Genomic DNA, 110,493 nt, shown 5'->3' on the forward strand with positions numbered 1-110,493 from the left:
TGGAAAACATGGTGTTCCCAGTCAAATGGGCAGAGAAATCCTGAATGTGGGGGATCGGGTATCGATCAGGAGTGGTAGCGTCGTTAAGTCGCTGATACTCGCCACATGGCTGCCATCCGCCGCCAGGTTTCGGTACTATGTGGAGAGGCGAAGACCAGGGACTATTGGACCAGCGAATAATCCCCAGGCGTTCCATCGTAGCGAACTCCGCTTTCGCGACCGCCAGCTTGCCGGGTTCGAGGCGCCGGGCCCGCGCGTGGGCTGGTGGTAGTGATGTGGTGTTCCACACCATGCTTCGTGGCCGTAGAGGAGAACGTAGGTCTGGTCAGGTCCGGAAATTCACCGAGCAGGCGAGGGAACTCGTCCGGAGTTGGGAAAGCGCAGGAGACGGTGCGCGACATGGTGGTACCACGGTGGCAAGGAATGGAGTGAAACGTGGCCACGTTGATCAGCCGCCGGTTCCTCACATCGACCAGGAGGCCGTTGGCGCACAGGAAATCCGCGCTGAGGATGGCTTGTGAAACCCTGGCTGTAACAAATTCCCAAACAAATCGCTGGCCGCCGAAGCACACCTGGACCCGCCGTTTGCCGAAGGTCTGGATAGCTCCGCCATTAGCCACTTCGAGTGAGAGGCCGTGCCTCCCAGCTTGAACATCAATAGCGGACGCGGGTATAATGCTGCACTGTGCGCTGGTGTCGCATAGGAATCGCCGACCAGAGATGGAATCAATGATGAACAACAGCTTGCCATCGCAGCCGCAGGGCACCCGTCAGACCCGTTCTTCTTTTGCCGGGGTTGCAGTTTTTTTTGGGGGGGGAGAAGCTGCAGGGAGGGCGGCTACATCTGGCTTTCGCGCCAAACCGCGCGTGGTAGGAGCACAGCCCCGAAGGTTGAGGAGCTGGGGTGGCGTCTGTGGGGGATGGGTGCCTCGTGGCAGTGCAGTACTGCTGCATCATCGCGAAAATCTTGTCCGCTTCGGCAGCAAGTGCTGCGCAGTCTGAGACTTCGGACCTGGCCAGGGCAGCTTGTACTTGCTCCGGTAACTGACTGAGGAAGAGCTCCCTAAAGAGGAAGCATTCCGGTTCGGAGCCAAGGAGCGTGAGCATTTGGCTCATGAGCTCAGACGGCTTGGAGTCCCCGAGGCCGGGCAAAGCGAGCAGTCGGCGGGCGCGCTCCGACTTCGTGAGCCCGAAGACCTGTAACAACCGCACCTTGATTGTTTCATACTTACGGTCGTCCGGGGGGTTCTCAAGCAGGCTGACAATCCACGACGCGGTGGAGCTGTCGAGTGCGGAGACCACGTAAAAATATCGGGTCTGATCCGCAACGATGTTCCGTAATGCAAAGTGGGCTTCGACCTGGATGAACCAGGCGGTCGCTTGTTGCTCCCAGAATTGCGGTAGCTTCAATGCAACGGCGTTCGTTTCCATGGTTCGTTCCTTCTGCGAAAACCGTTCGCAAAAGTCAGGGTCACCAATGTAGGAATATCTAGTTCCTATCAAGAGACTGAGGTCGACTCAGGCAATTAAACAAACGATGTTTAATGTAAAACTAATTGAGTTTAACAAACAGATGCAAGAAAACTACGAATACAGGTCTAGTCAGTTCGGAGGCTCCACGAGGACTGCTTGGGCGGTCCCGTGGCTGGCGTCATGACGTCATCACGTTTTTCCCACCGGTGGAGGATCACGTGATGAACGGCATGACGTCATCGCGTTTGCCCACGCTCCCAAAGGGACCGCGCTCTGTACATGCAAACAGTATATACAAAGATACAGACTCAGGCTGTAGCTAACATATTGTTAAAGGGAATTATATACATTTGATCGGAGTCCCTTAGTGGCTCCGCCACAACTTAATCTAGAGCCATCCTTTGTTCCTTAACCTATCCCATTACCACCTCCTCTTGCCTTGAATATCTCTTAATGTCTCTTAATCTCTCCTGCTTTCTATCCTATCACTGACCTTCCCTTTTGTTCTTTCATCCCCTCCCCCTTTTCTCAGCCCCTAACTTGCTTTAAAATCCATTCCTTTTCCTGCTTTTTTCTAGTTCTGACGAAAGGTTCTCGACCTGAAACGTTAACTCTGTTTCTCTCTCCACGGATGCTGCCCTGGCCTACTGAGTTTTTCCAGCGTTTTCTGTTGTTATCCCAGAGACCCTTTGATGCCTTGCCCATGTGGCCATTATTCAACTTGAGTGTCAGCAGATACTTGACTGCGGAGGCATCATAGCTGAACCTGATCTTCTCTATACACAGTGTGTGCACATGCAGTTCCAGCAGAGATCACTGGTAGTGCCTTTTTTCTGTCTCACCGGCCCAAGGATTCTGAAACCAATTATAGTGCCGACATTGCCAGCCTGGTTCAGGTTACAAGGCAACACAAACTAGGAAGCAAACCTGGGACCTTGTTTGTTCTGTATGATCAGCTACTTCCTAGATAAACTTTGCAGATGATACAAAGCTAATGAAAGTGGTAGATTCCAAAGCTAAACAGGATAAGCTTCAGGAGCATTTGAATATGCTTGCTTTAAGAGGACTGAGTGACTCAGCAGGTTACAATACAGTTTTTTGTTTGTAGAACCATCGATCAAATCTTGCCCAGACTGATGGGATTACCGTCACTGATCGCCTCCAGTCTAACTGAAATTAGTTTATCCAGCCCAGTTCCTCATCTGTATGAATTATAAACATGGACATCCTCATATTGTTAAAACTTAACCTAAAAGAAAAGGTATTATAAAAGGGAGGAAAAACAATTCTGCCTTAAAATCCTGTTCCTTATAAAGACAAAATCATATTGCATAGAAATGCTACCTGGGGCTGCTTAATAGCTTAGTGGGTAAATGCAGTATAACAACAGAAAATGCTGGAAAAACTCAGTAGGCCAGGCAACATCCATGGAGAGAGAAATAGAGTCAACGTTTCAGGTCGAAACCCCTTGTCAGGACACTGGGTAAATGCAGTGATGGTGTGCTACTAAGCCATTTGGACCAGAAAGAACCCAAGGATGCTCATTGTTGAGTTAACAACAATGACAACCAGAACTCCCCCTTCTGCTTGAGGTGGAAGTGGAAAGAGAACAATTTGCCTAGGGAGGGAAATAAAATTAGCCAAGGCACCTGCTTCCAAACTCTATCCATTAACCCCTGTTAGAAAGGCCATGTGTGGGGACATTGAATAAGTACAGGCTTAGGCTCGGCTTGTTTTACCTTGCATATGAAAAGTGAACACTTGGGTGAGTTAATGGAGCACTGCCCTTGAGCCTTCAGAAGAGCAGAAATTTGGGGGAGGGGGAATGAGTTGATAGTTTTAATGTAAAAAGCCATTCTATTCACAACCCTTTTGCACAGAGCAAAAGCAAAATACTGCAGATCACTCAGCATCTGTGGGAGAGAGAAACCGTTAACATTTCAGGTCGATGACCTTTCATCAGAACTGAAACTTCCTTTTGCATATAGCTTGTGTTATACTTTTAAAACAGTTTTGATTATGTTTTAAACACCCTTCTGATTCGTTAATTGGCACAAGATTGCTTCTGTAGTGTATTTGAAAATTGTGATAATCAGACTTGTTTATGTAAAAACACTGCTCTGAAGAAGTGGCAAATGTCTGTAGATAAAGTGAGACCAAATGCTACCATTGGAGAAAATGAATCTTGAAACACTGCCAAATAAGTAAGGTGTGCAATGAATTCTTGATACTGCTATAAATATATAGAAGTGAAATTGTGAAAAAATTAAATTATGAATGAAAATGTTTTGCAAATGTAATTTCTTAACTTTTTAACACTGCCAGGGAATGATAATGTAATCATGTAACTTTTCACCAAATATGACCAGTACACTAACACCTGAAAATAAAGATTAAAAATGTGCTGACTTTTTTAAAGTGTATATTACAATAAATGGACAACAGGGGAAAAAATGTCAAAACCTCTCAAAAAATACATCTGATAACCCTTCGTTACAATCAGATATTGTCAAGACATGGAAAAGCACATCTGATCACCATTGCATATTCCCTGTTTAAAAAGATGGGATTTTCAATATATTTGCTTTGTTTCCACAAACTTTCAAAAGAATGAAAATAATGAAGGAATGAAACAAAGTAGGGTCTTAACTAAGAACATAAGAAATAGGAGCAGGAATAGGCCACTTGGCCCCTCGAGCCTGCTCCGCCATTCAATAGGATCGTGGCTGATCTTGGGCTCAAAGCCACTTCCCTGCCCGCTCCCCATAACCCTTCACTCCTTTATCTTGCTTCTGTGCTTTAAAAGAAAATGGATTCAAAGCTTTTAACAATGTCTAAAAAAAACCCCATCACTGGCTAATGTGGTAATGCCAGACTGTTGCTTGCTATTGAGTGTCTCCTGCTGCAAGCTGTAGTTGTGTTAGCTGTGGACAAGATTATAATTGCCGGTGATGCCTCCTGCAGTCCAATAGCTTATCAATACTTGAGGCTGGATTTTTCTCTCTTATACTCTCTGAATTTTGGATGGGAAATGATGTTGGAACCCATTATTCTGAATCTCTGCCCATTTTCTATGTCTGCCAGGCTTTCTGGAGTAACATTCCGCTGATGCTGCCCAAAAAGAATATTTAAATGAGGTGGTAATGACGAGATGAGGTCACATATTCCATTTGCCATTATACATGGAAATACATAGAAGTTACAACAGGGAAATGGGTCATTCAGGCCAACTAATCCATGTTAGTGTTTACCTTCCATGTGAGAAAATAGTTCTAATTACATTTACCCACCCTGTTCCCATATCCTTTCATCCCCTTTACTTTTGCCTGTCTACCTCATCTAACCTTGAAGGTCGACATAGCTTCTGCCTCAACAACTAAACCTGGATTCTACAGCCTCAACTCTCGAAAGGAGTTTCTCTTCCTCTGTTCTAAATCTCTTGCATTTAATCTTGTTTCTATGGCCCCTTGTTCAACTATGTTGGGGGTTGGGAACCTGAACGGAGAGACAGAGGAAAGGGAAACAAGGATAAAAGCAAAAGACAGGAAGGAGAAAAACAAAAGTGGCAGGCAGAGAAATCAAGGGTTTAAATCAAACATGGCCACAGTAAATAATAATTCTAAAAGATCTAAGAGCTTTAAAAAAACAACCTAAAGGCTTTGGCCTAGAAATTCAGTTGCTTGCGCCAGCCGGTAGCGCCTTAGGAGGAGGAGATGTTGGGCGCTAGGCGGCTAGCGGCCGGGCGCAGCGCGATCTGCGCCTCTCCCCAACTTCACTCACGATTTAGCGGTGGCGCAAAGTCTTTGCGCGCGCTCAGCTGCGCGCGCAGATCCTGACGTCATTTCCTCGTGCAACGCCCTTTGTGCGCCCCAAACCGGAAATTCAGTCGCAACGCCCTATTGTGCGCCTGGCGCCCCTAGCGACTGGTAGAGGGGAATGGTTCTCAGTCGATGTGGGGGGCGCAAATTAAAGGGCACACCTCCTGCAGTAGAAAAGGCTGCCATTTCGCAGCACTCCTTTTTGAGAGACGGATCTTTGCAGAGAGACAAAGGTAGAGAGCTTTCTGCTTTGGCTCAACACTCGGACAGGTACTTGTGGCTTCAGGCCACAGCTTTCCACTTGTCTTTGCCTTCAGTGTCATATCATTGTTTGCAAACATATAATGGGGGCTGCAATGGGTGCAAACGCTGGCCTTCTTCATTGCATCCAAAGGGCTCACAGACGCCGTGAGAGAGTGGCAGTCCTGGCTAGACGGAGAGGGGGCAACAGGTGTCGGGAAAGGAGGCCTTACCCACCCAGGCTATACCGCCAGCAGTTCTCCTATCTGAACATGTCTGACGAGCAGTGTGTTCGGAGGCTGCGGTTCCGAAGGGCGGTGGTCACTGAGATCTGCAACCTGCTTGGCGGTGATCTGCAGCCACATCTGAGGAGCAGGACGTCTCTGTCGGTGGCAGTGAAGGTGACGGTGGCTCTCAACTTCTATGCCACCGGCTCCTTCCAATCCACTACTGGGGACATTTCCAACATCTCCCAGTTCGCCGTGCATTGCTGCATCCGCCAGGTGACCAATGCCCTTTTCAAAAGGAGACGTCAGTTCATCTCCTTCTCCATGGCCCTTGTCAAGCAGCAACAGCGTGCAATGGGCTTTGCAGCATTCGCGGGCTTCCCCATCGTGCAGGGCGCCATTGACTGCACGCATGTGGCTTTGCGGGCACCTCTGGAGAATGCCGAGGATTACCGCAACCGGAAGGGCTACCATTCCCTCAACGTTCAGCTGGTGTGTGACCACAGGCAGCTCATCCTAGCTGTCAATGCCCGCTTTCCAGGCAGCAGCCACGATGCCTTCATCCTGCGCCAGACTTCTGTGGCAGACATGTTCCAGGCCCAGCCTCGCCCACGAGGATGGCTTCTCGGGGACAAAGGCTATCCTTTGTGTACCTGGCTGATGACCCCGCTCCGTGCGCCCAGCACCCCTGCTGAAGAGGGATACAACGACAGCCATCAAGCGACCAGGAACATCATTGAGCAAACAATCGGCGTCCTGAAGCAATGGTTCCGCTGTCTGGATCGTTCCCGTGGAGCCCTACAATATTCGCCGGAGCGAGTCTCCCATTTCGTGGTCATGTGCTGCATGCTGCACAACCTGGCTATCCGCAGGACTCAGCCACTGCCACCAGAGATTGGAGGACCACCTGAGGAGGAGGAGGACCAGCACAGGAGGGAGGCAGAAAGTGCAAGGGCCGCCCGTCGGCGGCTTATTGAACGTTGGTTCTAGGCCCCCTCTCAGGGAATGGCTTGTGCCAATGTCACCAGATGAATGTAGCCGCTCCACAAGCCCTCAGCCGAGCAGGGCAACCAGGACTTCCAAAAGAAAGCATGCACAGTGCGATTTAAGAACATTTATTTATTGGAAACATCTGCCCTTCCCACATTACAACCTCATGGAGAGAAGCCCCCTCCAAAAACACAAAACGAACAGTCTCGGCCTTACAAAACAAAGAAAGACACCAGTCTCGGCCTTACAAAACAAAGAAAGACACCAGTCTCGGCCTTACAAAACAAAGAAAGACACCAGTCTCGGCCTTACAAAACCACAACTACACCAGTCTCGGCCTTTCAACAAACACAAAGCATTTGGCCAGACCTTCTACTTTTTGCCCTGCGAGGGCGATGCCTTTCGCATCCGTGACTGGCCCCTGCCCGCCCTGCAGCTCCTCCTCAATGGGACCCCAGTGGCTGCAGCAAGGCTGGGGGAAGGCTGCTGAGGGTCAGGTGGCGAGACGCCAGATGCCCTTCGGGGTCGGCCTGCACCAGCTCTGGCCCTGGAGGGTCCGGCTGCTGACTGCTCCAACTCTGCTTGGGCGGCAGCAGTCTGTCCAGCGGCTCGTGGCAGCTGCAATGGCGGAGTGGCAGTGTCGGCTGCAGGAATGGTGCCAACCTGACAGATCGCAGATGCTCCCTGGTCGCCTGAGACATTGGCACTCGCACGGGCCAGCACTGCAGCATGCGCAGCAAACAGCTGAAGAACAGACTGCTGGGCTGCTGCTGCGCGGCGAGTGCCCTGGCGATGCCTGGCCGATCCAGCGAGGGTGGCAGCAGTTAGTGCCCGTGTGGCCCTGGTCTGTGTCCGCATGACACCAGCCAGTGAATGAACGGCATGACTGAGCACTTGGCTCGAAGCCGCCTGTGCTGCCGCGAAGTCCTGCAGACTCCTGGCCTGTGCTGCACTGAATTGTTCCAGACTCCTGGCCTGTGCTGCACTGAATTGTTGCAGACTCCTGGCCTGTGCTGCTCCGAATTCCTGCACACTCCTTGACAGAGACTCAATGGAGTCAGGCATCAGTGTGCCTGCGCTCAGCCTGGACGGCCATTTCCTCCAGGAGCCGCACCTCCTCTGCGCTCACCGTCGCAGGACTGGAGGCCGCACTCACCCTCTGGGGAGAAGTCCGCCGAGCTTCCCCACCCCTCCCGCGTTGCTGCAGGCCGCTGGGCCCCAGAGCTTCACTCTCCTCCGACCCTTCCCCCCGGCTCCCCTCCAGGGAAGACGTGTCCCCTTCATCGCCATGGGCTGGCGCGGCTGAGGGTGGCACTGATGGGCCGGCTTCCTCTTCCTCCTCCTCGAATTCGGAATCGCTGACAGTGGCAGCTTGAGGGCCCGCCTCCTCACCTGGCGATTCACCATCTGAAAGCAGGGAGGCACAAGAGTTGCTTTAGAGTGAGGACAGGGCGGCAGTGAGGGAGGCATGAGTGCTGCCATGCACTGCATTGGTCGGACAGTGGCAAAGGATGCTGATCTGAGGCGCAAGTGGAAAGAGAGAGGTCAAAAAGGTGATGCCCTTACCATTGGTGCCCAGAACAGGGTCGGCATCTCCACTGGCGACGGGGCCAATCAGCCGTCCTGCCATAATGCGCTCCACACGCTGGTCGTGGTCGGAGAGCTCTTTGATGTCAGGACGGCCTCCCCTGGTCTCACGTTGCATCCTCCGGTTGTGCGCCACCTTGGCCTGCAAGAGAAAGGACGGTCTCTAAGTACAGTGTGAAGCCCTGATCTTGTCTGCACTGCCTCCCATGGTGGACTGGCCCTGACAGTGTGAAACCCTGATCTTGTCTGCACTGCCTCCCATGCTGGACTGGCCCTGACAGTGTGAAGCCCTGATCTTGTCTGCACTGCCTCCCATGGTGGACTGGCCCTGACAGTGTGAAGCCCTGATCTTGTCTGCACTGCCTCCCATGGTGGACTGGCCCTGACAGTGTGAAGCCCTGATCTTGTCTGCACTGCCTCCCATGGTGGACTGGCCCTGACAGTGTGAAGCCCTGATCTTGGCTGTACTGCCTCCCATGGTCGAATAGCTTGTACAGTGTGTAAAGTGCTGAATGTGCAAGTGGGTTTCATGACAGTCCCATAGCTGCTGGATGAGGGCTGGCCCTTAGGGCTTTCAGGTCCCTTTGCCCATAAACTGAGGTGCACATGCAGGGATGAGGAGGACACTGGAAAGGGTACTCACCCTGACAACCCGAGTGAGGTCGTTGAACTTTTTCCGGCATTGCACAGGAGTCCTGGCAACCACGCTGTTGGAAGTCACCCTGTTTGAGACCTCCCTCCAGGCTTTCCGGTAGGCGCTGGGCAGCGGCCTTCTGCCACCTTCTGGGAACAGAACATGGCGCCTGCGCTCCACTCCGCCAACCAGCACCCTCAGGTCACCCTCGCTGAAGCGCTGCGCTCTCTACCTGGCCTTCTCCATAGCCCTGGGCGTTGCGCAGATGAAGCAGAAGTGGTCAGGCCTAGCTTGAGGGCTGCAGTGTGCAGGGCGTGGCAGGCAAACAAATCCACCCTCCCCCTTTAAGAGCTGACCGGCGCCAGAGTGTCTGCCGTCAATCAACAACTCTCTGCACCTGCGCTGCGCCCGGCCTCGGGGGTATCGCTCAGGACCGCCGGCTTAGCGCCTAAAGATAGTCGTGCATCGCCTGTTTTAGCGCAGCAGCAACCTCTTGGGGCGATGCGACTGAATATCGGCGAAGGTGGCGCGAACTTGCGCCGGGCGCAAACTTTAGCGGCCGCCCGACTTTAGCGCCCCGAACGTGGCTATACTGAATTTCTAGGCCTTTGTGTCTTAATGCAAGGAGCATTCGTAATAAGGTGGATGAATTAGCTGCGCAAATAGAGGTAAACGAATATGATTGGGATTACGGAAACATGGCTCCAGGGTGGCCAAGGCTGGATACTCAATATCCCGGGATAGTCAATATTCAGGAAAGATAGGCAAAAAGGAAAAGGAGGTGGGGTAGCATTGCTGGTTAAAGAGGGGATTAACACAATTGAAAGGAAGGATATTAGCTCTGATGATGTGGAATCTGTATGGGTAGAACTGAGAAATACCAAGGGGCAGAAAACGTTAGTGGGAGTGGTATATAGACCTCCAAACAGTAATGCGGAGGTCGGGGATGGCATCAAACGGGAAATTAGAGAAGCGTGCAATAAGGGCACAGCAGTTATCATGGGTGACTTTAATCTATATATAGATTGGGCTAACCAAATTAGTAACAATACTGTGGAGGAGGAATTCCTGGAGTGTATACGGGATGGTTTCCTAGACCAATATGTTGAGGAACCAACTAGAGATCAGGCCATCTTAGACTGGGTATTATGTAATGAGAAAGGATTAATTAGCAATCTTGTTGTGCGAGGCCCCTTGGGTCAGAGCGATCATAATATGATAGAATTCTTCATTAAGATGGGGAGTGAAATAGTTGACTCGGAGACTTGGTTCCTGAATTTAAATAAAGGAGACTACGATGGTATGAGGCGCGAGTTAGGTAGGATTGTTTGGGGAATGACACTCAAAGGGTTGATGGTGGATGGGCAATGGCAAACATTCAAAGATCGCATGGATGAACTACAAAATTTGTTCATCCCAATTTAGCATAGAAATAAAACAAAAAAGGTGACTCAACCGTGGCTAACAAGGGAAATTAGGGATAGCATAAGATCCAAGGAGAGGACATATAAATTGGCCAGAAAAAGCAGTAAACCTGAGGATTGGAAGCAGTTTAGGATTCAACAAAGGAGGAAAAAGGAATTAATCAAAAGGGGGAAAATAGAGTGTGAGAGTAAGCTTGCAGGGAACATAAAAACTGACTGTAAAAGCTTTTATAGATATGTGAAGAGAAAAAGATTGGTGAAGTCAAGCGTAGGTCCCTTGCAGTCAGAATCAGGGGAATTTATAATGGGGAACAAAGAAATGGCAGACCAATTAAATACATACTTTGGTTCTGTCTTCACAAAGGAGAACACAAATAACCTCCCAAAGATGTCAGGGAACATAGGGTCTAATGACAGGGAGGAACTGATAGAAATCAGTATTTGTAGGGAAATGGTGTTAGGGAAATTGATGGGATTGAGGGCTGATAAATCTCCAGGGCCTGATAATCTACATCCTAGGGTACTTAAGGAAGTGGCCCTAGAAATAGTAGATGCATTGCGGGTCATCTTCCAAAATTCGATAGACTCTGGAACAGTACCCATAGATTGGCGGGTAGCTAATGTTACCCCACTGTTCAAAAAGGGTGGTAGAGAGAAAACGGGGAATTACAGACCGGTAAGCCTGACATCGGTAGTGGGGAAAATGCTAGAGTCCAGTATAAAGGATGTAATAGCAGAACACTTGGAAAAAAGTGACCGGATCGGACAAAGTCAACATGGATTTACAAAAGGTAAATCGTGCTTGACTAATCTACTGGAATTTTTTGAGGATGTAACTGGTAAAATAGATAAGGGAGAACCAGTGGATGTGGTGTATTTGGATTTTCAAAAGGCTTTCGATAAGGTCCTGCATAAGAGATTAGCGTGTAAAATTAAGGCACATGGGATTGGGGGCAAGGTATTGACTTGGATAGAGAACTGGTTGGCAGACAGAAAGCAAATAAACGGCTCTTTTTCCAAGTGGCAGGCAGTGACTAGTGGGGTACCACAGGGATCGGTCCTTGGACCCCAGCTATTCACAATATATATTAATGATCTGGATGAGTGAACTAGATGTAATATCTCCAAGTTTGCAGATGACTCAAAGCTGGGTGGGCGTGTGTGCTGTGAGGAGGATACCGAGAAACTCCAGTATGATTTGGACAGGTTGGGTGATTGGGCAGAAGCATGGCAGATGCAATATAACGTGGATAAATGCGAGGTTATCCACTTTGGTGTCAAAACAGGAAGGCAGATTATTATCTGAATGGCAATAGATTGGGAGAAGGGAAAGTGCAACGAGACCTGGGCGTCCTTGTGCACCAGTTGCTGAAAGTAAGCATGCAGGTGCAGCAGGCGGTTAAGAAGGCAAATGGTATGTTGGCCTTTGTAGCAAGAGGGTTTGAGTACAGGAACAAGGATGTCTTGCTGCAGTTGTACAGGGCCTTGGTGAGACCACATCTGGAGTATTGTGTGCAGTTTTGGTCGCCTTATCTGAGGAAGGATGTCCTTGCCATGGAAGGAGTGCAGCGAAGATTCACCAGGCTGATACCTGGGATGGCAGGAATGACGTGTGAGGAGAGATTGGGTCGATTGGGCTTGTACTTGCTGGAATTTAGAAGAATGAGAGGGGATCTCATCGAAACTTATAAAACTCTAACAGGACTAGACAGACTAGATGCTGGAAGGATGTTCCCGATGGTCGGGGAGTCCAGAACCAGGGGTCACAGTCTAAGGATAAGGGGTAAGCCATTTAGGACAGAGATGGGGAGGAATTTCTTCACCCAGAGAGTGGTGAACCTGTGGAATTCTCTACCAAAGAAGGCAGTAGTGGCCAATTCATTAAATATATTCAAGAAGGAGTTGGATATATTTCTTAAGGCTAGGGGGATCAAGGGATATGGAGAGAAGACAGGAACAGGGTACTGAATTTGGACGATCAGCTATGATCTCATTGAATGGTGGAGCAGGCTCGAGGGGCCGAATGGCCTACTCCTCCTATCTTCTATGATTCTATGTTTCTATATGTTAATAATCTGCTTCTAGCTACCCTTTCATAAATTTAAACATTTCTATCTTATCACCTGGCAATCTGTAATGTTCTAATAGATAGAAACATAGAATCATAGAATGATATAGCACAGGAGGAGGCCATTCTGCCCATCGTGCCTGTCGAGGCTCCTTGGTAGAGCTATCCAAATAGTCCTACTCACCTGTTCTTTCCCCATAGCTATGTAAATTTTTTCCCTTCAAGTATTTATCCAATTCTCTTTTGAATGTTACTATTGAATCTGCTTCCACCACCCTTTCAGGCCGTGTAGTCCAGATCACAACGCCTCGCTGTGTAAAAAAAAAAGTTTCCTCATGTCGCCTCTGGTTCTTTTGCCAATCACCGTAAATCTGTGTCATTTGGTTACCGACCCTTTTGCCACAGGAAGCTGTTTCTCCTTATTAACCCTATCAAAACTGTTCATGATTTTAAACGCCTCTATCAAATCTCCTCTTAACCTTCACTGTTCTAAGGAGAACAACTCCAGCTTCTTTAGTCTCTCCATATAACTGAAGTCCCTCATTCCTGGTATCATTCTAGTAAATCTCTTCGGCACCCTCTCTAAGGACCTGACATCCTTCCTAATGTGTGGTACCCAGAATTGAACACAATGCTCGAGCTGAGCCAGTCTTTTATAAAGGTTTAGTATAACTTCCTTGCTTTTGTACTTATTCATCTATTAATAAAGCCAAGGATACCATATTTTTAACAGCTTTCCTGTCACCTTCAAAGATTTGTGTACATACACCCCCAGGTCCCTCTGTTCCTGCATGATGTGCCTCAATAAATCCGAGACTTGATGTTAGCGAAACAAAACAAGGCTTTTATTGACTTAGAAGGTAACACACAGGAGAGAGGTATCTTCCATCCAGAGCTCTGCCGTACTGAATGTGCTGCAGGCTGGGCCAGCTTACATAGGGGCCAGGTATGGGCGGAGCCCTACACATAGTACAATACAATGGGCCAGGTATGGGCGGAGCCCTACACATAGTACAATACAATGGTGAGGAAACGGAACAGAGGTAAGGGAAATGAAACTGAAACCAACCACAGTCACAGGCAGTGATGAATGGAATATTTCATCACATTCACCCCTTCTATAGATTTAGTCTGTTCGGGGGTTTGATAATCCTCTGCGACCGACGTGGCTGTTGTGGTGCCGCGGGTGTCGGCTGGGTGTCCCCGGTGGCCTCCTGGGTCTCTGCCGGGGGTGCTGCCAGGGTTGTTGAAGGGGTAGTTGGTGGGGGTGCCGTTGGTCGATGTTCTTCCGGGGGTGATGAAAGAGTAGTGGGTGGGTAAGAGTTGCTGTGATCGTTGTTGCTGCTATTGTCGTGGTTGTTGTCGTTACCGGCTGGGGCGACGTCTTTTATGGACACGGTGTCCTCCCTTCCGTCGGCGTGCCGGACATACGCGTATTGGGGGTTGGCGTGGAGTAGGTGCACTGGCTCCACGAGAGGGTCCGTCTTGCGGCCCCTCACATGCCTTCGCACGAATACTGGACCTGGGGTGGAGAGCCATGACGGCATGGATATGCCTGAGGTGGATTTCCGGGGAAAGACAAACATTCGTTCATGAGGCGTGGCATTAGTGGCAGTACACAATAGCGACCGTATCGAATGGAGCACATCTGGGAGGACTTCCTGCCAGCGGGAGATAGGGAGGCCCTTGGTCCTTAGAGCTAGAGTGACTGCTTTCCATACTGTCCCGTTCTCTCGCTCCACTTGACCGTTACCCCGGGGGTTGTAGCTGGTGGTACGGCTCGTGGCGATCCCCCTGGACAGTATGTACTGGCGTAGCTCTTCACTCATGAAGGACGCCCCCCTATCCGTATGGATGTAGCTCGGCATACCGAACAGGCAGAACAGGCTGTTGAGGCATTTAATGACCGTGGCACTGGTCATGTCTGGGCAGGGGAAGGCGAATGGGAACCGGGAGTATTCGTCCACAATGTTCAGGAAGTAAACATTGCGGTCGACGGACGGGAGGGGGCCCTTGACATCTAAGCTGAGCCGCTCAAAGGGCCGTGTAGCTTTGATTAAGTGGGCTCTATCTGGGCGGTAGAACCGAGGCTTGCACTCAGCGCAAGTGCGGCAGTTCCTGGTCAGAGACCGAACTTCCTCAATCGAGTAGGGTAAGTTGCGGGACTTTATGAAGTGGAACAGCCGCGTGACCCCTGGGTGGCAGAGGTCGTTGTGGAGGGTCTGTAGCCGATCCCCGGTGGCGCTGGCACATATCCCTCGTGAGAGGGCGTCAGGGGATTCGTTAAGGGCCCCTGGCCGGTAAATGATGTCATACTCGAAGGTGGAGAGCTCGATCCGCCACCTAAGAATCTTATCATTTTTGATCTTCCCCCTCTGTTTATTATTGAACATAAACGCTACCGACCGCTGGTCGGTAAGTAGGGTGAAGCATTTGCCGGCTAGGTAGTGGAGCCAGTGGCACACTGCCTCCACGATGGCTTGGGCCTCCTTTTCCACGGAGGAGTGTCTGATCTCGGGCCCTTGGAGGGTCCTCGAGAAGAAAGCTACGGGCCGCCCCGCCTGGTTGAGGGTGGCCGCCAAGGCAAAGTCAGACACATCACTTTCCACTTGAAATGGAGTGTTCTCGTCCACTGCCTGTAGCGTGGCCCGCTCAATATCCTGCTTAATGCTTTTGAAGGCGGCGTGGGCCTCAGCAGAGAGCGGAAAAGAGGATGCTTTCAAGAGGGGGCGGGCTTTGTCGGAGTAGTTGGGGACCCATTGGGAATAATAAGAAAATAACCCCAGGCACCTTTTCAGGGCTTTGGGAGTGTTGGGCAGGGGCAGCTCCCGTAGGGGGCGCAATCGGTCGGGGTCTGGTCCGATTTCCCCATTCTCCACCACGCTGCCTAGTATGCAGAGGCGCGTGGTGTTGAAAACGCACTTGTCCTCGTTGTAGGTGAGGTTGAGTTTTTGTGCGGTTTTCAGGAACCTCTCGAGGTTCGAGTCGTGATCCTGCTGGTTGTGACCGCAGATGGTGACGTTGTCGAGGTAGGGGAAGGTTGCCTGCAAGTGGTGGTCATCGACCATGCGGTCCATCTCCCTCTGGAAGACCAAGACCCCATTCGTCACCCCAAAGGGGACTCTGAGGAATTGGTAGAGGCGTCCGTTCGCCTCGAAGGCGGTGTACGGGCGGTCCTCTGGTCTGATAGGGAGCTGGTGGTACGCTGACTTGAGGTCGATGGTGGAGAACACCCGGTATTGGGCGATTTGGTTCACCATTTCTGATATGCGGGGTAGCGGGTAGGCGTCTAGTTGGGTGTACCTGTTGATCGTTTGGCTATAGTCGATCACCATCCGTTTCTTCTCGCTACCCCTTACCACTGCCACTTGGGCGCGCCATGGGCTGTTGCTGCGTTCAATAATGCGCTCTTTCAGGAGCCTGTCTACCTCGGTCGCGATAAACCGCCTGTCCTCCCAGCTGTACCTCCTGCTTTTGGTCGCTATTGGCCGGCAGTTAGGGGTAAGGTTCGCGAATAGCGAAGGCGACTTTACCTTCAGGGTAGCCAGACCGCACACTGTGAGGGGCGGCTGGGACCCACCGTACTTGAGCGTGATGCTTTGGTGGTTGCACTGGAAATCTAGGCCCAAGATCACGCTCGCACATAGATTCTTCATGATTAATACTTTAAAATTATCGTATACAGTTCCGTTAACGGACAATTGTACCGTGCAGTAACCCATGATGGTCGATGTCTGGGTTTTATCAGCCATAGAGATGGTACCCCGAGTAGGGACCACCTTTAGGGAGAGTTGTTGTGCCAGTTCAGGGTGGATAAAACTCTCCGTGCTTCCACTGTCAATTAAACATTTAACCCTGCACCCGTTTACCTCGATGTCCACCATTGATTTGGATAGCGGGTGCGGCCTGGTCTGGTCCACTGTGACCGATGCCACTGTAAGGCCCTGATCGAGACAAGATGGCGTCCACGCTGTCTGCTCATAAGATGGCGGACCCCACGAGGTCGGGCAAGATGGCGTCCAAGATGGCCGCTCCCACGGCGCACATGCGGCGGTGGCGGGTTTTCCGGCGGGGTTCCCTCTGCACACCTTCCCGAAGTGCCCCTTCTTACCGCACTTAAAGCAGGTGGTGCCTTTCGCCGGGCACAGGTTTCTGGTGTGCTTCGGCTGCCCGCAGAAGTAGCAGTTGGGTCCCCGACGCGTCGCGGCTGTCGTAGGGCTTCTCGGGGGAGAGCGGTGCCCCGACGGTGTCGGGCTGCCGGGCGGGGAAGATGCCTTCCAAGATGGCGGCGCCCTTGGTGCGCACGTGGCGGCGTGGATGGTGCGGGCTGAAGAGTAGGCGTCCGAGTTTCTCTGGGCCACATCCAGGGATCGCGCTGTGTCCGCAGCCTGTTTCAGGTCCAATCCCGTTTTTTCCAGCAATCTCTGCCGGATGTAAGTGGAGCTGAGGCCTGTGATAAAGGCATCGCGAACAAGCTCGTCAGTGTACACTGCGGCTTTTACATCTTGGCACTTGCAGTCTTTGCCAAGCGTTTTCAGGGTGCCTAGGAACTCCTCCACCGATTCCCCAGGTCGCTGTGCGCGAGTAGTGAGCAGATGCCTAGCATACACCTCGTTCGTAGGCTGCTGGTAATGCGCCTTTAAGATGTCGCAGGCGGCCGGGTACGTGTCGGCGTCTTGGATGAGGGGGTAAACCCGGTGGCTTACCCAATTCCGCAGAATTCCGAGTTTCATACTCGCAGCGTCCGTAGCGCCTTTGACGGCTGCGGAATTGTCCAGGAAGAATTCCATACACATAAACCAGTGTCCGAAGCGTGCCGATGCGTCCGAAGCATGCTGGTCCAAATCCAAACGTTCGGGTTTCAAGAGTTGATCCATTGTGTTGAAAATTAAGTCAATAAAATTGATGTGCCTCAATAAATCTGAGACTCGATGTTAGCGAAACAAAACAAGGCTTTTATTGACTTAGAAGGTAACACACAGGAGAGAGGTATCTTCCATCCAGAGCTCTGCCGTACTGGATGTGCTGCAGGCTGGGCCAGCTTACATAGGGGCCAGGTATGGGCGGAGCCCTACACATAGTACAATACAATGGGCCAGGTATGGGCGGAGCCCTACACATAGTACAATACAATGGTGAGGAAACGGAACAGAGGTAAGGGAAATGAAACTGAAACCAACCACAGTCACAGGCAGTGATGAATGGAATATTTCATCACACTGCACCCCCCTTTAAAATTGTACCGTTTAGTTTATGTTGCCTCTCCTCATTCTTCCTACCAAAATGTATCACTTCACACTTCTCTATTGTCTCTAACAGTTTCCCCAACATCGACACTAGGCTGACTGGCATGTCGTTGCCAGGTTTAACCCTCTCCCATTTTTTAAACAGGGGTGTAACATTTGCAATCCTACAGTCCTCTGGCACAACCTCCATATCCAAGGAGGATTGGAAGATTGTGGCTACAGCCTCTGCAATTTCCACCTTTACTTCCTTCAGTAATCTAGGATGTAAGGGTGCGGTAGCATAGTGGTTACGTTACTAGACTAGTAATCCAGACGCCTGGATGAATGATCTGGAGAGATGAGTTCAAATCCTACCACGACAGCTGGGTAATTTAAATCTGGAATAAAAAGCTAGTATCAGTAACGGTGACCATGAAACTACCGGATTGTCGTAAAAACCCATCTGGTTCACTAATGACCCACAGCAATGTTGTTGACTCTTAACTGCCATCTGACATGACCTAGCAAGCCACTCAGTTGACCAAACCGCTACTAAGAATAAAACCGGACGGCCCACCTGGCATCGACCTAGGCACTGGATTCGGACATGGCAAAGGTACACCCAGTCCAGTCAACCCTGCAAAGTCCTCCTCAATAACATCTGGGGACTTGTGCCAAAATTGGGAGAGCTGTCCCACAGACTAGTCAAGCAACAACCTGACATAGTCATACTCACAGAATCATACCTTTCAGCCAATGTCCCAGACCATCACCATCCCTGGGTATGACCTGCACAGTGGGAAGGAGTGGCTCTGGGAGTCCTCAACATTGACTGTGGACCCCATGAAGTCTCATGGCATCAGGTCAAACATGGGCAAGGAATCCTCCTGCTGATTACCACCTACCGCCCTCCCTCAGCTGATGAATCAGTACTCCTCCATGTTGAACACCACTTGGAAGAAGCACCGAGGGTAACAAGGGCACAGAACGTACTCTTGGTGGGGGACTTCAATGTCCATCACCAAGAGTGACTCAGTAGCACAACTATTGACCGAGCTGGCCGAGTCCTGATGGACATAGCTGCCAGACTGGGCCTGCGACAGGTGGTGACAGAACCAACACGAGAAAAAAACCTACTTGACCTTGTCCTCACCAATCTACCTGTCAGAGATGCATCTGTCCACGACAGCATTGGTAGCAGTGACCACTGCACAGTCATTGTGGAGATGAAGTCCTGTCTTCACACTGAGGACACTCTCCATCATGTTGTGTGGCGCTACCACTGTGCTAAATGGGATAAATTGAGAACAGATCTAGCAGCTCAAAACTGGGCACTGTGGGCCATCAGCAGCAGCAGAATTGTATACCACCACAATATGTACCCTCATGGCCCGGCATAACCCTCAGTCTACCATTACCATCAAGCCAGGGGAACAACCCTGGTTCAATGAGGAGTGTAGAAGAGCATGGCAGGAGCAGTACCAGGCATACCTAAAAATGAAATGTCAACCTGGTGAAGCTACAACACAGGACTACATGCATGCTAAACAGCAGAAGCAGCATGCTTTTGACAGAGGTAAGTGATCCTACAACCAACGGATCAGATCAAAGTTCTGCAGTCCTGTCACATCCAGTCGTGAATGGTGGTGGACCATTAAACAACTAACGGGAGGAGGAGGCTCCATGAATATCCCCATCCTCAATGATGGCAGAGCCCTGCACATGAGTGCATAAGACAAGGCTGAAGCGTTTGCAACCATCTTCAGTCAGAAGTGCTGAGTGGATGATCCATCACGGCCTCCTCCTGAGGTCCCCACCATCACAAAAGCCAGTCTTCAGCCAATTTGATTCACTCTACGTGATATCAAGAAACAGCTGAACCCACTGGCAAAGACTTCGATAACATTCCGGCTATCGTGCTGAAGACTTCGGCTCCAGAACTAGCTGCACCTCTAACCAAGCTGTTCCCGTACAGCTACAACACTGGCATCTATCCGACAATGTGTAAATTTGCCCAGTTATGTCCTGTCCACAAAAAGCAGGACAAATCCAATCCGGCTAATTACTGCCCCACACTCTCAATCATCAGCAAAGTGATGGAAGGTGTCATCGACAGTGCAATCAAGCGGCACTTACACACCAATAACATGTTCAGTTTGGGTTTCCCCAGGACCACTCGGCTCCAGACCTCATTATAGCCTTTGTCCAAAGGCTGAATTCCAGAGGTGAGGTGAGATTGACTGCCCTTGACATCAAGACAGCATTTGACCGAGCGTAGCATCAAGGAGTCCTAGTAAAATTGAAGTCAATGGGAATCCACTGGCTGGAGTCATACCTAGCACAAAGGAATATGGTTGTAGTTCTTGGAGGCCAATCATCTCAGCCCCAGGATATCGCTGCAGGAGTTCCTCAAGGCAGTGTCCTAGGTCCAACTATCTTCAGCTGCTTCATCAATGACCCTCCCTCCATCATGAAGTCAGAAATGGGGATGTTCGCTGATGATTGCAGTGTTCAGTTTGTAAGCAGTTTTTGATCCTAGCCCAATTGCTAGATGGACAGTTCGAATCGCCCCCGCCTTACGAAAGTTCTATACCCGGGAATTATTATTCAGAGTGTAAATGAAATAAGTCATGGACAGGAATGCTTCGGTGAAAAATCAAACTTATATTTATTTGGCCTAACATACACTGGTTAAAACATGCACTACTAAACAAAATTACTGTCTCTGTGGAGAATAAAATCCAGGTTACAAACAACATACATACAGTACAAAACTGGGGACTATAACAAGCAGTAATTCCCTTGTTGCTATGGTGGACACTAATTCCACCCCTACCAACGAATTACCCAGTCGCATAAACCCCTTCGCCTAGCTGAACCAAACGAAGCTCCCACCCTCGGAATAGACCAAAACTTCACTTCTGAGAAAACTCTGAGCCTTTACAGCTCACGGGTTACTGGCTTGGGACACTCAAGACTGTGCTTACCCCCACACGTGGTCGGTTTCGATCGCTCCGCTCGTCGGCTTCTCTGGTACTTCTTGTTAGTTCGATCTTGTTGGAGCAGGGAGCGAGAGAGAGAGAAAGAATGGTGAAAAAGAATCTGGGGGAGAAATTCGGTGGAGCCGCAAACGGGGCGCCAAGCTCCCCTGGGCGCCGGAATTAGCACAGCGATCGGAGCAGTTGCGACCGCCGGAAATTCAGCTTGAACGCCCCAAGAGGGACACGGGGCGAGGCTCGAGGCGCTCCGCGTACCTCTTAGGGTGCTGAAACTGAATATCGCAGCGCAACGTGCCGCAGCGCCACACGCTGCGGCACGGCACGCTGCGGTACTGCAGGCCTTCCTCCCATTCTTAAGGGGAGGGGCCTGCACCAGTGCGATCGGAGATCGCGAGTGCCGGCAAAAGAGCCCGGCACCGAGGAGAAGTGCCGGGCTCTCGGAAAACAGCCGGCACTGCCGCGGGGGGAGATCGGGAGGCCGGGGACAGAGGTGCTGGCAGGCGGCCGCCGAAAAAAACGGCCGCCCCGCACCTCCACCTTAATTTGCGCCACTGCCGTCACAGGTAGGCCCCATGAACCGGGCGCGATTTGCGAACGGCGCTACAGAGGCTGGCGCTACCGAATATCGAGATCGGGGCAGTAGCGGGGCGCTGCGCACACCGATGACATCATCGGTGGCGGTGCAGCACAACAGGCTAACGCCGCCATTAGCGCCCCAGCTAAATATCATGGGAGGCGTGGCCAGTGGCGCTAAAGCCACTGAGTGCCCTCTTTAGGTGCTAACTGGTGGTGCAGCCCACCGAATTTCTAGGCCTCTATCTTTTATAGGAGTCTGGCTACCCCTATCTTTCCCGCCAATCTTTAAAATCCTTTTGTTTCTAAGCACTCCGGTACTTAATCAGTGATGGGTCGTCCTTGGACCCATGAGTATTGGATTAATGGCTCTAAGTCTGGGACATATCTTTCGGTCTTTGTGTTGGGAAAAAAACTGTCTCCTTTTCGGCTGGCTGAGGCCAGTGGGTTCATTGTTCTGCTTCTCTTCTGAGATGGAGGTGAGAAGTGCTTTTGCATATTAGAGTGGCCTTTTAATCAAGTTCAAGTTCAATGGCCCCCTTCCTTTTTCCAGGACTGTCGGGCGAACCCCTACATTCTGGATGACTGACAGTTCTTTTGTCACAGCCAACTGCCATGCATTCTCTGGAGTTTTAACAAACCAGTCCCCCATGCATTTGCACAGGGCGATCCCACCACAGAGAAAACACCCTCAGCCCATAAAGTCCACAAAAATATTCTCGACTGAATCCATTCTTCAAACAGAGACTTTCCGATCTCTTCAAGTTCCATTCGCAACTCCTCAGATAATGAAGTAGTCCATGCCCACATGCAGCAAGTCCTGGACGACATTCAGGCTTGGGCTGATAAGTGGCAGGTAACATTCATGCCACACAAGTGCCAGGCAATGACTATCTCTAACAAGAAGAGAGTCTAACCACCGCCCCTTGATATTCAACGGCATTACCATCGCCGAATCCCCCACCATCAACATCCTGGGGTTCACCATTGACCAAAAACTTAACTGGACCAGCCACATAAATATTGTGGCTACAAGAGCAGGTCAGAGGCTGGGTATTCTGAGGCAAGTGGCTCACCACCTGTCTCCCCAAAGCCTTTTGACCATCTACAAAGCACAAGTCAGGAGTTTGATGGAATACTCTCCACTTGCCTGGATGAGTGCAGCTCCAACAACACTCAAGAAGCTAGACACCATCCAGGACAAAGCAGCCTGCTTGATTGGCACCCCATCCACCACCTAAACATTCACTCCACCACCGGAACATCATGGCTGCAGTGTGTACCATCTACAAGATGCACTACAGCAACTCGCCAAGGGTTTGGGAGGTGCTGGCAAAGAAGCCTTGGCGAGATTTGGCAGATGGAATATAATGTTGGAAAGTGTGAGATTATGCACTTTGGCAGAAAAAATCAAAGAGCAAGTTATTATCTAAATGGAGAGAAACTGCAAAGTGCTACAGTACAAAGGGATCTGGGGGTCCTGGTGCATGAAACACAAAAAGTTAGTATGCAGGTGCAGCAGGTGATCAGGAAGGCCAATGGAATCTTGGCTTTTATTGCAAGGGGGATGGAGTATAAAAACAGGGAAGTCTTGCTGCAGTTATACAGGGTATTGGTGAGGCCACACCTGGAATACTGCGTGCAGTTTTGGTTTCCATATTTAAGAAAAGATATACTTGCTCTCAAGGCGGTTCTGAGAAGGTTCACTCGGTTGATTCCGGAGATGAGGGGGTTGACGTATGAGGAAAGGTTGAGTAGGTTGGGCCTCTACTCATTGGAGTTCAGAAGAATGAGAGGCGATCTTATCGAAACATATAAGATTGTGAGGGGGCTTGATCGGGTGGATGCGGTGAGGATGTTTCCACTGATGGGTGAGACTAGAACTAGGGGGCATAATCTTAGAATAAGGGGCTGCCCTTTCAAAACTGAGATGAGGAGAAACTTCTTCACTCAGAGGGTAGTAAATCTATGGAATTTGCTACCCCAGAGAGCTGTGGAAGCTGCAACATTAAATAAATTTAAAACAGAGATAGACAGTTTCCTAGCTGATAAGGGAATTAGGGGTTACGGGGAGAGGGCAGGGAAGTGGACGTGAGTCTAGATTCGGATCAGCCATGATCCTATTGAATGGCGGAGCAGGCCCGAGGGGCCGTATGGCCTACTCCTGCTCCTACTTCTTATGTTCTTATATAACCCGCGACCTCTACCACCTAGAAGAACAAGGACAGCATGTGCTTGGGAACACCATCACCTCCAAGTTCCCCTTCAAGCCACACAGCATCCTGACTTGAAATTGTATCACTGTTTCTGCATCCTCAGTGGGTCAAAATCCTGGAACTCCCACCCTAACAGCACTGTGGGAGTACCTTCACCACATGGACGGCAGCGGTTCAAGAAGGTGGCTCACCACCACCTTCTCAAGGGCAATGAGGGATGGGCAATAAATGCCGCCCACATCCCATGAACGAATAAAAAAAAACCCTCATTTTCAAGTCTTTATTTGTATTTCCTCATACAAGGTAGCATTCCACTGAATCTGCATAGTACCCTCTCTAAAACCGCAATACCCTTTCTAACACGTGGAGCCCAATACTTCACTCAGTATTCCAACTGAAGCCTTGTTAAGATTTTATATAGACTAATCATTACCTCTTAGCTTTTATATTCTATATATACCTTGTGATAAAACCTAGCATGTCATCAGCTTTTTATACGGCCTTAGTAACCTGAAGTGCTGCTTTTAATGTTCTGTGAACCTGTACCCAAATCCCTGTGCCCTTCCACAGCACTGAGCTTAATTCCATTCAGAGTATAATTACTGCTGCTATTTTTTAAACCAAGATGTATCACTTCAGACTTAGTAACATTGAATTCCATCTGCCACTTTTTAACCAGTTCCCTCATATCAATATTCCTTTGCAGCTTCCTTTGCTCTTCTAAGGAATTAACTATATCTCCTATTTTGGTAGCATGTGCAAATGTTGATACAACTCCCTCGAAGCCTATATTCAAATCATGTGTGCTAGACGTTCCCTCCCTTTGTATATTGGCTCGGTGCTAAGTAAAAGGTGGAAATAAATCTCTTGCACAATAGCAGGTACTGTTTAAAATGACATCTGAAATCCTGATTCTTGAATGTTCCCCTTTTTTCCCACTATTGTCTATGGTTTCAACATTTACCTTTGTGCTTTCTGCTATGGATATTTCATTTCTTTGCTCCTCCCCTAACCCTTATTTTTTATTAGAGAGAGTGAGCTCCACAGGTGGAGTATGCCACTTATCTGCTAGTCCCCCACTCCAGATGCTGCAGACCAATGCACTCCCACCTCCAGCTGACCCAGGAGCAATGCTTGTGGACGCTGCACTTCACAAGGGAAGGCATTGATGTGTTATGGCTCATGCTGCAGTCTGACGTGTATGTGGTGTATGTAACCGTTCCACCTTTAAGAGAACTATTTTAAGAGATGCACTACTTTATCTTGGCTGCTGTATACTGTAATACCGGTGGTGACCACACCGGTATATAAGTGCTGTGTAATGATTTATTGGGCAGTTCAGCCTGACCTCCGACTAGTAAAGACCTGTTGAATTTACTCTTGTGGTCTGTGTGCAGTGATTCTTATTAACAATAACTAGAACACACAGACTTAACAGTGGCGACGATGGCGATCTTACCCTGCGGCAGAGATATATCCAAGGCAGTTTAACGGGCGTCGAGAAGAGGCATCCGCCCTCATCATCCTGCTGAGAAAAGACTCGGGTCTGAAGAGCAAGGAAAAATCCTGACACGAAGCCTTCCATCAGCAACAGGCAGTGATCATCCCTTCTATCACGGTGGTGGGTAAGCCGATCAGCGACGAGCAGCAAGTCGGCCACGTTGGCTGTGAAGTAGGGGAGGGAAAAACGCAGGATATAAGGGCGGAGAACTCGACCACGGCCGGGGAAAAGAGCCGGACAGAAGTCGGGGCCAGAGGCGCTGAGACTGGGGCAGCGTAAGGCACGGGAGCCGCGGTGAATGCAAACGCAGCTGGTGTAAAAGACCGGGCTGCAAGCGGGCTGGGAGACGCAACAGCGTCAAGAGAGAGCTCGACCGTGACCGGGGAAAAAGGCCGGGCAGCTACCGAGGCCGCGAGGCGCGGGATAACATTTTAAAAAAAACACGGAGAACTCAGCCGCAGCCGGGGGAAAGGACCGGACTGCAAGAGGGGCTGGGAGGCAGGATTTGAGAACCGCTGGGGAGGGCGAACGCAGCAATACGGCAATCGCCATTACAGCCAGCGGGGGAGAAAGGCAAACGCGGGAAGCCGCTATTTTCGTAGGCGGGGGAAGAAGACAAGCGCGGGAAACCGCCATTTTGAAAAAAAATAAAAGAAAAATTTCTTTTTGTTTCTCAAGAAGATTGCGAGGATGCCTAAGCGTGGTAACATCAACGATTCGATCCCGATGTTGAAGATTGGGCCACGTGTGTAGAACGCATAGAGATTTATTGTAAGGCAAATAAAATATCAGATGAAGATAAAGCACTAACCTTACTAAACTCAATGGGTGCGAAGACATACGGGCTATTGAAGCATCTTCTATCACCAGCTAAACTGGCGGATCAGGCTTTCGCTAATATTGTTGCTGTCCTGAGAAATCATTTGAACCCCACACCGCTGATGTTAGCGGAACGATTTAAATTTTATGCGAGAATGCAACTGAAAGAGGAAAGCAACGCGGAGTATTTAATTGAACTGCGTAAGCTAGCGAAATACTGTCAGTTTGGGGAAAGACTGACAGAGGCACTGAGAGACAAATTCGTGTGTGGATTGTCGAAAGAAGGAACACAAAAGCGGCTGCTTGAAGAGAATGATCTTACACTTGATAAGGCTGTCACTATTGCAGCATCGCACGAAGCCGCAGCGAGAGGCACTGCGGAAATGCAGCTGAAGGCAGCGGTACTCAGCGTAGATCAAATGGCTTTGGGTACAGCGAAATGTTATCGTTGTGGAAAGACAACACACGATCAGAACCAATGCTGGTTTAAAAATCAGGAATGTAGAAAATGTGGCAAGCTTGGTCACATAGCTAAAGTATGCCGGTCAGGAAAGAAGATCAGCAACAAAAAGTCACCGCAGGAAAAGTGCAGAAAAGTACATAAGGTGGCTGAGAAGAGTTCGGATGAACAGAATTCGGATTCAGACTCCAACAGCAAGGAACTGGGTAGTCTGAGAATTCACAATGTGAGTAAGGAAGCTGACCTACAAACTCTCTGGGTCACACTTCAGATAGCAGGAGTCCAAGTGAAGATGGAATTGGACACCGGATCGGCGTTGACGGTCATGAATAAGCAAGATTACAAAAGGTTATTCACACATATTCCCCTACGGGATACGGAGATAGTATTGCAGACATACACGGGGCAAAGAGTATACCCCATCGGAAAGATAAAAGTCAAGGTGGTACACAAGGGCAAAGAACACCAAGGAATGGACTTAAATGTACTACCTGAGGGAGGTCCACCACTTCTGGGACGGGAGTGGATCAGGAAAATAAATATGGACTGGCACTCCCTAAAAGCAATAACGGTAGATTCCGGAAAAAAAGATGTCAAACCTGAACGATTGTCCAGAATATTGGATGAGGCTAAAGAGGTGTTCCAACAGGGACTGGGAACACTGAGAGGAATTACGGCAAAAATCAAGATTGCAGAACATGCAAATCCAAAATTTTTCAAAGCCAGACCGGTACCTTATGCGATACGACCTGCTGTGGAAGCTGAGCTGGAAGGGCTAGAACGTTCAGGAGTACTGTCTAAGGTGGACTGGAGTGAGTGGGCCACGCCCATTGTTCCCGTCATGAAGCGTTCATCGAGTAACAAGCCAGGGGAACCGGGGAAGGTCCGCATCTGTGGAGACTTCAAGATCACGGTTAATCCGGTGCTTCACACGGTGCAATATCCGCTTCCGTGGATTGAGGATATCTTTGCTTCATTGTCTGGCGGGAAACACTTCACCAAGGTAGACCTGGTGCAAGCGTACTTACAGATGGAAGTTGAGGAAGAGTCGCGCCAGTATCTCACAATCAACACGCACAGAGGCTTGTATCGATATAATAGACTGGTTTTTGGAGTGGCTTCGGCTCCAGCAATTTGGCAGAGGGCCATGGAGCAGGTATTACAGGGAATTCCAAGCACTCAATGTTACTTGGACGATATCCTGATTACAGGAGATGACGATGAGGAACACCTTGCAAATTTGAAACTGGTGCTCACCAGATTGAAGGAATATGGACTTCGAGTTAATCGCCAGAAATGTGAGTTCTTTCAGAAACGGATCTCGTACTGTGGTCATGTCATTGACCAGGAGGGGCTGCACAAGTCACCTGACAAGATCGAAGCTGTTGTGAAGGCTCCCGCTCCGGAAAATGTATCCCAGTTGAGGTCGTTCCTTGGGTTGATTAACTATTACCATAAGTTTCTGCCAAATCTATCCACGGTGCTGCACCCGCTGAACGCTCTTTTGCAGAAAGAAGTACCATGGAAGTGGAGCGAGGACTGTAAGAAGGCCTTATGCAAAAGCAAGGCATTGATCACCTCAGAGGAAGTGTTGGCTCACTTCAACCCAACGCTACCTATTCGTTTAGCTTGTGATGCTTCTCCTTATGGTATTGGAGCAGTACTCTCACACAAGTTGCCAAATGGCTTGGAAAGGCCAGTCGCATTTGCATCCAGATCATTGACCTCCGCTGAGCGCAACTATGCTCAGATAGATAGGGAGGCTCTCAGCCTTGTGTGGGGAGTAAAGAAGTTTAATCATTACCTGCAGGGCCAGAAGTTTACACTGCTGACAGACCACCAGCCGTTGGTATCCATTTTTAACCCTAAGAAGGGTGTTTCGGTGATGACAGCACAGAGGCTCCAGAGATGGTCCCTTTTCCTAGGGGCACATCAATATCAGATAGAATTCAAAGGTACAAAGCAGCATGGTAATGCTGATGGGCTGTCGCGCCTGCCACTACCTACTGAGGAGGAGGCACTGACGGTTGACCCGGTGGATTTATTTCACTCGACCATCATCGAATGTTTACCTGTCACCAATGCAAATATTGAAAGGGAGACTAGGAATGACCCGACACTGTCCCGGGTCTACGAATTGACAGTAAAGGGATGGCCAGCCCATGGTGATCCACTGTTACCGGCATTCTCAGCAAGACGAGAACAGCTGTCCATCTGTCAGGGAACATTGATGTATGGAACAAGGGTGATTATCCCTCCTAAGTTAAGAGAGAGAGTTCTAAAAGAACTACATGAAGGTCATCTGGGGGGAGTCAAGATGAAAAGCCTTGCTAGGGCTTATGTGTGGTGGCCGGGTATCGACCAACAGATAGAGGATCTGACGAAAAGCTGCTCAGGGTGCCAAAAAGTCCGAAATACACCTCCAATTGCACCGCTGCATCCATGGGAATGGCCTTCAACCCCATGGCAACGTGTACATATTGACTTTGCTGGTCCATTCATGGATTCCATGTTTTTAATTGCGGTGGACGCACATTCTAAATGGCCAGAAGTGATTAAAATGACTACCACTACCTCGGAGAAGACGATCGCGGTGCTAAGAACGATATTTGCAAGAAATGGATTGCCAGAGCAAATATGTTCAGACAACGGACCACAGTTCATGTCAGAGGAATTCCAGAAATTCCTGAAGAAGAATGGGGTGAAACATTATACCTCTGCCCCATATCATCCAGCTACGAATGGGCTGGCCGAGAGGTTTGTACAGACGTTCAAAAAGGCAATAAAGGCCATGAGCAAAGATCAGATTCCACTGCAACACAAGGTGGACAATTTCCTACTGGCATATCGAAACGCCACCCATGCAACAACAAACCAAAGTCCTGCCATGATGTTCTATAACAGGAGGTTGCGGTCCAGGTTGGACTTGTTAAAACCAAATGTGCGGAGGGAAGTCGAAAACAAACAGTTCCAGCATATCAATAACAAGCCCACTCGGAGTTTTGAAATAGGACAACCGGTGTTAGCCAGGGACTATAAAAACGAGAAATGGCAATCTGGAACAATTTGTGCCAGACAAGGACCCCTGATGTACACGGTAGATGTTGGTGAAAATGTAATGCGACGTCATGCTGACCAACTGGTGGGATCGAGAACAAGGGTCGAGCCCATGGATACGACAGAGACAACCGTGGAGGAAGTTAGTGAACCTGAAGCATCTACCTCAGAAGTGAATATACCTGATGATGATGTCCTATCCATAGGGGATCAACTAGATGAATCAACCCAGCAACGAGAACCAGAGACCCCTGAAAGGCATTATCCGTCTCGGATCAGGAGGCCTCCTCAGCGACTGAATCTGTGAACTGTTTTTACATGAAGTTGTGTATATATGTTATTATGTTATGTTTAATGGGGAATATATACAGGTACACTACCCTTTATCCGGACTTCCGAAAACCGAAACCCTCTAAAAACCGAAGGTTTTTTCGTTCAGCGTAAGTCGTGCGTACGAACGAAAAAACCTTCGGTTTTTAGAGGGTTCCGGTTTCGGAAGTTCGGATAAAGGGTAAGTCGTGCGCACGACCCCCCGCCGACCCCCCCCGCGCGGACCCCGCCGGCCCCGACAACCGCCGACCCCCCCGCGGACCCCGCCGGCCCCGACAACCGCCGACCCCGCCAGCCCCGACAACCGCCGACCCCCCCGCGGACCCCGCCGGCCCCGACAACCGCCGACCCCGCCAGCCCCGACAACCGCCGACCCCCCCCGCGGACCCCACCGGCCCCGACAACCGCCGACCCCGCCAGCCCCGACAACCGCCGACAACCGCCGACCCCCCCGCGGACCCCACCGGCCCCGACAACCGCCGACCCCCCCGCGGACCCCGCCGGCCCCGACAACCGCCGATCCCCCCCGCCGACCCCCCCACGGACCCCCGCCGACCCCCCCGCGGACCCCTGCTGACCCACCTTCCGAAATCCGAAATTCTCCTTTATCCGAAACTCGGCTGGTCCCGAGGTTTTCGGATAAAGGATAGTCTACCTGTACTGTTAAGCTAAAAAGGGAGGATTGTGGTGTATGTAACCGTTCCACCTTTAAGAGAACTATTTTAAGAGATGCACTACTTTATCTTGGCTGCTGTATACTGTAATACCGGTGGTGACCACACTGGTATATAAGTGCTGTGTAATGATTTATTGGGCAGTTCAGCCTGACCTCCGACTAGTAAAGACCTGTTGAATTTACTCTTGTGGTCTGTGTGCAGTGATTCTTATTAACAATAACTAGAACACACAGACTTAACAGTGTAGCCCACCCCTACTGCACACACTGCACTGCCAGTGGCTGTAAAGATCACCACCACCCTGAATTTTTGAATTACGGGGTCATTCCAGGCTGCTGCTCAGGACATCAGTAACATTAGACAAGCAGCTGAGCACAGCTGCCTCAAGCAAGCCAAACATGCTTTCCTTGCTAAAGTGCTAGTTCATCAGCTTCTCCCTGGACAACTGGCCACAGTACAATGGCACTGCAAATTAATTGATAGGATTTCCTCAAAGTACCAGTGCATCTTTGCACTGAGGTGGCCTTCGTTTTCGGGAAGTCAAGTCTTGAGGTGACCTTTTTACAGGCTGCATCTTGTGCTGGTGTGAGAACATCCTAACCCTGCCTTCTTTTCCCCATATGTACAGGAAACTGAGGGGCACAGTGGTGTCATGTGAGCACACTTCTTTCATTGCACTGGGCCTGGCTCTGGATGGCCACTGATCTGCAGGAAACATAGAAACATAGAAGATAGGAGCAGGAGTAGGCCATTCGGCCCCTCGCCGCCATTTAATGAGATCATGGCTGATCATCCAAATTCAGTACCCTGTCCCTGCTTTCTCCCCATATCCATTGATCCCTTTAGCCTTAAGAAATATATCTAACTCCTTCTTGAATATATTTAGTGAATTGTCCTCAACTGCCTTTTGTGGTAGAGAATTCCACAGGTTCACCACTCTGGGTGAAGAAATTCCTCCTCATCTCAGTGCTAAATGGCTTACCCCTTATCTTTAGACTGTGACCCCTGGTTCTGGACTCCCCCGCCATCAGGAACATCCTTCCTGAGCATCTAAACATAGAAACATAGAAGATAGGAGCAGGAGTAGGCCATTCGGCCCCTCGAGCCTGCTCCGCCATTCAATGCGATCATGGCTGATCATCCAAGTTCAGTACCTGGTACCTGCTTGCTCCCCATACTTCTTGATCCCTTTCGCCTTAAGAAATATATCCAACTCCTTCTTGAATATATTTAATGAATTGGCCTCTACTGTCTTCTGTGGTAGAGAATTCCACAGGTTCACCACTCTCTGGGTGAAGAAATTCCTCCTAATTTCTGTCCTAAAAGGCCTACCCCTTATCCTTAGACTGTGACCCCTGGTTCTGGATTCCCCGACCATCGGGAACATCCTCCCTACATCTAGTCTGTCCAGTCCTGCCGGAATTTTATAAGTTTCAATGAGATCCCCTCTCATTCTTCTAAACTCCAGCGAGTACAAGCCCAATCGACCCAATCTCTCCTCATACGTCATTCCTGCCATCCCAGGTATCAGCCTGGTGAATCTTCGCTGAACTTCCATGGCAAGAATATCCTTCCTCAGATAAGGCGACCAAAACTGCACACAATACTCAAGATGTGGTCTCACCAAGGCCTTGTACAACTGTAGCAAGGCATCCTTGTTCCTGTACTCAAACCCTCTTGCTATGAAGGTCAACATACCATTTGCCTTCTTAACCGCCTGCTGCACCTGCACGCTTAGCTTCAGCGATTGGTGCACAAGGACACCCAGGTCTCGTTGCACTTCCCCTTCTCCCAATCTATTGCCATTCAGATAATAATCTGCCTTCCTGTTTTTGACACCAAAGTGGATAACCCCACATTTATCCACATTATATTGCATCTGCCATGCTTCTGCCCAATCACCCAACCTGTCCAAATCATCCTGTAGTTTCTTGGCACCCTCCTCACAGCACACACGTCCACCCAGCTTTGTGTCATCTGCAAATTTGGAGATATTACATCTAGTTCCCTTGTCTAGATCATTAATATATATTGTGAATAGCTGGGGTCCAAGGACCGATCCCTGCAGTACCCCACTAGTCACTGCCTACCACTCGGAAAAAGACCCGTTTATTCCAACTCTTTGCTTTCTATCTGCCAACCAGTTCTCTATCCAAGTCAATACCTTGCTCCCAATCCCATGTGCCTTAACTTTACACGTTAATCTCTTATGTGGGGCCTTATCGAAAGCCTTCTGAAAGTCCAAATACACCACATCCACTGGTTCTCCCTTATCTATTTTACTAGTTACATCCTCAAAAAATTCCAGTAGATTAGTCAAGCAGCACGATTTACCTTTTGTAAATCCATGTTGGCTTTGTCCTATCCTGTCACTGTTTTCCAAGTGATCTGCTATTACATCTTTTATAATGGACTCTAGCATTTTCCCCACTACCGATGTCAGGCTTACTGGTCTGTAATTCCCCGTTTTCTCTCCACCACCTTTTCTGAATAGTGGGGTAACATTAGCTACCCTCCAATCCATGGGTACTGTTCCAGATTCCATCGAATGTTGGAAGATGATCAGCAATGCATCTACTATTTCTAGGGCCACGTCCTTAAGTACCCTAGGATGTAGATTATCAGGCCCTGGGGATTTATCAGCCTTCAATACCATCAATTTCCCTACAAATATTGATTTCATTCAGTTCCTCCCTCTCATTAGACCCTATGTTCCCCAACATCTCTGGGACGTTATTTGTGTCCTCCTTTGTGAAGACAGAACCAAAGTATGTATTTAATTGGTCAGCCATTTCTTTGTTCCCCATTATAAATTCCCCTGAATCTGACTGCAAGGGACCTACGCTCGACTTCACCAATCTTTTTCTCTTCACATATCTATAGAAGCTTTTACAGTCAGTTTTTATGTTCCCTGCACGCTTACTCTCATACTCTATTTTCCCCCTCTTAATTAATCCCTTTGTCCTCCTTTGCTGAATCCTAAACTGCTCCCAATCCTCAGGTTTGCTGCTTTTTCTGGCCAATTTATATGTCTTCTCCTTGGATCTTATGCTATCCCTAATTTCCCTTGTTAGCCACGGTTGAGTCACCTTTTTTGTTTTATATTTATGCCAAACAGGGATGAACAAATTCTGTAGTTCATCCATGCGATCTTTAAATGTTTGCCATTGCCTATCCGTCAACCCTTTAAGTAACGTTCCCCAATCCATCCTAGCCAACTCGCGCCTCATACCATCGTAGTTTCCTTTATTTAAATTCAGAACCCTAGTCTCTGAGTCATATACTTCACTCTCCATCTTAATGAAGAATTCTATCATATTATGATCGCTCCGCCCAAAGGGGCCTTGCACAAGATTGCTAATTAATCCTTTCTCATTACATAATACCCAGTCTAAGATGGCCTGGTCTCTAGTTGGTTCCTCGACATATTGGTCCAGGAAACCATCCCGTATACACTCCAGGAATTCCTCCTCCACAGTATTGTTACTAATTTGGTTAGCCCAATCTGTATGTAGATTAAAGTCACCCATGATAACTGCTGTGCCCTCATTGCATGCGTCTCTAATTTCCCGTTTAATGCCATCCCCAACCTTCGCATTACTGTTTGGGGGTATGTATACAACTCCCACTAACGTTTTCTGTCCCTTGGTATTTCTCAGCTCTACCCATACAGATTCCACATCATCAGAGCTAATATCCTTCCTTACAATTGTGCCAGATCATCAACACAGATACCATCATCACATGTGAGGACACCACCCACCAGGTACATGGTACATACTCATGTGACTCGGCCAACGTTGTCTACCTCATACGTTGCAGGAAAGGATGCCCCGGAAATCGCCAGGCAGGAGTGTTCCCTCCCAGTCGGGGAACACTTCAGCAGTAAAGGACATTCAACCTCCGATCTTCGGGTAAGCATTCTCCAAGGCGGCCTTCGAGACACATGACAACGCAAAATCATCGAGCAGAAACTGATAGCCAAGTTCCGCACTCATGAGGATGGCCTCAACTGGGATCTTGGGTTCATGTCACGCTACATGTAACCCCACCTGACGTAGGGTCACCCAGACTCGAGTCATCGTTGGCTTGTTCTCTCTACACAGATACGGGCGGACCTGCTGTGATTTCCAGCAAAAAAAAAATGTTTTTTTGTCTGTTTTTTGTTTTTCATACAGACCCCAGCATCTGCAACATTTGACCCCTTGTGACCCCACCTCATTGTTCTTTGATGTAATGTTTTCCTGACTGACCTGTTTGGACACCATTCACACCTTTGATTGCTGTGATTATCTCTCTGCCAAGGTGTGATAAATGGCAGTTAGAAAGATTACCTGTAATCATCTTGCATTATTCTCTGACTATATAAGTTGCGTCTTTATGCATCTCTCCACTTCACCTGATGAAGGAGCAGCGCTCCGAAAGCTTGTGATTTCAAATAAAACTGTTGGACTATAACCTGGTGTTGTGTGACTTCTTACATTTGTCCACCCCAGTCCAACACCGGTATCTCCACACCACATATAAGGGAGAAAGAGAATACAGGGTTGCTCAGCAGCAGAGTTCACATGACTTTCAGTAGAAAGACTGGCTTTAGGGCTTTATCATCTAGTTTGCTGACGGGTTATGTGTGGTCCAATAGCATGAGAAGGCAGAGAAGCAGAATGTCATGATGAACCTGCGGTTGGCACCTAACCTTCAACGCCCCTGTCTCTGACTCCTGGTTGTCTCCCCAGGAGGTCCAATGCTTCCTGTGGATAGGGGATAAGAAGTTGGAGATGTGGGGGTTCACCAATCTGTGGCCAATATCTCTGTTGTGTTATGGGCTGTCTTTGCAATACCTTCTGCAGTAACACGCAGTTGTTAGGATTATGGGGGTGATGACAGATTTGAATGGGGTCCATGCATGTAAGGCTGTGACTGTGAGTAAAGTGAAGGTGAGGGGGAGTAATGAGCCCCGTGCTAACTTCTGGACGTTAATGGTAAGCTCTCCAAGCAGTTTAAGACAGTGAGGGGAGGGTGGCCAAGGCTCCCCTCTCACAATGGGCCTAGCCACATGGTTTGGATGACCCCCTCATCTCCACCTGAAACAGGTCCTCTGCTCAGTCTTAGTTGGGCCAGCAGCACCTCCATTGAAGACTCTGAAACCTTGTGAGTTCTGTACCTTGCACCAAACCTTTCAGTCATATTCCAATCATTTGCAATTCTTTTACAATAAAAACTTTTCTTGGCCTTTTAAGTTGCTGCAGATGTGGAAATCGTGCAGCAGTGCACACCCAAGCAACAAGCTTCCAGGGTGGAGTCAGGGAGACTGAAGTATGTTCTATCTTTCGATCTCTGAGGAAGTTTAGACAAGAAGTTGAATCATGTTTAGAAAGTATTTTTCTTTCTTTTCTCCTTTGCCATTTCCCTCAGCCCTCCTCTCCTCATTGACTCCCTGCCTAGATAATGTTCCACAACTGCAAGTTGGCCCACAAGTCACCATTATCGATGTGTAAGCCATAAATATAGGAACTAAACATTCCAGGATACTTAACTTTTAGAAGGGATAGGCAAAATGGAAAAAGAGCAGGGGTAGCCCTGATAATAAAGGATGGGATAAAGACAGTAGAGAGAAAGGAGCTTAGCTCTGAAAATCAAGAAGTAGAATCAGTTTGGGTGGAGCTAAGAAACAGCAAGGGGCAGAAAACATTGGTGGGAGTTGTTTATAGGCCCCCAAACAGTAGTTGTAATGTAGGGCAGAGTATAAATCAGGAAATTAGAGGCGTATGTAACAAGGATAATACAGTGATCATGGGGGACTTTAATCTACAGGTAGACTGGGCAAACCAAATTTGCAGTAATAGTGTGGAGGATGAATGTATACAAGATAGTTTTCTAGATCCGTATGTTGAGGAACCAACTAGGGAACAGGCTATTTTAGATCTAGTATTGTGCAACGAGACAGGGTTAATTAATAACCTTGTAGTAAAGAAGTTCCACCACAGACCCAATTCACGTACGAACCGGGGTCAAGCAAGGCTGTGTTATCGCACCAACGCTCTTCTCGATCTTCCTTGCTGCAATGCTCCATCTCACCCTCAGTAAGCCCCCCGCTGGAGTGGAGCTAATTTACAGAACAAATGGGAAACTGTTCAACCTCCGTCGCCTCCAGTCCAGATCCAAGGTCGTCCCATCCTCTGTCGTCAAATTACAGTATGCAGACGACGCTTGCATTTGCGCTCACTCGGAGGTCGAACTCCAAACCATCGTCAACACTTTCACCGAAGCATACGAGAGCATGGGCCTTACACTAAACACCCATAAGACAAAGGTCCTCTACCAACCTGCCCCCGCCACACAGTACTGCTTCCCGATTATCAAAATCCAGGACAAGGCCTTGGACAACATGAACCACTTTCCATACCTTGGGAGCCTACTGTCAACAAGGGCAGACGTCGACGACGAAGTCCAACACAGCCTTCAGTGTGCCAGTGCAGCCTTCGGTCGCCTGAGGAAGAGAGTGTTTGAAGACCAGGACCTCAAACCCGGCACTAAGCTCATGGTCTACAGAGCAGCAGTGATACCCACCCTGCTGTATGCCTCAGAGACATGGACGATGTACAGCAGGCACCTCAAAGCACTGGAGAGGTAACACCAACGCTGCCTCCACAAGATTCTGCAAATCCATTGGCAGGATAGGCGCACCAACATCAGTGTTCTTGCTCAGGCCAACATCCCCAGCATCGAAGCTTTGACCATGCTCAATCAGCTCCCATGGACGGGTCACATTGTCCGCATGCCCGATACGAGACTCCCAAAACAAGCGCTCTACTTGGACCCCGGCACGGCAAGAGAGCCCCAGGTGGGCAGAGGAAACACTTGAAGGACACCTTCAAAGCCTCCTTGAAAAAGTGCAACATCCCCACTGACACCTGGGAAACCCTGGCCCAAGACCGCACAAAGTGGAGGAGAAGCATCCGGGAAGGCGCCGAACACCTCGAGTCTCTTCGCCAGGAGCAAGAGGAAGCCAAGCGCAGGCTGCGCAAGGAGCGCATGTCAATCCAAGCACCCCACCCACCCTTCAACCACCATCTGCTCCACCTGTGACAGAGACTGTAGGTCCCACATTGGACTCATCAGTCACCTGAGAATTCATTTTTAACGTGGAAACAAGTCATCCTCGGTTCCGGGGGACTGCCTAAGAGAAGAAGAGAGTAAAGAGGTCTTTAGGGAAGAGTGAACATAATATGATAGAATTTTACATTGCATTTGAAAGTGACTTAGTTAAATCTGAAACTAGGGTCTTAAATCTAAACAAAGCAAACGACGTAGGTATGAGGGGCGAGTTGGCTAAGGTAGATTGGGAAATTACATTAAAAGGTATGACAGTGGACGGGCAATGGCTAGCATTTAAAGAATTAATACATAATTTACAACAAATATACATTCCTTTAAGACACAATAACCCCACAGGAAAAGTGGTCCTTCCGTGGCTAACAAGAGAAGTTAAAGATAGTATTAGATCAAAGGAAGAGACTTATAATGCTGCCAAAAAGGGTAGTGAGCCTGAGGATTGCGAGGGTTTTAGAATTCAGCAAAGGAGGAGCAAGACATTGATAAAGAAAGGGAAAATATAAAATGAGAGTAAACTAGCGAAAGACATAAAAACAGACTGTAAAAGCTTCTATAGGTATGTAAAAAGGAAACGATTAGCGAAAGTAAATGTGGGTCCCTTACAGGCTGAGACAGGAGAAATTATAATGGGGAATAAGAAAATGGCAGAGAAATTAAACAAATACAGTGGGCTGGATTTTCTCAGCCCCAAGGAGGCGGGCATAGAGGCGGGACTGCCGGTAAAGTAGCAGAAAGTGGGGGCGGATGGCAAACCCGCCCCCATCCCGCCTCTGTGCCCTGTTGCCAGGAGGTGGGAAGATGTGCTGCTTCGGGTCCCGTCTCTTGGAGGCGGGAAAGGCATTAAATCCTTTTAACTGCATGTTAATAGGTAGTTAACAGGCAGGAAAAAGGATTAGTGCCATTTTGCCTTCTCTGGCGAAGGCTTCCCGACCTCGGAGAACCCCGCCGGATTGGAGGAGATGTGAAGGAGGTCTGCGGGGGTCGGAGGCACCTGGAAGTAAGATGTAGAGGTGAGTGATGAGTGCAAGTGTGGAGTGGTAAGTATGTAAGGTGAGTGAAAAGTGTGGGAAAATGTTAACTTACCTTGTTTTCTTCCTACAGCCTTCATCCGCCCTGGATCGGGAGACCCAACATCTTCCTTGTCGATTTCACAGAGTGGCTGTTGGATCTTCCAAACCAACAGCCATCGGAAATCGACAAAGTTGAAAGGTTTGATGAGTCCTGAACAAGGACTCATCAAACTACAGAGAATGTCAGTGTTTGACAGCTTCACAGAGCTGCCAAACGCTGACATTTCTTCTTTCAAGAAGTCTTGACAGATATCACGTCTGACATTGACATGCTCTGTCAGTGACTTCCTCCCTAATTGGCCTGCTGAGCCCACAGGGCGGGCATAACAAGGTCAATCAGGGGGAAATCCCTCTGGTTGGTCAGACGATGATGGAGGCAGGACATTGACACGACAAGCAGCAGTCACGCCTCCCACTTGTCTCCATTGAGAAAATCCAACCCTTTGTGTCTGTCTTCACGGAAGAAGACGCAAAAAACTTCACGGAAATAGTGAAGTTCCAAGGGTCTAGCGAGAATGAGGAACTGAAAGATATTAGTATCAGTGCAAAAGTAGTACTGGAGAAATTAATGGGATTGAAAGCCAATAAAACCCCTGGATCTAATGGCCTACATCCTAGGGTTATGAAAGAGGTGGCTATAGAGATAATGGATGCATTGGTTGTCATTTTCCAAAATTCCATAGATTCTAGAACGGTTCCCACGGATTGGAAGGTAGCAAATGTAACCCGATAGCAAAATACTGTGGATGCTGGAAATCTGAAATAACAACAGAAAACGCTGGAAAAACTCAGCAGGCCAGGGCAGCATCCGTGGAGAGAGAAACAGAGTTAACGTTTCAGGTCGATGACCTTTTGTCAGAACTAGAAAAAAGCAGGAAATGGAAAGCTGGTTTAGGGGCTGGGAAAAGGAGGAAGGGATGAAAGAACAAAAAGGAAGGTCAGTGATAGGATAGAAAGCAGGTGAGATTAAGAGATATTGAGAGACATTAAGAGATATTCAAGGGGAGAGGAGGTGGTAATGGGACAGGTTAAGCAAATGTAACCCCATTATTTAAGAAAGGAGGGAGAGAGAAAACGGGGAACTACAGATCAGTTAGCCTGACATCAGTAGTAAGGAAAATGCTAGAATCTATTATTAAGGATGTGGTAACAGGGCACTTGGAAAATAATAATAGGATTGGGCAGAGTCAACACGGATTTATGAAAGGGAAATCGTGTTTGACAAAACTGTTAGAATTTTTTGAGTTTGTAACTAGCAGAATAGGTAAGGGGCCACCAGTGGATGTGGTGTATTTGGATTTTCAGAAGGCATTCAATACGGTACCACACAAGAGGTTATTAAACAAAATGTGGGCTCATGGGATTGGGGTTAATATACTAGCATGGATTGAGGATTTTTTAAAAATTCATTCCTGGGATGTGGGCATCGCTGGCAAGGCCAGCATTTATTGCCCATCCCTAATTGCCCTCGAGAAGGTGGTAGTTAGCCGCCTTCTTGAACCGCTGCAGTCCGTGTGGTGAAGGTACTCCCACAGTTAACAGACAGAAAACAGAGATTAGGAATAAACAGGTCATTTTCGGGTTGGCAGGCTGTAACTAGTGGGGTACCGCAAGGATCAGTGCTTGGGCCTCAGCTACTCACAATCTACATCAATGAGTTGGATGAGGGGACCAAATGTAATATATTCGAATTTGCTGATGATACAAAGCTGGGTGGGAATGTAAGTTGTGAGGAGGATGCAAAAAGGCTTCAAAGGGATATAGACAGGCTAAGTGAATGGGCAAGAACATGGCAAATGGAATATAATGTGGAGAAATGTGAAGTTATCCACTTTGGTAGGAAAAATAGAAAAGCAGAGTATTTTTTAAATGGTGAGAAATTGGGAAATGTTGGTGTTCAGAGGATGTCCTTGTACACTAATCACTGAAAGTTAACATACAGGTAAAGCAAGCAATTAGGAAAGCAAATGGTATGTTGGCCTTTATTACAAGAGGATTTGAGTATAAGAGTAAAGACGTCTTACTGCAATTATATAGGGCCCTGGTGAGACCACACCTGGAGTATTGTGTACAGTTTTGGTCTCCTTACCTAAGGAAGGATATACTTGCCATAGAGGGAGTGCAACAAAGGTTCACCAGATTGGTTCCTGGGAAGGGGAGATTGTCCTATGAGGAGAGATTGAGTAGACTAGGCCTATATTCACTGGAGTTTAGAAGAATGAGAGGTGATCTCATTGAAACATGCAAAATTCTTACAGGGCTTGACAGGGTAGATGCTGGGAGGATGTTTCCCCTGGCTGGGGAGTCTAGAACCAGGGGTCACAGTCTCAGAATAAGGGGTCGGCCATTTAGGACTGAGATGAGGAGAAATTTCTTCACTCAGAGGGTGGTGAATCTTTGGAATTCTCTGCCCCAGAGGGCTGTGGAGGCTCAGTCATTGAGTATATTCAAGACAGAGATCGATAGATTTTTGAATATTAAGGGAATCAAGGGATATGGGGATAGTTCAGGAAAGTGGAGATGAGGTAGAAGATCAGCCATGATCTTATTGAATGGGAGGAGCAGGCTCGAAGGGCCAAATGGCCTACTCCTGCTCCTATTTCTTATGTTCTTATGTCATATAACTGTGAATGATGGTAGACTATTTGATCGTAAGGGTTCAGCAGAGTTGAACCAGTGCTTATCGGATGTCCACATGTTCACTTCCAGTAGAGGCCACTGGTTAGTGATCAGGAGTGAGAATCCTGACTGCTTTTTGCCTCCTTAGCCCAGGGGCAGCAAGAGCAATTGCAGAAACCCGACATCTGCCCCAATTAAAATCAGCTAACACAGCACAGTCTGGGAATCAAACCTGGGACCTTCCTGGACTGTACAGCTCAGGCGGATAAACTTGCTGAGCCAATGGGGGAGCCAGAAAGTATTTGATTTCTGATGGTTTTGAGTTACAGCCGATGCTGACCTGTCAAGGAGTGACAGATTCTTTAAATTCAGGTTTCATTGAGCTGCTATAAATGGAATCCATTGTTTTAAATTGACCTCTGTCCTCCCTTCATGACCTCTGATTTATTACACCTAGTTAAAAAGATTATTAATGAATCAGGATGATTGACAAAGTGCATGAACTTAAAGCTGATACAAAAGCATCACAGGAATTGCAAAGTGATTGCGGTACAATCCAGTAAACTACAAGAGAGATGTTATTTAACCTTATGAAGAATTTAAAAGACTTTTGTTCAGTATAGGAGAAATGAACACATCAAACAGGTGCTGCATAGGCACCATTAAAAGTTTGGAAAGCACAGTGAGAACTATAGGAGAGTGGCCTGATTTTTAACGTTAGAACTTATGTCTTTAAAGGAAAATTCAGGATAAAACCCTCCTGAAGGTTGCTGGGGTATTGTTCCAGCAGTGACAGGCACCCTCCAGTATGTTGCCCAATTGGCTATTACTCGTGTGTGAATTTTGACAGTGAGTGTCAGCAGGCTATTCGAATTTGGGGACCATCGCAGCCAACTTTGACCTTGTGCTCTCCTAATGTCCATACTCATGCACTTTCAGCAGGAGTCACTGAACAGTAGTCAGGAATGGGAACCCTGTTAATTTTTTTACCTCTGCCCAATGCAAAGGTACTGAGTCCAATTGTAGGACTCCCTCCCCTCACCCCCAGCCCCACTCACCAACTACCACGCTGGCTCAAAACAGCAAACTCAGCACAGACCAGGGATCAAACCTGGGATCTTCCTGATGTGTATAGCTCAGCTGCTCACTTGGTAAATTCACTGAGCCCTGTATATTGTTCTTCCCTGATGGCACAGTGGACAAATGCACCATGTGTTGTGATACTGAACCAAACCAAGCAGTAAAGTCACAGGCCTAGAAATTCACTTGGGCGCGGGCAGCTCGCTCGCGCCCAAAAGTTAGCGCTGGGCAGGGAGGCATTAGCGCACGCCGTATATTCGTCTTCTGCGCCCCAATTCGGAAGCAGGCGCTATACCAGGGTGTGCCTGCCTCCGTTTGGGGCGCTGCAACTGAATATCGGCGCGCTAGTTGCCGCAGCGCCACCCGATGCGGTGCGGCAGGCTGCGTTACTGCAGGCCTCCTCCTTCTCTTAAGGGGGAGGTGCCTGCAACGGCCGGAGCTCCGATCGCGAGTGCCGGCAAAAGAGCCCGGCACAACGGAGAAGTGCCGGGCTCCACGGAAACCAGCCGGCAATGCCGCGGGGGGGGTGGAGGAGGCCGGGGAAGGAGGTGCGGGCAGGCGGCCGCCGAAAAAGCGGCCGGCCGCACCTTCCACTTTAAAGCGCCCCACTATGGCAGCAGGACGGCCCTGTTTTCTGGTCGCTGTTTGCGCCCGCTTCGGAGGAGGCGGCCGCAAATAAATATGGGGATCGGCGCGGTTTCGGGGCGTTACGGGCCACCGCGCACACCGATGACGTCATTGGTCCCGGCGCAGCGCTAACGGCTACCGCCGCCAATACCGCTGCACTCAATTTCCGCGCTACCACCCCGCCAGCGCAAAAGACCTCTTTAGGCGCTAAGTGGGCGCAAGGCCCACTGAATTTCTAGGCCACAGTTTACATTCTGGGTCTGTGTCAAATTATTTGATGTCAGTTAGAGCAGCTGGGGCGTCTCTAGTTTCAGTGTCCCTGGTCTAGCGAGGGAAGCATTCAACCATAACTCTTGCGCCTGATCACTATCCAGTAAACCCTGCTTAAGTGTGTGTGCATGGACACCAGGTAAAGACACCAGCAACTTGCACTTATACAATGCTTTTCACAAAACAGAACTTCCCTAAGCATTGTATAAGGGATCAGAGAAAAGAAAGCAGCAAATGGGAGAAGGTTCGGGAAGTCTTGAGAAGGCTTTACAGGGTGGGGAAAGAGGTAGCAAGGTGGAGGGGTTTGGCTAAAGAATTTCAGAATTTAAAGGCACTGCCATTGGTGTTGTGAAGGAGTTGGGGGAGGGGGGAAAAGGAACACGCACAGACGGCCTGTGTTAGTACTGGGCTGTAATCTGGCCAAAGTTCCTTCTGTATCTACATTATTCCCAGTTAATACCTCGAATGATCTGATTGCTGAAATCCCACTGTCCCATGATTCCTGCTGGAAAGGTTGCATGGGTGAACATTTGGTGAGGACAGGAGCAAGGTCAGTGGTGATGCCCCCACAGTTGAATAGCCAGTCAATATTCACTGCCTATGTTTACGTGTGAAGAATAGCCTGTTTGGCAAGGCACAAGAGGGCTACTGGAGCATGTAGAATTGCACTCTAGCATGAGTCAGTACCTTCACAAGAGCAGGAGAAAAAAATTGAAGGAAAGAACAGTACTTCATTGGACGTTTTATTATGTTAAAGGCTTTATATAAGTACAAGTGTCAGCTCAGTTGGGAGCACCCTTGCCTTTGAGTCAGAAGGTTGTGGGTTCAAGTCCCATTCCAGAGACTTGTGCACATAAATCTAGGCTGACACTCCAGCGGAGTGCTGAGGGAGTGCTGTGCTGTCGGAGGTGCTGTCTTTTGGATGAGATGTTAAACCGAGGCCCTGTCTGCTCTCTCAGGTGGACATAAAAGATCCCATGGCACTATTTTGAAGAAGAACAGGGGAGTTATCCCTGGTGTCCTGGCTGATGTGTATCCCTCAATTGACATTACTAAAGCAGATTATCTGGTCATTATCACATTGCTGTTTGTGGGAGCTTGCTGTGTGCAAATGTCCTACATTTCAATAGTGACCACACTGCAAAAGTATTTCATTGGCTGTAAAGCACTTTGGGACGTGAAAGGCACTATAGAAATGCAAGTCTTTCTTTTTTCTTTTCTTGTTGTTCAGCAAGAATCAGGACATTCAGGACAGGAGGGGAAAAATTGGATGGGGGGGTGTAATTGCAAAAATGAAATTATTTTAACTAAATTTCTGAGGCAATGCATTCCTTAGTCAATATATTTGAATGATGAGATGGTAAATCATTTTAATCTTGCCAAAGTTATCCAATCACTTAAAATGCACCTTTTAAAATAGAACCATTGGTATAAAGGTCAAACATTTTGTGGCACATGAGAATGGGATGGGGGTTTTGAACACTGATACCCTTTGAGCTCACAGCGAGGTACGTATCTCTATGTAATTTCTTCTTATAATAAGTGATTGCTTTTTGAACGATCTTCCAAGCTCTTCCATGAAAACTACAGGAAAATTGTGTTAAGCTTGTCAACTTTACACAGGAGTCTTCTCCAATACTGCAAGTTTGAATGGTGGATATCATCAGCTATCCTCAACTGAGCTGCTGAGCTTCAACAGAAATGAGTAGCTAAGCATCCTTCAATCAGATTTCAGGTTCAAATAAGGCGTGGTTTGACTATAACTATGATGAGTCATACAGTGGAATTTAAACTGATATTTTGACTAAAAGTGACCTGTCCTAAAATGTTTATTTCCCCACTGAAAGCCAGCCTCTAATCTGAGGAACTTTTTGAGGGGTTGCTTTAGGCCCCCAGAACCTTTGAGTTGTCACAAACTATTGATTTATTCTGTTTGATACAAAATATGCTAGTGAACTAAATCATGAGATAAGCGCACATGTATTAAATGTGCAGGTGATTGACTGTCCAAAAATAACGAGGGTGAGTTGGAAAGTCTGCAGGTTACTATTTCATATAGGTTTACATAGGATATACAGCACAGAAACAGGCCATTCGGCCCAACCAGTCCATGCCGGCGTTTATGCTCCACACGAGCCTCCTCCTGTCTTTCCTCATCTAAATCTATCAGCATAACCCTCTATTCCCTTCTCCATCATATGCTTGTCTAGCCGCCCCTTAAATGCATCTATACTGTTCGCTTCAACCACTCTCTGTGGTAGCGAGTTCCACATTCTCACCACTCTCTGGGTAAAGAAGTTTCTTCTGAAATCCCTATTGGATTTCTTAGTGACTATCTTATATTGATGGCCCCTAGTTATGCTCTTCCCACAAGTGGAAACATTCTCTCTGTATCCACTCTATCAAAATTTTTCATAATTTTAAAGACCTCTATTAAGTCACCCCTCAGCCTTCTTTTTTCAAGAGAAAAGAGACCCAGTCTGTCCATCCTTTCCTGATATGTATATCCTCGCATTTCTGGTATCATCCTTGTAAATCTTCTCTGCATTCTCTCCAGTGCCTCTATATCCTTTTTATAATATGGCGACCAGAACTGTATGCAGTACTCCAAGTGTGGTCTAACCAAGGTTTATACAGGTTTAACATAACTTCCCTACTTTTCAATTCTATCCCTCTAGAAATAAACCCTAGTGTTTGGTTTGCTTTTTTTATGACCTTTTTATGATCTGTGTCGCATCTTTTAGTGATTTGTGTATTTGTACTCCGAGATCCCTTTGTTCCTCTACCCCACCTGGGCTCGCACCCTCCAAGTAATAAGTGACCTCCCTATTCTTCCTACCAAAATGTAATACCTCACATTTATCGGTGTTGAACTTCATTTGCCAATTATATGCCCATTCTGCAAGTTTATTAATGTCCTCCTGTAACTTGTTTAGTCCTCCTCAGTATTGACTATACCCCCCCCCCCCCAATTTGGTGTAATCTGCAAATTTAGAAATTGTGTTTTTGGTTCCTAAGTCTAAATCGTTAATGTAAATTGTGAACAGCAGTGATCCCAGCACTAATCCTTGTGGAACACCACTGCCCACCTTCTGCCACTGTGAATAGCTACCCTTTCCTCCTACTCTCTGCTTTCTGTCCTGAAGCCAGCCGGCAATCCATTCTGCTACTTGTTCCCTGACTCCGCATTCTCTGACCTTGTTCATCAGTCTATTATGGGGTACCTTATCAAAGGCCTTTTGAAAATCCAGATAAATTACATAATTTGACCAATGCCTTAAGAAGAATGAGGAGGTAAATGTGATCTCTTTGGGATTGAGTTGAAGCCAAGGTGATACTCCTGTGATGAGAAATTGGAGCCAAATTAATCCTCTTTGGTGGACTTGGTAATCTGATACTTGAGCTAGGTAGGTCTGCAGTACGCCAAGAGGCTGTTAATGATTGACTGGCCATCTAAGTTTATTGATGGAAGTTGGAAGGGTAGTCGAGTCACACTCCACATCATATGACCATTCATTCCAGTACTGTAATGGTTAGGGTGTCTTAGTTGGACCAGCAGCCGAAGCAGTTTACTGGTAAACTGCACGGGTTTAGCTAGTTAAACTCTAGTAGTACTGTACTACTGTTTAACTACGTTAAAGGTGCTATATATCAGCACATTGTTGTTGTATTCACTTTTAGGGCTGCCTTGGCTTTTACCAGTCTGAGTTTTGCGGGTTGCATCTGATACGCTTATCAATTACTTCATAAAAGGTGATGAGTCGAAGAAGAGATGATGAGTCGAAAGAAGAGATGAATAAGGCTTTTATTAGCTAAGAAGAGACCATGCTTCTTCGTGAGTGACTGAACAAGTCTGAACGAAACCCACACAGTGGTGGGTGGAGTCAGCTGAGGCATGCCTCCATACACAGCGCCACCCAGAGGTGGCAATATACAATACAGTGGTTTACCACATTCACCCCTTGTTTAATGTGAAGTCCGGCGGGGTGAAGGGTACTACAAGTTAAGTCTATCAGGAGGCCTTGTCTGACGTCCTGATCGTCGTGGTGGCGGCGGTGGTGTTGCAGCATCCGACGTCGGGTCTGGTGTCTGGGTGGTTGGCGAAGATTCCTGGGGCTTTGGCATGCCGTCTGCAGGGGTTGGGTTGGGAGGGGTGGTGGGGGATAACAGTGGTAAGGGGGATAACGGTGGTAAGGGGGATAACGGTAGTAATTCAGGGGTACCCGAGGGTGCGAGATCTCGTATGGAGACCGTGTCCTCCCGCCCGTCTGGGTATGTCACCCAGGCATACTGGGGGTTGGCGTGTAGGAGGTGCACCCGCTCGACCAGGGGGTCCGTTTTATGCGTCCTCACGTGCCTCCGCAGTAGGACGGGCCCAGGAGAAGTCAACCATGCCGGTAGCGAGGTTCCCGATGTAGACTTCCGGGGGAAAACGAACATTTTCTCATGAGGGGTCGCATTAGTGGCAGTACAAAGCAGTGACCGAATGGAGTGAAGCGCTGCAGGGAGGACCTCCTGCCAGCGGGAGGTCGGAAGGCCCTTAGATTTTAGTGCTAAGAGGACTGCCTTCCAAACCGTCGCGTTCTCCCTTTCCACCTGGCCATTCCCCCGGGGGTTGTAACTGGTGGTCCTGCTCGTGGCGATACCTCTTGTTAGCAGGTACTGCCGAAGTTCGTCGCTCATGAACGATGAGCCCCTGTCGCTATGTATATAGCTGGGGAACCCGAACAGAGCGAAGATGTCATTCAGACACTTGATGACCGTGGTACTGGTCATGTCTGGGCAAGGGATGGCAAAGGGGAAACGGGAGTACTCATCAACTATGTTGAGGAAGTACACATTGCGGTCAGCGGAGGGGAGGGGCCCTTTAAAATCGACGCTCAGGCGTTCGAAGGGGCGGGTGGCCTTGATCAGGCTTGCTCTGTCCGGCCTATAGAAGTGCGGTTTGCACTCGGCGCAGATTTGGCAGCTCTTGGTCATGGTCCTGACCTCCTCGATGGAGTAGGGCAGGTTACGGGATTTGATAAAATGGAAAAACCTGGTGACCCCCGGGTGGCAGAGGTCATTGTGGAGGGACTGCAGCCTATCACTCTGCGCGTTGGCGCATGTACCACGTGATAGGGCATCTGGGGGCTCATTGAGTTTCCCTGGCCGATACAAGATATCATAATTGTAGGTGGAGAGTTCGATTCTCCACCTCAAGATCTTGTCGTTCTTGATTTTACCCCTCTGCTTATTATTAAACATAAAAGCTACTGAACGCTGGTCAGTGAGCAGGGTAAATCGTTTCCCGGCCAGGTAATGCCTCCAGTGACGCACCGCTTCTACAATAGCCTGGGCCTCCTTTTCGACGGAGGAGTGTCTCGTCTCGGGGCCCTGGAGGGTCCTTGAGAAAAAGGCCACGGGTCTGCCCGCCTGGTTAAGGGTCGCGGCTAGGGCGAAGTCGGAGGCATCGCTCTCCACTTGGAAGGGGATGGACTCATCCACCGCGTGCATTGCGGCCTTCGCGATATCGTTCTTGATAAGAGTGAAGGCTGCACACGCCTCTGGTGTCAGGGGGAAGGAGGTGGTTTTGATGAGGGGCCTGGCTTTGTCTGCATAGAGGGGCACCCACTGGGCGTAGTAGGAGAAAAACCCCAGGCATCTCTTCAGTGCTTTTTGGCAGTGGGGAAGGGGTAGCTCCATTAGGGGGCGCATTCTGTCAGGGTCGGGCCCGATGACTCCGTTCTCCACCACGCAGCCGAGGATGGCCAGGCGCTTGGTGTGAAACATACATTTTTCCTTATTGTACGTTAGGTTCAGCCGTTGGGCCGTACGGAGGAAATTTGCTAGATTAACGTCGTGGTCCTGCTGGTCATGGCCGCAGATGGTGACGTTATCCAAATAGGGGAAGGTTGCCCGCAGCGCGTTCTGGTCAACCATTCGGTCCATCTCCCTTTGGAAGACCGAAACCCCGTTGGTGACGCCGAAGGGGACCCTAAGGAAGTGGTAGAGGCGGCCGTTTGCCTCGAAGGCAGTATACTGGCGGTCTTCATGGCGGATGGGCAGCTGGTGGTACGCTGACTTAAGGTCGATGGTGGAGAATACTTTGTATTGCGCAATCTGATTGACCATATCAGATATGCGAGGGAGGGGGTACGCGTCCAGCTGGGTGTACCGGTTTATGGTTTGGCTGTAGTCGATTACCATGCGGCGTTTTGCAGTGGTTTTAACGACTACAACCTGGGCTCGCCAGGGGCTAGTGCTACCTTCGATAATGCCCTCCTTCAAGAGCCGCTCCACCTCAGAGCTGATAAAAGCTCTGTCCCCGGCACTGTACCGCCTGCTTTTGGTAGCGATGGGTTTACAGTCGCGGGTGAGGTTAGCGAACAGGGGAGGGGGGGGGACTTTTAATGTGGAAAGGCTGCAGGTGGTTTGCAGCGGGCAATTTAAAAGTTGTTGGTTGCAGACTGTGAGTGGGGGGAGGGGTCCACCGTATGCTAGTGTGACACTCTTAAGGTGGCACTGAAAATCCAACCCTAGCAGGACGGCAGCGCAAAGACGGGGCAGGACTAGCAGTTTAAATTTTTGATATTCAGTGCCCCCTACTGACAGGGTCACCACACAGTAGCCGCTGATGTCCATTGACTGGGACTTGGACGCCATAGAAATGCGATGGTGCGTTGGCAGAATCGTGAGGGAGTGGCTACGTACCGTGTCGGGGTGGACGAAACTCTCTGTGCTCCCGCTGTCGATCAGGCAACTGGTGGCGCGGCCGTTTACCGCGATATCCATCATGGAGCTGGATAGATGGTGAGGGTGGCCTTGATCCAGCATCACGGAGGCCAGTATGTGGCTTAGTGAGTCACTATAGTCATCCGCCGAGACGGTGGTCGGTTCCGGTGATGAAATGGCAGTTGAGTGCGTTGGATACGATGGCGGCGGATGCCATGCGGCCGGGGGTACACAAAATGGCGGATAAGATGGCTGCTCCCACGGCCCGCACGCTGCGCTGCTGGCTGGCTTCCCCTTGCAGGCGTTAGCGTAATGGCCTTTCTTCCCGCAGCCCGAGCAGGTAGCTGTCTTAGCTGGGCAGTGCGCTCTGGGATGTTTTAACTGGCCACAGAAATAGCATTTTTGGGCCTGGTTACTGGGCATCGAAGCAGTTCTTACCGGAGGCTGCTGTCTCGGTTGGGTCGCTGCAGCGGTTGGTGCCGGGGGCGGCGGTCCCGTGTCCCACGGTTTCGATTGCCATGTCTCGGCGCCGTTACGGGGGTATGCCTCGAGGTTTCGGTGGGCCTCCTCTAACGAGAGCGCAAGGGCAATGGCCGTCTTCAGGTCGGGTTCCTTGCTTTCTAGCAGTCTCTGCCGGGTGTGGTCTGACTGGAGGCCCCTGACGAAGGCATCACAGGCGAGTCCCTGCGCGTGCTCCACAGCCGTTACCGCTTTACAATCGCAGTCTCTGCAGAGTGCCAGTAGCGCCCGTGCAAATGCCCCTACCGATTCTCCCGGTTGCTGCCTGCGGGATCCCAAGAGGTGTCGGGCGTAAATTGTGTTCACTGGGCGCGTATATTGCCCTTTTAGTAGCTCGAGGGCCGCCACGTACGTATTAGAGTCCCGGATTAGCATATATACTTGATGGCTCACCTGGGCGGTCAAAATTTTCAGTTTGTGATCCTCCTCTGTAACCTGTGAGATTGCGAGGAAGGATTCAAAGCAGCTCAGCCAGTGTTCAAACTTGGCTGATGCACCCACATCTTGAGGGTCGAGGTCCAGGCGTGGTGGTCTGAGGGCTCTCAGCAATGTCTGCTGTATCCGTTGCTGTTGTTGCTCCTCAGGTGTCGCCATTTAACTTTTAGCTAATAAAATTGATACGCTTATCAATTACTTCATAAAAGGTGATGAGTCGAAGAAGAGATGATGAGTCGAAAGAAGAGATGAATAAGGCTTTTATTAGCTAAGAAGAGACCATGCTTCTTCGTGAGTGACTGAACAAGTCTGAACGAAACCCACACAGTGGTGGGTGGAGTCAGCTGAGGCATGCCTCCATACACAGCGCCACCCAGAGGTGGCAATATACAATACAGTGGTTTACCACAGCATCCCTACCAGAAGAGCATGTGTAGTCCTTATCAGGTAAAAAGGTCATACAGATTTCTCGGCAGTTTGGTTTGAGAATTCTTAAGCATAGCGATGGGTTTCCGCACGTGTGGGATACTCAACGGACAAAAAAAAAAACCTCAAGCAAAGTTCAAATGCCAGTTCTAGTCATCATTTTGTTTGTGGCGTGTAAATGTGGATTTTCTCTGAGAAAAACAAACACGTAAATTTCAGGGCTTGTTATAAGATTATGTAAATTACACGCAGAATCGCAGCAGAATCCAAAACACGATAGAATCACGACTGCTGAATTTTGGATTTATGGAAACAATACAAATCTAGGCAAATCTGTGCACTGAAAGCCCGAATAGAGTTTCAGTGGACTGTCTCTTTAAGAACTAATGAGGGATGTTTCCATTTTGTGGCCTTAAAGGAGTGTGTGCTGACATTTATTGGGCAGAGAGGGAGCTTTGCTAAGGTTACCTGCCTTAGTCACATAGCCACCTGAGGGAGTGCAGCCTGCTGGCTCCAAGCGCTCACTGCATTGTCCCCAGCACTCAGCCTCTGCAGCTCTTCAATACCATTGGACATATCGGAGCTCTGACTTCACCGCCCTGGATCTCGCTCCTTCCCAGTCATACACCAGCAAAGTTTCCAAAAGTTAACCTTTTTTGCATTCAGTTCAAAGATGGAAGATCGCCCTCGGACCATCAGCACGACGAGCAGCACTTACACCGTGTCCTTCAGCTCGACGGTGAGGAGCTACGACAGGGCTTTCCTCAAGACCCTCCCGGGAGTCCTTATGATCGCGGAGATTGTAAGTGATTGTGAGAGGGCTGGTTTGGAAAGAGTTTCGAGGCATACTTTGTGTTCCCGTTGTAAGCAATTGCTTTGTAACGAGAAGGTGGGCAAACTTAAAAATGGCCAAATCCTCTCATTTACTTAGAACTGTTGAAGCTGATCTTAAATGAAGAGCTTTATTTTCTGCAGGTAAGTTTATTAATAGTCATCGATGTCCCATGGCTTTGCAAATGGTAAATGGAGACCGCGAATGTCATCTTGAGATGAACAGGGGTGGGAATAATTGGATCAATGGGCGAATCCACTGTACGGTGTGAGACTGAGCCATGCAGACCTAGGTCTCTGGTTTAACCCTTGGTCTACACCAAGTTAGCTGATTGCAGTTGGGACAACATGAGAGCACTAACCTGTCCTGTCCTGAGACACTGACCTGTCTCTTAATCTCTCTTGCTTTCTATCCTATCACTGACCTTCCCTTTTGTTCTCTCATCCCCTCCCCCCTTTCCCAGCCCCCAAACCTGCTTTCCATTTCCTGCTTTTTTCCAGTTCTGAGGAAAGGTCATCGACCTGAAACGTTAACTCTGTTTCTCTCTCCACGGATGCTGCCCTGGCCAAAAACTTGAACAAGGTTCCTTCTCCTGATCACTATCCATAACCTACTGGAAATATATGTATGTGGATTTTGGATGATCATAGGGTTGTGCTGGCTCCTGTAGTGGAATAGCCTATCATCACTCATTTACCAGCTTCACACATGAAGATTGGCCATAGGAGATCTATCTACCGGAGGGTTGCTGATATCAGTGAAGCTGAATCCACTTGAGTTGCTGGTTTCAGGCGAAGAGGAATAAAGAAAAAACTTAGAGATGGAGAAATAAAAGTAGCAGAAGCCCAAGTATGCTAAATATGATGAGTGTTTCAGAATTTTACAGCACAGATGAAGTAGATGGAAATGTTACAGGGAAGAGCACGGATTCTGAAAATAGGGCCCACTGCTTTCCCCTCCTCCACACGCACCAGGTAATTTTCTTTTCCAAGTAAAATAGTCTTTAACTCCCCTCTTTGTTGCAAATTAACTCTTTAACTCCCCTCTTTGTTGAAAATTAACTCTTTTTAAAGCACTAATCACTGTTGTCCTAAGGATCTGGTATATTTTTGGCTTTGCAATAATTGTAGGAGAAGTGGACACAAAGTATGAGGTGGGCTTCCTCGCTTAATGCTCACTTCAAATGGTTTTTGTTAAGGTTAATGAATATCAGAAAATGTATCCCCGGGGAGTTTGTTTATTCAGCAAGGTAAGGGTTCATTGTTATGTTTATAATGAATCCTAAAGAGTGCGTCACTCGCCGAGCACAAGGCTGTAACTGTGGAGCATTAGTGAAATGTAAGCAACAGCCATGCAGCGTGGATGAATTGGGCATGCCTTGGGTCGGAGTTTTTTTGGAAAGAAGCTGGAGTGCTCTTCAACCCAGGGGTGGAGTGATTAGAGACACTGTATACAATTATCTGAGCAATATCCATGAGGTTGATTATCAGCAGTGATGTGTAAATGCCAACCATGATTTAATGTCCTTGTACAATGTGTAGAGCACAAGATATTAGTTTCTAACTTTGACATGTTTTTCACAGCAAAGCATTTATGTTTTGCTTGGAGTTCTGAGAATCCTGGTTTGTTCCGTTTTTTGTTGACCTTTATGGTGTTTCTTTTTGTTTCCGACTGGATGAGGTATATGCAAAGAAATGCAAATGAATGTGACATCTTACACTGTTGATGGCACAGTCCCAAAACAGAGTCCAGGTGCTCCGTTCCGGTTCTACCAGAATCACTCGACTCCAGTCCTTGTTACAGCCTTGATCCAGGAATGGACATGAGCTGAATGCCAGAGGAGAATTGAGAGTAACTGCCCTTGAAATCAAGGCAGCATTTGACTGAGTAGGAGACCAAAGAGCCCCACAAAACTGAAGTCATTGGGGGTCAAAAAGAAAATCCTCCAGTGGCTGGAATCATACTTTACACAAAAGAAGATGCATGTGATTGTTGGAGGCCAATCATCACAGTCCCAGGACATTATTGCAGGAGATCCTCAGGTGCAGTGTCTTTGGCTCAACCATCAGTGGTGGCTGGTGACCTTCTTGACTGGTGAGGTACATGGTATACATACCTGACCAAGCCGGCTAGTTACTATGGCAGTGCGCTCTTCGCACATGCACAATGCACTTTATTTTGTTGCCAATAGTGATTATTCTTTCATTATAAGAAGAACGCAAGGTCAAAGAAAGAGGGGAACCCATAAAAGATGAGAAAAGAGGAAGCCAATAATCATTTTGGCAAAGACAGTTCCTTTCTATTGAAGTTTCTCCCACCAATCTCATAGGCCAGGCCTCTCTCTTTTCTATCTCACCAGCTCTGACTCTAGACCAGCCTGCTGCTCACCTGACAGCCCTTCTTGTGGTGGAATCCCACCACCACGCTGTGGAGCACAGACCCACCACTCGGCCCTATCAGGATGGAGCCTGAATGTCTGGGCACCCAGTTATGGAAGGTCAGGGTGTATAGTTTGGATGGGAGGTCGAGAGAGGTCGAGAGAGATTCCTGTGCTTGCATAGAACAAAACCAGAGCACAAATCATAACTAGATGCAACATGAAATGAACCAAAAATCACTGGGGATTAATGAGCATCAGCCCGGTTTTCGGCAATTTACCGTTAGCAGCATCAAGGTTAGTAGTGGATGGGAATTGGCAATGCCCGTCTTGTGCTGCCCTGATGCAGAACGTGTACAAGATGGTCTCACCCAACAGCGAGTGCTAATTTTAATCTAACAAGTGTCTGCTCTGGGCAGCAGCATGCCTACCTCCCAAGTTTTACTTTGGAACTACACTGGTTGAGAACAGGAATCGGAGAATATAAAAGGTGTAAATGGAGCACCGAGTGTTCTCTACTAAAATGGCTCAAGCTACTGCTGACAGCAACACTGACTCCCCTTGAGTGTGCACACGTGCAAATGTCTGCTTCGGGTAGTCTGACAATTTTAGGTGAGGCACTGCCTCACTTAACAAGCCGCCTTTGCCAACCATCTTCAGTTGCTTCATCAATGACATTCCCTCCATGATAAGGTCAGGAGTAGGACTGTTTGCTGACAATTCCATGATGTTCAGTTCCATTCACCAGTCCTCTGATAATGAAACCGCCCATACCAGGCTACAGCAGGACTTGGGCAACATCCAGGCTGAGGTTGACCAGTGGCAGGTAACATCCATGGCATGCAAGTGTCAGGCAATGGCCATCTGCAACAAGTAAAAGTCCAACCCTTCCCTCTGACCTTCAACTGAACCACAAATGCTGAGTAGTCCACCATCAATAACTGCGGGGTCACCATTGATCAGAAGCTTATCTGGACCAATCATATGAACAACATGGCTACAAGAGCAGGCCAGATGCTGGTCACTCGGCGACAAGTGGCTCATCTCCTGAACCCTCAAAGACTCTCCACAATCTACAAGGCTCAAGTCTGGAGTGTGATAGGATGTTCACCACTTTCTGAATGGATGCAGCTACAACAACACGAGGAGCTTGATACCATCCAGGACCCAGCTGTCTACTTGATCAGTGCCCCAGCTACTGAACGCCATGTCCATCCCCTTCACCCCCAGTGCATTGTGGCTGCAGTATTTACCATCTACAGGATGCACTGCAGCACCTTGCCAAGTTTACTTCGACAGGGCCTCCCAGCCCTACAACTTCCATCACCAAGAACGACAAGAGCAGCAAGATCCTGGGAACACCATCACCTGCAAGTTTCCTTCCAAGTCACGCATCATACTGACTTGGAAATATATCACCTTTATTGTCATTGGGTTAAAATCTTGGAATTACCTACCTGACACCATTTTGGGAATAACCACAGGAAACTCGGAATGTGCAATAGGTGCAGCTTTGCCAGCGTCCCCTTCGTCCTGAGAACGATTTTTTTTTAAAGAGAAACAACAGTGGCTACAATTTCCCCAGTCCAAGCTTATTATTCCTGCCAAACAATTCATCAAACACCAGAAGCAACCAAGTCGCTACCAACACCAGAAGGAAGGGCAAAAGTGTGGGCCATAATGGTGCAAAGAAAATTCCTGATCTTTAAGCTCCTCAAGCTTGTTGGAAAAGAATCAGCTACCTGCAAGATCTTGTGAAAGAATTGGCTAGAGTACCAAAGAAATGTTTAACTTGACTGGAGGAAAAGATCATCAGGATTCTTAATACAATAGCAAAATACTGCAGATGCTGGAAATCTGAAATTACAACAGAAAACGCTGGAAATACTCAGCAGGCCAGGCAGCATCCGTGGAGAGAGAAACAGAGTTAAGTTTCAGGTCTGGGACCCTTCATCAGAATTGGAAAAAGCTGGCGATGTAACAGATATTGGGCCAGAAATTCGGGTCCCCATGGGTGAGTACGCATAAGGCCAACGAAAGTGCTGGTTTCGGGCATGCACTGCGCATGCGCTGGAAACCGGAACTTCCATTCCCTTGAAGGAAGGGGTTCGAGGGTCAAAGGCATGCACCAGAGAGGCAGCGCGTACACCTGGAACTTCCGATTTTTTTACAGGTTTCTCCGGGAGGGTAAATCTCTAGCAGCTGCGCGTTTAAAAAGCAGTCGCAAGGCCTGCTTTTAACAAGGTAAGTGGTGAATTAAGTAAAATTAAAACGCTTTTTCCACAGGTTTATTATTTTTAAATACTTTAAAGAAAGGTAAGTTTATTTTTAGCCCCGTTAAAAACTGTAATGCATTTTTTCAAAAATTTAAATTATTGTTTACAATAGTTATTTTATGTAATTTATAATTATTTTTAAAATGTGATTGACGTAATAAAACTCACTACGCACTTGGTTTGAGCATAAAGCAAGGCTTTAATCAACTTGTTTCAGAACATGGAGGTCTAGTTGTACTTCACTAGTTCCTTGTCTTACAAAATGTCCCTGGCAAGCTGGGGCCGACGCCCGAGTATTTATACTCCTTGGACGGCGCCACCAGCTGGCCGTCCAGCATTATTTCACGAGTAGTTTCTTGATGAATGATGAGATTTATAACATTCTTCCTGCCTAAAAGATTTGGAAGTCCGACGACTCCCTCTTAGCGGATCAGGTGGACCACGAATAGCCACAGTCTTTTAGATTTTTGTTTATGGCTAGAAGGAACGTCTCCCCAGACCATGTCTTGGTCCCTGGGCCGCTTGATCAGTACCGGTGGATCGACAGGGCCCGTGTTGCTCTGATCGACCCGAGGGAGGCTGGGGAGATCGTGACTCCGGGTGCGGGTCCCCACAGGCGCAGAACTGGCTTCACCCTGTTGGATAGCTGGGGATTGACCGGCGTCCTGGCCTTGGGTGGCCATCCCATGGGGAGCGCTCGGCTCCCCAAGTGGATCCAGTGGGGCAGCTGGCAGATCTCTCGATGCCCCAGGTAGGGCGTCATCTTCAGTGGAGCGCAGAGTGTGGCATCATCCCCATGGGTCCCTCTATCGGTTGAGTCCGTGGAACCGGCTGAACAGGGAGCCAGGTCCCGAAGCGAAACGGTGGACTCCCGGCCATCAGGGTACCGCACGTGCGCATATGTGGGGTTGACGTCCATGAGGTCTACCTCGTCGACGAGAGGATCGGTTTTAGATGATCGGACGAATCTTCGGAGCAGCACGGGGCCGGGAGCTGCCAACCATGACGGTAGAGACGCCCCATGGTGGAGCGACGCTGGAAGCTGAAGAATCGCTCATGAGGTGTGACATTGGTAGACGTAGAAAGGAGAGACCTGATGGAATGCAACACGTCAGGGAGCATAGTTTCCCACTGCTGGTCTGGTAGGTTGCGTGACCTCAGCGCAAGACGAACAGCGTTCCAGATGATAGCGTTGTATTTCTCAACCTGTCCGTTACCGATGGGATGGTATGGTGTCGTTTTACTTGTGGCGATTCCCCGTTGGGAGAGAGAACTTTTTGAGTTCGCTTGACATGAAGGAGGGACCCCAATCAGAGTGGATGAAATTAGCCGTACCGCAAAGGGAAAAGACTTGATCAAGGCACTTGATCACTGTGGAAGTAAGCATATTGGGACAGGGGAAAGCAAAGGGAAAGCGTGAATATTCGTCCACCATAGTCAGTAAGTAGGTGTTTCGCATTGAGGAGGGCAATGGCCCTTTAAAGTCAATGCTGAGTCGCTGCATAGCATGTATGAGCGAGCCATCCAATGGACGGAAGAATTGCGGCTTTAATTCCGCACAAATTCTACAGGAGGAGCACGTTCTTTTCACATCTTCCATAGAAAATGGGAGATTTTTAGATCGCACAAAGTGCAACATATGGGTAACGCCAGGATGGCATAAGTCAGTATGAAGATCCGCCAGAGTCGAAGTTGACATAGAAGAGCAAAATGCCCGTGTGAGGGTATCCGGGGCCACATTCTTTTTGCCGGGTTGATAATGTATGGTGTATCCAAAGGCGGCCAATTCCATCCTCCAGAGTTGTATTTTGTTACTCTTGATCTTAGTGCGTTTCCAGTTATTCAGCATAAAGGCCACAGAGCGCTGATCGGTTCTAAGTGTGAAATGGCAACGAGCAAGAAAATGACTCCATTTACGTACCGCTTCAATGATGGCCGTAGCCTCCTTTTCAACAGGAGGATAATGGAGCTCGCTACCCTGTAAAGTTCTGGACAGAAATGCAACGGGTCGACCACCTTGATTCAAGGTAGCAGAGATCGCCACATCCGATGCATCACACTCGACCACAAAAGGAAGATTTTCAGCAATGGAACGAAGCGTGGATTTTTCCAGTTGTCGCTTGAGGAGGTTGAAAGCTGAAATAGCCGTTGCCTCTAATGGAAATGACTTTGCGTGAAGCAGGGGCTGGATCTTGTCGGAGAAGTGGGGTATCCACTTCACATAATAGGCGAACATGCCGAGTGCCCGACGAAGAGAGCCGAGATTCGTACGGGGAGAGAGCTCCTGAAGCGGACGAAGTCACTCCGCATCCGGTTTGATGACACCGTTGCCCCTCAGTAGCCAAGGATGTTGACTGATGGTACTGATTTCACAGATTTGGATTCATTTAAGGTTAAGTTGCGACAATGGAGAACGTCAAAAAATTTCTGGAGGTTGGCATCATGCTCCTTCTGGTCATGACCAGCAATGGTGATATTATCCAGATATGGAAAAGTGTCCGTTAAGCTCTCCTGTTTGACTAGGCTATCCATTGCCCGTTGAAAGACGGCCACCCCATTGGTGACCCCAAATGGAAGGCGACAAAACTGGTAAAGCCGACCATTGGCCTCAAAGGCCGTATACTTCTTGTCAGAGTCCTTTAACGTCACTTGATGATATGCACTCTTTAAATCAAAAGTTGAAAATACCTTGTTGGCAAGGTTATTGACCATGTCATCGATGCGTGGTAGTGGGTAGGCATCCAGTTCGGTATACTGGTTAATAGTTTGTGAGTAATCGATGCAAAGACATTTCTTGTGTTGCTTCAGAGGATTTTTAACAACGATGGCTTGAGCCCACCAGGAAGATGAACATGGCTCAATGATACCGTCAGCTAGAAGGTGAGAGATTTCTGTCTCAATAAAGGATCGATCATCTTGGCTGAAACGTCGTGATTTAGTGACTATGGGCTTACATCGGGGGGAAAGATTGGCAAACAAGGAGGGTTCGTCGAGCGAAGCCGCCGAAAGCGCACAAAATGGTACTTTGGAAATAGTAAGCTCCGGCTTTGACCCTCCAAACTCGAAAGTGAGTCTTTTGTGTTGTTTCTGGAAATCCTGTCCCAGGAACACATCACTGCATAGGTTCTTGAGCACCCCAAGACGGGTGGAGAAATAAGTGCGGCCATTGAGAATAAGGTCGACAAGACAAAAGCCGGAAGAATTGGTGGTCAGTGTCGTCAGAGCCATTGCAATTTCCCTGTCCGAGGTGTAAATACGCAGTTTTAACTTACTGACAGCCCGCTCACGAATGAAGCTGTCAGAGCTGCATGAGTCGATTAGTGCACTCAAAATGTGTCCATTTACCGAAACCTTCGTGGCTGCATGGGACAGACTTTGGGGAAAAACAGCTGTGATGGGAGGAGTGGCAGTTTTACCCCTGATAGATGTAACCTTAGTAGTGATTCTTGGGGGAGGAGCAGTTTTATAGATTGCAGCTGTAACCTTAGTAGTGGCTCTTGGGGGAGGAGCAGTTTTATAGATAGTCCAAAGATGTGCGGGTTACGTTGATTTGGCTATGATAAATTGACCCTTAGTGTTAGGGGTTAAATACGTGGGGTTACGGGGATAGGGTGGGATATGTGTCGGTGCAGGCTCGATGGGCCGAAATGGCCTCTATCTGCACTGTGGGGATTCTGTGATTCTGTGAAAACTAACAGGAGCTCTCAACCGGTATACCTTAGAAAAGTGGCCTTTCTTACTAACAGCGGCTCTTGACTGGCATACCTTAGAAAAGTGACCTTTTTTGCTGCAATGATTGCAGGTCGCGTTAAGAGCAGGACAAAATTTCCCATAATGGAACGCGCCTCCACAGAAGATAAACTTCCTTCCAGATTGCCAAGATGCCGCTAGGGCGGAGTTGTCATCAGCCGGGTTGGAGTCGTCATCCATGAGGGCTTCCGCCCGAGGCCTATCGAAAGAGTCACTAAAAATTGATAGCAGCAGCCCGTGCACGTGGTGCAAGATAGGTGTCTGCATTCCTCTTTGCTAATTCCAGAGAACATGCCTGGTCATAGGCAGCCTGTAACTTGAAGGTTTTATTCTCCAACAGATGCTGACGTATGAAGGGAGACGCAATCCCAATTAATAAAGGAATCATGAATTCTGTGGTACTGCTCAGCTGTAACAGCTTTAAGATTACAATCCTTGCTGAGCCTGCGAAGTTTCTGAAGGAATTTGTCAAGTGATTCCCCGGGTTGTTGTCGAGTTGTGGCCAGTAGACGCCGAGCAAAAATTTCATTTGGGGACTTGACATATAGCTGCTGTAATATTTGGATAGCGGCATCATACTCTACACAGTCTTCGATATAATCAAACACATGAGGGGATACATAATTAGCAAGCATTCATAACTTGTTAGGAACATTCTCACCACACTCCTCAAGGAAGTTGCTAAAGGTACGATACCAATGCTTCCATACCTTAGCGGCTGTAAGTGAATTCAGGTCCAGGTCGAGACGGGCGGGTCTGAGTAGTTTCTCCATGATGGATCGATTACTTGTCTGAGTTCCCTTCTACGGTTCGAGTCGTAGCTGGCTGTTCCCGAATCACCCAAAGCATGCAGTCGATAGTTGATTAAATTGACGTAATAAAACTCACTACGCACTTGGTTTGAGCATAAAGCAAGGCTTTAATCAACTTTTTTCAGAACATGGAGGTCTAGTTGTACTTCACTAGTTCCTTGTCTTACAAAATGTCCCTGGAAAGCTGCCGACGCCCGAGTATTTATACTCCTTGGACGGCGCCACCAGCTGGCCATCCAGCGTTATTTCATGAGTAGTTTCTTGATGAATGATGAGATTTATAAGTGATGATTAAAAAAAAAAAAATTATTTGCAGTTTTAGTTAGGTTTTGGGGCCGATCTCTATTCATAGATTTGACAGGTCTTCCTGCCAAATTTATGAATGGAGATTCCCTGCTACGATTGGCTCTCCATGGCCCATGTGATCCCAGGGGATGCTTCGAACTAACTGCGCCCCTGGGATACGCAAGCACTGTGCGCCGGCAGCTGGAGGAGGCCCAGGATCGGAATCCCATGCGGGCCCACAACACAACGGCAGGCACGCTAGGTAAGTGCAGGTCGGGGGCTTGCACCCTCAGGAAGCCTCCGATCCGAATTTCTGGGCCATTAAGCAGAATCTCACCCCCTGCCTTCCTCTGATCCCATCCCTTCTTCCAATCTCACCCCCCGCTTTCCTCTGATCCCATCCCTTCTTCCAATCTCACCCCCCGCTTTCCTCTGATCCCATCCCTTCTTCCAATCTCATCCCCTGATTTCCTCCGATCCCATCCCTTCTTCCAATCTCACCCCCTGCCGTGTTTTCACTATCCCCTCTGACCTTCCCCTCTCTGACCCCGAGCGATCAGTCCTCAGCAAAGGCCTGAGCTTCATCCCATTACGCCCCCACCTCAATGACTTTCAAGCTCGGCACGATGCTGAGCTCTTTTTCCGTCGCCTTCGTCTCCGTGCCCACTTCTTTGGCCAGGAGTCTTCCCCCCCGCACAGCTGACCCTTTCTCCCGCTTTCTAAATTCTCGTTCTACTTGGACCCCTCCCTCTGGCCTTTTACCCTCTCTAGATCTTTTCATTGCTAACTTCCGACGTGACGTAGGCCGTCTCAATTTCTCTGCTCCCCTCTCTCACTCCAACATACCTCCCTCTGAACTTGCAGCACTCCGTTCTCTCCGATCCAACCCTAACATTATCATTAAACCTGCTGACAAGGGTGGTGCTGTTGTTGTTTGGCGAACCGACCTCTACCGTGTGGAAGCTGAATGCCAACTCTCCAACACCTCCTCCTACCTCTGCCTGGACCATGACCCCACTTGCAAACATCAAGCCACTGTTTCCAAGACTGTCACTGACCTCATCTCCTCTGGAGATCTTCCCTCCATGGCTGCCAACCTCATAGTCCCCAACCCCACACAGCCCGCTTCTACCTCCTTCCCAAGATCCACAAACAGGACTGCCCTGGTAGACCCATTGTTTCAGCCTGTTCTTACTCCACAGAACTTATCTCTTCCTATCTCAACTCTATTTTTTCTCCCCTTGTCCAGTCTCTTCCCACCTACATTCGCGACTCTTCCGACGCCCTCCGTAACTTTAACAGTTTCCAGTTTCCTGGCCCCAAACGTCTCCTTTTCACCATGGACGTACAATCCCCCTACACCTCCATCCCCCACCAGGATGGCCTGAGGGCGCTCCGCTTCTTCCTTGATCAGAGGCCCAACCAGTCCCCATCCACCACCACCCTCCTCCGCCTGGCTGAACTTGTTCTCACATTGAACAACTTCTCCTCTGACTCCACTCATTTCCTCCAAATTAAAGGTGTTGCTATGGGAACCCGCATGGGCCCTAGCTATGCCTGCCTGTTCATGGGATATGTGGAACATTCTTTGTTCCAGTCCTAGTCGGGTCCCCTCCCTCACCTCTTTTTCTGGTACATCGATGACTGTATCGGTGCCGTTTCCTGCTCTCGCCCTGAACTAGAAAAGTTCATTCACTTTACTTCCAATTTCCACCCTTCCCTCACCTTCATATATGGTCCATCTCTGACCCTTCCCTTCCTTGACTTCTCTGTCTCCATTTCTGGCGATCGGCTTTCGACAAACATCCACTACAAGCCCACTGACTCCCACAGCTACCTGGACTACACTTCCTCCCACCCCGCTTCCTGTAAGGACTCTATTCCATTCTCCCAGTTTCTCTGTCTTCACTGCTTCTGTTCTGACGATGCTACCTTCCATACCAGTGCTTCCGACAGGTCTTCCTTTTTCCTCAACCGAGGATTCCCCTCTACTGTGGTTGACGCGGCCCTTGACCATGTCCGTTCCATTTCCCGCACTTCCGCTCTCACCCCTTCCCCTCCCTCCCAGAACCACGATAGGGTTCCCCTTGTCCTCACCTTTCACCCCACCAGCCTCCACATTCAACGTATCATCCTCCACCATTTCCGCCACCTCCAACGTGATCCCACCACCAAACACATCTTCCCCTCACCTCCCCTTTCAGCATTCCGAAGGGACCGCTCTCTCCGCGACACCCTGGTCCACTCCTCTATCACCCCTAACAGCCCTTCTCCTTCGCCTGGCACTTTCCCGTGCAAGCGCAGGAGATGCAACACATGCCCTTTTACCTCCTCCCTTCTCACTGTCCAGGGCCCCAAACACCCCTTCCAGGAGAAGCAGCGATTTACTTGTACTTCTTGCAATTTAATATACTGTATTCGCTGCTCACGATGCGGTCTCCTCTACATTGGGGAGACCAAACGCAGATTGGGCGACCGCTTTGTGGAACACCTCCATTCAGTCCATAAGGGTGACCCTGAGCTTCTGGTCACCTGTCACTTTAATTCTCCGCTTCACTCCCACCCTGATCTCTCTGTCCTCGGCCTATTACATTGTTCCAATGAAGCTCAACGTAAGCTCGAGGAACAGCACCTCATCTTTCGATTAGGCACTTTACAGCCTTCTGGACTCAACATTGAGTTCAACAATTTCAGATAATAATCCCTGCCCCCATTTTTCATGCTGTATGATTTTGCCATTCCCATTTGCAACATTTTGGGCTCGAATTTCCAAGCCCCGTGGAGGCGGGTTTGGAGGCAGGAGTGGTGGGAAAATTGCAGAATCGGGGGGCACAAACCCATCCTGCCCCCAACCCGCCTCCGTGCCAATCTCCCAGGAGGCGGGTATCCGACCTGTGCTGGGAGCCGCCTCCCTGAGGCGGGAAGGGGATTAGTGCCAATTAACTGCCTGTTAACAGCTAATTAACAGGCAGTTTTTTGCCTAATCCCTATTTTTAGCCCTGAAGTGTGGGCTTCCCGACGGCTCCGAACCACGCCAAGTTAGCGAGGCAGACCGCCGGTCTGCAGGAGTTGGAGGGGTCGAGATGTCTGTTGTGCAGGTGAGTGATGGGTGTATGTGTGCAGAGATAAGTGTGTGAGGTGTGTATAAAGTGTTTTAATAAGTTTTACTTACCTTTACTTTCTCCTGCAGGCTTCCTTCCTTCAGGTCTCGGGAGTCCCTCAGTTCACCGGCACAGAAAGCAGAATGGCCGCTGAAATGTAATAATCTGCAGCATTCTGCTTTCTGGTCTGGAGAGATCTCTAACTGAGTCTGAGTAGAAGGACTCAAGTTAGAAGACAGATTGTCAGTGTTTGACAGCTTCACAGAGCTGTCAAACGCTGATTTTTCATCTGTCAAAAGCTCTTGACAGATGAAATGTCAATCACTGACGTAACCAGGTGTCCCTTAATTGGCCTGCTGAGCCCGCAGGTGGGCTTAACAAGGTCAATCAAGGGAAAATAGCGTGGGTTGGCCACAAGTCGATGGAGGCGGGACTACAACCCAAAAAGTGGGAGTCCCGCCTCCATCACGTCCCCATTGACAAAATCCAGCCCTTTATCTTTCCTGCCTCTTACATAAGCACAGTATGTTCTTTCACTTCCTTCCTCCCCCCAAACCCTACCCCCTGTCTCTGCACCTGCTTAATATCTGTTACATCTCCAGCTTTTTCCAGTTCTGATGAAGGGTCCCAGACCTGAAACGTTAACCAGGATTCTTAAAATTGAACCTGAAGTTGAAACACCCACTCAGAGTCTCGGGTGTCTGGTAAGTTTACATTGCCGTCTTGCCTTCTATGTAATCTGTCATTACAGTAAAACTAGTTAAAAAGCACTTTGAATAGTTGTAAATACAGCAGCATTCCTGTAAGTCCGTAATGCAATAGTTATTGTACAGTAGTTCACTGTTACACTGCAGCTGCATTTCTGAGTTAGCTACAAAATAGTGTCTGGGTGTTCGTCTCTGATTCCACTGTGAATGTGTGTTTAAATATCAGCTTTTATATTTTCCACAGATGAGTCATTGGGGTAAATTGTTGTCTTTAGCGCCTAGGCATCAAGCAGCGCCTGGGCGGAGCACAGAGAGGGAGATCTGGCGGGGAGGATCCCACACCAGTAATGGAACCCACCAGATTTTTCTTCCATTGAGGTTCCATCTGCTTGTCGCACCACTTCATCCATTTCAGAGGCCACAACCATTATAAGCAGGCACTGAGCAGGTAACACATAGGCTGCGATATTCCCAGCGGAGGCGGTGTAAGGGGTTTTCCTCGAGAGGTTTCCCTGAGGTTTCTCTCTCTAGAGGCCTCTCTCTCTTGCACAGTAAACCTTGAGTGGTTCGACCCACTCGTCCCTTAGATTCTATACTCTGGACTTAGGCGCAGAAACTACAATGTAGAGAAAACTCGTGTAGACCAAGTTTGATGAAACAAAATGAAATTTTATTGCATAAGGAAAATTATCAAATCAAATGCAAGCAGGTGAGGGAGTACATGGGAGGGAAAAAAACACACAAACAAATCATAACGACACAGTACTAACTAAAGCAAATACAGGCATCTTATACTCTACAAAGATCATCATGAAATAAGGAAGCACACAGAACATCGAGGGACAACAACTCATGTTAATTGTACCCTTAAATCCACCCCCTTATTAAACCTATCTAGATCTGATTGTGAAGGGCCAGAAACATGCTCACCAATCCCACTAGGAAGTGCAAGGTTTTGAAATCGAGTCTGTGTTTGGTCCTTTCAGGCATCTCGTCTCCACGTGGATCATGGAGCTCCTGCAAGCTGCGCCACACCGCTCTCCTGAGGTGGGGGTCGGGGGCGGCTGGACACCGGCGGGCCTGGATGTCGGCGGGGTCGAGGATCGTCGGCTCGACCCTGGTTAGAGGAGCCTTGGGCTGGCTCCCATCGCTTCTTCAGTTTCCTTTCCTCTCTTCTCCCGAGCCGGGGTGGCTGGAAGGTTTCTTCGCTTGGGGTTTTATTTTTTTCTCTTCTCCCAAGCTGGGTCGGTGGCCTCTCGTTCCGGCAATGGCCCGGGGACGGTCAATGATCTCCCGATGTGCTTCCCCGGGGCGGAACGCCGGTTTCGAGACGGCCTTCTTGATGTTGGCTCTCTTCTTCCTCCTGCGATTGACTGCTCCTTCTGGGTGTCCGGATTCAAGCTGCGTGTTTCCAGCTCTCCAACCCGGCGTGTCTGACTGTCCCAAGAGCTTGCTGCTGTGTCCAGTGTGTCAACTGCAAGCTGTGTTCCAGCTCGACTCTCCTTGTGACTGTCCAAGCTTGCTCCGAGTGCTTTTTTGCTGAAAAAGTCTCCCAGATATATCTTTCTTCCAGAGGCTTCACTTCCCGCCCAAAATCAGGTTAGTCTTTGTTTTAATTTTGGCGGGCTGCGAGCACAGTGGGGTAGCCATTATATTTTAAAATGTCTTAAACGGCTGGTAACAGGCCCATCTCTGGTTTGAAATTACCTCCATTGTTTTTAATGGCCTGCTGATCTCGTTATCTAGTCCTGGGTGCTGTTCTCATGAATATGAAATTGTCCCCTTTTGTCTGGGGCAACATTTTGATGGCCTCTGTCTCCTGGCCGATCTTGACTAGATCTGCATCTAATCCATATGCATACCTGTGGGTCTGGTTTCGTTCTCTCAGGAACGGCTTCCAGAACTTACTGTGGGTTGAATCCACAAATCTGTCTGAGGTTGCGCAGGAACCATTTTAAAGTGTCCCAATAAGCTGGTCACATGGTATGGTGGCCATTTTGTATGCCCCTTTTTCTGGGCTTCTTTTAAAACAGTCTTTAAAATCACGGCCTCTTCAGCCATTTGACCCTTATTAATATAAAATCCAATTTTGCGAATCCTACAGCGGGTTGGAGTCTGGTTGACTGGACGGTGGCTTCCGGTCCTGCTGCTGGCTTCAGCTGCTCCGAGATAACTATTTTAATTTAACTGGGCTTATTAAGCCCGTGATGTGTGCTACTCGGCCCAATCAGTGGGTTCGGATGTGCTGCTCGCCTCTGCTGACGTCTTCAATTCAGGAGCTTTTACGGGGCCCATGTAGCCTTTGCATTTCATAACCTTTATGCTGCTCCTGAAAACGAGTCTTTTGAAAATGACTGCTGCAAGATCCGAGGCTGCTCCTCGATTTGATGATGACTCCCTCCATGCTCTTATGGAGGGAGTAAGAGGGCGCAGGGATGTTCTGTTCCCTCCCGATGGCTGGAGGAAGTCTCCTCAGCAGACAAAGGCAGCCTGGCTGCAAATTTGAGGAGGTTAGCGCCAGGTCTTTGTGTTCACACACCTGGGTGCAGTGCCGAAAACGGTTTAATGATCTGCTATGCTCAGCAAAAGTGAGTATCACATCACACTTACCTTCAATCTGCTTCCCATCTGTTCTCATTACCAGCACTCTGCATTGTCAACCTACTCCTCCACATCCCACCTTACCCTTACTTCCCTTGCACCCTTACCTATCTCTCTCTCTGTACTGAATCACTTCACCATCCTACTATGCACCCCTCACACTCGCTCTCACTGTTATGCAATGACAACAACTAACAACGCACAGTGAGGCACCTTGGTCTTGGCACCTCACTCCATCTTTGTCTCACTCTAAGCTTCTATGTTATGGATTCTTCACACTCACTCCATCAATCTCTCTGAAACTCCACTTGTGTCCCTCATTGCAGGAAAAGAGAGCCCACAATAAGAGGGAGGACAGGAGGAGGACCACCATCCCTGGCGACTTTAACAAACGCTGAGGAGGCTGCTCTCGACATCGTCTGAGGTGCAGAGGAGCTGGAAGTGGGGGACGGAGAGATGGGTCGAGCAAGCTGGTGGCAGATTAGATTTGCAACCCTCTCATTTTGATTTCATGAGTGACTGATATGGCTTCTGATGTTCATATAGATTGACTTCTGATCATCTGCACAATGGGATGTGTCTGCTACCTAAATATCACATGTCTAACTCATGCCTTTTCTCCCCCACAGGACCAACGAGAGCCGCCCTCCCCACTGTCCAGGAGGAAGAGCCGGATGACTCCTCAGAGGAACCTGCAGCCTCTGAGGGAGCAGCGTCACCAGAAATCAGCGCACCCAGCGCAGAGACGCACACCTCGGTGGGTCCTTCGCGACATAGAGTAATTTTGTCACCTGGTGTATCACAGCTCACAAGTGAGCATCAGCAGATGGTGGAGACAGTGACAGTAGTGGAGAGTCCTCATCGGAGGTCGCAGGGCGCTCCTAGCTCTGCTCTGCTACATGTAGACACTGCGCCTCTGGGGACAGGGTTTGCATCCACGGTAACTGCAAGTGTGCAGAGAATGGAGGAGTCCATCTCAAACATGAGCAATGTGGTGGTGCACTCAATGGCGAATGTAGGTGCTGCCATGGAAAGGATGGCAACCTCCATGGAGGACATAAATCGCCAGACTCAAATGAGCATGGTGACTCTTCTAAATAGATAGTCTGCTGTGGAGGATAGATGGGCATCTATTGAGGAGAGGTACATGGACATCCCCATTATGAGGACCGTCAGTACAGAGATGGGTCCTCATGGCCCCACTGATGTGCAGCAAGGTGCTCTCCAGCCGCTTGTTAGCAGTGAAGTGCGGGTGACCCATGAGAGGGATGTTGCTGGTCGACAACAAGGAAGTGTGGGCTCCTCTTCAAGCGCTCACACTCCCATGCTACTGCGGAGCCCTCGGTCAGAGCCCCATATTCCTCACCCAACTGAGATGGCCGTCTCAACCCCTGCACAGCCGCAGGAGGAGCAGACTGTTGCGGAGCCCTCCCAGGCTCCCAAACCCAGAGGATGCCTGCCAAAGGCATCCAAGTAGGTGCAGCATAGAAGTGAGCAAGGTGCCTCTACATCTGCTGAAGCCACAGGGGAAGCACCACGTAGAAGCACACGTAAGAGAAAGTCAACACAAATAGTCACAAGGGTAGTCACTTGGGTGTTTTCATATGATACAAACGTTTGTCATCGTGTTTATAAATGTATTAAAGAAAAGCAATGGCAAAGATTCAAAAAGTTGGCCTATGTGTGCTCAGAAATGGAAGTTGCACAGTGAGGGGTCATGACGCCTTTCATCTATAATGATGGTGGTGAGAGTGATAGGAAACTACAGTTTATTATACAGATGCTGTATGGTGTGTTAAGAAGGTCGGCCAGACATTCATTTCCATGTGCCAGCCATATGTGGTTGATGCGTAAAATTACGCGAATCTGGCATGGATGAGTGTACCCCTTGCCTCACAGTCAGCAATGTGCTTGTGTGCTGGTGGATTTAGCACATCTGACCCCGTAAGGCGTCCCTCATCTGCTGCTGCCTCCTCCTCCTCCTCTTTCGAGGAGGCTGTGCACTGAGCCGCTTGTTCCTCTGGCAGTGCTAAGCCAAGCTGCTGTGCGATGTTGTGCAGGGCACAGCAGACATCGATGATTCTGGACACCCTGGCTGGTGCATATCTGCCCAGGCATCTGAATTGCATTTTGAGCAAGCCGATGGTTTACTCTATGATGCATCTGGTGGAAATGTGGCTTACATTCACTGCCACCTCTCTTCTGGGAATGCCCACCTTGAAGAGGTTCTGCTCTTCTCTTTGACGGAATTTCCGTTTGTCTTCTATCCTATCACTGACCTTCCCTTTTGTTCTTTCATCCCCTCCCCCTTTTCCCAGCCCCTACACTTGCTTTCCATTTCCTGCTTTTTTCCAGTTCTGACGAAAGGTCTTCGACCTGAAACGTTAACTCTGTTTCTCTCTCCACGGATGCTGCCTGGCCTGCTGAGTTTTTCCAGCGTTTTCTGTTGTTATTTCAGATTGTAGTGCTCCTCAGCTTGGGTTGATGGCCTCCTCCTCGATGTCATTTGCCACTTTTTCAGGGGATAACCCTTGTCTCCAAGTAGCCATCCGAAAAGTTGGGTTGGTGGATTGAAGAGCTATTTTTCTCTTGAAAAACATGTATTTGCTCATAGCTGATTGCACCCAATTTTTGGAATTGAAGTCAGGAAAAAATAAAAAAGCGAAGTCTAGTTACTGCTGTTTGAGGGACACTGTTTATGTTTTCCAGTATTTTTGCATGGTCTTGGACACATCATCTATTCAGATAGATTATCTCCTACAATGAAATGCATATTACTTTTCTACAGGTTAATAATATTTTATGGATCTGTAGTATTTTCTAATTGCTTCACAAAACTATGGTCATTGTTCTCACATGTGTCTCCCGTACCTATTCCTGCAACACAGTGATTTCTTTTGCCACGTTGTCACCTCTTTCCCTCTTCTGAAGGTACTGGCTGCAGCTGGGGTACAGTTGTGCAGGAGCGAGCAGCTGTCCAGTACCTTGCCCAAGTAGCCATTCTTAATATTTGACTTTGAACAGGGAGTATCAGCAAATGGTTTTATCACAGAGGGTTATGCAGATAGGATTAGATGAAGAGGAGTGGGAGGAGGCTTGTGTGGAGCATAAACACTGGCATGGACCAGGTGGGCCGAATGGCCTGTTTCTGTGCTGTGCAATCTATGTAGGACATCGCAGCCAACATTGACATCCACTCGTGCACTTTCCAGCCTGAGACACAGAATAGCAATAGGGAATAGGAATCTTGATTGCGATTTAAAAAAAAAAAAAAAAAATTCTTCCCCTCCTACCTCCCAATGCTGCCAGTTATAGTCCTTCAGCTGCAGCTCTGCTGGGTGTCCATAGTGTACATAATCCACAGTACGTGGGTAATGTGGAGAGCAGTGATATAGGCACTGCAGTATGCAGCATGTTTACCTCTGGTTATCTAATGATAAACACAGCCTGTGTTCTGCTGGATTTAGTATCCAGTGTCTCCAAACTAATTCTAGCATGAAATCCTGTTGGTGTAATTTTCATCTCAGTATGGGCTTGGACTGTGAGTTTTGGCAGGATTTAGCCAGTGATGTTCCTGCCAGGTGATTGCAAATCACGTCAATTTTTCCAGCACTAACTTGGCAGAATAGGATGGAGCAAAACATAACTTTTGATATGAAACCCGGACTATTCCAGTCAGGCTGCGTCCTTCAGTGTTCCTCCAGCAGTGAGGAAAGTAACGTGTAAATTTGGTGTTTGAGTTTGTCCTTGTCCATTAAAGTGGTAGTAATGAGGGTTTGTTTCCATATTTTCCTCCATTCTCTCCCTTATTGGTGGCTTAGGTCTCCCTTTAGACTTACTGTGGAGTTTGTTGATGTGGAGCTGAGTGTAGTGTACAGGGCTAGGGGTGTGTAGCTCTAGCTAAGGGCTGGGGGGTGCAGGGGGAAGAAGAGTTATTCTGGGCATTTACTTGGAGCAAGTACATCATTTGAGGTACCTGAACAGATTCTACTGGGTAAGGCTGAATTTTTCTGTTACCTACTGAAAGGATAGCATCTTCCTCTTGTGGAGAAGCTGATGATGACCTTTACATGCCAGGCTCAGAATCCAAACGTCTCTGGCGGATCTTTGTGCCAAGTTCAGGAGTGGGCTGACAGATCATTCCAGAACAATATTGTTAATGCTTCCAGATGTCTTCTGGTCTCTGGCCAGGATATATGAAAAGTTTTTAACTTGAATAACAGATGTGTGAGGTAGTGAGCTCTCACCTTTTTGAATATTTTGACTTGGGCTGTGACTAAAGGTTTGACCAAGGACCCAGGTCTCAATCGGTTTAATTTTCAGAATTTTAGAAGCCATATTATTTCTCCCTGTTTTTTTTAATAAATCTGCTTTTCATTCCCCTCAGTTCCTGATTTGAGACCTGCTGAGTGCAAGCTCTGGTGCTGCCTTACAGGGAGGAGGGGAAATTAGAGGGGAGAGTCAGTCTTGAGTAGTACCTGATGTTCCTGGCAGCTGGCAACAAAGGTAAATAGTGACATTCTGGGAGGAGGATATAGAGCAGGGTATAACTCCATGTGGACTGAACAATTATGGGTGGGGTTACTTATTGGAAAAATTAATGTTTTTAAGAAAAGGTTGCTCTGTTGGCATTACTTCCAAGCTCATAGACTAATCTGTACCAGTTGGTTAATTCCTACTTTTTAAGATAGCATCTCTGCTTCCATAGATCTTAGTTAATTGTACTTGACCTTCTAACTGACACTGTTATTAAAACAGACCTTCATGGTTACACATAATTTCTACTGTTCTGTCATTCGAATAGATTCATCATTTAAATACAGGTGGACTGGTCAAAGGGCTCTTTAACCTGTTGGAGCACTGACTCATGCTAAATAATGGCCCAGAATCTGCTGGAGTGGGGCATTTCACAGCATGCCCTGTTAGTTAGACTTGTTCCTGCAGCATTCAGCTCAAAAATATTTGCCCACAAAGTTGCTGGATGTGCCAGCTGATAATGGGGGATCGAGGGCAACAGGGCATCTGGGACCCTGGTGAACAATGGGACAAACAGTCTATCTCCTTAACCAATGAGATTAAAGGATTGAGAAATAAACAGAGGAAGGACTAAGCAGGAGGGTGAATTAGAGTGGGTGAATTCAGTGTCCAATCAGGTACAGAAAGGGAAATAAAGAGAGGGAAATAAAGATTGGATTAAGAGAGAAGAAACATAGAAAGGAAAAGTAAGGTTTTAAAATTTGACATTTTAAAAATTACTTTGAATTACATAGAATTTTACAATACAGAAACAGGCCATTCGGCCCAACTGGTCTATGCTGGTATTTATGCTCCACATGAGCCTACCACCCTACTTCATCTAACCCTATCAGCATATCCTTCTATTCCTTTCTCCCTCATGTACTTTACTAACTTCCCCTTAAATGCATCTATGCTCTGCGCCTCAACTACTTCTTGTGCTAACAAGTTCCATATTCTAATCACTCTCTGGTAAAGATGTTTCTCTTGAATTCCCTATTGGATTTATTAGTGACTATCTTATATTTATGGCCCGTAGTTTTGGTTTATGATCCCTGATTTTGCTATGATCCTTGGTTGTTCGAGCCCATTAGAAATCCAGTTTTGGGGAATGTCTGATTATTTTATTTACAAAGTGCCAGGTTGTCAGCCTGCACAAGTACCAACGTGTCAAGCTTCTCATACTAGTATTGAAAATGAGAGAAATCTTCCACTGACAACTCAGGTGGAGCAGGCCATGGGCACCTGAGCTGTACAGACCAGTTTCAGTCCTTGCTGAGGGCACTCCATGAGTAGGGCTGCACTAACTTAAGGATGAAGTTGAATAAGACATAGGAGTCTTAGTAGACTTAAGGCTCAACTTGTCCAACCAAGTAGCAATTAACAAAGCCAATATGATGTTGAACTCCATCGCCAAGTCAGTGGAATACAAGGCAGAGGAAGCAGTGATCACACTGGACAGTTATCTGGTCAGACCGCTGCTTTACCACTGCACCAATTCTGGTGACCCAAGACACGAGGGAGACAATCAACTGCTGGAGGCAGTGCAGAGAAGAGCTATGAGTCTGAACCCTGGTTTTTAAAACCTCGATTTTAAGATGTTCATTCTTGTTTTCAAATCCCTCCATTGCCTCGTCTCTCCCTATCTCTGCAATCTCCTCCAGCTCTACAACGCTCCGAGATCTCTGTGCTCCTCCAGTTCTGCCCTCTTGTCGATTTTCAGCACTCCACCAAAATCTCCAAAAATAATTCACAACCTGAAGGAATGAGACTCCACACTTTTAATTGTTCACTTTCTGGGCAAGAGATTGATTGGCAGTCATTAAAAATTATCAGGTAATTAAACGGGCATTTACGCTGTTAATCACTAGGCTTAATATTTTGTGGCGAGTTTAATGGGCAATTAATGTGCTAATGCAGCAACATCATGAAAATCACAGGGAGGTTAAGGGCGAGATGCTGTTTTCACAAAGTTAATGGCGGAGCGGCGCTAATTATTCAGCAACTTGTGGCGATTTGCAATTCACGGGCTATCTCTTCCTCGCCACAAGTTGCTGGCCAATTTGCACAGTAATAACAGCGTGCATTGTTCAGACGCCATTATCAGCAAATTCTGGGCCAAAGCCTTTTCCCACAGTGTGGTATTACTGCATCGTAACTTAGATTCTTTTCAAAACAAAATGCAAAATGTTCCCAATATCTAATATTTTACTTTCACATTTCTATTCACACTGGCCATTTGTAACAAGAATTTCAATATATTCATATAAAGTACAGTTCACAATAAATTTTAGTATATGTGCTTTGGCTTTTGGATTTCCTGAACAAAATGTTTAAAGTAGTTTGTTGCAATTTTCTCTCTTTTCTCCCCTCCTTTCTTGAAGTATTCAGTTATTCTGGGCCCCTTTAGTAGGATTTAAATTTGACAGCTTGCTAGTGGCAAATTAGGTAACATTGTAATATTTCTACTACAGTGCCAAATTAATGCTCATAGCACTAGAAATAAAACCTAATTATCTTGAGATCTTTCAGTACTGGGAAATGGAGCACCTTGCCAAACATTATGTTCATCACCAAGGATGTTCTTGCCATGGAGAGAGTGCAGCGAAGATTCACCAGACCGATACCTGGGATGGCAGGAATGACGTATGAGGAGAGATTGGATCGATTGGGCTTATATTCGCTGGAGTTTAGAAGAATGAGAGGGGATCTCATTGAAACTTATAAAATTCTAACAGGACTAGACAGACTAGATGCAGGAAAGATGTTCCCGATGGCAGGGGAGTCCAGAGCCAGGGGTCACAGTCTTAAGGATAAGGGGTAAGCCATTTAGGACTGAGATGAGGAGGAATTTCTTCACCCAGAGAGTGGTGAACCTGTGGAATTCTCTGCCACAGAGGGCGGTGGAGGCCAATTCATTAAATATATTCAAGAAGGAGTTGGATATATTTCTTAAGGCTAAAGGGATCAAGGGATATGGGGAGAAGGCAGGGACAGGGTACTGAATTTGGATGATCAGCCATGATCTCATTGAATGGCGGAGCAGGCTCGAAGGGCCGAATGGCCTACTCCTGCTCCTATCTTCTATGTTTCTATGATGCTCAGGGGCAGGAAAAGGAGGTAGCCAAGGATGGAACCTTCAGGTACATCCGAGGTGACCGTGGAAGAGAGGAGAAGCCATTGCAGGAGATGTGTTAGTTGCAATGAGAAAAGTAGGATCAAGGAACCAACAAGGTGCATGGAGGTGGACCATGGAGCATTGTCCATGGAGCATTGACCATGTTGAGCTCCGTGAAAAGGCCGAGGAGGGCAAGGAGGAGTAACATATGAACGGGAATACACACCCAAACTAAATTGAAAACTGTATGGAAGGAAACACAGGTTTATTAAGTGCCTACTAAAGGCTCAGGGTGAATGCAAATATGTATGTGGGTCTGAGCTGATTTTGGTACATAACCAACAATGAGCCCTGTGTTGTCTTTTATAACCCCCTCTCTTTCTACCCCTCCCTGTACTTCACCTTGCATGATTTTCTGCTTGTGTGGGCAGCCCATTGTGACTGTGTGTATCTGATGCCCACTTTCCAGCACAAGTCAATCTCCCGGATAGTGATTAGCAGTGGGAATTCTAGTCAATTTTTCCCACCCTTCCCCAGGGCTGCTGATGGCAATTGGAGCCATCACCCTGGCTGAGACCAGCTAACTTAAACTGGGACCTTCCTGATTTTGTATGGTTCAGTTACTCACTGGGCAAAGCAGCTGAGCCATCAGGAGAGGAGACATAACTTTGCTTAAGGCATTTTAAATTTACCGTATTAAGAAAAGAGCAGTATTTAGGGATGAAAAGGCTTAAGCCTAAACTTCCTTTACTTGCCATTGAAACATTGAGAAGATGAGTGGGCTTGCAGAGTTCCTCCAAACCAGGGAATGATGCTTCATTTTTCCCCTGCGCCAGTTGTTTGTTCATTAGAATACCGAATGTGAGAACTCCGTATGAATGAACTCCTCACTCTCAAATTGTTGACTGATCATAGATTGGCATAGCTAATGATCATCTCGGAGTCTGCTGAGGGAGGTCTCATGGCGATGAGTGGCATGCAAGGAGGGAAGAGTGAGAAGAAAGTTAATAAAATAAATAAGATTCAAACGTGAAGTATTATGAGTCAACAAAAAAGGATCCACTCTCTATTGAGCAGCCTCTTTTTATTCATTAGTGTAGTTTTATTATCTTTTCTTGCCAATTTTCTCCCCTATTCTGTCCTGAAAATGTTAACTTTTTTTTATTCTTTCAGGGGATGTGGGCGTCGCTGGTAAGGTCAACATTTATTGCCTATCCCTAATTGCCCTTGAGAAGGTGGTGGTGAGCCGCTTTCTTGAACCGCTGCAGTCCGTGTGGTGAAGGTACTCCCACAGTGCTGTTAGGGAGGGAGTTCCAGGATTTTGACCCAGCGACGATGAAGGATCGGCGATATACTTCTAAGTCAGGATGGTGTGTGGCTTGGAGGGGAACTTGGAGGTGGTGGGGTTCCCATGTGCCTGCTGCCCTTGTCCTTCTAGGTGGAAGAGTTTGCGGGTTTGGGATGTGCTGCCGAAGAAGCCTTGGTGAGTTGCTACAGTGCACCTTGTAGCTGGTACACACTGCAGCCACGGTACGCTGGTGGTGGAGGGAGTGAATGGCACCCCATCCACCACCTTAAACAATCAAGCGGGCTGCTTTGTCTTGGATGATGTCGAGCTTCTTGAGTGTTGGAGCTGCACTCATCCAGGCAAGTGGAGAGTATTCCAGCACACTCCTTACTTGTGCCTTGTAGTTAGTGGAAAGGCTTTGGGGAGTCAGGAGGTGAGACACTCGCCACAGAATACCCAGTCTCTGACCTGCTCTTGTTGCCACAGTATGTATGTGGCTGTTCCACTTAGGTTTCTGGTCAATGGTGACCCCCAGGATGTTGATGGTGGGGGATTCGGCGATGGTAATGCCGTTGAATGTCAAGGGGCGGTGGTTAGACTCTCGCTTGTTGGAGATAGTAATTGCCTGGCACTTGTGTGGCGCGAATGTTACCTGCCACTTATCAGCCCAAGCCTGAACGTCATTCAGGTCTTGTTACATGCGGTCATGGACTGCTTCATTATCTGAGGAGTTGTGAATGGCACTGAACACTGTGCAGTCATTAGCGAACATCCCCATTTCTGACCTTATGTTGGAGGGAAGGTCATTGATGAAGCAGCTGAAGATGGTTGGACCTAGGACACTGCCATGAGGAATTCCTGCAGCGATGTCCTGGGGCTGTGATGATTGACCTCCAACCACCACAACCATCTTCCTTTGTGCTAGGTATGACTCCAGCCAGTGGAGAGTTTTCCCCCCGATTCCCATTGACTTCAGTTTTACTAGAGCTCCTTGATGCCACACTCGGTCAAATGCTCCCTTGATTTCAAGGGCAGTCACTCTCACCTCACCTCTGGAATTCAGCTCCTTTTTTGGACCAAGGCTGTAATGAGGTCGGGAGCCGAGTGGTCTTGGCAGAACCTAAACTGGGCATCTGTGAGCAGGTTATTGCTGAGTAAGTGCCGATTGATAGCACTGTCGATGACACCTTCCATCACTTTGCTGATGATTGAGAGTAGACTGATGGGGCAGTAATTGGCCGGATTGGATTTGTTCTGCTTTTTGTGGACAGGACATACCTGGGCAGTTTTCCACATTGTCGGATAGATGCCAGTGTTGTAGCTGTAATGGAACAACTTGGCTAGAAATGCAGCTAGTTCTGGAGCACGACAGCCGGGATGCTGTTGGGGGGCCCATAGCCTTTGCTGTATCTCCTTGCTGGGATACAGCTCCCTGGCTTATCTCTGGTACCTCACCCAACTGTCCATTATTCATATGTGTGAGCCCTGGCACTGTTTAACTACCTTGCACATTTCAGTTGAGCCCTATCCTTTTCTCCACTCCCTAACCCAGAGGAGGTGAGGCAAATTGTGGAGCCCTTACTCAGATCAGTTAACTCAGCACATACTGGGAATCAGACATGGGGCCTGACTGGTCGGTTTGAGTTAGCTATTCAGTGATAAATTCACTAAACTATCTGGCAAACACTATAGTGGTTCCATGTGCATTTTCATCCAGTTACAAAAGTCGTATTGTGTAAATCTTCCTTGTCAGCACTGACTAATGTACAAAGCATGGAGACAATGTACACAGTTTCCAGTAAATGCCATGCGGATCCAATAATGAGGAATGATTGAGAGCACAATGAGCTAAAATTGCTGCTCTTTAGCAATCTTAACAGTTGGTTTGACCTGAAACCAGCACTGAACTGGACTATTACACTCAAGCAGGTTCATTAATGTCCAGTTGCTAAGCAGTATTTTTCCATCACAGCTGTGTGCCTTTTGCTGTCTATTTAATCATTAAGCCAAATTAATAGGAAAGATGTGCAGGATTTCAATCTAGTGATTGTTGTTACGAAACCAAAGCCTGGCCATTTAGGTAGCACCTCTGCCACTAGAAAGATGTTTAAATTAAATAAATATGCCTTATTAATCATCTCATTCCCGACTGATTGGGAGTGCCTTTTCTTTATGCAAGACAACATGTTAGATATCAAAAAAATCCCACAAACAACTGATTCTAAATTCTAACACCTTCCATAAATGTGGAAGAGGTCCGTGAGTGAGGGGGGTGGGGGGACGTGTGTGTCTGTGCGAGAGAGGATTTATTCATTTTAGAAGAATGAGAGGGGATCTCATCGAAACTTATAAAATTCTAACAGGACTAGACAGACTAGATGCAGGAAGGATGTTCCCGATGGCCAGGGAGTCCAGAACCAGGGGTCACAGGCTAAGGATAAGGGGTAAGCCATTTAAGACAGAGATGAGGAGGAATTTCTTCACCCAGAGAGTGGTGAACCTGTGGAATTCTCTGCCAAAGAGGGCAGTAGAGGCCAATTCATTAAATATATTCAAGAAGGAGTTGGATATATTTCTTAAGGCTAAAGGGATCAAGGGATATGGAGAGAAGGCAGGGACAGGGTACTGAATTTGGATGATCAGCCATGATCTTATTGAATGGCAGAGCAGGCTCGAGGGGCCGAATGGCCTACTCCTGCTCCTATCTTCTATGTATGTTTCTATGGGCTAGATTTTCAGTATAGACAGTTTTGGGGCGCTAACCTTAGCGCCCGCCCGAAGTTAGCGCCCGCCCCAAAGTAGCGCCCCGTTGCCAGAAATTCAGTGGCTTCGCCCTAAGAGGTTGGTGGAGCGCTAAAAGAGGCGTTCCACTACTATCTTTAGGCGCTAAGCCGGCGGTGCAGAGCGCAGCGCCCGAGCTCGGGCGCAGCGCACGGCAGACACTGGTGCCAGTGAGCTCTTAAAGGGGAAGGGTGCATGAGGAGGAGGAGGAGGAGGTGGAGGTGGTGGCGGTGGTGGACAACACATGCAGACTGCCGTTTATAGTGCAGGAGGAGTGCCCTTTAATTTGCGCTCCCCAGGTTGTGTTGCGTTCCATTTTACAAACGCTCTGGACGCCAGCCGCACAATGGGGCGGTCCGACTGAAGTTTGGATTCGGGGCGGCCAAAGGGCGTTGCACGAGGATGTGACGTCATTTTCTGCGCGCGCATCCGGGCGGCCGCTAAACTTTGCGCCGGTGCTAACGGGCAACTTAATTTGGGGCGGGGCGCAAACTGCGCTGCGCCCGGGCGCTACACGAATAGCGCCCGAAAATCACTTCTCTTAAGGCGCTAACTGCTGGCGCAAGCAACTGAAAATCTAGCCCTATGTCTTTTAAATTTTGGTTTAGCAAACACTTGATAAATGAACATTTAATTTATGTGTTAGATAAATATTAAGATTGAAGGATTATACCTCCATTTTGGAGAGTGTATTCCTTTGGCTCTCTGGCACTGTAGTGATGATTGGTGATGCTTCCAGTCCAGTATAGAAAGTATCAACAATATACTTTCAAAACAGAAGGAGCGAGTATCAGTGAACAGAAGAAGCTCAAGCAGAACCGTGACCAATTTCAACACCACTTCTGTCATTGCATTGCCATGTTTGCCAAATGCAGTAAAAGGTTTACCAACTAAAGACCTACAGAGAAGTTGCTAGTGTTACCCTGTTGACTCATTATATAATATTATGAAGCTATACTTTCCATCAGCCTTTTATTGCATGAAAAAGAGAGGTTAAGGTGAGTTGAGACTATATTCGAATTCTATTGTCACTGATGGTTCTGGCTCTCATTAATCTCTAGATTATAGGTTCAAGTCACTGGAGTGGGACTTGAACCCATGACTTTCCTGACCCAGAGGCGAGAGTGTTCCCACTGAGCCACGGCTGACCCCTTGTGTACTGGTGTACACTTGCAGGGGAGTGATTTTCAGTTGTTACTACTATAAGTAATTTCATCTCTTTTTACCAGGTTTTTCCTGGCAAACCCTCCTGTCTTTTTGTTGCCCATGCCAAACCCTCCTGTCTTTTTGTTGCCCATGCCAAACCCTCCTGTCTTTTTGTTGCCCATGCCAAACCCTCCTGTCTTTTTGTTGCCCATGCCAAACCCTCCTGTCTTGCTGCTGAGCCCACCTGCCTTGCTGCCTGGCCTGCTTTCTTGCTGCACTTTTTTTTTGCTTCTTCCACTAATCTTGTTACTGCTCGCCTGCATATTCTTCTTCCCCTGTTGGCTTTATTTGTGGCCCCATTGACCTTGGTCCTGGTCCTGCACCACCAAAATCATCTAGCTCACCTTCAGTGCTGAAAAATACATCTGCTCACTTCAGATCTGTCCTGTAATAAAATCTTCCTGAGTTAGTGCTGGGGAAAGTTGATGTTAAGGTTAAAGTTGGACTTACAGCTAGGGTTAGGTTTAGTTTTAAAACTAGGATTACAGTTAGGGTGCATTTATTCCCAGGGCCAACTTTATTTTGTTTAAGGGGAGTGTTTGTTAGAAGGGAGCTGAAGGTACTCAGGGGGAGCAGGGGAAATAACTCTGTTATATATTTTGTGACACTGACTTTGATGCTCCCTCTACTTGCCTCGCTGCTATGGCTATTTCCACCACTCTGACCCCACGCTGTTGCCCCTCCTCTTTAGCACTGACCACGGTTCCTCTGATATAGTAGGAAGAAGCAGAGAAGAATGTTCAGTGGATGCCAGATCATTCATTTATTGAAACAATGCTTAGGCACTACCAATGCCTTGCTAAAAAATTGAACAGTATTGTGATAAAAGAAACTCGTATTTATTTCAAGTTAATGGTTCTGTAGTTGTACTTGTTTGTTTCAACAGGGGATATATGCAATAAATGCTGATAAATGGGAACAGATTAGGGCGAGCCATTAAAAAGTACTTTACCTACTAGACATCATCCTTAATAATTCACTGTTACATCAATCAAGCTGTTGAAGGACAGCTTCTCCAACAGTGCAACAGTTTCTCAGTACTGCGCTGAACTGTCAGCCTAGGTTATGTGTTCAGATCATGGGGCTTGAACCCACAACCTGCTGACTCATGTGAGAGTCCCTATCAACTGAGCCAAGCTGACATGTTAATTGTAATAAAATGTCCTCAATATGCGTTCGTGCTGATAACTGTTCTTGCTACTAGTTCGCAGAGGCACTGCACCCTCCTGTACAGTAAACTTCTGGATAAAGCACCTATGATTTATATACTGACTTTACAAGTAATGTACGGTCTGCTCCTGGGATCCGCTCCCCCACATGAAGCTCAAAACAGCAGAAGTTAAATAGGCAGTAATTTCCACTGACTTTGGTGCCATTGGAAAATCTACAAATTGGGAATTTGCACAAAGCCAAATCCCACAAAGGAGCTCTATTATTTGTAGGTATCGTGTTACTTCCAATTTGGCCAATTTATTTCAAAAAAGGTAAGCTTGTATTGATTACCCAAGGGTTAAAGTGGGTAACTGACCAAAGTAACAAAAGAAAATGCTGGAAAAACTCAGCAGGCCAGGCAACATCCATGGAGAGAGAAACAGAGTTAACGTTTCAGGTCGAAACCCTTCTTCAGAACTGAGAAAAAAGCAGGAAATGAAACAGATTAAAAGGCCAGTTTGGGGGCTGGGAAATGGGGGAGGGGATGAAAGAACAAAAGGGAAGGTCTGAGAGGTGAAGAGACATTAAGAGATATTCAAGATGAGACGAGATGGTAATAGGACAAGTAAAGAGACAAAAGATGGCTCTAGATGAAGTGTGAAATGCACTGGCAGAATGAGAGACAGCTGCCATGTGGGGGGGGGGAAAGGAAAAGGCACAAACCAAAGGTGTGGATAAAAAATATATAAAAATATAATAGGGGCCGAGGTTAACTGACCAAAGTGTTCTTACAGCCACACTGTTGACCATTGTTAAAGCTTTGAGTTTGTAAACAGAACTTTTGAACACAATGTCCTTTAAGGCCTGTATGCTATTGTAAAAGTGATTCTTCAGGGTTAGTGATCTGTAAAATGTATTTCAATAACTTTATTAGTCGAATTTCCATAACTTTTTACAAGTTTCATCAATTTTACAATATTTGTACATTTAAATAAATTAGAAATAGTTAAAAAGGGGAGATTGACTAGAATATTGAATAGAGAAGATGTGCCTCCAGGCAGTTCCCTAATTCGTGTGAGTGTTTTCCTAAATTAAAAAACAATTCAATGCATTAACCTTTCACCATGGCAACCGTTATCTAGTCAACTGTTGCTCCTGCCCTTTTGTTTGTTGCTGAATCCCTCTGTTCACCTTGTACATCCTTTTTATGTTGATGCTGTCCTTTGTTAACCCAAATGCTTCCAGCTTCTGGTGTGATCATGTTTAATATTGACTGAGCAATGAATGTGGAGTTCCTGCATATTGAATTCTCCCAGAACTGTGATCATTGCAGAATGGGGTTGGTGAATCTAGAATGAAACTGGAATTATCCTAGATCCACTTACATGATCATGAGGCAACAACAATAACCAGATTTTTCTGGAGCGGGGCATCTCATGGCATGCCCCATTAGTTAGACTTGTTCATGCACGTTTAGGTTTCAACATTTTTTGCACACTAAGGGGGCGATTTTGCCAGCCCTGGGGAGGCGGGTATGGAAGCAGGACTGCTGGGAAAATGGCAGAATTGGGGGGCGGGTGTCCAACCCGCTCCCAACCCACCTCCATGCCATCTTGCCAGGAGGCAGGTAGCCGTCCCGCGTCTGGTCCCGTCTCCTTGGAGGCGGGCAGAGAGTAAAGCCTATTAACTGCCTGTTAACAGACAGTTAACAGGTAGTTAACAGGCAGAAAATAGGATTATCCCCTTTTTGCCCTCACAAGTGCGGGCTTCCCGAAGGCTCCGAAACCCGCCAGGTCAGCGAGGCGAGTACTGGGTCTGCGGGGGTTGGGGGGGGTGCAAAAGTGTGCTGTGAAGATAAATGATGGGTGCAAGAGTGGAGAGGTGAGTATCTGAGGTAAGTGCAAAGTGTTATTAAAAGTGTACTTACCTTTGTTTCTTTCTGCAGGCTTCAGTTGGTGGGTATGCGGAGAGACTCAGATGCAACAACCATCTCATTTCTACAAAAGAAAGAAGGTTGATGAGGATCAAACTACAGAGAATGTCAGTGTTTGAGAGCTTCACAGAGCTGTCAAACGATGACAATTCATCTGTCAAAAATTTTTGATAGATGAAATGTCATACGCTGACGTTCTCTGCTACCGGCTTTCCCTTAATTGGCCTGCTAAGCCCACTGGCAGGCTTAACAAGGTCAATCAAGGGAAAATAGCGTGGGTTGGCCAGAAGTTGTTGGAGGTGGGACTGAAACCCAACAAGTGGGAGTCCCGCCTCCAAAAGCTCCCCATTTGCAAAATCACCCCCTAAGTTGCTGGAAGTGTGAGCTGATAAGGGCGCAGCGAGGGCAACAGGACATCTGAGAGCTTGGTGAACAATGGGGCAAACATTGTATCGCCTTAACTAATGAGATTTAAGGATTGATTTGAAAAGTAAACAGAGGAAGGACTGAGCAGGACGATGAATTAAAGGAGGTGAATTCAATGTCAAATCGGGTACAGAAAAAGAAATAAAGAGAGGTAAAGAAAGATTCGATTAAGAGAGAGAGAAAAGAGACAGAAAGGAAAAGTAAGAAAAAAATTTAAATTTCAAATTTTACATTTTTAAAATTTCCTAAAACAATTCATAGCCTTTCATGGGAGGAATGAGAAACTTATAATTGTTTACTTTCTAGACAAGCGAGGTTGATTGGCTGTCATTAACAATTATCACATTGTTAAAAGGGTTACTTACACTGTTAATTACTCGACTTAACATTCCGTGGCAAGTTTAATGGGCATCGATGTGCAAATACAGCAACTTCATGAAAATCACAGGGAGGTTAAGCGCGAGATGCCATTTTCACAAAGTTAATGGCGGAGCGGTACAAATTGTCCAACAATTTGTGGCGATTCTCACCCAACAAGTTGCTGGCCATCTTGTGCATTCGCACGCCATTATTTTTTCAGCAAAATCTGGCCCAATATATTTGCCTACATAGGACAATAGCATGAACGACACGATAGAGATGCATGCACTTTCTTTTCTTTCTGTGTCTTGCTTTTCTTTATCCTTCTTGTTCGTTCCAAGGTGCCTCAGAGATGGGCGCCAGGAAAATTAGTGCCGAACCAGGAAAGGTTAGAAGGAGTGATGGAAGTCTTGGCCAAAGAAATTAGTTTTGAGGAGGTTTTTTTTTAAAGAAAGAGGGAAGAGGTGCAGAGGCTTAGGAAGGAAATGTGAGGAAGTTGGACTCCGGCAGCTGAAGACACTGCTGCCAATGATGGGACAAAGGGAAGGGGGATGTACAAAAGGTCAGAGTCAGAGGACTATTTGGAGGGGGAGGATGTGGATCTGGAGGAGATTCCAAGATAGGGTGGGAAACGAGGTAATGGATTTAAAGATGAGGATGAGGATTTTAAATTTTATGCATTAAAGGATGGGGAACCAATGAGGAGTATGATTGCAGGTTATAACTATTCACAATTGGGCCAGTCCGCAGCAGTGCCTGAGATTAGGAAGGCTGAGCCTGCCTTCATGTTTGGGGATCTGGACGTGATGTGACATATTCGCAGCTGTAAAGTCTGTGGGTTGTGCAGTTAATAAATACACAGACTTCAGAAGTAACAAACAAACAGGTCTTTACTATTCGAAGGTCCGGGCGAATCTGCCCCAGCAATCCTGCTACAACACTTATATACTGGTGTGGTCACTATCGGTATTACAGTATACAGAAGCCAAACAAATAGTGCCACACCTAAAGTAGTTCTCTTAAAGGTGAACGGTTACATTCAATAGTTCCCTTAAAGATAGACGGGTACATACACTACAATCCTCCCTTTTTAGCTTATTACTTACAGAGTCCCCGTTAAACATACATATCTTCAACTTCCTATAAAACAAATTACAGATATAATCTCGGTGGAGTCAATGTCATATAAAACAATTTACAAATATAATCTCGGTGGAAACAGTTCACAGGTTCAGTCTCTGCGGAAACAGTTTATAGATTCAGTCTCTGATCTTGACTCGTTCCGAACAACATTTCTTTGGTGTAGCCGGTTCACCTGGCTAGCGTGACTCCTCCATAGCCTTTTTCTTGACGTAACAGCTTGAACTTTCGTCCTGTTGAACCAGCAGTGCGGACTTTTACAACCAACTGGCTGTCTTGACATTTTCCAGTTTTTCAACTAATTTAGCTCCTTTCGTAATGTCCCGCCTGGAATGGTAGAAGTGCTAATATTTTAGACAGTTATTATCTTCTGCTTCTTCTTTTTCTTTTCTGCCTTTTTGAAACTCTTGGAGCTCCTTTCTCGGCTGCCAGCTGTAGCGCCACCAACTCTCTATGTTCCTTAGACCTTAAGTGCTTCATCCGGATTTCAGCACTTTGAGAGTTTTCATCACAAGCTGGGCAGACCACATCCTCGTAATATTCAGTGTCACTCAACAGGTCATGGTAATATTCGGGTTCGTCCTGAGTTAGGCCAGCGAGAGAGACTTCTTCTTCCTCCTCACCCGTCTGGACGTTAGCTGACGGTGGTTCCTTCCCTAAACATCTTTCTTGAAAAGCCTTCTTCATGCATTCATATTCATCCCGCTCTTCCTGGGTTATCTGCCATTCCTTCACGACGGACCTCATTTGTGAGTTCAATACCTTCCCTTCCATCGGTAATTGCGTTATCAGGCTATTTAACCCTTCTACTGAAGTAACGGTTTCCACATTCTTCTGTTCACCTTGACGTGATTCAACGTACTTTTGGCATCCTTGTAAAATTTGTGTTGCCACCTCAGCTATCTCCGTGACTTTTGAGAGCTCCGAACTCGTTCCACCTGAAGATTGAAGCTCGTGTTCAGATTGTTCCCCTTGCAGAGTCTTGTCCTTCAGCATATGAAGGAGTTGGCTGACCGTTAACTCTTCCCTGGGAACACGGTGGATCAGAGTCTTCTCCATTTCATCCACCTCTTTCTCCAATACTTCCACCTTACGTTCCTCTTGAACTTTGGCTTTCAGCGCTCGGAAAAGTTGCGCCCTGATGCTCTCTGGTTCATGTTCAGGGACCATTCTTACAGTGTCCTGTTCTTCCACTGAAAGGATTCCCAGTTGAATCTGTTCTTCAAGTTGTTGAACCTCGGTCATTGCCGCCTCATATTTGTCTTGGGTGTCCTTCAATGTTTTTATAAGTTCTTGGACATCCTGTCTTTCATGCTCTGCCATGATTTTCACCTCTAATTTCTCATCTATGGATGGAACTTCTACCGATGAGTCTGTCTTGGCCTTGAGCTCATCAAGAATTTCCTGCAGCCTTTGGACTTCTTGCTCATGTTCAACCTTTAGTTGTTCATATGCTTCTACTGAAACTAGCTTTTCGGAGGCTGCCGAGTTAACCCCCTCCAGAATTGTAGCCTGGGCCTGTTCATACTGTTCTTTCAACTTCTCACACTCTGCTTGTAAGGAGTCGTAGAGAAGAACTGGAATAAAATCCTGGCTCCCTGAAGATTCCTCTTCCTTTGGTTCGTTCTGTAAATATTCTAGTTCCTGAACAGCATCAGGGGAATGTGATTGGTATTTGACCACGATGGCTCTATGGTCGCTCTCTGCTTGAGCTAGCTGTCTCTGTAGTCTTTCCAGGTTCTCCCATTCGGTGTCCCAGAACTTTTCCATATTTTTCATCTCTTGTACGAGACAGTCACTCAACTGTTCTAATTGTTGTCGTACTTTGACATAAGTTTGCGTCCGAGCTCGGTGTTCTTCCGTCATGGATGAATCCTTTGCTTGAACAGGCTCAGAATTCTCTGTCAACCTGGAGTTCTGCTCTGCAGCTTTATTCTTCTTGGTACCATAAGTCCTTCTGCATGTCTTCGTTTTCTTTCCCATCGTCGGCAAGTCCCTTTTAGCCTTGTCTTCCATATTCGACTTGGTCTTATCATCATCCATTTCAGAATCTGAGCTAATAGCTTGCACCGAGTCCTCCCTCATTATGGCTTTTAGGTAATGCCATTCCATGTCTATTTTCTTAATCCACTCCCGTCCTAGAAGTGGTGGTCCTCCCTCAGGTAATACGTACAAGTTCATTCTTGGGTGTTCTTTACCCCTATCTCTCACCTTGACTCTTATTTTCCCCACGGGGTATACGTTATGCCCCGTGTATGTCTGTAATACGAACTTGGTATTTCTTAAAGGTATGTGAGAGAATAGCCGGTGGTAGTCCCTTCGGTTGATGACTGATAGAGCTGATCCAGTGTCCAGCTCCATTCTTACTTGGACTCCAGCTATTTTTAGTATGACCCAGATGGTCTGTAGATCCGTTTCTTTACCCACATTGTGGATTCTCAGACTACCCAGCTCTTGGTTGTTTGGGTCTGAGTCTGAATTCTGTTCGTCTGAACTCTTCTCAGCCACCTTGTGTACCTTGTTGTACTTTTCTTGTGGTGGCTTCCTTTGATTATTGGTCTTTTTCCCGGACCGGCATACCTTCGCGATGTGACCCAGTTTGCCACATTCCCTACACTCTTGGTTCTTAAACCAGCATTGATTCTGGTCATGCGTTGTCTTCCCACAACGGTAGCATTTTGTTGTGCTTGAAGTAATTTGGTCCACCCCGAGTGCCGCCGCCTTTAGTTGCATTTCCGCCGTTCCTTTCGCTGCGGCTTCGTGCAATGCAGCTATAAGGACAGCCCTGTCCAGTGTGAGGTCGTTCTCTTCCAGTAGTCGCTTCTGCGTCCCTTCTTTGGACAATCCGCATACGAACTTGTCCCGCAGCGCTTCTGTCAGATTCCCTCCGAACTGGCAGTATTTCGCTAGCCTACGCAGTTCGACCAAGTATTCCGCATTGCTTTCGTCTTTCCTCTGCGTTCTTGCGTAGAATTTGAATCGTTCAGCCAGCATCAACGGTGTGGGGTTCAAGTGGTCCTTCAGCACAGCCACAATCTCTTCGAAGGTCTGATCCGCTGGTTTATTTGGTGCTATTAGATGCTTCAAGAGCCCGTATGTTTTTGCCCCCATTGAGTTTAGCAATGTTATCGCCTTGTCGTCTTCCTCTATTTTGTTGGCTTCGCAATAGATCTCTATGCGTTCCACGTACGTGGCCCAGTCTTCTATTTCAGAATTAAAGTCGTTAATATTCCCTCGCTTAGGCATCTTTCTTCCCTTGGGAGCAGCACCAGTATTTCTTTAAGTATTCTTATTTATTTGTTTGTTTCTAAGATGGTGGTTTTCCCGCGAAATCGGCGGTTTCCCGCTCTTCCTTTCTCGCCCCGCCCACTTCAATGGCGGTTTCCCGCTTCTGGCGTCTTCTCCGCCTAATGGCGGCTTCCCGCGTTTCTTCCCGGTGGAAGGGGTACGCTTCCCCCACAGCGGACAGGTTCAGCCGCTGGCTGGCTTCCGCACAGCTCCCCTTATTCGGCTATGTCTTTTCCTCCCGCCCGCATGGCTCTACCGGCGCTGGGTACACCCCGTTAACGGAGGACAGTTCAGCCGCTGGACTGGCTCTCGCGCAGTCTCTCTCTCCGTACCCAGCTCTGTCGCTCTCTCACCCGCACATTCGGTGCTACCGGCCCTGGGTACCCCGTTGGTGGAGAACAGTTCAGCCGCTGGACTGGCGCTCGCACAGTCTCTCTCCCCTTGCTCGGCTCTGTCTCTCCCTCTCCCGCACGATCGGTTCTACCGGCTCTGGGTACCCCGCTGGTGGAGGACAGCTCAGCCGCTGGACTGGCTCTCGCGCAGTCTCTCCCCTTGCTCGGCTCTGTCTCTCTCTCCCACCCGCACGGTTCCTGTTCGCCTCCCAGCCCTCTCGCCGACCGGTGTTTCCCTCCCCGGCTACGGTTGGGTTTCTCTTCCCGCGCCTCCTCACAGTCTCAGCGCTTCATGGCTGCGGTCGCTGCCCGGTTTTCCCGCCGATCGAGGTCCGACTGTCTCACGACGCCTTTGGACCCGACTTTCTGACCGGCTCTGTTCCCCCTCGACCGTGGTCGAGTGCACAGCCCTTATCCTCCGGATATTCTCTACACCTTCCCCTACTCACAGTCTCCGCGGCCGCCTTGTTTCCAGCTGATCGGCTCACTCCGCACCGTGGTAGAAGGGTAGTCAGTGCCTGTTGTAGATGGAAGCTTTTATTGCTAAAGTCTTCCTCCTTCCTCCTGCTGCAGCCTCGTGTTTTCTTTCAGCAGCACGACGAGGGCGGTTGCCTCTCTTCGACGCTCTTCTTGCTTTGGTAATCTTGCCGCAGGGTACGATCGGACTCGTCGCCACTGTAAAGTCTGTGGGTTGTGCAGTTAATAAATACACAGACTTCAGAAGTAACAAACAAACAGGTCTTTACTATTCGAAGGTCCGGGCGAATCTGCCCCAGCAATCCTGCTACAACACTTATATACTGGTGTGGTCACTATCGGTATTACAGTATACAGAAGCCAAACAAATAGTGCCACACCTAAAGTAGTTCCCTTAAAGGTGAACGGTTACATTCAATAGTTCCCTTAAAGATAGACGGGTACATACACTACAGCAGCTTCTCAAAAAGTAGTTCAGAGTAGGCAGAGCCGGGGGAGTACATTCATTTTTATTGTCCCCAAGATTGAAATGGGCAGGTTGTTCCATCTGTCCATATCAGCAAGTATATGCCAGCCTGGGTGAGTGGGTAGCTTTTTATAGTGAATTTGGGAGTTACTGTAACCCATAGGTATTTGAGGCCAGATCCTGATCATGCAAAGGAGTATGACCCATGTGTGTGCAGATGCCCTGGGTAATGGCTATGTCCTCTTTTGTGCAATAGTTGGACAAATTCCTCAAATCTTTGGAGGATTTGAGAGAGTGAAGTGGAGGGGCTAATTACATAACGTAGGATCTCATCAGCATACAGTGATCTTGTGTTGGCTTCTCTAGCCTCTACTCCATGGATATCCAAGCTTGTCCTGGTGCTTGCTGCTGGGCGTGGATAATGTCTATGGACAGGAGGCAGAGTAGAAGGGGTTAAAGAGCATCCTTGGGCTCCTGTTTGAAGGGGGAATGCAAAGGAGATGAGGCCGTTGCTGCACACCCTGGATGCAAAGTTGGAGTGTATGAGTATCCGTGGGCAGATGAGCACCAGAGATGTGCCCACTGGTGCCAGTGACCACCTACCCCATTCAAATTAGGTGCCCTCCATGGGGTCACATCCTGAGGAATTTCAGGGCTAATGTGGAGTCCTCATGGTCATTCGGTCAGGGAGCTGGGAGCAAGCCAGGAAGGAGAGTAGAATATTTTGGAATAGAACTTGGGAGGGTATTTCCAACCCTTTTTATTGCTCTCCTGTCAGGCATATTGCAATGGAAGTTGTGCCTTCTCTTTTGCTAGCTTGCTGGATTTTGAAGGGTAGTTTCACTCTGGTCCAGAGATCACACACTAGGCAGCTTGATGCCCCATGATGTCATCAGAAGTTCACTGAATTCTTTGTGTCTGGCCACAAAATGGAAAATGTGCGTAGGTCAAACTGTTCTATTCAGTGCCATAATCACAGTTATTTAAAACCTGCTGCGTCACTTGTAACAGCAGAATATAAATATCATTTTATTGTGTTTCTCTCCAGGAGATCTTTATAATTAAAGGAAAGTGTTCAGTATTTGGCAGAAGGGACTGTGTTGGAAATAAACATCAAAAGAGACAGGGCAACATCCATCTGTAACACTGTGAGGCCTCGGGCTTTAATGTTCCTCTTTCACCCATTAAATTAATCCAGATAGCTCGGGTTGATTTAACCAACTTTAATCTTGAATGGACTCCTAGCTGTCTAAACCCACATCCAGCTGCTGTTCACCTCTGTATAAAGAGATACTTCCTGACATCTGTCCTAAAGTTCTCCTTCACAATGTTAAACCGATGCTCTCTTGTCCCATTTCCTTGGTGTATCCCATTAGGCATCTTGTAAGCCTCTGTAATGTTGGCTCTGAATTTGACTCTTTGAGGCTGAGGGGCCTCTGCTTATCCAATGGTTTGTCACAGCTCATCCATCTAACACCGGGAGTTAGCTTCAAGAGAAGAGAGGAGAAAAGTTGGTGCGCAAAATTGGAGAGAAGTGTTTTGAATTATAACAGGAAGGTAGATTGCATTGGCACGTAATTTCTGATCGGAGGCTTCCTGCGTGCAGATGCCTCCTATCGGAAAAAAATCTACGCACTCACCTGAGGGCTCCCAAGGTCCGGACACTTCTGATGCTGGGCCTCTCCACAATCGAAATGCGCAGGGCCCACGTATCCCAGGGGTGCATGTGGTTCGCTTTTCCAGGCATAAGAAAGCGGAACTCTCCACCCGCAGAGGCCCTTCTCCAGGGCAGGCGTCCAATCTGTCAAGAGGATTCTTGTAAGAAGTCACACAACACCAGGTTATAGTCCAACAGTTTTATTTGAAATCACAAGCTTTCGGCGCACGGCTCCTTCGTCAGGTGAAGTGGAGAGGTGCATAAAGACACAGCTTATATAGTCAGAGAATAATGCCAGATGATTACAGGTAATCTTTTTAACTGCCATTTATCACACCTCGGCAGAGAGGTAATCACAGCAGTCAAAGGTGTGAATGGTGTCCAAACAGGTCAGTCAGGAAAACATTACATCAAAGAACAATGAGGTGGGGTCACAAGGGGTCAAATGTTGCAGATGCTGGGGTCTGTATGAAAAACAAAAAACAGACAAAAAAACTTTTTTTTTGCTGGAAATCACAGCAGGTCCAGCCGCATCTGTGTAGAGAGAACAAGCCAATGACGACTCGAGTCTGGGTGACCCTACGTCAGGTGGGGTTACATGTAGCGTGACATGAACCCAAGATCGCGGTTGAGGCCGTCCTCATGAGTGCGGAACTTGGCTATCAGTTTCTGCTCGATGATTTTGCGTTGTCATGTGGCTCGAAGGTGATTTCCAGCAAAAAAAAATGTTTTTTTGTCTGTTTTTTGTTTTTCATACAGACCCCAGCATCTGCAACATTTGACCCCTTGTGACCCCACCTCATTGTTCTTTGATGTAATGTTTTCCTGACTGACCTGTTTGGACACCATTCACACCTTTGATTGCTGTGATTATCTCTCTGCCGAGGTGTGATAAATGGCAGTTAGAAAGATTACCTGTAATCTCCACTTCACCTGACGAAGGAGCAGCGCTCCGAAAGCTTGTGATTTCAAATAAAACTGTTGGACTATATAACCTGGTGTTGTGTGACTTCTTACATTTGTCCACTCCAGTCCAACTCCGGCATCTCCACAAGAGGATTCTTGACAGATCGGAAATGCCAGTTTTCACCGCATGTGCTTCGCATGCCTAAAACCGGCATTTCCGAAGTCCCTATGGGTATGTATACAACGTACAACGCGTACACACTTGTAGGGATCGGAAAATACGGGCCATTATATTTCTGTAGTACTCGATTATTTCCACTGGGTGAGCCTGTTGAGCTTTTATATCATTGTAGTGTGGAGTTGGAGCCACAGGGTGGTGCTGTTCAGAATGCAAGTGTATCTGGCAGTGAGTGGAATTGTTTTACTCCAAGTGATGCATAGCGGTAAGAATAAGGTACTACAGCAAAAATAAAAATAAAGCAAATTTTAAAGTTTTTAGATTTATCTTTAGAAGATTTTCTGCTTGTGAAATGCAGTAGAAAAATGTATTTTTTTTTAAAAGGGAAAGATTAAATGAATTAAAATATTAAAATTGCAAAACAGGCAAAGATGAAAGAAGATGAAGTCAAAGGTTCATGTAGCTATACAAACATAGCTATATACTTGGTGCACTGCAGTCTGACCCAGTGACTCTGAGGTCATTACCAGTAGCTCTACTTATTTCATCTGTATACACAGCTTGTGTAACCTCCTAAATATTTAAATGTCATACATTCCTCCGAAGATTTCTCTGCTCTCTTAGATCTGTTCCATCTGCAGAGCAGTTAATTGATTGTTTCCAATAGGAATGTTCTCATGGTTGAACAGCCTGCTAATATTCACTGCCTAAGCTGTCACATGAAGAACAACCACTTGGGAGATCCTAGAGGCTTTCCTTAGATCTAAGCCCAGCAGGAATGAATGTTTTAAAGAGAGTGGTCTGGGGGAAAAGAAGTGTTATACTTCACAGCACCGAGCTTTAGCTTATTACAGAATTGTTTATATATGGCCTATTGGTGTGGGTAAGACCCTTAACCACTTCTATATTGTTCTTTGGCCACTGGCTCCCATAGTAGAGGTCTTTCACAGCCAGTGGCCACAGCAACCTGCCAGTTTTTTTTAATAGACCAGGACAGGGCAAGGAAGACCAGTTTTTCACTGGGTCTTGCTGGCTGCCGATGGTTTCCTACTGAGGTCAGTAAACACACTGCTGTGAAGGCAGCGGCATGTTTCGGAGGTGATGTTGTGACATTATCAGTGCAACCATAATGTAACAGACTTGAGCCACCACCCCCCACCCACAATGCAATTGGTTGACAAGAAGACCAGCTGCACATGACAAAATTCAATGGTGAAGAGCGGCTCCGTTCTCATGCTCTCCTGAGACCCAGACTGCAATGTAAATGCAGCTTTAGTCATCAGTAACAATAATATTTTGAGTGCACACATTTGCATAGGGGACTGCTTTAACTGGTGATAATATGTCATCCACTCATAACAATTCCGAGATGTCTGTTGCAATACTTAAAGCTAAGTACAAGTTAATTAATAAAAATAAACACACTAGAAATGCTGGAAATCTAAAATAAAAACAAAGAAACACACTGGAAATGCTGGAAATCTAAAATAAAAACAAAGTGCTGGAATCCACAGTAGGCCTGTCAATCTCTCAAGAGAGAAGACAGATTAACGTTTGTGGCGTATACCCTTCATCAATCCTGATAGCCAAACATTCCATGTTTTTATTTCAGTTTCCAGTATTTGCAGCTTTTTATTTCTTTTTATCCCCTTTACTTGTGTATAACTAATAAGTGACCTTGAGGAATTAGCACATTAATACTTTAAATACTTCACAAACTATGTATTTGCCCTGATGTCCTTAGTTGTAGTTCTTTGTCCAGCAGCGAGGCTGAGCTCACACTTAAAGGGGACTATTTTCATGAAAAAATTGTCCAACGGTGTTTTTATCTGGGAAGGAACAGGAACCAGGGCCTATGCATTGTTTTCATTGCGTGACAAGGGATGTAATGATATGTTTCAATGTGATTTATGTCACTGCCCTGTGCTTGTTAACAAATGCAAACATTTTTGTGTACATATGTTCTTTTAAAGCAGGCTGAATGCAGTGAGTTGAGCCCAGCTCATTTCCTATTCCAATCCATGGTGTGGAGATGCCGGAGTTGGACTGGGGTGGACAAATCCATTTATTCCAATCCAGACAGGGGCAGGATAGACCGTGAGCCAGGGGTCTAGTAACTTGTGGAACTCTTTCACTGAAAACTATTCTTTTTTTTCCAGATACTTGGGCTGTTGGTGTGGATATTAATAGCGATTACAGAGTATTTCTCCGTCTCTGCCTTTGGTTGGGTGATGTTTGTGGCAGTCTTTTACTGGGTGCTCACAGTCTTCTTTTTAGTCTTCTACATCACTATGGCTTATACTAAGATTCCTCAGGTACCATGGACTACAGTGGTGAGTGGCCTGCTGGCTTTCTCTTTGCTTTTTCTAATTTCTTCAAAATGTGTCCCCTAATCTTCTCACCTGCTGCCCCGAAGGTGCTGACTCATGTTGGGGTAATGGTTCCATGGGTACTGGGTCCCCTCCTGTACCTCATCCTTCCTGTATGAGCTTAGAATCCTGCCCTCACTTGACACGCACATGTGCATCTGTCAGGAGCAGGACCACTGGTTGGATTTTCTTTTCTCTAGCTCGGGAGCTCCGGTCAGATTTTGCATCCTAATTTCTACTTTGCCTGAGATCAGTTAAGAGCAGAATGGGAATGAAACTGTAGCAGATGATAAGCTAACTGGGGGACATAGCTGGGAAGAGTGAGAGCAGCTGAATTAACATACAGCACGCAAATGCTAAAGTTCTGGACCAATGATTATCCACTGATCTTAGTTCAGCTCCCTCAAACTCAAGCTCAGTAGCCCCTTCAAGCCAGGGCTCCCCCAATTACTTGATGAGTAAATGTATCAATCTTGAGCTGAGTGAGGCCAGTGGAGTGTGAAAGGCAGAGAGTGTGGAGTTTAGCTTCAGTGAGAGTTCAGGATGGAGGTACAGTTGGACAGGAGTTTTATTTTCTTTAATTAATACTTGTGTGAAGTGAGTAAATGGAGTTTGATTCTTGCAAGAGTTTGGTGCTACTGGGAGTTCAGGCGAACGCCATCTACATTATTAAGTTAGACAGCAGGGATAGTAGCGCAGGGAGTTGTGATGCAAGTGGAATGTAATACATGGGCCATCACGGATCTTCAGTGTATACAGATGCAACACATTTGCAGTAAATATTGGTAAATTGAGTCATAGGAACATAAGAACGGAGTAGGCCATTCAGCCCCTCAAGCCTCTTTCGTCATTCTATTAGATCATGGCTGATCTGTACCTCAACTCTATTTACCCGCCATTGATCCAAATCCATTTATACCGTTGCCTAACAAAATCTATCGATCTCGGTCTTGAAAATTTCAATAGACCTAGATTCAACAGCTTTTGGGGGAGAGAGTTCCACTACCCTTTGTGTGAAAAGGTACTTCCTCATTTCACTTCTGAATGGACTAGCTCTAATTTTAAAATTATTCCCCTGCTAGAGGAAATAGTTTCTCTGTATCTAACCTATCGTATCAGAAGAACATAAGAAATAGGAGCAGAGATAGGCCATTTGGCCCTTTGAGTCTGCTCCGCTATTCAATAATATGGCTGATCTTCTACCTCATCTCCACCTTCCTGCACTATTCCCATATCCCTTAATATTCAAAAATCTAACAATCTCTGTCTTGAATATACTCAACAACTGAGCCTCCACAGCCCTCTGGGGTAGAGAATTCCAAAGATTCACCACCCTCTGAGTGAAGAAATTTCTCCTCATCACAGTCCTAAATGGCCAACCCCTTATTCTGAGACTGCGACCCCTGGTTCTAGACTCCCCAGCCAGGGGAAACATCCTCCCTGCATCTACCCTGTCAAGCCCTGTAAGAATTTTGCATGTTTCAATGAGATCACTTCTCATTCTTCTAAACTCTAGAGAATATAGGCCTAGTCTACTCAATCTCTCCTCATAGGACAATCCCCTCATCCCAGGAACCAGTCTGGTGAACCTTTGTTGCACTCCCTCAATGGCAAGTATATCCTTCCTTAGGAAAGGAGGCCAAAACTGTTCACAATACTCCAGGTGTGGTCTCACCAGGGCCCTATATAATTGCAGTAAAATGTCTTTACTCTTATACTCAAATCATCTTGTAATAAAGGCCAACATACCATTTGCTTGCTGTACCTGCATGTTAACTTTCAGCGATTCGTGTACAAGGGCACCCAGGTCCCTCTGAACACCAACATTTCCCAATCTCTCACCATTTAAAATATACTCTGCTTTTCTATTTTTCCTACCAAAGTGGATAACTTCACATTTCTCCACATTATATTCCATTTGCCATGTACTTGCCCACTCACTTAGCTTGTCTATATCCCCTTGAAGCCTCCTTGCATCCTCCTCACAACTTACATTCCCAGCCAGCTTTGTATCATCAGCAAACTTGGATATATTGGCCCAGTAATTCCTCTCTGAACGCGTGAGTACGGTCGGGGTACTCACGCGTCTGGCCGGAGGAAATGCCCGTGTTCAGCATGCACAGCGCATGCGGGGAAAACCGGCATTTCCAGTCCTCTGAACGAAGGGGTTCAGAGGCACAGCGCGTGCGACTGCACAGGCAGCGCGTGCGCAGTGAAATTCCTTTTTTTTTCAGAGTTGCTCTAGTGTAAAGGCCTCCGGTTTTTACGCGTGGAAAAACCAGACGTAAGTACTTCGTTTTACAGGTAAGTGGGCTTTTAGTACAATTTAGAATTTTTTTTTCCACAGGTTTGTTATTTTTAAAGAATTTACAGTAAGGTAAGTTTAGTTTTAGCCCCGATTTTTAAAAAATTTATTTTTTTCAAAAATTTGATTAATTGTTTAAAATAGTTTTTTAAAGTTATTCATAGTTAATTTAATTATTGGGATGCTTTTTAAAATTTTATTTAAAGTTTAAGTAGTGTTTTGGGGTGCAGTACTTTTCATGAGTTTGACAGTCTTTACTATCAAACTTATGAATGAAGTTTCCCCTCCCCTGATTGGCTGAACAGTGCTCACCTGATCCCAGCCGGCACATCGCACTAACTATGCCGCTGGGTCAGGTTAGCACAGCGCGCCGGGATCAGAACCTGGCCACTGACAGGAAATCCACTGCGGGCCAGATTTCAGATGTCGGCGCGCAGGGTGAGCGCACATCGGGGGCTTGCACGCGCGGCAAGCCCCCGACAGGAATTACTGGGCCATTACATTTGGTCCCCTCATTCAAATCATTGATGTAGATTGTGAATAGCTGAGGCCCAAGCACTGATCCTTGTGGTACCCCACTAGTTACAGCCTGCCAAACCGAAAATGACCCGTTTATTCCTACTCTCTGTTTTCTGTCCGTTAACCAATCCTCAATCCATGCTAGTATATTAACCCCAATCCCATGATTATTTGTTTAATAACCTCTTGTGTGGCACCTTAACGAATGCCTTCTGAAAATCCAAATACACCATATCCACTGGTTCCCCCTTATCTATTCTGCTAGTTACAACCTCAAAAAACTCTAACAGGTTCGGCAAACACGATTTATCTTTCATAAATCCATGTGGACTCTGCCCAATCCTATTATTATTTTCTAAGTGCCCTGTTACCACATCCTTTAATAATAGATTCTAGCATTATCTCTACTACTGATGTCAGGCAAACTAGTCTGTAGTTCCCCGTTTTCTCTTTCCCTCCTTTCTTAAATAGTGGGGTTATATTTGCCACCTTTGAATCCGCGGGAACCGTTCCAGAATCTATGGAATTTTGGAAAATGGCAATCAATGCATCTACTATCTCTGTAGCCAACTCTTTCAAAACCCTAGGATGTAGGCCATCAGGTCCAGGGGATTTATCGGCTTTCAGTCCCATTAATTTCTCCAGTACTTTTTTTTTTACTAATACTAATATCTTTCATAAGAACATAAGAAATAGGAGCAGGAGTTGGCCATTCGGCCCTTCGAGCTTGCTCCGCCATTGAATGAGATCATGGCTGATCTTCTACCTCAACTCCATTCACCGGCCCTATCGCCATATCCCTTGATGCCCTTACTAGTCAGAAATCTATCGGTTTCTGTTTTGAATATACCCAATGACTGAGCCTCCACAACCCTCTGGGGTAGAGAATTCCAAAGATTCACCATCCTCTGTGAAGAAATTTCTTCTCATCTCAGTCTTGAATGGCCATTTATCCTGAGGCTGTGGCCCCTGGTTCTAGACTCCCCAGCCAAGGGAAATATTCTCCCAACATCCACCCTATCAAGCCCTGTAATAATTTTGTATGCTTCAATGAGATCCCCTCTCATTCTTCCGAATTCAAGAGAATACAGGCCTAGTTTACTCAATCTCTTCTCATACGACAATCCCGCCATCCCAGGAATCAATCTTGTGAACCTTTGTTGCACTCCCTCTGTGGCAAGTATATCCTTCCTTAGGTAAGGAGACCAAAATTGTACACAGTAATCCAGGTGTGGTCTCACCAGGGCCCTATATAATTGGAGTAAGACTTCTTTACTCCTATACTCAAATCCTCTTGTAATGAAGGGCAGCATACCATTTGCCTTCCTAATGGCTTGCTGCACTTGCACATTCACGTTCAGTGACTCATGTACAAGGCCTTGTCGTGGATTTTGATAATCGGGGGGCAGTACTGTGTGGCGGGGGCAGGTTGGTCGAGGACCTTTGTCTTATGGATGTTTAGCATAAGGCCCATGCTCTCGTACGCTTCAGTGAAAGTGTTGACGATGGTTTGGAGTTCGACCTCCGAGTGAGCGCAGACGCAAGCATCGTCTGCATACTGTAATTCGACGACAGAGGATGGGACGACCTTGGATCTGGACTGGAGGCGACGGAGGTTGAACAGTTTCCCTTTTGTTCTGTAAATTAGCTCCACTCCAGTGGGGAGCTTACTGAGGATAAGATGGAGCACTGCAGCAAGGAAGATCGAGAAGAGCGTTGGTGCGATGACACAGCCTTGCTTGACCCCGGTTCGTACATGAATTGTGTCTGTGGTGGAACCGTTGGTCAGGATCACGGCTTGCATGTCATCGTGAAGCAGGCGGAGGATAGTGACAAACTTTTGAGGGTAGCCGAATTTGAGGAGGACACTCCATAATCCCTCACGGTTGACAGTGTCGAAGGCCTTTGTGAGATCAAAGAAGGCCATGTACTTCTATATAGTGAAAGAATGATGTCTCCAATGCAGCACTGAGACTGTTACAGTTGGAGGTCTTGTTCCCTGCATTTCTCTTGTAATTGACGTGCGGTGGACGGGTCACATTGTCCGCATGCCCAATACGAGACTCCCAAAACAAGCACTCTATTTGGAGCTCCGCCACGGCAAGAGAGCCCCAGGTGGGCAGAGGAAACACTTCAAGGACACCCTCAAAGCCTCCTTGAAAAAGTGCAACATCCCTACTGACACCTGGGAATCCCTGGCCCAAGACCACACAAAGTGGAGGAGAAGCATCCGGGAAGGCGCCAAACACCTCGAGTCTCTTCGCCAGGAGCAAGCGGAAGCCAAGCGCAGGCAGCACAAGGAGCGCACGTCAACCCAAGCACCCCACCCACCCGCCCCTTCAACCATCGTCTGCCTCACCTGTGACAGAGACTGTAGGTCCCGCATTGGACTAATCAGTCACCTGCAAACTCATTTTTAATGTGGAAGCAAGTCATCCTCGGTTCTGAGGGACTGCCTAAGAAGAAGAGAATGTACAAGGACACCCAGGTCCCTTTGAGCATCTTCTTTCACCATTTAGGAAATACTCTGCCTTTCTGTTTTTTCTACCAAAGTGGATAACTTCACATTTATCCACATTATATTCCATCTGCCATGTTCACGCCCACTTACTGAGCCTGTTGAGATCCCCTTGAAGCCTCTTCACATCCTCTTCGCAACTGCCACTGCCACCTAGCTTTGTATCATCAGCAAATTTGAAAATGTTACATTTAGCCCCCTCATCCAAATCATTGATATAGATTGTGAATAGCTGGGGCCCAAGCACTGATTCTTGCAGTACCCCACTAGTCACAGCCTGCCATCCTGAAAAAGACCCGTTTATCCCTACTCCTTGTTTTCTGTCTGTTAACCAATTCTCAATCCATGCTAGTATATTACCCTCAATTCCATGTGCCCTAATTTTGTTCACCAACCTCTTGTGTGGGACCTTATCGAAGGCCTTCGAAAATCCAGATATACCACATCTACCGGTTCCCCTTTGTCTACTCCACTAGTTACACCCTCAAAGAACTCCAATAGGTTTGTCAAACAGGATTTCCCTTTCATAAATCCATGTTGACTCTGCCCAATCTTACTATTAGTTTCTAAGTGCCCAGTTATTGCATCCTTTATAATAGATTCCAGCATTTTCCCAACTACTGATGTGAGGCTAACAGGTCTGTAGTTCCCCATTTTCTCTCTCCTTCCTTTCTTAAATAGCGGGGTTACATTTGCTATCCTCCAATCTGCAGGAACCGTTCCAGAATCTATAGAATTTTGGAAGATGACAACTATTCCAATGGCCACCTCTTTCAAAACCCTAGGATGTAGGTCATCCAGTCCTTGGGATTTATCGACTTTTAGTCCCATTAGTTTTGCTAGTACTGTTTTTTTTACTAATATTTTCTTTAAGTTCCTCATTCTCATCACACCCTTGGTTTTCTCGTATTTCTGGGAGGTTTTTTGTGTCTTCCTCCGTGAAGACAGAAACAGTATTTATTTAATTTCTCTGTCATTTCCTCATTCCCCATTATAAATTCTCCCATCTTTGACTGTAAAGGACCTACATTTACCTTCGCCAGTCTTTTCCTTTTCACATACCTATAGAAGCTTTTACAATCCGTTTTTATATTTTTCGCTAGTTTGTGCTCATATTCCATTTTCCCTTTCTTTATCAATTTCTTGGTCCCCCTTTGCTGATTTCTAAAAAGATCCCAATCCTCAGGCTGACTGCTTTTTCTGTCAACTTTATAAGCTTCCTCCTTTGACTTAATACTAGCTTTTATTTCTTTTGTTCGCCATGGTTGGATCACTTTTCCTTTTGGGTTTTTATGCCCCGGAGGAATATATGTTTGTTGCAAATTTTGCATTATTTCCTTGAATGTTAGCCATTGTATGTCCACCTTCATACCTTTTAGTGTAGTCTCCCAATCTACCATGGCCAACTTGTCCCTCATACCCTTGTAGAGTTTCCTCTGTTTAGATTGAAGACCTTAGTTTCAGATTGGACTACATCACTCTCAAACTTAATGTAAAATTCAATCATATTATGGTCACTTGTCCCTAAAGGTCCCTTTATCACAAGATTATTGATTATCCCTTTCTTATTACACAGTACCAGATCCAGAGTAGCCTGTTCCCTGGTTGGTTTCTCCACATACTGAAACAGGAAACCATCTCACATGCATTCCAAGAATTCGTCCTCCACACCATTAGTGGTAATTTGATTTGCCCAGTCAATATGTAGATTAAAGTCCCACATGATTACTGTATTGCCCTTGTTACATGCACTTCTAATCTCTTGATTGATACTGTGCCCTACATTACCATTACTGTTTGGTGGCCTATATACAACTCCCACCAATGTTTTCTGCCCTTTGCTGTTTCTTAGCTCCACCCAAACTGATTCCAGTTCTACATCACGATCTGCCAAGCCAAGATCTTTTATCTCTACCATACCAATCTCATCCCTTATTAACAGCGCTACGCCACCTCCGTTTCCTTTTTGTCTGTCCTTCCTAAATGTTGAGTACCCTGGAACATTCAGTTCCCAGCTTTGGTTACCCTGCAACCATGTCTCTGTAATGGCAATTACATCATACCCATTTACTTCTATTAGTGCCATTAATTCATCCACCTTGTTGCGAATGCTACGTGCATTTAGATAAAGTACCTTCAACTTTGCCTGTTTAATATTTTTCTGCACTTTGACCCTCTTTACTGTTGGCCTTTGTTTCTGCTCCCTACTAGTTTTGCTGACTACTTTTCTAACTTGCTCTTCCAGCTTTGTTTCTCTCCATCCTGGGCTCACACTTAGGTTCCCAGCCCCCTGACAAACTAGTTTAAATCCTTCCCAACAGCACTAGCAAACCCCCCTGCAAGGATGTTGGTCCCGTTTCTGCCGAGGTATAACCCATCCCGCTTGTACAGGTCCCACCTTCCCCAGAATCGGTCCCAATGCCTCAGGAATTTAAATCCCCCCCCCCCCACACCATCTCTCCAGCCATGCATTCATCTGGTCTATTCTCCTTGATGCGCCTCAATAACTTCAAGGCTCAAAGTTAACTGGATAAAACAAGGCTTTTATTAGCAAAGAAAGATGCCTGTTAGGTTGATTTGGCTATGATAAATTGACCCTTAGTGTTAGGGGATTAAATACGTGGGGTTACGGGGATAGGGTGGGATATGTGTCGGTGCAGGCTCGATGGGCCGAAATGGCCTCTATCTGCACTGGTGATTCTGTGATTCTGTGATTCTTCACCTAGCATTCTGCTGTTCTGCTGCAAGACAAGCCTGGGCTTGTCTTAAGTAGGGCCAGGTATGGGCGGGGCCGACACACCCAATGGGGAGAAAGGGGGCGGTGCACTATATGCAATACAAGGTAAGACACCGGAGCAGGCAATACAATATATGTAGTTAAATACAGAGTCTGATGAATGACATATTTCATCACACTCCTATTTCTGCTGTCGCCAGCATATGGCACTGGGAGTAATCCTGAGATTACTACCTTTGAGGTCCTGCTTTTTAATTTATTTCTTAGCTCCCTATATTCTGCTTGCAGGACCTCGCCCTTCTTTCTACCTATGTCGTTGGTACCGATATGGACCATGACCTCTGGCTGTTCACCCTCCCCCTTCAGAATGTCCTGCAGCCGCTCAGTGATATCCTTGACCCTGGCACCAGGGAGGCAACATACCATCCTGGAGTCATGTCTGCGGCCACAGAAACGTCTATCTGTTCCCCTTACAATAGAATCCCCTATCACTATTGCTCTCCCACTCTTTTTCCTCCCCTCCTGTGCAGCTGAGCCACTCGTAGTGCCACGGACTTGGCTCTTGCTGCATTCCCGTTCCTCATTCTTGCCTTGGTTCTCCACTATTTCCGGGAAGTTTTTTTGCATCTTCTTCCATGAAGACAGACCCAGGTCCCTCTGAACACCAACATTTCCCAATTTCTCCCCATTTAAAATCCTTTTTATTATTTTAAAGACTTCGGTTAGATCACCCCTCAACCTTCTTTGGAGTAGGGAACATTTATCACACTCGGCAACATCAGGGAGGATGGGGGCGGGTGCGGGGGGGGGGGCGTCTAGATAGTACTCTCTCTTTGGAATGTGGTCACTCAAGAGGCGGTGCTAGACAATTCAGGACACAGGGATAGTGTAGAAATAGAGAAGTAGGTGAACATCTGCAGGGATAGCAGAGGGAGGCAGGACTCACAGGTGCATGGATCCCCTGAGTTGCTGGAATTGTCCAATATATACATATAGTGTGACAAGTATGAGGTGGACAGTGACGGTGACTTAAAGGACGATGGTCTTGAGTGGCAAAGTGGCACCATGGAACTACCCAGAGGGATGAAAGGCAAGTAGATTACAAGACTAAGAGACTGTAGTAGTGGGTGATTCTATACTCGGGGTCTTGTTTGTGCTTATGACTGGTAGTCCCTAAAAATATATTGCCTCCCTGGTGCCAGAGGTAAGGAATCATACAATGTGGGCATCAGGGCACTTCATATCAATCCTATGGCCTTCATGAATATTTAGGTTTTATCCAACAACAGAAACATCATCATGCATGTCAGTAGCTATTATCTAGGAAGCAGGTCATAGTGCCATCATTGTGCGGCAGTCGTCCATGTCCACATTATTTGAAAGGAAAGAAACACTGAGTAAAGTGTTTTAAGGAGATCAGGCCTCTCCTCTGAATCAGTGGCTGCTGACTCCACTGAAAAAGCTCCTAACAGCTTAGACTCCTCAGCATCACCTCCACCTTTAAGAAAAGTTGATCATTTCAAATGTGAGTCAGAAGGTTGTGGGTTCAAGCCTCCTCCAGATCTTGAGCACATCATCTAGACTGATACTTCAGTGCAGTATTGAGAAGCTGTCTGCCTGTTCAGGTGGACATAAAAGATCCCATGAACTGCTTGAAGAACAGCAGAGAGTTCTGGTGTCATGGCCAAAATTACCCCCTCAACCAGCAGCACCAGAAACAGATGAACTGATCATTCATATCAGTTGTTTGTGGGGCCTTGCTGTGTGGACATTGACTGTTGTATTTGCCTACATAAGTGACAACACTTCAATAGCAATTCATTTGGCTGTGAGCGCTTTAAGATATCCTGAATATGTGAAAGATGCCATAATAATTCAAAGTTCTTTCTTCTCCCAGTTCAACAGGAGAAGTGTATCTGGTGAGAGGATGTATATATTCATAGTAATCTAGTTCTTAAGTGGGGTAATACGATTGTGTGTTTTAACTGCAGGGTTTGAGTTTTAATGCCAGCGCTGCTTTGTTGTACCTCTTAGCCTCAATTGTGGATGCGGTTTCAATTCAACAAGCTGGAGAAGGTACACACAACTACAACTGCTGGGTAGCTTCCACAGTAAGTACATCCTGGATTTACCTCACACTTTCTTCCTCCTGAACTTATACCCAGCTTTAGGGGTGAACAAGAGCCAAGCAGGTTAAAAATCTGACTCCTGTTTGCCAAACTCACCGCTGACAGCAATGTCCATCTGAAGAGTTGCTTTTGACCCCAGACTCGTTTGCAGGTATATGGAGTCCAGTCATGTGAACCAGCTGCAAGACTCCCCATCCAAATTCCTAATAGAAAGAAAGACGGCCTCTTCTCTGATCACTCCCTTCCTCTTATTGGCAGATTATTTTTCTGCACACCAGTCTGCTCCCCCGATTTAACTTGTACCTGTTGCTGCAACTTTATGACCTGAATTTTAATCTGGAGGTGGGTTGGGAGCGGGGGAGCTAGAAAGCAGTCGGGAAACCCGGGAGAACGGGTTTTCCACTGACCCTGCTGAACAAAAGCCTGTGGATGCTGGAACTATTGGACATTTTCAAGACTGAGATCAATATATTTTTGTTGGGTAAGGGTATCAAGGGCTATGGAGCAAAGCCAGGTAAATGGGGTTGAGGTACAGAACAACCATGATTTCATTGAATGGCAGAACAGGCTTGAGGGGCTGAATGGCCTACTCCTGTTCCTGTGTACTGAGTTATCTGATCTCGGCTGTATAAGCATTTGAGGTGCTACAATTGACCTTATTGACTGTTAATGCCCTTAGGACAACTAGGGATGAGCAATAAATACTGCCAAGACAGTGTTACCCACATCCCAAAAATAAATTTGAAAAATTGATGCTGCATTAGGGAGGGAAAAATCTCCAGGATTTCTGCTGCTGGTAGTTAGTCAGTGAGTCCAGCTGGAAGTTGCACATGTGCAGGTGTCAGGTAAAGAGAGACTCTGGTTTGGCTATGATGTCTCCCACAGTTGAATAGTCTGTTGTCATTCACTGTCTAGATTAATGGATGAGGAATGGCCACTTCTACAATGTACTAGAGCACTGTGGAACTGTAAAGGAGAGCTGTTGACACTCAGAACGATACCCCAGCGTGAGTCAGTGCCATCAAGAGAGTAGGGAAGAAAATTAACGGAGAATAGAACAAAAATTAGGAACATTCAGTGGATGGGTTCACCTACTCCTCCCCGCCCCCACTTTCAAATTCCTGAAGTTGCCCTCCAGTGTAAGCGGGTTAGTTCAATGAAACGGAGACCAGAAATTTGGGCCCGGAATGCAATGAGGTAAAGGACTAGAGTTCTTCAGTACAAGTTAAACTCTTGCCTTTCCAACCTGTGTGCTAGGAACATGCATATAAAAATCAACTCTATTCAGTCAGACTCGCTACATTTTAGCATTTCAGTTTATTTTTTGTGGTGTTTTACATCCCTTATTTGTCATGCTTTAATATACCAAGATGCATGCCAAAACCAGTGTATTTTAATAGGATGAAGTGAATTAAAGTGTGTGTTTTCTTTTACAGATTTTCGCTTTCATGGTCACTCTCTGTTACTCTGGCAATGCATATTTTAGCTTTCAGACTTGGAAATCAAGGGACCAAGGACCTTAATGGGCTAGTATTCTAAAGGCACCTGTTAGTAACTAGAAACAACACAGTGTGAACAAAGGAAATGTGAATAGCCTCTATAATGAATATATATACTGTACTAATGTGGACTGCTAACTTGGATCTGTGTTCATTATAATTATGTCTGTAGAATAGTTTATTTAAGATATTCTGTTGAAAATAACATTAGTGTAGTGTTTGTGTCAAGTTGTGAATATAGATATTTGGGTCTTATTTCTCTTTATTTTCCACCTTTTGCTCCCCTTCTGGGGCATTGACTATCCTCACTGGGATACAGTTCCACAGAAGTGGCTTCCCACTGATACCTCATCCAACTGGCTATTATTCATCTGAGTCTTGAAGGTGAGTGCTGGCAGTCCATTGACTGTAGGGAACATCTTAGTTGTGTGTCACCTTGTCCACACCCAGCATGCATACTTCCAGTAGGAGCCTCCAAATGACTAGCTGATTTTTCCTTTTCCTAACCAACGGGTGCTGTGGCCAATTGTAGTGGCCCCTACTGCTGTCCCAACGAGACCAGCAAGCTCAACATAGACTGGGGATCAAACCTGGGACCTGCATCACAGACGGTGAATTCACCAGTGGGCCATGGGGGTTGTTGGTGTCTTTTTAAAAGTTTTAAACCATAAAGATTTCACTTTATGAATTTTACCGCTTTGTTAAAACTGGAATTAATTGTGTTTTGTTCTGATGTGTTGCCAAATTAATGACTAGGAAGTTTTATCATGTATCATGGCCTTGCATTTGCCTTCTCTATAGAAACCGTAGCTACTCGTGGCTAGCTGATTGTTACTGTGACTGTGATATGCTGCGCTTTAGCAAAATGATCTGAAAGATATCCATCTGCCCAAGGTTTAAATTTCAATTTGTCACAAATGGCACCCATAACACATACTTTCTCTTCGCCCCCCCCCACAACCCCAATTTTCTCCCATCCTCTATTGAGGGTACTAATCCTGCTGGTACAGTTCCATGGGTACCTGCTGCCATCCTGTACCTTGTCCATTCTTCACATGTGAACTTAGACAGTGAGTGTTGGCAGGTAATGGGATCATGGAATACAAAACAGCGAAGCCAGGTCCTGTGCTTACTCGTGGTGATTCTTCAGCAAACTCAGCACAAGAGTCAGGATTAAACCTGGGACCCTCCTGGTCTCTAGGATGCAGTTTTACATTGTGCATTTACACACTGAGCTACGAGAAAGGCCAATTGTATCACCACCACTGCCCTATCTGAGATCAGCTATGTTAGCAGAGACCGGGCATCGAACCGCTGACCTTCCTGATCAGTCAATCTCAGTTCCACACTGGGGAGTGGCTTTACCAACTAAGGCAACAATGAACACAGTTTATGTAGCAGAAAAATAATGCTGTCCATGTTTTTCACAAGCTGCAGCAATAATTGAAATGACTTTGTCAATATAATGGTGCAGTAAATGGCAGCTGTCTTTAATTGAGTGTTTATTCAAATGCCTTTAAATGAAAATGTACAGCATTATTACTTGAGGTACCCATCTTTACATATATAGCAACCCTTTCCCAATTTTTTAAAGATCAGAAATTTCACTCTGAACATTTCCCTGATGTTGACAGCTGTGAAACAACAATAAATGTCACGTTGTCCATTGATGTTTACTTTGATCTTGAATACTGCAAGTTTATAAAACAAGAAGTTGGTCCTTCCAACTTTTTTTTAATTAATTGCCAATATTGTATTGCTGCAATGTTTACTGTACAGTATGTCCTGTTTTCCTCTGTCTGGAGATTAAATAAATATTTTCAATTTATGTGTTTCAATATTTAATATAACAAAGATGCTGGTATAGTTCACGCACAAACCATCTAAAGAGCACGTCTACCCAAAATAAAGGTGCTTTCATCAAATTATTGTAAGATTAAATGCCACTGGCCAAACATAGGCTGTAGACTGAAAAGTTATACATTTAGGGGGAAAAATTCAGTTGGTTGCGCCTCCCGTTAGCGCCTTAAGAGGGTGCCAAGTGGGACGCAAAGCAACTAGCGCCCGGGCGCGACGATACCTGCGCCTCTCGCAAAATTGACCAGACATTGTGCGGCGGCGTTAAACAATACCACCCCCGATCTCCTACGCACGCAGATCTTGATGTCATTCGAGAGTGCAACGCCCTTGTGACGCCCCGGAATGGAAATTGAGTGACGCCCCCCTCCTTTCCGCCTGGCACACCCAACAACAGGTTGACTGGAACGGTCCCAGTCGCTGTGGGGCTGGATGGACGCTATTTAAAGGGGGCCTCTTCCTGGCTTTTGTGTGGTAGCCATTTTTGCACCACTCGTTCTGAGAGAGAGAGAGAGAGAGAGAGATTTTGAGAGCGACAAAGAGAGAAAGAGAGACTTCTGCATTGAGTCAACGCTGTCTGAGGTAGTTTTGGTTTCTGACCATAACTTTGCAGGTACTTTGGTTTTTGACCTTCATAACTTTGATTGCCAAGATACTATGGGGGCTGCAATGGATGGGAATGTCGTCCTTCTCCATCACATTCGGAGGGCACAGAGACGCAGAGAGAGAGTGGCAATCATGGCCAGATGGAGGAGGGTCAACAGGCCTCTGTACAGGAGACCTTACCCTCCCAGGGTTTTTCGCCAACAGTTCTCCTACATTAATATGTCTGAGGAGCAGTGTTTGCGAAGGCTGCGATTCAGCAAGGAAGTGGTCACTGAGCTCTGCCACCTGCTTCAGCCAGGTCTGCAGCCTCAACTGAGGAGCAGGACATCTCTGTCGGTGGCAGTGAAGGTAACAGTGGCTCTCAGCTTTTATGCCACCGGCTCATTTCAATCAGCTACTGGGGACATCGCCAATATCTCCCAGTTCGCGGTGCATTGCTGCATCCGTCAGGTCACAAATGCCCTCTTTAAAAGGAGACGAGCGTACATCTCTTTCCCCATGACCCCGGACAAGCAGCAAGAACGCGCAATGGGCTTTGCGATGATAGCGGGCTTCCCCATGGTCCAGGGCACCATTGACTGCACGCATGTGGCTTTGCGGGCGCCGCAAGAGAATGCCGAGGATTTCCGCAACTGAAAGGGCGTCCATTCCTTAAACGTCCAGTTGGTCTGTGACCACAGACAGCTGATACTCGCTGTCAATGCCCACTTTCAGGCAGCAGCCATGATGCCTTCAT

General features: G+C 47.2%; 1 protein-coding gene across 1 annotated transcript; it reads left to right on the forward strand.

The window, feature by feature from the left end:
• Positions 1-51,648: 51,648 nt before the first annotated feature.
• On the forward strand, positions 51,649-109,118 carry cmtm8b (CKLF-like MARVEL transmembrane domain containing 8b). Its single transcript, XM_085987977.1, has 4 exons — positions 51,649-51,996; positions 95,378-95,551; positions 105,658-105,777; positions 107,232-109,118. Exons 1-4 carry the CDS (start codon positions 51,868-51,870, stop codon positions 107,316-107,318), a joined length of 510 nt encoding a protein of 169 aa, XP_085844103.1. The 5' UTR covers positions 51,649-51,867; the 3' UTR covers positions 107,319-109,118.
• Positions 109,119-110,493: the final 1,375 nt, after the last annotated feature.

The sequence above is a fragment of the Somniosus microcephalus genome, chromosome 5 (assembly GCF_052327205.1).
Source record: "Somniosus microcephalus isolate GS21.2 chromosome 5, FLI_Smic_1.0, whole genome shotgun sequence".
Taxonomy (NCBI): domain Eukaryota; kingdom Metazoa; phylum Chordata; class Chondrichthyes; order Squaliformes; family Somniosidae; genus Somniosus; species Somniosus microcephalus.

What these genes read in the sequence shown, in the direction of transcription:
- cmtm8b (XM_085987977.1), top strand. Translation starts at nt 51,868, where the DNA reads ATGGAAGATCGCCCTCGGACCATCAGCACGACGAGCAGCACTTACACC. An exon ending in TCCTTATGATCGCGGAGATT is followed by an intron (nt 51,997 to 95,377) that starts GTAAGTGATTGT and finishes TTTTTTTTCCAG; the next exon opens with ATACTTGGGCTGTTGGTGTG. An exon ending in ACTGCTGGGTAGCTTCCACA is followed by an intron (nt 105,778 to 107,231) that starts GTAAGTACATCC and finishes TTTCTTTTACAG; the next exon opens with ATTTTCGCTTTCATGGTCAC.